The sequence below is a fragment of the Choloepus didactylus genome, chromosome 9 (assembly GCF_015220235.1).
Source record: "Choloepus didactylus isolate mChoDid1 chromosome 9, mChoDid1.pri, whole genome shotgun sequence".
NCBI classification, from domain to species: Eukaryota; Metazoa; Chordata; class Mammalia; order Pilosa; family Megalonychidae; genus Choloepus; species Choloepus didactylus.
In genome coordinates this window covers 115,014,657-115,158,835 of record NC_051315.1, presented here as the reverse complement: position 1 = coordinate 115,158,835, position 144,179 = coordinate 115,014,657, and positions in this window count along the sequence as shown.

Sequence of the window (144,179 nt, the reverse complement as noted above, 5' to 3'; positions counted from 1 at the left end):
AATTAGGCAAATATGTTCTCAATTGTTTTTACGTGCGTACACATTTTACCCCTTTTACTGCTATCTTGACTGATGTTTTGTGGAACACATTTTCCATTGGTGGCCCTCTCCACTTTGAGAGGTGCCAACGTTGGCTTCTGTATCCACTTACGACTCTATCGGTTCCATCTGCAGGTGTAACTGAATATGGTCCTTCACGTTCAGGGTGAAGGCTGGGCCTCCCGGGTTTTCTAACTCAGGACTCTATTACCCCATCATTTCCTCCACTGTCATCTATTTATTTTTTGGTGTTGTTCTGATTTAAAATGAAATATAGATCTACTTGAGAAAGACTGGAGACTATAGGAAAGTTTAAAAAAAACTTCTTTGTGGTTTTAGAACTACCATTGTAATTATAACCATCAGCTGAAGTGATTTCTTTCCAGAGACCTCTCTGACCACACAAATGAATCACTTGGTCCCTCCAGGATCATATCACATGACTTTATTTTTATCAAAGAGTGCACCATTGCTTCATATATTCTTGCTTATTTGTCTGTGTTTATTGTGAGAGTGGGGATCTTGTTTTTCTTACTCAGTGGTACTTCCTCTGTGTCTAAAATTGCCTGGGATGTATTTGGAGCTCAGTAAATATTTGCTTGATTAATGAATAAACCAATTTATTATTCCAAAATACATCTTCCTCTTAACATTCAAGAATACTAAAAAAAAGTTCTAATGTAATTGCTAGGTTTATGTTTCTCTTTCTACCAGCATTCCTTTTCTATGTTGTACAGGTTAGGATAGGCTGGGTGAGGCTGTCGTAGTGAAAAACCTCAAATCTTAGTAGCTTACAACAACAAAGGTTTGCTTCTTGCTTTGTCTACATGTCCAGTGTGGATTAGCAGGAGAACTTAGCTCATCATAAGTCATTCAAGGATCCTGGCTGATGGAGGTCTCATCTCTACCTGCTCCTTCAGTGTGACCGGGATAAGGGAACAGAATGTGGATTGTGCACTGGCTTCTAAATCATCTGCCTAGAAGTGACACATCTCCCATCTGCTCACATTTTCTTGACCAAAGCAAGCCACACAACCTAATTTCACAAAGGGCAGGGGAAATGCACTGCCAATGTGTGCCTGGAAAGAGACCCAGGACTTTTTGAATGCTAGCACTCATGTATTCTAGAGTGGTTAATAGCACATTTCATAAACAAAGAAAAATAATTCTAGTTCTTAACCCAGGACCCCCAATCCATCCTTTTAAGGGCAGCCACTGTTAACAGGTTTTGGCAGATTATGCCCCAATTTTCTTTTTATATGTAAACATTTATGGTTTGTTTGTGGGTATGTGTATGCATCCCATTTTTGGTGCTCAAATAAGAATATTAAATAAATGATATTCTGTATGATTTCTTTGGTTGGATTACGTTATTGTTTTATTTTACGTAACATATTGGAGATATATTATATCCTATAGTTCTCTCTCATTAGTGTTTCATTATTGAATATACCATAATTTAATTAACCACCCCCCTTTTGATGGTGCAGTACATTGCCTCTAACGTCTTCCTTTGACAAACAGTGTTAACGGCACACTTAGAAGAAGCTGTTGTCTTCTTCTGTGGCTTCAGAGGGATCCGTTTTGCAGTTACAATCCTAGATAAACTGAATAAGCAGTTATTGATTCTTGGTTTTCTCAACTATACAATGGAGATATTAATTCATTCTCTGCAGGACTGTCATGCGAAATAAATGAGGTAATTTTCCTGGAACCTAATGGCTGCTCAACAAAATATTTGTTGTGTGTTTCAAGGCATTGAATTTGAATTTAAGGACTTGTTCAGATCTAATCTTATAATTTATGTAGCTAACAGGAAGCCATCAAACGTGGACATCTTTTGTTCTTTTTCTTCTCATATATACAAGACCTAGATTTTTAAGAGAAAAGATTGATTACTTTTATGATCTTAAATTACTTATGCATGCAATTGTGACTAGAGAGTTGGACATAATATACACACAAAATGTCACCATCGTCAAGATCTTTGTATACACAGAAAAATAACCATGGTAGGAGTGGTCAGAGTTGGACCTGCAGTCCTTTTAATATTATGTACCTCCTACGGGTTATAAACTGCCTTAAGGAAAGACAACAAGGAAGTAAAAGTTCAGTGAGGGAAAGTCTGGAATTAGTTTATGACCTAGGGATTTTTTTCCTGTCAGTTTACTTTAACTGTCTATGTCTTACCTGAAAATATGTACAACATTAACAATCCTATTATGGTGAAACCATCTCCAACTAGAAAGTCAGATGAGACACAGGTGAGCAAAAGATCAAATGTTATTTACAATACATGCATTCATCACATCTCCTTTACTTTATCACATAATTGATTGTGGTATTCTTTATGTTAAGTAAGCAGGCAGTCTCCTTTGATATTTTCTATTCTATTCTATTCTATTCTATTCTATTCTATTCTATTCTATTCTATTCACCTCATTTCATTTTTTGATCTTTTATCATAGCAATGATTATACAACTCAAAAACCTCCTATTTTACCCACTTTTCAGAGGTTTAATTCAGTGATATTAATTACAATTACAATATTGTGTTTCCATCACCACCATCCATTACTCAAATTTTCCCATCAACTCAGAATTCTGGTCATGATCCTTACACCCATTTTACAACTCATTAATGGATCAAGACTCAGTTTGAAAACACTGTCCTGAAATCTTTCCTTTTGTTCTATTTCTTTACTAGCTCTCCAGATGATGATATTGCCCAAATTTACCTTTCCACTTTATGCTTCCCTTCCAATCATATTTCACTGGACAAGGCAAGTCACATGGCCATTCTAACTTTAAAAGGGAACACTCAACCTCTCCAACTGGATGTCTAATAAGAAACTCAAACTTAATGTGTTCTAGATAGGACTTTTCATTCTCTCTCTGTTACAGTCTGCTTCCTTATCTAAGTAAATGGCATCATCATTCACTCAACTGATGATTACTCCAAATTTGGAGACACTCTGGATTCTTCTTTTCTGTTCACACTCCACATCCAAATTATCAGCTAATTCTTGTGGCATTGCACTCAAAGTATATCCTGAAACCAATCACCTCTCACTACTTCTGGTGCTAACATCCTCTCTAGCCACCAACCTTTCTCACCTCAATACCCCTTAAATAGAATCTTTGCTTCTGCACTTGCCAACCCATCTTCAATCTATATTCCACACAGCAACTGTTTTTTTTTTTTTTCATTTTTATTGAGATTGTTCAGATAGATACCATACAATTATCCAAAGATCCAAAGTGTACAATCACTTGCTCCTGGGTACCCTCATACAGCTGTGCATCCATCACACTTAATTTTTGTTCAATTTTTAGAAACTTTTCATTACTCCAGACAAGAAATAAAGTGAAAGATGAAAAAAGAAAAAAAGAAAAGGAAACTCTAATCCTCCCCTATCCCTAACCAACCCCCCTCAATTGTTGACTCCTAGTATTGATATAGTACGTTTGTTACTGTTCATGAAAAAAATGTTGAAATACTACTAACTGTAGTATATAGTTTGTAATAGGTATATAGTTCTTCCCTATATGCCCCTCTATTATTAACTTCTAATTGTATTGTCATACATTTGTTCTGGTTCATGAAGTGATGTCTAGTATTTGTACAGTTGATCATGGACATTGCCCACCATAGGATTCAGTTTTATTCATTTCCATCTTTTGACCTCCAACTTTCCTTCTCATGGCATGTATGACTCTGAGCTTCCCCTTTCCACCACATTCACACACCATTCAGCGCTGTTAGTTATTCTCACATCTTGCTACCAACACCCCTGTTCATTTCCAAACATTTAAGTTCATCCTAATTTAACATTCTGCTCATACTAAGCAACCACTCCCCATTCTTAAGCCTCATCCTATATCTTGGTACCTTATATTTCATGTCTATGAGTTTCCATATTGTAATTAGTTCCTATCAGTGAGACCCTGCAATAATTGTCCTAATGTGTCTGGCTTATTTCACTCAGTATATTGCCCTCGGGGTTTTGTCATCAACCCATTTTTTTTTAATATGGTTTTGTTCACTCACCATACATTCCATCCCAAGTAAATGATCGATGGTTTTCTGCATAGTCATACATTTATGTGTTTATCACCTTCACCACTATCTATATAAGGGCATCTACATTTCTTCCGTAAGGCAGGAAGGAGAGTCAAAGAAGGTAGAGAGGCAAAAGAAAGAGGAAAACAAAAAATGACAGCTAGGAAGCAGCAAAAGGAAAAATAACCTTAAATCAAAGTAGACTAAAGAATCAGACAATACCACCAATGTCAAGTGTCTAACATGCCTCCCCTATCCCCCCCTCTTATCTGCATTCACCTTGGTATATCATCTTTGTTACATTAAAGGAAGCATAATACAATGATTCTATTAGTTACAGTCTCTAGTTCATGCTGATTGCATCCCTCCCCAATGCCTCCCCATTTTTAACACCTTGCAAGGTTGACATTTGCTTGTTCTCCCTTGTGAAAGAACATATTTGTACATTTTATCACAATTTTTGAATACTCTAGATTTCACCAAGTTACACAGTCCCAGTCGTTATCTTTCCTCCTTTCTTGTGGTGTCTCACATGCTCCCCATCTTCTTCTCTCAACCGTATTCATAGTTATCTTTGTTCAGTGTACTTACATTGTTGTGCTACCATCTCCCAAAATTGTGTTCCAAACCACCCACTCCTATCTTCTATCACCCTGTAGTGCTCCCTTTAGTATTTCCTGTAGGGCAGGTGTCTTATTCACAAAGTCTCTCATTGTCTGTTTGTCAGAAAATATTTTGAGCTCTCCCTCATATTTGAAGGACAGCTTTGCTGGATACAGGATTCTTGGTTAGTGGTTTTTCTCTTTCCGTATCTTAAATATATCACACCACTTCCTTCTTGCCTCCATGGTTTCTGCTGAGAGATCTGCACATAGTCTTATTAAGCTTCCTTTGTATGTAATGGATCGCTTTTCTCTTGCTGCTTTCAGGATTCTCTCTTTGTCTTTGACATTTGATAATCTGATTATTAAGTGTCTTGGCGTAGGCCTATTCATATCTCTTCTGTTTGGAGTACGCTGCGCTTCTTGGATCTGTAATTTTATGTCTTTCATAAGAGATGGGAAATTTTCATTAATTATTTCCTCTATTATTGCTTCTGCCCCCTTTCCCTTCTCTTCTCCTTCTGGGACACCAATGATGCGTACATTATTGTACTTTGTTTCATCCTTGAGTTCCCGGAGACGTTGCTCATATTTTTTCATTCTTTTCTCCATCTGCTCCTTTGCATGTAGGCTTTCAGGTGTTTTGTTCTCCAGTTCCTGAGTGTTTTCTTCTGCCTCTTGAGATCTGCTGTTGTATGTTTCCATTGTGTCTTTCATCTCTTGTGTTGTGCCTTTCATTTCCATAGATTCTACTAGCAGGTTTTTTGAACTTTTGATTTCTGCCGTATACATGTCCAGTGCTTCCTTTACAGCCTCTATCTCTTTTGCAATATCTTCTCTAAACTTTTTGAATTGATTTAGCATTAGTTGTTTAAATTCCTGTATCTCAGCTGAAGTGTATGTTTGTTCCTTTGACTGGGCCATAACTTTGTTTTTCTTAGTGTAGGTTGTAATTTTCTGTTGTCTAGGCATGGTTTCCTTGGTTATCCAAATCAGGTTTTCCCAGACCAGAACAGGCTCAGGTCCCAGAGGAAAGAAATATTCAGTATCTGGTTTCCCTGTGGGTGTGTCTTAGAAAATTTCTCCACCCTTTGATGCCTCGGGTCACTGTGCTTTTCTGCCCAGCAGGTGATGCCTGTTAGCCTATAATTCTTGACTGGTGTGAGGAGGTATGGCCATGTTCCCCCAGGCTCTGGGGTCTGGTTCTGAATGGAAAGGGCCCCACCCCTTTCCTCCTAGAGAAGACAGACCCCTCAGGTGGAGGTCATTAGCATTTCAATGGTCTCGCTCTCTGCTTGTGGTGTCTCCACCCTTCCCAGAGTCACAGCCCTGGAAACTGAAAATGACTGGGGCTTTCTCCACTGAGCCAAAAAAGAAACAGATAGTCCCCTTCAGACCCAGTCCAAGGTGACCCTCCGGCTCTCCCAGGTCAGTCATCACCCAAAGCCTCTGTCTGTTTTTTGGGGCTGCATACCTGTAGTGAGCAGTTCACACTCACTACTTAAAACCCCAGTTGGAGCCTAGCTGAGCTGTATTCGCTTGCTGGGAGAGAGCTTCTCTGTGGCACCACGCGGCTCCGCAGCTCAGGCTATGGGGGGGGGGGGGTCTCCCGACCTGGTTCCGCAGGTTTTACTTACAGATTTTATGCTGTGTTCTCGGGCATTCCTCCCAATTCAGGTTGGTGTATGATGAGTGGATGGTCTTGTTTGTCCCCCCGCAGGTATTCTAGATTATTTACTAGTTGTTTCTGTTTTTTTGTAGTTGTTCCAGGGGGACTACTTAGCTTCCACTCCTCTCTATGCCGCCATCTTGCCCGACAGCAACTATTTTAAATGTAGATCAAATCTTTAACTCTGCTTCTAATGATTTTGTTCTCACACTTAAAATAAAATTTGATCAGTGTTTTCAGACTGTGATTTGTGATTTGCTTGAGTGTGTGTGTGTGTGTGTGTGTGTATGCACACAGGCATGTGCTGCTTTGTGATGCAATATGTTTTTCTTACGTTGAATTGTAGTAAAAAAAATTGAGAAACTCTGTCTTATGTAAACTAGTTTCTGGGTCCCTTTCCAAACTCTTTTGGTCTAATCCTTTACTTCCCTCAGCTCTAACCACACTCACCTCCTTTCTATTTCTTAACACTCTAAGCACACTCAACCTCAGGCCTTTGAACTTATTCCTGTACCAGTCATCTTCCAGAATTTCCACAGTGTCAGTTTCTGTTGCTTACATGGGAAACCCTACTCCACCCTGATTCCTCAATGTCATCTTCAGAGGCCTAAATGTTGGTTCAAAAAATTAGATTCCAGAACAAAGGATTTCACAGAAATGGATAGGGTACAAGAAGTTATATATTTTTCTCCTTATGGTCTTTTCTTAGATTAAAAAATATATAAAAGTATTTCTATACTTTTTGTAACCAAACCAGAAGGAGGCATGTAAATAAAAAGTTAAAAGTCTGTAGGGATATGGAAGAAGATGGTGGCACAGAGAGGAGTGGAAGCTAGTTTATCCCCCTGGAACAACTAATAAACAACCAGGAACAAGAAGTAAGTAATCTGGAATAACTGTGGGGGGAACAATGTAATTGTCCACTCATCACACAGCAACCTGAATTGGGAGGAATGCCTGAGATTGCAGCATAAAATCTGTAAGTAAAAACTGTGGATCCAAGCCAGGAAACTCTTCCCCCCATGGCCCGAACTGCAAAGCCTCAGGGTACTAGAGATTAGCACTCTCCCAGCAAGTGAATATAGCGCAGCTGAGCTCCAACTGGGGTTTTATTAACAAGCATGGACTGCTCAATACAAACTACAAACCCCCAACAAGCAGACAGAGGCTTTTGATGATGATTAACCTTGGAGAGCCAGAGGGTGGCCGTGGACTGGTCCTGAAGGGGGCTTTCTGTCCCTTTCTCAGCTCAGTGGAGAAAACCTCAGCTATTTTCAGTTCCCAACACTCTGACCCAGACAAAGGTGGAGACAGGACAGGCAGAGAGTCTATTCAAATGCTAATGACCTCTCCCTAGGGGGTCTATCTTCCCTAAGAGGGAAGAGGTGGGGCCCAGCTCTACTACCTGCCCTCCATTCAGAACCAGACTCCAGACCCTCAGGGAAAACAGCCACAGGCCACACTTCCTTACACCAGTCTGTAGCTACAGGCTGACAGATGCCATCAACTGGGAAGAAAAGCACAGTGAGTTAAGGCCTCATAGGGTGCACCAATCTTCTAAGACACACCCTCAGGGAAACATGATACTATTGCCTTCTTCTAAGACCTGAGCCCATTCTGGTTTGGGAAAACCTGATTGGGGTAATCAAGGAAACCAGATGCCTAGACAACAGAAAACTACAACCTACACTAAGAAAAATGAAGTTATGGTTCAGTCAAAGGAATAAACTTACACTTCAACTGAGATACAGGAATTGAAACAACTAATACTAAATCAATTCAAAAAGTTTAGGGAAGATATGGCAGAAGAGATGAAGTGTATAATGAAAATGCTGGGTATACGTAAGGTAGAAATTGAAAGTTCCAAAATACAACTGGCAGAATCTATGGAAATGAAAGGCACAACACAATAGATGAAAGACACAATGGAAACATACAACAGCAGACCTCAAGAGGCAGAAGAAAATACTCAGGAACTGGAGAACAAGGTACCTGAAAGCCTACACACGAAAGAACAGATAGAGAAGAGAATGGAAAAATATGAGCAACGTCTCCGGGAACTTCAGGACAAAATGAAATGCAGGAATGTACCTGTCATGGGGGGGCCCAGAAGGAGAAGAGAATGGAAAAGGGGCAGAAGCAATAATAGAGGAAATAATCAATGAAAATTTCCCATCTCTTATGAAAGACATACAATTATGGATCCAAGAAGCGCAGCATACCCCAAGCAGAATAGATCTGAATAGGCCTATGCCAAGACACTTAATAATCAGATTATCAAATGTCAAAGACAAAGAGAGAATCCTGAAAGCAGCAAGAGAAAAGTGACATCATATACAAAGGAAGCTTGATAAGACTATGTGTGGATTTCTCAACAGAAACCATGGAGGCAAGAAGGAAGTGGTGTGATATATTTAAGATACTGAAAGAGAAAAACCACCAACCAAGAATCCTATAGCTGGCAAAACTGTCCTTCAAATATGAGGGAGAGTTTAAAATATTCTATGACAAACAGACAATGACAGAGTGTGTGAACAAGATACCCGCTTTACAGGAAACACTAAGGAAGCACTGCAGACAGAAAGGAAAAGACAGGAGTGAGAGGTTTGGAAAACAATTTTGGGAGATAGCACAGCAATGTAAGTACACTGAACAAAGATGACTGTGAGCATGGTTGAAAGAGGAAGGTTAGGACCATGTGGGACACCAGAAGGAAAGAGGAAAGATTAAGACTGGGACTGTATAACTTAGTGAAACCTAGGGTGCTCAATGATTGTAAGAAAAGATATAAATTTATTTTTACGTGAGGTAGAACAAATGAATATCAATATTGCAAGGTGTTAAAAATAGGGTGGAACTGGGGGGAAAATACAATCAATGCAAACTAGAGACTATAATTGACAGAAACATTGTATTATGCTTCCTTTAATATAACAAAGGCAATATACCAAAGCTAAACTCATATGGTGGAAGCGATGGTGGTGGAAGGAATAGGGGAAGAATATGGGACTCCTGGCATTGGTGATGTTGTCTGACTCTTTATTCTACTTTAGGTTAATGCTATATTTCCTTTTGTTGCTTTCTAGCTGTCATGTTTTTTTTTCCTCTCTCTCTCTCTTTTTTTTTTTTTTCTTTTGTCTCTCTGCCTTCTTTGATTCTTCTTCCTTCTTTGTGGAAGAAATGGAGATGTCCTTATATAGATAGTGGTGATGGTGCCGGATACATAAATATCTGACTATACAGGGAACCAACAATTGTTTACTTGGGATGGAATATATGGTGTGTGAACCAAACGGTCTTAAAAAAATGGGTGGATGAAGAAAGCTTGAGGGCACTATATTGAGTGAAGTAAGACAGACACATAAGGACAAGTATTTCAGGGTCTTACTGATATGAACTAATTATAATATGTGAAATCGTAGACATGAAATATAAGTTACCAGGATATAGAATGAGGTTAAAGAATGGTGGGGGTGGTGGTGGTGTGGGGGGGTGGTGGTGGTTGCTTATTATGAGCAGAATGTTCAATTAGGGTGAACTTAAATGTTTGGAAATGGACAGAGGTGATGGTAGTACATTGTAAGAATAACTAATAGTGCTAAATGGTGTATGAAGGCGGTGGAAAGGATAAGCTCGGAGTCATGTATGTCACCAGAAGGAAAGTTGGAGGTTAAAAGAAGGGAATGTATAAAGCAGTGAATCTTGTGGTGGACAATGTCTGTGATTAACTGTAGAAATATTAGAAATCTCTCTCTAATGGACTAGAACAAATGTATAACACTATAACTAGAAGTTAATAATAGAGAGGCATATAGGAAAAAAAATATACCAATTGCAAATTATATACTACACTTAGTAGTATTTTAACATTCTTTCATCAACAGTAATAAATTTACTTTACCAATACTATGAATCAATAATGGAGGGTGGGTGGTTAGGGGTATGGGAGGATTTGAGTTTCCTTTTTTTGTCTTTATTTCTTTTCTGGAATGATGAAAATGTTCTAAAAATTGAAAAAAATTAATTGTGGTGATGGATGCACAGCTGTATGATGGTACCATGGGCAATTGATTGTACACTTGGATCTTTGGATAGTTGTATGGTTTGTGAGCAATCTCAATTAAAAAAATGCCTTATGCAAGAAAAAATTAAGGATAAATGTTGGTGGACCTGGGTATCTGGTGTGGGTGGGGTGGGGTGGGGGAGGAATATGTTGGAATTCTCTGTATGGGCTTTTTATTATTTTTGCAACTATCCTGAAAGTTTGAAATTATTTTAAAATGAGAAAGTTAAGGAAAAAAAAAAGTTAAAAATCTGCATCTCTTCTTCCAGTCTCCCAAAGTTAATAGTAACCTTCTGCACATTCTTTATGTTCACATACACATAAGCAAACTTAAATTTGCATATATGGAATGCTTTTTTTTAGTACATTACCCTGTGCTTTATTTATTCACTCAACAATTGATCATGAATATCCTGCTAGATAATACTCCAGAGGGTGGGATTTGTCATTATCCACTGCACCATTTCCTAATGGATGTACATTCAGATATTTTCTGCTACTAAAAATACTGCAATAAACACTTTTGTATATTATCATTCCATGTTTGTACTTTCATTTCCTTAGGATGGGTCCCCAGAAGTGGATTGCTGTGATAAGTAACTATTTTTAGTATACTTTCCACCCCCAGTGACCTAGCATCCTTCTTTCCTTAGTGTTTGGCTATATTGGCTCCCACCCCCAACTATTCCACTGAAGTGCACACAAGATGGGGACAGCAGGAGGCAAAGGAGCTATTGTGGCTCCTGACCTAGGTTGTTTGTTTATAGTGACCTGACCTCAAGAGTGGGCAATCTGCTCCTTTTGACCAGTGACAAAGGGGGCCATTAATATAAAATTCATATGCTTTTCTTGATTATGCTCAGTGCCACCTGCATTAAGGAAAATTTGAATAATACTAAAGGCACCTGGGATTTGGGAAAAATTTTACATGATTCATAAAGGAGGAGGGGAAAAATGAGATGCTGTTGAATGTTATTCAAAGATCCATCCAATTGCATTGCATATGTACCTCTGAATGTTTGACAAAGAGTATGTTAAATATGTCATTAGATTACCTAAATGACATAAACAGTTTTATAGAATTCTACCACCAAAGAATTTAGAATTTACATTTGTATTTTTATTAGAATTCATTTGGGTGTAGTGCACTATAACAACTTATTAATTTTTTTCTTCATTCTGGCTTCTTTTTCATAACTTGCTGTTTTTCTAATTTATCTTTTAGGGCTCCTAAGCTTTTTAATCTTCTTATTTTTCAAGCCATAAATATGACAATAAAAAATCTGTAGTTACAAAAGCAACTTTAGTTTAGGTTAAATGGAGTTAATACACATGCTCACACACATACACACACACCCAAAACTAAAACCCAAACCCAAACCCAAGCAAAAACCAAAACCAAAATGAAAACCAAAACAAAAATGAAAAGCAAAAGCAAAAGCAAAACCAAAAGCAAAAGCAAAACCAAAACCAAAACTAAAGAAGATATATAGATAAGAAAAACCACAAGGAAAAAATTGCTATGAATTCACCAGGAATAAAATAAATGAAATAGACTGACACACACATATGTTTAATGATAAAACTATATGTTCCATTTAGAGGTATGCAAAATTAATTTTATCAAATTGATTGCTTTCAAAGTATGATTTCACAAGTAGTTAGAGAGCAAATTTCAAAGTATATCATGGGTCACAGTTCCACAACTTCAGCCATTTCCATTATTGGACATTTCATACTTTGAAAGTTATCACTGTTATGTATATATGCTAAAGGTCACAATAAAAATATAAAAAATTGATTACTATATACAGTCTGAAACACTTTCTGTTTTTAAAAGTGAACTTAAATGACTAGTTCTTGATATCAAAGTGGTATAATTAAAAAAGCAAAGGGGTCATAATACACAAAGACCATTATAAAATGACCCCACATGGTGATGCTGACTATCTGGTTTTACTGTATCAGAGACCTACACCCAGAACTTAGGGCACTGATCAAATAAACATCAAAAAAGGAAAGGGAATTTACTGACTTCATTATTGTTGACTATGTTCTCTTAGTCTAAGTCTTTTTTTCCATGAGAAAATAAAGAATTGGATTCTAGAAAGCAGTGGGAGTGTTGCGCAAAACATGCAACTACAGTGCTATCACTTCTATTCTGATCTTGCTCAAGTTCATCAGGGAAAATTAACCTTGGCAGCTTATTCAGTGACTAGATCTTGATATTTTTCTGGCTTAATTCATAACATAACTGTAAGCTATTGCTCTGTGTTTATATTTCCCATCCATTTCTCACATTTCCAAAGCATGCTGATATGTGATCCAGGCAGTTTAGCTACCATAATTGGCATTTTTTTCTTGGGCCAAAAGGAAACAAATTCCTTATCCTCCATACTTTTTTAATTTCTGAAAAACAACAAGTAACATGGTTAATCCCCTTTTTTGATCTTTTTTTCCTTTTGAATTTTCCTTATATTCTCTCCCTCTTTTAATCTTTTACTCCCTTTTTAATCTTTTCATTTTGCCCCACCCCTTTTATTTGACTTCTCGTTATGTATTTCTTTAAAAGAATTGGACCACTTGATGGAAATCGGTCTTTAGAGTCTGTTCAAAGACCCATTATCCACATTTAGAGGCCTCACTATTACTTTAAAGAATTTCACTGCAGCATTTGCCAAGATGTTCTGACTATCTTTCACAATGTTAAGAGAACGTCAATCTTGTAGATAAAATTATGCTTAATGAAACTATTTCTTGAGATGAGAAGTTAAAAAATTAGCTTTTGCATCTTTTGCATATTTGGGTAAGATAAAAGGTTACATTAAGAACTCAGAAAGTCTGGCAATTGAATTAACAGACCACTTAGCTTTTTCTTTCGGAAGCATCCACATACACTCTTTTCTTTAATTTCCGTTAGACTTGGTCTTCTCTCTTTGGTGATGGCAATGATGGTGGAAGGATAGGTAAGTTTCAGATATAGATATGTTTGAAGAATTAATCTACACATTCTTCTCATACGAATTTGAAACTTGCATAGCGGTGATGTTGTTTGTGCATAAGGTAGACTTTTACTAGTAGCCAATGGTTTGGAAAGAAAGGGATAAAAGTTAGGGAAGTTATAAACAAAAAATATATAGCCCTTCTACATCACTTGAAAGATTTATTTAAAATGAGCTGCCTGTTTCTCTTATAAGTTGCATTTTCAAAATGCACTCATAAGATATTTGGCTGCTGGTCTAATATTACACCTTTCTCTTTCATCTTTCTTTTTACTACAAACCCTTAATGACAAATGCAGGCAGGCTGGTGATACTGATATACTGCGATCTTAGCATGTGAATTAGTCATCAGACAATCAGTTCAGGGGTCAGCCTTAGAGAAACAGCGCAAAGTTAGCAAAATGCAGGTTGGCAGGGACGCTCTCCACTTCAAAGAGGGCGTGCTTGGGCACTAGAATTCAGATCAGAGGCAGAAACAGCTGGGATTGTCGTTTGCCCAGAGATGGAGAATTCGTGTGTGTTTGAGCGTGTTTGTATCTGAGATAGTGTTTCACTACTTTGTAAAACAACAGTTTACTTTAGAATGGCTTTGCTGGTAAAACACAAAAGAAAGTTAGAGTCCATGGGAGCCCAGGATGCTAATATCGAGCACTGGGTCCTGATCTAGGACAAACTACACCAAAACGACATGTGAAAATTTCCTGCACTCTGTACTTGCCCAGTACTGTTAAGGATTGCATTTTCTGAGAAATTTAGACTCATTTCCTTTTCTTGGAAATGAAGTTAGAACATGCTATTGGTTGGGAATTGAAATGAAAATATTAAGTTCTGAGTCAATTCTGAAGTTTTTAGAGTATGCTTTTTTGTCTCTTATTTTTTCAAGGGCAACTATGTGAAATGAGAGGTATGATTTCGATTTGTGTTTGAAAATAATATATGCAAAACCACCCCATTCTTTTTAACGTCATTTAATTTTTCCTGGAAAAAAGTAATGTGAAGTCAAGCCTGCAAGCCACCCCAATATTAAAACTTGCCGTAATTAAAGTTGCATTGAACATTTTAGTTTCGTTTTAGAAATGAGTGCCTTTCCTCACAAGGCACTTAGGGCTTTAGTCAAGTAGCTAGAATTTAGTCACGCAGGAAGACTGTTCCTTACATAAAGGAGGAAATAAACAGGCCGTTAGCTGATCTTAACTTGAAGTCATTCTTTTTTATTCTCGAGGAAGGCTACAGCATGAATCAAGAGAAATAGATTCTTTCATCTCTCAGAGTTTTTCAACTACTGGAAAGAAAAGTGGAAAGTGGAGTAAAAAAAAACACTACAGAAGAGAAAAAAGTCCAAAATCCAAACCATATGACAATGTCTATTTCTTCGTTTTCTCTGTCATGTTGTTTTACTCTTTGCTGGCATTAACTGTCTTTTTGGGTTATAGTAGCTCCAAGAGAGCCATTTCAAAGAAAGATCCTTACCAGGAGTTCAATGAGAGTAAGCATCGAAACAAGAAGGTGACCTGTCCATGACGGCGAAGTATCACTTTGAAAGTGAAAGTGTCCTTTGAACACGGAAACAAGAATGTTGTGCCAATATTGTAGAAGGTTTCTATCTCAGGGACACTGTAGAGACCTTTTTCAGCTAAGTCTAGCTTATCGATAAGACAAAATTACTGTCCCAACACAGGTGATGTCTTAACAAAAGAAAAAAGACCAACTTTCTAAAAAACTGACTTATTTGCAAAAGTACTTTCAAAAAGCATAACTTATAATGACTCTTTCCCTTTATTTATTTATCAGAGAAAGACTGAATTAGTATTAACAAGTCTCTAATTTATCACGGAGGATTCATGATGGAATGTTTTTGGATTGTGCTCTTATAAATTTTGGGTAAAAAAAGAAGGAAAACAGTTTAATCAAGAATGGTGAATAGTTGGGAGGAATTTATCACTTATGATATGATTTGGCTATAAAGACCAAGGGTTTTGCCCTCATTGGTAATTGACTTTGGGAGTTTTCTGCAGTATAGCAGAACACGTCTTAACTTTCCTTATGAACTGATACTACTGAATATGGAAATATATCAGTTCCCTTCTGTGCTCCCCCACCCGACCGAATTCATATGCAATGGCAAAACTGTTAGCACGACATTTGCAGAGTATAATTACAGTGCTGTTTTATAACCTTTTACTAGAAAGCTGTGAGTTGAAGGCTGGCATTTTTCCTTTCCACGACTTGGAAGCATTCATGAATCTTATAACCCGAGCATTTCTCTCATTTTCATTGGTGTCACTAATGACCATTTGATTCCATAGGTTAGGTTATTCTCTTGAATGTATAAAGGATATATTTTGAATATACTGGTTAAGTTAGTGCAAAGAGAAAGCATATTTAATGTATATTTATTCACAATGTTTCAGATTGTCACATTATTTTTGTTAATGATTTCTTTGACACTGTAGACCAATTTAGAAATGCTTTGTGTCTGTTCAAATACCAAAATTTTGGATGGCACTCCTGAGGAGGTTATAAGAATGATAACACTACCATCTAGATCAACAAAAATTACATTACAAACTTCATTAATAAACAAGGATGCCTCCTATTGACTCTGCAAGTATCCACAGTTATGGGTCATTGTGTTGTGGCCAACTTTGACTTCTGTGCCATAAATTCACTAGATGAGTGTCCGTTATGTGGTGGACACTATGCAGGGAGCTGGGGATAGAGAGATGTGCAAGCCAGAAAAGTTCTTACCCTCATGGGGCTTACACCGCAGTGGAGGAGACAAACAATGAATACATGCCAGATCAGACTGTAATGGTAAGAAGATAACTAAAGCAGGACAACATGTTGGGGTAGGGAGTGCTGTTTTAGGTAAGGTGGCATCTGAGTAGGTTACATTCAAGCAGACTTTGATGATAGGATTGTTAGTTATGGGACCATCTGGGAAAGAAGGTTCTGGATGGAGGGATCAGAAAGTGAGAAGGCAATGCAAAAGGAAAGAGCTTGGCATGGCTGCGGAGGAGGGAGGGAGAGGAGAACGGTGGGTCATGAAGCTGGGAGAGCTGGGCAGGGCCTGTTGTCCACAGTGGCAACATTGTATTTTATTCTTAGCATGATGGGAAGGCAATAGAGGGGTTTGAATAGTGGGGAGACGGTTATAACCTAATTTTCATTTTTAAAGATTGATCTGGCTGTTGTGTAAAAATAGACAATAGGGAGGTAAGAGTTGAGTGAGGGCAACCCCTTAGGAAGCTGCTGAAATGGTCCAGGTGAGAATCAGTGGTGGCTTGGACTCAGGGCTGCTCCTATGGTGAGCAAGTTTAGAATTACCAAGCACGGTTCTGCTCAGTTATACCCGCAATCCAAAATTCAGTTTTATTTAATCTTAGTGTGAAGTTGAGCCATGTATAATAAAGAGACAAAATCATCTAAATTAATGGAGAGTATGCTTTTAGATCCTGAAATTGTTATTCATTCTTTGAGTGCAATAAGCTGTAACTGGATGGAATTTGATGTTTCATAACTTAAAGATTCATTTTCAGATGTGGATAACTCATTTAGGGAAGAAAGAAATAAAATTGATGCATAAAACCAAGATGGGAGAGTGATGGGGAAATAGCCAAATATAAATTTATGAGAAAAATTCTCAAGAAATTTATTAAGACATAGTTATTGCAGTAAACAAACCCCCAAACTTAAGCTAGCGACGTGTGGAGAGGGTAGTTCTACTTTGGAATTATAGTGTGGTGATTTTTCAACACAGATCAGTTTTCCTGGTGAAAATAATGCTAAGTTTTATTGAATTCTTCCTTTGACTCAGGCACTGTGGTAAGCACATCACTTAAATGATTTTATTTAATTGTCACAATAATTCTAGGAGGTATGGATAATTATCATCTCCAATTTTCAGAGGCAAAGAGAGGTTGGGAAGCTTGTCCAATGTCACACAGATAGTAAGTAATGGTTAGTTAGATTTTGAACCCACATCACTTTGACTACAAAGTCCATTCCTTTAAACGGTAGTTACAAGGTCTTATGCCTTGTTTGTTATGACTTCCAGAGACATGAAGCTTAGTGTGGGTTCAGAGAACAACTCATGAACAGCAATGTTGACTGAACTTGGGCTATGCAACTACGGTTCTTAAATTCTCCCTGATTACTGAAAGGATTAGTTCCAGTACGTATAAGAGAGGGATGAGGCAGGGATGTACACATAAGAATTGGGAGTGATGGTGGTAGGGATCAAGTGGCCTGGTTGTGAATGAAGGATGACTATAGGGATCTTACAGGGGATTAGTAAACTAGTTAATTGAGTATTTATTATTAGTATTGTTATTTTACATAGCTGCTATGCTTGACATTCTACCACACAGGAAATCTATTGGAAGCAAATCAATAAGAAAAGGGGCATTTCAGCACTTCCCTGCACTTTACTTTCCTATCTTCTTTTTCTTCTGTGACTTCCAACGTCTGTATGTTAGAAAACCCCAAGGTTCTGTGGTCAGTAACTGAGGCTTTTAAGAAACAGTGTCCACAGATGGAAGATTTGTCTGTGTAGTGGACGTTGCTGGTAACATTGTGAGTTGGGTTGTTGATGGCCTGCCCAGCCTCCATTCCCTCTTCTTCCTTACTAATAGAACTTTGATGTTATTCAGGTATTTGGTCCATTGAATGCAGCTGGGTGTCTCAGGAGAGGTTGCCCTGCATTCCCCCAGCTCCAGGAGTGGGCAGGATTGGTCTAAGGGTAATCACATGCCCCAGTGACAATGATTTTTTAAAAATGGGCATGTAACAACGAGGGTGAATTTCCTACCTGGTTTCTGGAAAAAAGATTTGGCTCCCAAGAAAAAGTCAAAAGAAGAGATGTTTTATCTTCTTCCTCATGTTGTTGTTTATGACGTGATATTTGGTGCTAATTTGGTTATTTCAATGCCTACTTAGGAGGCATCTGACATTGTGGGCAGCAGGGTAGAAGGGAAGAACCCGGGTTCCACTTGACTTAATTGGTCTGCTGAATTAACCAACCCTGAAAACCAAACCCAGCTTTGGATTTACTGTTAAGTAAGATACTAAATTAATTTATTTCCTTCCTCCCTCCCTCCCTCCCTTCCTTCCCTCTTTTTTCTTTCTTTTTTTGCTTAAGCCAGTTCGAGTTTGGTTCTGTTGCTTCTAGCCCCAAAGCATTCTCACTGATATAACCTGCTATTTTATTAACATGGCGTGAAAATAGTTTGGACACAGCTTTGTTTCATAATCCACATGGCTCATTGGGTAAGATAAGGAAATCTCTAAATGTTGTTTGACCTCACCTACCCTAACTGAGCAGGCACCTAAGCTGGAAGTGCTAGCACTGGACACCACTTTTTTGAACTTACGTCTAACAGAAATAGAATGTAAAAGTTAAAAAAAAAAATTCACACTAGAATTGGAAGAGGTCCTGCCCTTCTATATCCCCTTTATTGAAAGTACCATCTGCCATAGCCCCTGCTAGAACTGATAGGCTTTGGTGGCCAAGTTTTCAGCAGAGTTTTTCCTCTTTTTTTCCTCTTTGTTAGAAAAGTTGGGGGTTAAATCATGCATAAAATACAGGATTCCCATATACCACCCCACCACCAACACCTTGCATTGCTGTGGAACATCTACCCCAATAGGTAACAGCACATTTTAATAATTGTACTATTAATTAATGTCCATGGTTTGACCTAGGATTTCCTGTCTATGCAGTGCAGTTTCATGGATTTTAAAAAAAAATGTTTCATTCCACTATATAAACAATCCAACACTCCTCTTTAATCACATTCATATATATATTTCGGTGCTGTTAATTGCATTCACAATGTTGTGCTACTATCACCACCATGCATAACCAAAACACATCTGTCGTTCCAAATAGGAACCCTGTACATTTTAGGCCTTAACTTCCCATTCCCTATCCCCACTCCATCTACTAGTAACCTATATTCTAGATTCAGATTCTACGAATTTGCTTATTATTATTGTTTCAAATCAGTGAGTTCATGCAATAATTGTCCTTTTGTGTCAGGCTTATTTCACTTAACATGATGTCTTCAAGTTCATTCATTTTATCATATGTATCAGGACTTCATTCTTTTGTATGATTGAATAATATTCCATTGTGTATATCATCCATTCATTGGTTGGTGGACACTTGGGTTGCTCCATCTTTGGCAATTGTAGAAAATGTCACTATGAACATCAGTGTGCAAATATCTGTTCACGCCCCTCCTTTCAATTCTTTTCAGTATATATCTAGTAGTGGGATTGCCAGGTCGTAAGGTAGTTCTATACTTAGCTTCCTGAGGAACGGCCAAACTGTCTTTCACAGTGGCTGCACCATTTCACACTGCCACCAGCAATGAATGAGTGTTCCTATTTCTCTCATCCTCTCTAACATTTTTTATTTTCTGCTTTTTTTTTTTTAAATAGAAGCCATTCTAATGGGCATGAAATGATATATCATTGTGGTTTTGATTTGCATTTCCCTGGTGGCTAATGATGTTGAGCATCTTTTCATGTGCTTTCTGGCCATTTGTAAATCTTTTTGGGAGCAATGTCTATTCAAATCTTTTGCCCATTTTTAAATGGGGTTGTTTGTCTTTCTGTTGTTAAGTTGAAAGATTTCTTTATATGTACTGGATATTAATCCTTTATTGGATATGTGGTTTCCAAATATTTTCTCCCATTGTGTAGGCTGTCTTTTTACTTTCATGGTAAGGTACTTTGTGGAACAAAAGTTTTTGATTTTGATGTTTTACCTATTTTTTTCTTTTGTTGCTTGTGTTTTGGGTGTAAAGTCTAAGAAACCATTGCCTAACTGAAGATCCTGAAGAGGCCTCCCTCTCTAGGAGTTTGATGGTTCTAGCTCTTATATTTAGGTCTTTGATCCATTTTGAATTGAATTTTGTGTATGGTGTGATATAGAGGTTCTCCTTTTTTTTTTTTTTTTTTTTTTTTTTGCAAATGGAGATCCAGTTTTCCCAGCACCATATGTTGAAAAGACTATTCTTTTCCAATTGAGTAGTCTTTGTCACCTATTAGTTGGCCATAAATGTGAGGGTTGATTTCTGAGCTCTCAATTCTATTCCATTGGTGTCTATGTCTGTCTTTGTGTCTGTACCATGCTGTTTTGGACTACTGTGGTTTTGTAATAAGTTTTAAGATCGGGATGTGTGAGTCCTCCACCTTCATTCTTCTTTTTCAAGGTGGCTTTAGCTATTCGGGGCCCCTTACCCTTCCAAATAAATTTGATGATTGGCTTTACCATATCTGCAAAGAAAGTTGTTGGAATTTTGATTGAGATTGCATTGAATCTATAAATTTCTTTGGGTGGTAGTGACATCCTAATGCTATTTAGTCTTCCAATCCATGAACATGGGGTGTCCTTTTGTTTATTTAGATCTTCTTTCATTTCTTTTGCAATGATTTCTAGTTTTATGTGTACAAGTCCTTTACATCCCTGGTTAGAATTATTCCTAGATATTTGATTCTTTTGCTATTGTGTGCTATTTTTTCTCGATTTCTTATTGATTGTTAGTTGCTTGTGTGTAGAAACACTACTGATTTTTGGATGTTAATCTTATGCCCTGCGAGTTTAAAGGATTCATTTATTGGCTCTAAGAGCTTTGTTGTGCATTTTTCATGATTTTCTGTATATGGGATCATATCTTCTTAAAATAGGGAAGGTTTTACTTCTTCTTTTCCAATTTGGATTCCTTTTATTTTTTGTGCCTAATTGCTCTGCCAAGAAATTCCTGTACAATGTTGAATGGCAGTGGTGACAGTGGCCATCCTTGTCTTGTTCCTGATCTTAGAGGGAAAGCTTTCAGCTTTCCACCATCAAGTAGGATGTTACTGTGGGCTTTTCACATATGCCTGTTATCATGTTGAGGAAGTTTCCTTCTATTCCTTGTGTTCTAAGTGTTTTTATCAAGAAAGGATGCTGGATTTTGTCAAATGCCTTTTCTGCATGGATTGAGATGATCATGTGGATTTTTTCCTTCAATCTTTTAATGTGATGTATTATATTTAATTGATTTTCTTAGGTTGAACCACCCTTGCATACTAGGGATAAATGCCACTTTGATCATGGTGTGTAATTCTTTTAATGTGTTATTGGATTCAGTTTGCTAGTATTTTGTTGAGGATTTCTGCATCTATATTCATAAGAGATATTGGTCTGTAGTTTTCTTTTCTTCTGTTATCTTTATTTGACTTTGGTATTAAGGTGATATTTGCCTCACAGAATGCATTAGGGAGTGTTCCCTCCTCTTCAATGTTTTGGAAGAGTTTGAGCAAAATTGGAGTTATATCTTCTTGGATTGTTTGGTAGAATTCTCTTTTGAAGCCAACTGTTCCTGTCCTTTTTTTTTTTCTTGGAGATTTTTGGTAACTGATTCAATATCTTTACTAGTGATCAGTTTGTTGAGCTTCTCTATTTCTTCTTTTTTTAAAAATACAATTTTATTGAGATATATTCACAATACCAGATAATCACCCAACATGTACAATCAGTGGTTCACAGTATCAACATATAGCTGGGCATTCATCACCACAGTCAACTTTTGAACACTTTTATTACTCTAAAAACAATAAAAATAAGAATAAAAACAAAAAAGAACACCCAAAACATCCCATACCTCTATCCCCCCATTATTTATTTATTATTTTGTCTTTAATCCCAAGATGCCAGGCCAAGGATCATCCCCAGGAGTCATGTCCCATGTTGCCAGGGGGACCTACACCCTGGGGGTCCTGTCCCACATCGTGTGGAGGGCAGTGGGTTTACCTGAAGAGTTGGCTTGGAAATATATCACACCACTTCCTTCTTGCCTCCATGGTTTCTACTGAGGAATCCCCACATAGTCTTATCAAGCTTACCTTGTATCACTTTTCTCTTGCTGCTTTCAGGATTCTCTCTTTGTCTTTGACATTTGATAATCTGATTATTAAGTGTCTTGGTATAGGTTTATTCAGACCTATTCTGTTTGGGGTATGCTGCACTTCTTAGATCTGTAATTTTATGTCTTTCATAAGAGATGGGAAATTTTCAGTGATTATTTCCTCTATTATTGCTTCTGCCCCTTTTCCCTTCTCTTCTCCTTCTGGGACACCCATGACACATACAATCACGTGCTTCATGTTGTCATTCGATTCCCTGAGACATTGCTTATATTTTTCCATTTTTTTCCCCCATCTGTTCTTTTATGTGAAGGCTTTCTGGTGTCTTGTTCTCCAGTTCCTGAGTGTTTTCTTCTGCCTGTTGAGACCTGCTGTTGTATGTCTCCATTGTGTTTTTCATCTCTTGTGTTGTGCCTTTCATTTCCGTAGATTCTGCCATAGATTTTTTCAAACTTTCGATTTCTACCTTATGTTTGCCCAGTGTTTTCTTTATATTCTTCATCTCTTTTGCCATATCTTCCCTGAACTCATTGATTTGGTTTTTGATTTGATTTAGCATATTTCTTTGAAAACCTTCAATTGATTGTTTCATTAAAGTGAAACAATATCTCAAACTATCTTGAGGTGTAAGGTTGTTCCTTTGACTGGACCATATCTTTGTTTCTCCTAGTGTAGGTTGTAGTTTTTTGTTGTCTGGGCATCTGGTTTCTTTGATTACCCCAATCAGATTTTCCCAAACCAGAATGGGCTCAGATCTCAGAATGGGGTTATATTAAGTTTCAAGTCTCCCTGAGGGTGTGTCTTAGAGATTGAAGGCTTTCCCATGAGTCTCCATTCTCTGTGCTTTTCCTAACCTGCCCAGCAGGTGGCACCTGTCAGCCTGTCACTCCTGACTGGTGTAAAGAGGTGTGGCCCCTTTAGTTTGTTTTGGTTGTTTTCCCCGAGGCTCTGGGGTCTGAGTTCTGAAGAGAAGACTGGCAGCAGAGCTGGGCCCCACCTCCTTCCTCTTAGGGATGATACACCCTCTTGGGAGTTATCTTCTGCATTTGAATTGCTCTTTGTCTCTCTGACTCTGTTATCTCCATTCCTGTCTGGGTCAGAGTGCTGTAGAGAACTCAAAATGGCTGAGGGTCTCTTTACTGAGCCCCTCAGGTTGAGAGAAAAAAAGGGAAAGAAAGCCCCCTTTCAGAGACAGTCCACGTTCCCCCAGTTTCACCTGTCAGCCAGAGATAGAACCTGGTTTTCTGGGCTCCCTTTCCTGGGATAAAGGAGTTTTCTGACTCTTTAAGGTCAGTCATCACTAAAAGCCTCTGTTTGCTTATTAGAGGTTTGTCTATGTTTGTAGTTTGTATTCAGCATTCCACATTTGTTAATTAAAAACCCAGTTAGAGCTGGGCTGAGCTATATTTGCTTGCTCTGGGTCTGCTGGTTTCTCTCACAGCGAGGTTTTGCAGCTCTGCCTGCTGTGGTTGGAGGTGGCTCCCAGTGTGGTTCTGCAGTTTTTACTTACAGATTTTATGCTGCAATCTCAGCCATTCCACCCAAGCCGGGTTGGTATATGATGTGTGGGCAGTCACAGTTGTCCCCCAGCAGTTATTCCAGATTATTTACTAGTTGTTCCTGGTTGTTTATTAATTGATTTATGGGACTAATTAAATTCCACTCCTCTCTATGCCACCATCTTGTCCCTCCCCCCTTAATTTTTTGTATGTAGTATTTTCATTTTCATTTGCCTCAAGATATTTTCTAATTTTGCTTCTGATTTCCTCTTTAACCCATTAGTTGTTTAAGAGTATGTTGTTTAATTTCCATATATCTCTGAATTTTCCATTTCTCCCTATGTTATTGATTTCTAGCTTCATTCCATTGTGGTCAGAGAATATACACTGTATGATTTCAATATTTTGGAATTTGTTTAGACTTGTTTTTGTGACCCAAATTATAGTCTGCCTTGGAGAATGATCAATATTCACTCAAGAAGAATGTGTATTTTTTGCATTGGATGCAGAGTTCTATACATGTTTGTTAGGTTCAGTTGGTTTAGTGTTTCATTCAAGTCCTGTAATTCCTTATTGGTCTTCTGACTAGATGTTCTATCTATTATTAAGAATGGAGTGTTACAGTCTCCTATTATTTTAGAACCTTCAATTTTTCCATTCATACCTGTCTGTATTTGCTTCATATATTTTGAGGGTCTGCTGTTAGGTGCATACATATTTATAATTGCTACATCTTCCTGTTGAATGGTCCCCTTTATCAGTATAAATGACCATCTTTGTCCCTCATAACTGTTCTTGACTTAATGTGTATTTGATCCTTTATTAGTACAGCCACCCCAGCTCTTTTTTTGGTTACAATTTGCATCATATATATTATTTCCATCCTTTCACCCTCATCCTACTTTTATTTCTGAATTTAAGGTAAGTCTCTTGTAGACATCATATAGTTGGGTTATGCTTTTTCATCCATTCTGCAATCTCTGCCATTGACTGGAGAGTTTAATCCATTTACATTTAAAGTCACTATTGATACTATGGGACTTTCTTCTGCCATTTTGCTATTTAGCCTTTGTAAGTCTTATACTTTTTTCCTCCCTCACTTCTTTTAAAGTCTACTTTTATATTTATTTGCTTTCTTGTGTTGTACCATATTCAGTGTTTTCTGATTTCCATCTGGATATATTTTTCATCTGTTTCCTTGTGGTTACCATAGGCTTAAAATTTAACATCCTAAATATCTAACAATTATATTTGGTTTGATACCAACTTCACTTCAATAGCATGTGCATTTACTTTTCCTATACCCCTCTGCGACCCCACCATTTTTTGAACTTATTACCACTTATGTCTTTGTACATTTTATGTCCAAAACCTAGAATTATTATTACTTTTTATGCATTTGCCTTTGAGCATCTGTATGGAGTATGAAGTGGGGTTAAAACAATACAATACAATAATACTGGCATTTATAATTACCCAAATGGTTACCTTTACTGCAGGTCTTTATTTTCTTTAGGCTGCTTTGAACCACTGTTCAGTGTCCTTTCTTTTTAATCTGAAAAACTCTCTTTCCATTTACTTGTAGGGCAGGTCTAGTGGTGACATACTCCCTCAGCTTTGGTTTTCTGCAAATATTTTAATTGCTCCCTCATTTTTGAAAGAGTTTCTCACCAGATATAAAATTCTTGGCTGGCAGTTGTTTTCCTTCAGCATTTTAAGCATTTCAACCTGTTGCCTTTTTACCTCCATGGTTTCTGATGAGAAATCAGCATTCAATCTTATTGGAGTTCCCTTTATGTACCATGTTGCTTTTCTCTTGCAGCTTTCAGAACTCTCTCCTTGTCTTTTGCAGTTGATAGTGTAATCAATATATAATGGGGTGTATTTTTCCTCATCTTTTTCCTGTTTTGGGTTCTCTGAGCTTTTTGTGTGTACATATTCACATCTTTTGCTAAGTTTGGGAAATTCTTTGTTATTCTTTCTTTGACTATTCCTTCTGCCCCTTTTTCTCTTTCTACTCCTTCTGGGACTCCCATAACACACATATTGTGTATTTGATGATGAACCATGGTTGTCCTAGGCTATTTTCACTTTTAATATTTCTTTTTTCTTTCTACTCATCAGCCTGCTCAGTTCAAGTGTCTTGTCTTCAAGTTCACTGATTCTTTCTTCTGCCAGCTCCATTCTGCTCTCGAAACCCTCCTGGATATTTTTCATTTCAGTTATTGTGTTCTTCAATAGTTATATCAGTATTGTCACCACTTATAGCTATTTATATACTAGGATTTCTCCCTTTTAATGTCCATTTAATCTGTGTTCTGCAAGTTACTATGTGTTTCATTCAGCATTCTTTATGTTGACATCTCTCTAATTGTTTTGGGTGTCTCAAGCTTCTTCTTTAGTAGAGTTCTTAGAAAGAGTTCATGAGAACAATATTCCCTGCGTTTTTGCTGTTGTAATGGTTTTTCTGTGTCCTTTGTACTTGAGAATTACCTTTAGAGGATTCTAAACCATTAGTGCACATTTTCTTCTCTTGGGAATCTTATTTATATCAGACCATTTTCTTCTCCCATTAATGTTGCTGTTAGAAACTCTGATGACAGCCTAATTGTCTTCCTATTATTAAGTCATGTGCTCTTTTTGCCTAGATGTCTCTCAATTTTTTTTCTTTTTCTTTAAATCTCAGTAATTTTACATTTTGGTGTTGGTTGTTTTGGGTCAATATTCTCACACTCTTAGAACTATATATATATGTTCGTTTATTTGAGGGAAGTTTTCTTGTGTTACAGTTTATAGTATTTGTTCTATTGCCTTATTTTGGTTTTCTTCTTGAGGATTTTCCTGTTCTGTAAATTGAATTTTCTTTGCCTATTTATCTTCAGCATTTATCATGTTCTCTCGGATCCTTTTTTCTCTTCATTTCTCTTTGATTTACAATTTTTTTTCTTTTTTCTTTTCTATTTATCTGAAAGCATTGTTTGTTGTGTTTATTCCCTCTTGTGTTCCTCCTACTTCAGTTTTCATTTCTAAAATGATTTTTTCCTTTATTTCTAATATTTTCCTGAATTCTGTTACCTACTTTTTGAGTTTTTCTAATGCTGATTTATGTTGTTCTTTCATATCTTGGATTGTTTTCTTAATGTCAGTGCAATATGGTTTTGATCTGTTTTTTTTTTTTTTTTTTTTTTTTTGCGTTTCTTTCTTTCATGCTGGACATTATTCTGCTCTTATTCTTTCTTTTCTTAAGGTGCTTTCATATGGTATTTGACCTTAGTACTTTTCAGTTATCATTTTTTTAAACACTTTTATTCACACACCATACAATCCATCTTAAATATACAATCAATGACTCTTGGTATAATCACATGCATTCACCACTACAGTCAATATTAGAATATTGTCATTTCTTCCAAAAAAAAATCCCATACCACTTATATTCCCCTATTATTGACATTTATCTTTGGTATAGTGCCATTGTTACAATTAATGAAAGAATATTATAAAGTTACTGTTAACTATAGACCTTAGTTTGAATTAATTGCATTTTTCCCATATACAATCCTATTATTAACACCTTGTAATAGTGATGTACATTTGTTATAGTTCATGTAAGAACTTTCTTATGTTTGTACAATTAACCAGCATCATTGCCGCTCTAGGTTTCACTATGTTATACAGTCCCAGTTTTTATCCTCTAGCTTACCTTCTGTGACAGACATAACCATAGCCTTCCTTTTTCAACTGTACTCATACTCAGCTTTGTTAGTTACACTTAAAGTATTGTGCTATCATCACAGAGTATTGTGCTATCCATTTCCAAACATTTACAATAAACCTTATTTAATATTCTGTACTCCTTAAGCATCAATTGCCTAATCTCTGCCCTTTTTCTATTTCCTGATAACATATGCTCTCAAATTTAATTTTCAGAGTTTGCTCATTATAGTTAGTTTATATTAGTGAGACAATACAATGTTTTCCCTTTTGTTTTTGGCTTATTTTGCTCAACATAATGTCCTCAGGGCTCATTCACACTGTTGCATACCTCATGACTTCATTCCTTCCTGCAGGTGCAAAATATTCCATCATATGTATGTACTACAGTTTGCTCTTCCACTTATCGGTCGACGGACCCTTGGGCTGCCTCCATCCATTGACAATTGTGAATAATGCTGCCATAAACATTGGTGTGCAAATGTAGTTACCCATTTTTACTTAAATTTAGTTTTCCTAAACTTTTAGATAGAAGCAGTGTTCAGACAGCCTTTTAATGTCACAAAACTCCTCCTTTAGTTTTTCCTAGTGTTAAATAAATGGTGCCAGTTTGCATAAAATTGTGGCTTGTTTTCTGAGATTTCATGACTGTTCCCCTCCCCCACTTTTATCTAGACCTTCTCTTTCCTTCACCTCTGTGTCCCTATTTTGGTCAATATTGCTTCTGCTCTTAGCAGTTTCTCTTCAGTGCAGTAGTCTGGTGGACCAGTTTGGAAAATTCACAGGAGCTACACTGCCCCAGCCTCTTAGAAGTCCTTGTGTAGCCTCTTGCTCACGATTGGCTGGAAAAGGCATGAGCCCTTCCAGTTGCAGCTGTTGCTTTCAGATTGACCCTTCCCCCTTTCCACAGAGTACTTTTCTGCTCTTTTGGTATTCTCTTCTTCTTGGATTTGTCAGATTTCCTATTGCTTCTTTTTGCTTTCATCTAAACAGATACCAATAGCACATAGTTGCCCTACTAACTTATATTTTAGGGGTTGTGGGATGAACTTGTCACTTAGCTTTTTTTAAATTAAATTTAATATGAAATTCACTTAACAAAATTAATCATTTTAAAGTGTACAGTGCAATGGCATTTAGTACATTGACAGTGTTGTGCAACTAACATCTCTATCTACTTCTAAAACATTTCCATTACTCTAGAAGAAAACTCCACACTTATTAACCAGTCACTCCCTATTCCCTCCTTCCCCCAGCCCCTGGCAACCACCAATCTGCCTTCTGTTTCTATGGATTTGCCTATTCTGGACATTTCATTTAAATGGGATCTTACTATACGTGTCCTTTTGTATCTGGCTTCTTGCACTTAGCATAATGTTTTGGAGGCTCATCCAGGTTGTAGCATTTATCAGTACTTCATTCCTTTTTATGGCTCAATAATAGTTCATTGTATGGGTATACCACAATTTGTTTACCCATTCATTCTTGTTACTTAGTTTTATTGCAAATGTTAACTGTGGGTTTTCATTTTGTTTTCTAGTTGCTCTGCTAGTTTGTTAGTTGCTTTGTGTGGGGATTCAGGGAGATCCAACAATAATGCTGCCACACTGCACCATCTTTCCAGAATCCTACCCGAGAATTTTTAATGGAGACTTCAAATGCCTGTTTTAGTGGTTTTAGAGGTGAAAGGAAGAGAATCTGGTGGTGCATGAAAGAGAAGATCCACAAAACCCTACTAAGGTCCTTTAAGAACTGTAATTACCTGGCAATTTTGGGCAGGGCATTCCTCTGGGCCAAGGATAATTCTCAGAAGAAAGACACAGTGGGGAGCTGTTAGCATTCACCTCACCTGGGCAATTGGTGCACCAGTCCAGTCAAAGAGATCTGAGAGGGGAACCAACCATGCCTGCTATACTCACGATCTAGCTTTGGGTGTCAATTTTTTTCCTTCCCTTTGCACAAGCAAATCTATATCTATAAATTGCATGCACATCCCACACATATACAGGTGCATGCATGTATCTATGTATATTTGCAATGTGTATATATGTGTGTGCATGTATCTATGTATATTTGCAATGTGTATATATGTGTGTGTGTATATATATTATGCATTTATATATTTGTCTGCACATAAATAGCATATTTTTCAATTTTGGTGCTTTTCCTTCCCATTTTATGTCTATTTAAACAAGGTTGGTGTATGGGTGGGTAGTCAGGTACAGGCTTGGGGAAAGGGTGAGGCAAAAGGTTTGATCACTGAGAATAGGGTATGGGGACTTCACTGATTCCTATTAGGAAGATGCTTCTATGCGTTGGCACATTTATGGGTGGGAGGTGTATTGTGGGATCTGGCCTCCCCAGGAAGGGAGGGTCCCATGGTTTTTTTTTTTTTTTCATTCATTTTCATTGAGATATATTCACATACCATGCAGTCATACAAAACAAAGCGTACATTCAATTGTTTACGGTACCATTATATAGTTGTGCATTCATCATCAAAATTAATTTTTGACATTTTCATTACCACACACACAAAAATAGTAAGAATAAAAATTGAAGTGAAAAGAACAACTAAAGTAAAGAAGAACACTGGGTCCCATGGGTTTTTAAAGAAGCTATGTAGCAGGAATAGCACTGGTGCCTGTGGATGTGGGATCTCAAGGAGCTTGTCATGGCCATATATGTGCTGGTCCATTTGGAAGTCAAATTTTCTTTCCAGGGGTTTGCATGTTTAGGAAATTTGTGGTGTCTCATATTTTGAGGCTAAAAATTAAAGATATCCTTTGGGTTGTGGTATAGGGTCAGTGTGGAGGCAGCAGCAGAAGCTGAGTGATGGACTAATTAATTTCTCAAGGTCAGTTTCATCTTTAAGATCTGTGGTTCTGTGATCTCTCCTTGATTATGTTTTTTCTTTCGTAGGGAAACCTGTTATATAGAAGTGATGAAATTATATGGGCAGTTAATGAGAACTGCAAGTCAATGAAACCACAATAAAAGCACCATTGAATGTGTCTTTTGACAGCTTACATTATGTAATTCAAATGTGTACTTTAAATTTTTCTGGTGAGAAATGATGCATATTTGCCTTGTGTGGATGCTGGCTATGTCTTAAGCCCCCCAAACCATTTTAAAATGCTTGTGTGTATTAATACATTATCTATAACTTCCTACTTTATGGAATCCCATATTCCCTATCCAAATGAGTGAAAAGAAAAAAAAAAAAAAAAAAAAACAGGCAAGGGCATGGCTTCTTTCATTTTCTACTTTTTGGAGACTTGTCAAAACCTCTTTGTTTTCTTTCCCAGTGTGGACCCTGCAGGCAGACAGCCCAGGGTAATTTTAGAAGTGGGTGATATGTAAGGAGGCCAAAAACACTGCAAGGTCAGGACCTATGGCTTTTCTATAAGCGAAGAGCTACTATTTTGGGTGAGCAGTGTTTGTGAGCTCCACTGATGCTCTCTTATTTTCTCTAGATCTGATGGCATGGGGTGTCACAATGGGTCTCCAACCCCTTTTCCCACCCGGTTTCTTGAAATTAAAATGCAATTCTGCATTCCTGTTCACTTATTTTCTGACATGTGTTAAGATATTTTGTTAATATGGATATATGGATATATGCCCCGGTACCAGAAACTGCACATTTTGGTGGTGTCTTTTTTTTTTTTTTAATCGTTTGACACAGATTCTAGTTTTTTAGTTTCCAGAGGGAACTTTGTTTGAATTGTAAGGGTCTCAATGATAAAGAGCATTTTTTCCTGTAATTTATTTTCTCTTGAGGTTCCATACCTGCAGGATTAAAACTTCTGGCTATTGGGCAAGAACTGTCTTCTCCTGATGTGCTTCAGCTCCTGTTTTTCTTTACTAGACTTCTAATGTTTGAATATAGTTGAAATTATAAGCTGCCACCCTTTAAGAGATGCCAAGAACCAAATATATCTTAATCCAGTAAACTGAGGTGGAATGTGTGCTTTAAAGGCTTTTGGGAAAAGGTGACATTTTAAATGAATAAACAAGTGAAATAAATGAGAACATGATAGCCTCCAGAACCTTAACAGCAATTCCTAGCGGTTAACTTTTAATCATGCGATAGGAGATAATTTCCTCCCAAAGAATGGGGCCATTTAGCAGGAAGATGAGCCTATTTCCCACAACCAGAAAACACGATGTAATGATTCTGATCACATGGCTTTATGAATACACTTCACAGCTAAGTGTGGTGGGACTGAAATTGTGTGGGTAAAACCTTTTTAGTTTAAAACTGCATAGAATGAGGGTGTCAAAGCACCATTTTCCCAGCTTGTTTTTTCTCATGTGTTTTAAGAAGTGTCCTGAGACATAATATTCTCCCCCTTCTCACAACGAATGTCCTCATCAGTGAGGAGCCTGTAGTTCACAGACAACAGCTGCTGGGAATGAAAAGTAACAAGTTAGATACGCTGAGACAGGGGATGGCAAACTTTTTTTATAAAGGGCCAGACAGCAGATATTTTAGGGTTTGCAGGCCAAGAGGCAAAATTGAGGATATTATATAGGTATTTATATAACAATCAAAACATTTTCCACAAGTTCTTTTATTGATGAAGTTAAACACATTAAAAAATAATAATTGAGTACAATTTTTGTAATACACATCTACTAATGAGAAGAATAGAATCTTTTTTTGGGGGGGTGGATAACATTTTGCTTAATTGGGTTTCGAAGTATTCCCCATCATCAAATCAATTTTAATTGTCCATCTGTAAAAAACATTTTTGGCCGGTGGGCTGCACCAAAACAGGCAACAGGCTGGGTTTGACTCACAGCCCGCCTGCCGATCCTGTTTTAAGAGAAGCCATCACGGACTCCACTGTCTGGGTGCTGTGTCCTGGTTTATTCCTCTTGCCTGAGGAGGAATAACAAAAGCAAAGAAATGGATATGTTTAAAAATGTACGTGTGAAAAAAAAAAGTAGTAGCTTATCTGCAAGTAGAATTTTAATTTAGAAAGGAAGGAGCTCTCTGTGTTTGCTCACAGTGGTAGGTTCTAGCTCCCTTTGTTTTTCAGCGAGCAGGTCAATCTCTGTATGCACCTGCTAGGCATGGCCTTTGGTTAGAGACAATAATAAGTGCCATTCTCAACATTTACTGTGCCAACCACAAACCGGGTGCTGGGGATACAATGGTGAGGAAAGGTGAAGGTCCCTATCTTTATGAATTTGCATTTGAGTGAACAGTTAATATTTACTGGACATGTGCCAACATGCCATGCACTGGGCTAACCCCTCCATCATTTTACAGATAGGAAATAGGGTTTTAGAGTAACAATTAATGACATTTGGTAACCTATTATGCACAAGACTTGGTTCTAAGTGCTTTACCTGAATTATCTCATTTAATCCTAGCTCTAATGCAGTTTGGTACTATTCTAGCCTCATTTTAAAAAAAATCCTCATTTTATAGATGTGAAAATGGGGCCAAAAAGAGGTAAGGAAATTGCCCAGAGTTGCTCAGCTAGTTAGAGGTAGAAGGTGCTTTTAGATCTTATGCTTTTAATTCTTAGAAATAGTATGTTATTTGCCCAAGGTCACACAGACAGTAAATGGCAAAAGTAGGATTTGAACTTCAGGAGTCTGGCTCCAGAGCCACTTTCGGTCACTGCCTCTTATCCAAAGGCCCCCTCATTTTCTGGCTTGTCGTCGGAATTCATCTCTCATCCTTGAACAAGTTGGTTGCAAGGTAAGAGTTGGTAAACTGGGGCTAGTTGACCAGTAGATAACACCAGAAGTAGGGATGATAGACCCATGTTTTACAGTTTTCCAGAGACACATGGGATGTGGTGTGTTCCAAGGAAAGAGTGTGAGCTTTAGAGTCAGGAAGACTTGGCTTATCTAATGTTTCCTTGTTGATCTTGGGCAAATCACTTAAGCTCTCTAATCTTCAATTTCCTTAACTGTAAAATGGAGCTAATAAAACTTCCCTTGAAGGGGATTTAATGAGAAAGTATTGAAAATGTCTTCCCTTTTATAAGCACTCCATATATAGTAACTATAGCTATAGTTGTCCTAAGTCCCATAGAAAATCTTTGCGTTTTGGCGAGACGAATGATCGACATACCCACATTTTACTTTTATTTAGTTTACACATTCAAGGCCTGCAAAATAAAAGCACCCCTATCTTTGCATTTCATTCCAATTACAAATGTATTCACAACACAGTTTTCCTTTTTTTTTTCCCTTTTTTTTTTTTTTTTTTTGGTGCAGTACTGCTGTGGTAAAAATGCAGATATGATTCCATCATCATCTTAAACACTGGCTGATGTGCTGATTAAAGGAAAATGGCATGGTGAATTGAAAGATATTTTAACTACTATATCTAATTACAAAGAAGAACATGTTACTTACCAAAAATTGAATGTGTTCTATAATAAAAGACAAGGGCAATTAACAATCAAGCAAGCCACTGCTTTCTTGACAGGCAGATGACACAGAACAGGACCAAGAAAATGCAGAAAGCTCTCCGTTGACTAGGAAAGCTGAGATGTTCCTTCCAATTGCAAGGTAAGATCCAAACTGCATATGACTTTGTGGTTATAAGGCCAGGGAGGGGCTCAGGAAGCACCAGAATTGCTAAGCCCAGTTCTGTATTATTGGAGTAAAGTGCTATTATCCTTAAAATGGGGAAAACATGTGTTTGCAAGTTCTCAGAAATTGTTATATAAAAGACACTTTTCTAAAGTGTAATTTTGCTTGGATAAAGAGTACTTTTTTAAATGCAAATTTAAATATGTACATTTCTTTGCCATATTATCCTTTTGATGTTTAGTTTTATATTCAGAATTTCATATTCTGGCCTCCAAAGTATCCTGTAGGAATTTGTGTGGCTAAAGAAGTTAATATCCATAAATTATCATGAGTCAAGGGAGGAAAAGTCTCAGAAAAGTTAACGTTTTCCTAATAAACTCAATTCTTTCCTCTTACAGGCAGGAACGTATAATGTGTTCTGCCTCTCTTGTCTGTAGGTCTGCCGCTTTTCCTAACAATTTTCTGTTTTAGTAAGTCTAAATGGACAAACGGGCTTATCATTATCAGCCAAGGGAATGAGATCTTTAGATTCAGTCTGTGGTCTCCAGGGAAGGGGAGTTGGTGGTGGTTGGGAGTCAGGCACCACTGTTCTTGCTTTAAAACTGGAGCATGCACAAGAATCACCTGGAGAGCTTGGTAAAAAGTGCTGAGTGCCAGGCTGCACCTTCAGCGATTCTGAATGAGGAGTTCTGGTGAGAAATCTGGGGACTTTTATTTTTAACGAGCATCCTAGGTAAGCCGGAGGCAGGTGATTCCTGACCACATTTCCTTAAGAAACACTCACTTGGACCAAGGTTATCCACCTCCCTTATTATTTCTTTACTTGAAATCTCCATTAGTAAATGCTTGCAAACCTACCCCCTACACTTATTTATGCATAAATAAATTTTCTTAAAAATTATATGTCTGATCTAATTATATACACATATTCTGGATATTGTAAACATAATAATGGAAAATAAACAGTTTTGGATTGCTCTTAAAAAGGATTAAATAATATTTTATAAATGTTAAAATCTTATTTTATTCATTGTTGTATAAAGGTCATGCTCTTACTAAGTTATTAATATTAATTTATATAATTCATATTGATAATACAATTAATATTAATTTCACTCTTGTTATTTATTACTAGTTATAAGAGCAGTGTTATCAAACATGCTCCATTGCTGTGGAAACATGGGTTAAATATATTATGAAACAGTTGTTTGAAAGTCTGTCTCAAAGTTCTAATGAATTTCATAGCTGAAAAAAAATACTTTTCAAAGATGCCTAGATTCAAATTAAAGATAGGCATTGATGGCTGCATTAAACTATGATGCTCACTTTTATTAAAATTTGGCTAGTACATATCTGTATTCAAACTAATCAGAATGTGTTGAACTTTTATATTATTAACCAATGGTTTGAAAATCCCCTGAAACTTTTCATTTGGAAGATTTCAGAACAGGTTAGAAAGTTCTCTTCTAGGTTTTAGTGTAAGCGGATATGAGTTTCTATAGTGACATGCATTGTTTTCTTCAATAAGTTACTTAACAATGAAAATTCAGATACTTGAAATCCATAACTTAAAATACTTTCTAAAATCATTATCATTTTTTTAGTTATTTTTAAGCTATCATTTTTACTTTGAAGGGGTAGATGATATCTAAATATATACATGTATATACATATACATGTAGAAATATATGTATGTATGCAATGAACAGATGATATCTAAACATATATACACATATGTACACTTACGTATGTATACATATATGTATGTATGTAAGGGACATATAAAAGTATATGCACACATATATATGTACACAATTATGTATGTGAGGGGCAGATGATATATATATAACACATACGTATGTTCACATAGACATACATACACAGATATGTATGTGTGTATGTATCTCCTAGGTAGCGTACAACTGAGAGCTAGTGGTCATCACAAACAATGTTGGAAAAGTTCGTGCTGTAGTAAAAGAAAAGGGTGACTCCTTTTTCAGCTGGAAAACTTAAAAGTTCACTTTATGAAGGAGTAAAAAGAGAACCTTTGTGATACCAAAACTTTTTATGATTACTCTCGTCTCATGAAAAAGCATGCTAAAGACTGCTTTACAGGAAAGTGCTGTTTTTTGTTTTTGAAAAAGTAAGGGCTTCCATGGCACCTTGGAGAACTTTGTGCACTTCTGGCTTTACCTTTTTTTGTTGCAATTACTCTGAGTGAGGTGGAGTATGAGTTTCAAGTATGATGCTATCTCTGAAAGCTTATCCTGGAATTGTTTGTCTGTGCCAGATAAGGATTATTTTTTTTTTTTTGTCTTTCAGTATTATGCAAGAAACCTAAAAGTGACTTCAAAACATTTTCCATTAAATTTCAGAGAAATTTGTAAAATTCCTGACTACTACATGATTTTAAAAATTGTTAGGAAAAAATCCCACAGCTTGGATTTCATGTTCTTGATGCTTAGGTTTTAAATGTCTTGATAGTCATGATGACTCAACTCTATTGTTAAATAATATCTCAAGGTACATCAAATGCATAGAGTGAGGTCATCATGAGGTATAGTGGACAGAAAACCTATACTTCAGGATGTTTTGATAGTGCAGGATGTTTTGCTGGTCGTCTTTTTATCAGATCTGATTAGATTGTCATTATTTTTACTGATGTGGCTGCCAAGGAGCTCGTATTGGGGTCAGGAGAAGTTTCAGCTCTGCCATTTTTTTTTTATTGTTCCCGTGTGCTTCCATCATGTGTATTATCTTCAAAGTGTGGATTCTTTGCCAGACTCTTTAATTCATTTGTCTATTTTGTTACTTGGTTCAGTTAGAACCAGATAATATAATCCTTAAAACTGTTTAGTCTGGCACATTTTCCAATATGGAATTTTCCAAGTTGCAGCCCACGAATGCAGGAATCGCCGGCTCCTCCCTCAGGATATCCCAGGTGCCACGTAACATCGCCACGTGGCAGGCATAGGGGCCGAGTGAGGGCTCTGGCTGCCAATGCACACACAAATATTAGTAAAGCATAATTTATCCTTTCATTATGGGAAAATATAATTAGAACCTCTAAAATTGTTTTCCCCAACCCCAGTAATCACCTGGAGCATCTCCTGGGGTGAGTACAGCTGTAGAATGTGCTCGCAGTTGCAGGACAGATGGATGCAGACTGTCCACACCTGACTCTACTGGGGCCATCCCTGGGCTCTTGAGACCATGCTGAGACACTAGCTCAAAGCATTCTATACTCCCTCAATATAAGCCTGTGTGTGGGTGCACACACGTGCTTTTATCATCCTAATCATGCTGGCAGAGGAAGAACTGCATTCTATATTCCTTATAAGGTATGGATTTATTAAAAATTGCACCAGTAAGAAAATTCATCCAGTGAAGTTAAGTTGACATAAAAAAATGTGGGGAAAATGATTATTAAGCCTTAATACTGATGAGCGTTTATGAGCCCCTCATCTTTACCAAATATACAGGGGGGTGTGTTCCATGAAAGCAGAATCATGTCTTGTTCCCTGAAATATCCCACAGCACAGAGATGAGCACAGGGCAAGCATTCAATAAATATTTATTGAATGAATGAATGAAAGAATAAGCAGCATGCATTTTATGCACTTGCCTCTTTCCTGACCTCATGTTTTTCTTCCTACACTTGCTTTTCCTTGGCACTGAATTCTTTGTTCATTTATTCACCTTGTTGTAGTTCATGTATATTTGAAATCTGCCTTGAATCAAACGGTATTAAAATGATATACATTATTACAATTACTGATATCCTTTACTGAGTGCTTGTTGCTATCAAGTGCTAAGAGTTTTGCTAAGCACTTCTTAGGCAACTTGCTTATTTAATTCTCACACAACACTATGAGGTAGGTATTGCCAATTTACAGTGAAAATGAGGTGTGGAAAATTAAGTAACTTTCTCAAAGTCACACTGAGATTAAGTTGGAGAGATGATATTTTAATTTCTTAATTTGCCTCTTTTTACAGCTTGTACTTTTAGAATGTTTACAACTGACTTACAATGAAATTGCTTAAACATTTTGGAGGACTTAAAAAGTCAGACTTTTTTATTGTTTTGCAAATCCATGTTTTTTCTAACAGCATAAATCTTGGATTCATCGTTTTGAAATTTCTTTGAGTTTACCTGCGTTTGAGACAAGATGTCACATTGTACTTGGATTACTGTATTAGTGCTCACCAGAGAAACAGAACCGACAAGATGTATATGCATGTAAAAATTAAGAGATTTACTCTAGCAGTTGGCTCATGTGACTGTGAGGATTAGCAAATCCAAATTCCATGCGGCAGGCAACAAGTTGAAAACTCGACGGTGACACTGAATTCCCCAGAAGAAGCTGTCTGACTGAAGTAGAGCTAGAAATTCTGACTGCTGAAATCCTCAGTTGTCCCTCCAACTGAATGGTTGAGAGGATTCTTTTCACTGCTGAAGGCAATCTCCTTTGTTAATTGTAGATATAATCAGCCATACACAATCAACTGGGTAATGATTTAATCCATGAAATACCTTCACAGTAACAGTCAGACCAGTTCTTGCTTGAGCAAACTACTGGACACCATTACCCAGCCAAGCTGACATGTGAACTTGCCATCACAACAACCTAGATTATATTTGGTCTTTTATTTTTACTTGAATTTTTACATATCTTTAAAAACAAATCATTTAATTTCTCCTAAAAAATATTTCATAATTAGGCTTGGTTATGTAGTTAGTTTCTTCACCATGTGGGAAAAACAAAATTCATCCTTAATTTGGTATGTGAATCCAATGATGACTCCATCAACCTGAAAGGAAGCAATCACAAAGCTGGATGGTGGTTTTCAGGATAACATCAGGTAGTATGTTGTCTAGGGATCTCAATATCCAAACATTTTTAGTTGGATATTCCAAATCTGAGTGTGATGGATTTTTCTCATCTTCTGAGCATGAGTTTTTGTTAATAGAATCACTTTTTTAATTCTTTTTTTTTAAATCTTCATTTTATTGAGATATATTCACATACCATGCAGTCATACAAAACAAATCGTACATTCGATTGTTCACAGTACCATTACATAGTTGTACATTCATCACCTAAATCAATCCCTGACACCTTCATTAGCACACACACAAAAATAACAAGAATAATAATTAAAGTGAAAAAGAGCAATTAAAGTAAAAAAGAACACTGGGTACCTTTGTCTGTTTGTTTGTTTCCTTCCCCTATTTTTCTACTCATCCATCCATAAACTAGACACAGGGGATTGTGGTCCTTATGGCTTTCCCAATCCCATTGTCACCCCTCATAAGCTACATTTTTATACAATTGTCTTCGAGATTCATGGGTTCTGGGTTGTAGTTTGATAGTTTCAGGTATCCATCACCAGCTACCCCAATTCTTTAGAACCTAAAAAGGGTTGTCTAAAGTGTGCGTAAGAGTGCCCACCAGAGTGACCTCTCGGCTCCTTTTGGAATCTCTCTGCTACTGAAGCTTATTTCATTTCCTTTCACATCCCCCTTTTGGTCAAGAAGATGTTCTCCGTCCACGATGCCAGGTCTACATTCCTCCCCGGGAGTCATATTCCACGTTGCCAGGGAGATTCACTCCCCTGGGTGTCTGATCCCACGTAGGGGGAATGGAATCACTTTTAGTGCTACAAGATTCTCGTTAAAAAACTTCATCTTTTTCTCACTCAGAAGTCTGCCATTTGGCCCAGTTTACCTCAATATAAATAGCTTAGTTCTTATTTTAAAAAAAACAAACTAACTTTTGGTCTTTTCTCTACTCTTCCACACCTCATTGGAATGTGAAGTCATCTGTATGCATTAAGAGTGTCTGTGGAAATTACTCATCCTCAGAGAATTTCATGGTAATAACTGTGGCCAAATTCCATATAAATTAAATGTCCATGAATTGCTGCAGCCCTGATGCTCCACTCACTCTGCACCTTCCATTATTGTTTGTGTGTCATCAGCATGTCAAATGGCACAGTCTTCTTAATCCAGTATGCTGCACACCACTACCCAAGCCTATGCAATTTCAAGACAATCCTTTTTTTTTTTGGTTTTGGATGGTCTTAAAAACAACCTTTCAGTCTCTCTAGTAGGTTCTATACAGTTTAAACATGGGTATTATCTGTTTTTTTTTTTTTTTGTGTGTATGCATATATGGAAACATGAAGGAGACATCAAAACTTGTATCTCCAGCATATCTGGACATGGGTTGTCTAACTTGTCATCATTTTCTTACTCGGTTTCCTGTGTTAATGTGATCGTGAAAACTGTAAGTCAAGGCAAAGTATGGTTATAGAAAAAGAAATGACATATCACTAATTATAGATGTGAAGCTGCATGTATCACAAAAACGCATCTCACTGGAGCGACTGTTTTGGGAAAATATCTTCTGTGAAATTTCCTTGAGTTTTAAATCACCTTCTTTCATTTTAAGGAGTTAAGTACTTGAAATAGCATTATTTCCATGTGCTAAGGTTCATGTGACTTATCACATGAGGAAAAAGTATGAGATGAGTATTATTGGAGCAGCCGCCATTCCCTAATTTTTCCTTAAATAACATATTTTCAGATGGCTGGAGGGGCAAAGAAGCATACATAGAAATGGTTAAATTCTTCTCTGGAATTCCATGGGAATTAGAAGTCTGTAGACCAAGGCTCTGGCCTAAAATGTCATGATTGGACCATGACTTCCTATGGGGCTGCTGTTCATGGCCAGTTTCTTGTTTTTCTTTCTTCAGTGCACACATACACCTGGAGGCTATTTGTAATGGGAGAATTTTAAGAAATTCATAAATTTAAAACACCCCACTCATACAAAATTCTTTCTGAATTTGTCATTCTGAAAAATTCCCCAAATTCACATAAAATAAAGCAGCACAACAACTGTCTCCTCTTAATATTCTATCTTTAATTTTATTGATCTTTAACTATAGTAGTAGGTAATATCATGAATAAAATGAATTGGCCATCTGAGTTTACATGGCCAACAGTCATCGTTTGATGTTTATATCTTTGAAATAAATGCACCTCACATTTAATTTCTGAGCACACAAACATAGTCTAAAGAAATAAAGCACATTTGTATGCCTTGATGAAAAAGTTTTACATGTACATTTTAAAAAGTATTTATATAATATGAATTAACTTACTTTGTGTATAAAAAGAAATACAGACTCTTCAAAGAGCAAGCATCTGATCTTTAAGAACTGAGTTCATTGTGGTTAAATTGTGCTCAGGGAGTTTAAGGTAAAAAGGAAAGAAAAAGGAGATTATACCTCTCCTTATGGCAGGAAGAAGCTCATTTCCAGGGTGGAAACTCCTGAAACCCATAAAATATGTTCCAGATTCAAGACTTGATGAGTTCATGCATCAAATTGGACACTTCACTTCTGCTATGGAGAGTGATTTGGGACTAGTTCACTCTTATGAATTAAATAGTGATGAAAATGCCCAAGTAGATACACAAAACTAATTAAGAAAATCAAAGTAATAAAGTAATGATCTCCTTTCATATACCGAAACTTTTTTTTTTTTTAATTAAATTCAGTTTTATTGAAATACATTCGCACACCATACAATCATCCATGGTATACAATCCACTGTCCACATTATGATAACATAGTTATGTGTTCATCACCACAATCTATCTCTGAACATTTTCCTTACATCAGAAAGACCCAGAACAAGAATAAAAAATAAATGTGAAAAAAGAACACCCAAATCATCCCCCCATCCCACCCCATTTGTCCTTTAGTTTTAATCCCCATTTTTCTACTCATCCATACACTAGATAAAGGGGGTGTGATCCACAAGGGACCTAATCTTTTTTTTTAGTTGTTTTTTTTTTATCTTCATTTTATTGAGATATATTCACATACCACGCAGTCATACAAAACAAATCGTACATTGGATTGTTCACAGTACCATTACATAGTTGTCCATTCATCACCTAAATCAATCCCTGACACCTTCATTAACACACACACAAAAATAACAAGAATAATAATTAGAGTGAAAAAGAGCAATTGAAGTAAAAAAGAACACTGGGTACCTTTGTCTGTTTGTTTGTTTGTTTCCTTCCCCTATTTTTCTACTCATCCATCCATAAACTAAAGTGGAGTGTGGTCCTTATGGCTTTCCCAATCCCATTGTCACCCCTCATAAGCTAAATTTTTATACAATTGTCTTTGAGATTCATGGGTTCTGGGTTGTAGTTTGATAGTTTCAGGTATCCACCACCAGCTACCCCAATTCTTTAGAACCTAAAAAGGGTTGTCTAAATTGTGCGTAAGAGTGCCCACCAGAGTGACCTCTTGGCTCCTTTTGGAATCTCTCTGCCACTGAAGCTTATTTCATTTCCTTTCACATCCCCCTTTTGGTCAAGAAGATGTTCTCCGTCCCACGATGCCAGGTCTACATTCCTCCCCGGGAGTCATATTCCACGTTGCCAGGGAGATTCACTCCCCTGGGTGTCTGATCCCATGTAGGGGGGAGGGCAGTGATTTCACCTTTCAAGTTGGCTTAGCCAGAGAGAGAAGGCCACATCTGAGCAACAAAGAGGCATTCGGGAGGAGGCTCTTAGGCACAATTATAAGGAGGCCTAGCCTCTCCTTTGCAGCAACCGTCTTCCCAAGGGTAAAACCTATGGTAGAGGGCTCAACCCATCAAACCACCAGTCCCCTATGTCTGTGGTCATGTTAGCAACCATCGAGGTGGGGTAGGCCAATACCCCTGCATTCTCCACAGGCTCCTCAAGGGGGCACTACATATTTTTTTCCTTTTTTTTTTTTTTTAACTTTTTTTTTCTTTTTTAAATCAACTGTATGGAAAAAAAAATTAAAAAAAAAAAAAACATACAATAAAAGAACATTTCAAAGAGACCATAACAAGGGAGTAAGAAAAAGACAACTAACCTAAGATAACCGCTTTACTTCCAACCTGTTCCTACTTTACCCCAAGAAAGCTACCCAATATAGCAACATTTCTGTGAACCCGTTCCCACTACATCCATCAGAAACCAACAGACCATAGTCATTCCTGGGCATCCCCAGAATGTTAAATAGCTTATCTGTTCTTCTTGGATTATTGTTCCCGCTTCCTTAATTGCTCTCTATTGCTAGTTCTCCTACATTCTACATTATAAACCATTTGTTTTACATTTTTCAAAGTTCACATTAGTGGTAGCATATAATATTTCTCTTTTTGTGCTTGGTTTATTTTGCTTAGCATTATGTCTTCAAGGTTCATCCATGTTGTCATATGTTTCACAAGATCGTTCCTTCTTACTGCTGTGTAGTATTCCATCGTGTGTATATGCCACATTTTATTTATCCACTCATCTGTTGAAGGACATTTGGGTTGTTTCCATCTCTTGGCAATTCTGAATAATGCTGCTATGAACATTGGCGTGCAGATATCTGTTTGTGTCACTGCTTTCCGATCTTCCGGGTATATACCGAGAAGTGCAATCGCTGGATCGAATGGTAACTCTATATCTAGTTTTCTAAGGAACTGCCAGACTGACTTCCAGAGTGGCTGAACCATTATACAGTCCCACCAACAATGAATAAGAGTTCCAATTTCTCCACATCCCCTCCAGCATTTGTAGTTTCCTGTTTGTTTAATGGCAGCCATTCTAACTGGTGTTAGATGGTATCTCATTGTGGTCTTAATTTGCATCTCTGTAATACCTAGTGAAGCTGAACATTTTTTCATGTGTTTCTTGGCCATTTGTATTTCCTCTTCAGAGAACTGTCTTTTCATATCTTTTGCTCATTTTATAATTGGGCTGTCTGTACTATTGTCATTGAGTTGTAGGATTTCTTTATATATGCAAGATATCAGTCTTTTGTCAGATACATGGTTTCCAAAAACTTTTTCCCATTGAGTTGGCTGCCTCTTTACCTTTTTGAGAAATTCCTTTGAGGTGCAGAAACTTCTAAGCTTGAGGAGTTCCCATTTATCTATTTTTTCTTTTGTTGCTTGTGCTTTGGGTGTAAAGTCTAGGAAGTGGCCGCCTAATGCAAGGTCTTGAAGATGTTTCCCTACATTATCTTCTAGTTTTATGGTACTTTCTTTTATATTGAGATCTTTCATCCATTTTGAGTTAATTTTTGTGTAGGGGGTGAGGTAGGGGTCCTCTTTCATTCTTTTGGATATGGATATCCAACTCTCCCAGCCCCATTTGTTGAAAAGACCATTATGACTCAGTTCAGTGACTTTGGGGGCCTTATCAAAGATCAGTCGGCCATAGATCTGAGGGTCTATCTCTGAATTCTCAATTCGATTCCATTGATCTATATGTCTATCTTTGTGCCAGTACCATGCTGTTTTGACAACTGTGGCTCTATAATAAGCTTCAAAGTCAGGGAGTGTAAGTCCTCCCACTTCGTTTTTCTTTTTTAGAGTGTCTTTAGCAATTCGAGGCATCTTCCCTTTCCAAATAAATTTGATAACTAGCTTTTCCAAGTCTGCAAAGTAGGTTGTTGGAATTTTGATTGGGATTGCATTGAATCTGTGGATGAGTTTGGGTAGAATTGACATCTTAATGACATTCAGCCTTCCTATCCATGAACATGGAATATTTTTCCATCTTTTAAGGTCCCCGTCTATTTCTTTTAGTAGTTATGTAGTTTTCTTTGTATAGGTCTTTTACATCTTTGGTTAAGTTTATTCCTAGGTACTTGATTTTTTTAGTTGCTATTGAAAATGGTATCTTTTTCTTGAGTGTCTCTTCAGTTTGTTCATTTTTAGCATACAGAAACCTTACTGACTTATGTGCATTAATCTTGTATCCCGCTACTTTGCTAAATTTGTTTATTAGCTCTAGTAGCTGTATCGTCGATTTCTCAGGGTTTTCCAGATATAAGATCATATCATCTGCAAACAATGACAGTTTTACTTCTTCTTTTTCAATTTGGATGCCTTTTATTTCTTTGTCTTGCCGGATTGCCCTGGCTAGCACTTCCAGCACAATGTTGAATAACAGTGGTGACAGCGGGCATCCTTGTCTTGTTCCTGATCTTAGAGGGAAGGCTTTCAGTCTCTCACCATTGAGTACTATGCTGGCTGTGGGTTTTTCATATATGCTCTTTATCATGTTGAGGAAGTTTCCTTCAATTCCTACCTTTTGAAGTGTTTTTATCAAAAAGGGATGTTGGATTTTGTCAAATGCTTTTTCAGCATCTATTGAGATGATCAATTGATTTTTCCCTTTTGACTTGTTAATGTGTTGTAATACATTGATTGATTTTCTTATGTTGAACCATCCTTGCATGCCTGGAATGAACCCCACTTGGTCATGGTGTATGATTTTTTTAATGTGTCTTTGGATTCGATTTGCAAGTATTTTGTTGAGGATTTTTGCATCTATATACATTAGGGAGATTGGCTGGTAGTTTTCCTTTTTTGTAGCATCTTTGCCTGGTTTTGGTATTAGATTGATGTTAGCTTCATAAAATGAGTTAGGTAGTGTTCCATTTTTTTCAATGTTTTGAAAGAGTTTGAGTAAGATTGGTGTCAGTTCTTTCTGGAAAGTTTGGTAGAATTCCCCTGTGAAGCCATCTGGCCCTGGGCATTTATTTGTGGGAAGATTTTTGATGACTGATTGGATCTCTTTGCTTGTGATGGGTTGGTTGAGGTCTTCTATTTCTTCTCTGGTCAGTCTAGGTTGTTCATATGTTTCCAGGAAATTGTCCATTTCTTCTCCATTATCCAGTTTGTTGCCATACAGTTGTTCATAATATCCTCTTATATTTTTTTGTAATTTCTTCAGGATCTGCAGTTATGTCACCTTTTTCATTCATTATTTTGTTTATATGGGTCTTCTCTCTTTTTGATTTTGTCAGTCTAGCTAGGGGCTTGTCAATCTTGTTGATCTTCTCAAAGAACCAACTTTTGGTGATATTTATCCTCTCTATTTTTTTGTTCTCTATGTCATTTATTTCTGCTTTAATCCTTGTTATTTCTTTTCTTGTACTTGGTTTAGGATTGGTTTGCTGTTCATTTTCTAGCTTCTTCAGTTGATCCATTAGTTCTTTGATTTGGGCTCTTTCTTCCTTTTTAATATATGCATTTAGTGCTATAAATTTCCCCCTCACACTGCTTTTGCTGCATCCCATAGGTTTTGGTATGTTGTGTTCTCATTTTCATTCATCTCTCTATATATTTAGCAATTTCTCTTGCTATTTCTTCTTTAACCCACTGATTGTTTAGGAGTGTGTTGTTTAACCTCCAGGTATTTGTGAATTTTCTAAGTCTCTGATGGTTATTGACTTCTAATTGTATTCCATTGTGGTCAGAGAATGTGCTTTGAATAATTTCAATCTTTTTAAATTTATTGAGGCTTGTTTTATGTCCCAGCATATGATCTATTCTGGAGAAAGTTTCATGAGCACTAGAAAAGTATGTGTATCCTGGTGATTTGGGATGTAATGTCCTGTATATATCTGTTAAATCTAATTCATTTATCAGATTGTTTAGGTTTTCAATTTCCTTATTGGTCTTCTGTCTGGTTGATCTATCTATAGGAGAGAGTGATGTGTTGAAGTCTCCCACAATTATTGTGGAAACATCAATTGCTTCCTTTAGTTTTGCCAGTGTTTCTCTCATGTATTTTGTGGCACCTTGATTGGGTGCATAAACATTTTTTTTTTTTTAATCATCAGTTTATTGAGATATATTCACATACCACGCAGTCATACAAAACAAATTGTACTTTCGATTGTTTACAGTACCATTACATAGTTGTACATTCATCACCTAAATCAATCCCTGACACCTTCATTAGCACACACACAAAAATAACAAGAATAATAATTAGAGTGAAAAAGAGCAATTGAAGTAAAAAAGAACACTGGGTACCTTTGTCTGTTTGTTTCCTTCCCCTACTTTTCTACACATCCATCCATAAACTAGACAAAGTGGAGTTTGGTCCTTATGGCTTTCCCAATCCCATTGTCACCCCTCATAAGCTACATTTTTATACAACTGTCTTCGAGATTCATGGGTTCTGAGTTGTAGTTTGATAGTTTCAGGTATCCACCACCAGCTACCCCAAATCTTTAGAACCTAAAAAGGGTTGTCTAAAGTGTGCGTAAGAGTGCCCACCAGAGTGATCTCTCGGCTCGTTTAGGAATCTCTCTGCCACTGAAGCTTATTTCATTTCCTTTCACATCCCCCTTTTGGTCAAGAAGATGTTCTCCGTCCCACGATGCTGGGTCTACATTCCTCCCCGGGAGTCATATTCCACGTTGCCAGGGAGATTCACTCCCCTGGGTGTCTGATCCCACGTAGGGGGGAGGGCAGTGATTTCACCTTTCAAGTTGGCTTAGCCAGAGAGAGAGGGCCACATCTGAGCAACAAAGAGGCATTCAGGAGGAGACTCTTAGGCACAAATATAGGGAGGCCTAGCCTCTCCTTTGCAGCAACCGTCTTCCCAAGGGTAAAACTTATGGTAGAGGGCTCAACCCATCAAACCACCAGTCCCCTATGTCTGTGGTCATGTTAGCAACCATGGAGGTGGGGTAGGTGAATACCCCTGCATTCTCCACAGGCTCCTCAAGGGGGCACTACATCTTTTTTTTTTTTTTCCTTGTTTTTCTTTTTTTTTTTTTTAACTTTCCCTTCTTTTTTAAATCAACTGTATGAAAAAAAAAGTTAAAAAGAAAACAAACATACAATAAAAGAACATTTCAAAGAGACCATAACAAGGGGGTAAGAAAAAGACAACTAACCTAAGATAACTGCTTAACTTCCAACATGTTCCTACTTTACCCCAAGAAAGTTACATAATATAGCAACATTTCTGTGAACTTGTTCCTACTATATCCATCAGAAATTAACAGACCATAGTCATTTCTGGGCATCCCCAGAACGTTAGCTTATCTGTTCTTCTTGGATTATTGTTCCTCCTTCCTTAATTGCTCTCTACTGCTAGTTCCCCTACATTCTACATTATAAACCATTTGTTTTACATTTTTCAAAGTTCACATTAGTGGTAGCATATAATATTTCTCTTTTTGTGCCTGACTTATTTCACTCAGCATTATGTCTTCAAGATTCATCCATGTTGTCATATGTTTCACCAGATCGTTCCTTCTTACTGCTGCGTAGTATTCCATCGTGTGTATATACCACATTTTATTTATCCACTCATCTGTTGAAGGACATTTGGGTTGTTTCCATCTCTTGGCAATTGTGAATAATGCTGCTATGAACATTGGCGTGCAGATATCTGTTCGTGTCACTGCTTTCCGATCTTCCGGGTATATACCGAGAAGTGCAATCGCTGGATCGAATGGTAGCTCTATATCTAGTTTTCTAAGGAACTGCCAGACTGACTTCCAGAGTGGCTGAACCATTATACAGTCCCACCAACAATGAATAAGAGTTCCAATTTCTCCACATCCCCTCCAGCATTTGTAGTTTCCTGTTTGTTTAATGGCAGCCATTCTAACTGGTGTTAGATGGTATCTCATTGTGGTCTTAATTTGCATCTCTGTAATAGCTAGTGAAGCTGAACATTTTTTCATGTGTTTCTTGGCCATTTGTATTTCCTCTTCAGAGAACTGTCTTTTCATATCTTTTGCCCATTTTATAATTGGGCTGTCTGTACTATTGTCATTGAGTTGTAGGATTTCTTTGTATATGCAAGATATCAGTCTTTTGTCAGATACATGGTTTCCAAAAATTTTTTCCCATTGAGTTGGCTGCCTCTTTACCTTTTTGAGAAATTCCTTTGAGGTGCAGAAACTTCTAAGCTTGAGGAGTTCCCATTTATCTATTTTCTCTTTTGTTGCTTGTGCTTTGGGTGTAAAGTCTAGGAAGTGGCCGCCTAATACAGGGTCTTGAAGATGTTTTCCTACATTATCTTCTAGGAGTTTTATGGTACTTTCTTTTATATTGAGATCTTTGGTCCATTTTGAGTTAATTTTTGTGTAGGGGGTGAGGTAGGGGTCCTCTTTCATTCTTTTGGATATGGATATCCAACTCTCCCAGCCCCATTTGTTGAAAAGACCATTATGGCTCAGTTCAGTGACTTTGGGGGCCTTATCAAAGATCAGTTGGCCATAGATCTGAGGGTCTATCTCTGAATTCTCAATTCGATTCCATTGATCTATATGTCTATCTTTGTGCCAGTACCATGCTGTTTTGACAACTGTGGCTCTATAATAAGCTTCAAAGTCAGGGAGTGTAAGTCCTCCCACTTCGTTTTTCTTTTTTAGAGTGTCTTTAGCAATTCGAGGTATCTTCCCTTTCCAAATAAATTTGATAACTAGCTTTTCCAAGTCTGCAAAGTAGGTTGTTGGAATTTTGATTGGGATTGCATTGAATCTGTAGATGAGTTTGGGTAGAATTGACATCTTAATGACATTTAGCCTTCCTATCCATGAACATGGAATATTTTTCCATCTTTTAAGGTCCCCTTCTATTTCTTTTAGTAGAGTTATGTAGTTTTCTTTGTATAGGTCTTTTACATCTTTGGTTAAGTTTATTCCTAGGTACTTGATTTTTTTAGTTGCTATTGAAAATAGTATCTTTTTCTTGAGTGTCTCTTCAGTTTGTTCATTTCTAGCATATAGAAACCTTACTGACTTATGTGCATTAATCTTGTATCCCGCTACTTTGCTAAATTTGTTTATTAGCTCTAGTAGGTGTATCGTTGATTTCTCAGGGTTTTCTAGATATAAGATCATATCATCTGCAAACAATGACAGTTTTACTTCTTCTTTTCCAATTTGGATGCCTTTTATTTCTTTGTCTTGCCGGATTGCCCTGGCTAGCACTTCCAGCACAATGTTGAATAACAGTGGTGACAGCGGGCATCCTTGTCTTGTTCCTGATCTTAGAGGGAAGGCTTTCAGTCTCTCACCATTGAGTACTATGCTGGCTGTGGGTTTTTCATATATGCTCTTTATCATGTTGAGGAAGTTTCCTTCAATTCCTACCTTTTGAAGTGTTTTTATCAAAAAGGGATGTTGGATTTTGTCAAATGCTTTTTCAGCATCTATTGAGATGATCAATTGATTTTTCCCTTTTGACTTGTTAATGTGTTGTAATACATTGATTGATTTTCTTATGTTGAACCATCCTTGCATGCCTGGAATGAACCCCACTTGGTCATGGTGTATGATTTTTTTAATGTGTCTTTGGATTCGATTTGCAAGTATTTTGTTGAGGATTTTTGCATCTATATTCATTAGGGAGATTGGCCGGTAGTTTTCCTTTTTTGTAGCATCTTTGCCTGGTTTTGGTATTAGATTGATGTTAGCTTCATAAAATGAGTTAGGTAGTGTTCCATTTTTTTCAATGTTTTGAAAGAGTTTGAGTAAGATTGGTGTCAGTTCTTTCTGGAAAGTTTGGTAGAATTCCCCTGTGAAGCCATCTGGCCCTGGGCATTTATTTGTGGGAAGATTTTTGATGACTGATTGGATCTCTTTGCTTGTGATGGGTTGGTTGAGGTCTTCTATTTCTTCTCTGGTCAGTCTAGGTTGTTCATATGTTTCCAGGAAATTGTCCATTTCTTCTCCATTATCCAGTTTGTTGCCATACAGTTGTTCATAATATCCTCTTATATTTTTTTGTAATTTCTTCAGGATCTGCAGTTATGTCACCCTTTTCATTCATTATTTTGTTTATATGGGTCTTCTCTCTTTTTGATTTTGTCAGTCTAGCTAGGGGCTTGTCAATCTTGTTGATCTTCTCAAAGAACCAACTTTTGGTGATATTTATCCTCTCTATTTTTTTGTTCTCTATGTCATTTATTTCTGCTTTAATCCTTGTTATTTCTTTCCTTGTACTTGGTTTAGGATTGGTTTGCTGTTCATTTTCTAGCTTCTTCAGTTGATCCATTAGTTCTTTGATTTGGGCTCTTTCTTCCTTTTTAATATATGCATTTAGTGCTATAAATTTCCCCCTTAGCACTGCTTTTGCTGCATCCCATAGGTTTTGGTATGTTGTGTTCTCATTTTCATTCATCTCTCTATATATTTAGCAATTTCTCTTGCTATTTCTTCTTTAACCCACTGATTGTTTAGGAGTGTGTTGTTTAACCTCCAGGTATTTGTGAATTTTCTAAGTCTCTGATGGTTATTGACTTCTAATTGTATTCCATTGTGGTCAGAGAATGTGCTTTGAATAATTTCAATCTTTTTAAATTTATTGAGGCTTGTTTTATGTCCCAGCATATGATCTATTCTGGAGAAAGTTTCATGAGCACTAGAAAAGTATGTGTATCCTGGTGATTTGGGATGTAATGTCCTGTATATGTCTGTTAAATCTAATTCATTTATCAGATTGTTTAGGTTTTCAATTTCCTTATTGGTCTTCTGTCTGGTTGATCTATCTATAGGAGAGAGTGATGTGTTGAAGTCTCCCACAATTATTGTGGAAACATCAATTGCTTCCTTTAGTTTTGCCAGTGTTTCTCTCATGTATTTTGTGGCACCTTGATTGGGTGCATAAACATTTATGATTGTTATTTCTTCTTGTTGAATTGCCCCTTTTATAAGTATTTAGTGGCCTTCTTTGTCTCTCAAAACATCCCTGCATTTAAAGTCTATTTTATCTGAGATTAATATTGCTACACCTGCTTTCTTTTGGCTGTAGCTTGCATGAAATATTTTTTTCCATCCTTTCACTTTCAATTTCTTTGTGTCCCTGTGTCTAAGATGAGTCTCTTGTATGCAACATATTGATGGTTCATTTTTTTGATCCAATCTGTGAATCCATATCTTTTAATTGGGGAGTTTAATCCATTTACATTCAACATTATAACTGTGAAGGCATTTCTTGAGTCAGCCATCTTATCCTTTGGTTTATGTTTATCATATATATTTTTCCCCTCTCTCTATTAATATCCTTTATTGTACCCATACCGAATCTCTTTAGTACTGAACCTTTCTCCAAGTCTCTCTGTCCTGTCTTTGTTTCTCTGTCTGTAGGGCTCCCTTTAATATCTCCAGTAGGGCAGGTCTCTTGTTAGCAAATTCTCTCAGCATTTGTTTTCTGTGAAAAATTTAAGCTCTCCCTCAAATTTGAAGGAGAGCTTTGCTGGATAAAGTATCCTTGGTTGGAAATTTTTCTCACTCAGAATTTTAAATATATTGTGCCACTGCCTTCTTGCCTCCATGGTGGCTGCTGAGTAGTCACTACTTAGTCTTATGCTGTTTCCTTTGTATGTGCTGAACTGCTTTTCTCTTGTTGCTTTCAGAACTTGCTCCTTCTCTTCCGTGTTTGACAGTTTGATCAGAATATGTCTTGGAGTGGGTTTATTTGGATTTATTCTATTTGGAGTTCGCTGAGCATTTATGATTTGTGTATTTATGTTGTTTAGAAGATTTGGGAAGTTTTCCCCAACAATTTCTTTGAATACTCTTCCTAGACCTTTACCCTTTTCTTCCCCTTCTGGAACACCAATGAGTCTTATATTCAGATGTTTTATATTATCTATCATATCCCTGAGGTCCGTTTCGATTTTTCAATTTTTTTTCCCATGCTTTCTTTTATGCTTTCATTTTCCATTCTGTCATCTTCCAGGTCACTGATTCATTGTTCAGCTTCCTCTAGTCTTGTACTATGAGTGTCCAGAATCTTTTTAATTTTGTCAATAGTTTCTTTAATTTCCATAAGATCATCTACTTTTTTTATTTAGTCTTGCAATGTCTTCTTTATGGTCTTCTAGGGTCTTCTTGATATCCTTTGTATCCCGTACTATGGTTTCATTGTTCATCTTTAGTTCTTTGAGTAGCTGCTCTAGGTTCTGTGTCTCTTCTGATCTTTTGATTTGGGTGCTTGGGCTTGGGTTATCCATATCCTCTGGTTTTTTCATATGCTTTATAATTTTCTGTTGTTTTTGGCCTCTTGGCATTTGCTGAGCTTGATAGGTTTCTTTTAGGATTTGTAGACCAATTGAAGTCCTTATCTCTAATTTATCAGATCTACAGCTTCGTGGAGTACACTTTCTCTAACTAACCAGCAGGTGGCGTCCACGAGCCACCTGTTCTCCACAAGCCAGTTCTCCCCTGCTTTGCCTTTGTGGTGAGTGGGGGAGTGAGTCTTGTGGGGCCCAATTGGTGTACCCAGCTTGCGTGTGTAGTTGGTGTTGCCCGCCCTGTATATGGGGGGTGTTTCTGGGCAGTCAGGGAGGGGGGGGTGGCTCTAACAATGAAATCTCCCTGGTGATCCTGGAGTTTTAAAGCTGCTGCAATAGTCTAATCCTTCAGTTCAGTCCTGCCACAGTTTGTCTCTGCCACTGACCCACAAGTCCTTGGTATTGGCGTATGGCTCCTGAGACTTGCAAGTGGGCCCCTCTTCCAGGCTGTGCACCCCCCGGTCCTCTGTTGAGGGATGACTGTGCTATGTCACAGGTGGGTACTGTCCCCCCAGGGCAGTTCTGGGCTGCTGGGCTGTGCAGGGAGGCTCCCAGTCTGCTGAAATGATGGCTGAATGGGGCTTTGTTAATTCACACTGCTCCACCTTCCCAACTCTGGGACAATGAGCTGAGGTTGCAGGGAAGGCTAATGTCCACGCCCAGTTTTGTGGTGTGTGCCTGTTATTTGAAGCACTTCCGTCACACTGGGTTGTCTGGGGCAGCTCTGGGCTATGGGGCTGGCGATGGGCAGGAGTGTTTCTTGTCCACCAGGATGATGGCTGTGAGTGGACACCCCCCTTTTCTTGGGAAGTTGTGGTGTTTAGTGAATTTTCTCAGCCACTAGGTTATTGCCTTTTGTCTCAGAGCTCTCTTAGTTCTGCTCTTGTTTTGACCTGCCCAAATTGCAAGTCTTTGAAGCTTTCTGTATTGGGCTTCCTAGAGTAATTGTTTTAGAAAAAGAAAAAAGGATTAAAAAAAAAAAAGGCCCTCCTCACAGATGTAATGGGTTATTGAAATGCTAAGAGACAAAGCAATTAGGGCCATTAAGGAAAGGTCCACAGGGCAGAGAGATCAGCTTTTCTTCGGGATTTGCATATGAGCCTCAGGGTCTGAGCTCTTTCCTTCCCCTTTCTATGTTCACCAGAACTCCAAAAATCCTCTGCTTTTATTTTGGAGTTTTTCATGCTGTGTTTTTCTGTGTCTGTCTCCTCTCTGCTGGGCTGGCTGCTCTCAGATTCTCTGGTGTCTGGTCTCAGTCTATCTATGGTTGGAGTTTGGATCAGTAGAATGAGTTTCTGATAAGGGCTGCCACTGCAGTTCTCCCTTCTCCTTCCCGGAGCTGACAGCCCCTCCTCCCACGGGACTGAGCCTGGCAGGGAGGGGTGTGGGTCCCCTGGCCACAAAAACTTACAGATTTTGCTGATCTCAGCAGTTCCACATTTTCATGAGTGTTGAAAGAAGTATCCCCAAAGTCAGATTGCTCTGTGGTGTCCAGTCCACGCAGTTCCTGGCTTTCTACCTACTTTCCTGGAGGAGTAACTAAAACATACAGCTCACCAGTCCACCATGTTGCCCTGCCTCCTTGGGACCTAATCTTTTAAATATTGCAAACTCAGAACTCCAAATGTGGGACAAACCCAGAGACAGAAAGCACTGATGAATATTAGTCAAAACATCCAGTGGAATCCAAGCAGAAGTTGAATATACCTGAACCAGGGGTTCTTAAGCCTCTCTCATGTCATGAATTCTTTGGCATCTGATAAAGCTTATTGGCCCTGTATCAGAATAATATTTCTAAATTCATAAAACAAAATACATAGTGTTACAATCAAAATATAAAAGACCCACCAAGCTTATGATATAGTAATACATGTGTCTTTATCAATTCATAAATAAGGTCTAGCAGCAGGCTTAATAACGACTGTCATTTTGAAAGAGATGAGTATAAATGACATATTGAGATGTTTGCAAAGTTGTGATGTGATATGAAGATGTCTGTGATTTCTATTGGTGGCTATGTCATAGAAACTGCTACTACTACTGTGATTTTTTTAAGGAAATGATTGATTTCATTTACAAGCTAGTGAAGCTAAAGATATAATTTCTTTCCATTCAACTTCACAGACCCCCCTTAAGATCCATCTTTATTACATGGACACCCAACATCTACTTTAAAGCCCAATGACTGGGAATTGACTGTTTCCTAAGGCAGTTAATTCATTTTTTGGCAATCATCCTACTGTTAGAAAGCACTTCCTTAGAGTGAGAAATATTTGCTCTCCTTAGCTTTTAGGAAATCTTTATGATAGAAAGCGTTGTTTAGTGCCAGAAGGCAAGAATTTTGCCCTGAAGGGTTCTGTCTGGAGACCGGAGAAAAAAAGATTAAGACAGTGATTTTCACCATAGTCATAGCTAAGATGGTGTCATCAAAATAACTTTTAATGATTCCATGTGACTGAGCCATCATGCAATGAAAAAAGATTTTATTGCAGAGTTTAGCATGTGATATGTCTGGGCTCTGGAGCCTGGCATAACTGGAATTGAATTCTAGGTCTAGTGCTTCTAACTTCGTGGACTGGGGCAAGTTACTTAATGTTTTAAAGCTCAAGTCTTATTCTGAAAAATGGCAATACTAATAACCACCTCAGAATTTCTAATGAAAATTAAATAAGATAGTGCAAGAAAACTGCCAGTTCAGCACTTTGCATATTAGTAGGAATTCTCTGAGCTGTAGGTAATAGAAAGATCCAACTCAAAATAGCTTAAACAATAGGGAGTTTTATCACCCCACATAATAAGAGATTTGGAGGTAAAGATAATTTAGGATTTGATTTATAAGTTTCAACCAGGTCATCAGAGATCTGGGTTATTTTTTTAAATTCATCTTTCAGCTCAAACTTCTACATTAAGTGTTTTAACCCTCAGGTTGTCAAGATTTCCAAACAGCTTCAACACTGTGCCCTTATACAATAAGCCCCACCACAAGTCTTCTCTTGCATCCCATTTGTCAGGACGTATCACATGTCCATTCATAAGTCAGTCATTGGGAAGAGATATGGGTTTACTACTATTGACTTAAATTAATCAGGATATTATGCCCTGGAACTGGGGAAGGTCATCTTCCCCATATTCACCCCAAATAATGGCCTCCTGATTACTGAGCAAAATTCAGGTTCTATTAACAAGGAAGGAGTGGAGGAATGGGTGCCTGGGGGTTACCAGTAGTACCTGCCATGGTATCCTTCACATACTATTTTATTGTAAGATCAAAGATCAAGGATCCTTTCTACAGTGGCTTCAACATGACTCCACCAACTCCTTATTGTGTCTGATCTTGGAGAGGTCATTGAACCTCTCTGAGCCTCAGTTTCTCCTCCTGTAAGTGGAGATGAATAATTGTGTCTGTTCCTCTCAGGTCATAAGAAGACAATGTATGTGAAAGCCAATTATCAAAAAAAAGCTCTCTTCAATTTTTACTGAAACTTGTATTATAATGAGATTTTATGAAGAATATAATCATTCAGCTTTTTGGTGTCAAAGCTGTGGTTTCTGATACGATCTTTTCAAAAAACTTTAAAAATTGTATACTCTAACAATATACAGAAAAGTGCATAAGACATAAAGGCACAGCTTAACAAATTGGTGTAAAAATGAATACTTGCATAATCCTTATCCAGCCCAAGAAACAGAACACTGCAAGCATCCCAGAAGCCCCAGGCATCCTGATGATCTTTAAACGTATTTTAAAAATCATGATGAATACAATTTTTTTTTGCATTCCAACAGTTAGTCTAAGTGTCACAATTATCTCAGGTTATTTTGTGTTTTTGTTTTGACCATTCTTATCTATATCCTCTTATGATAATCATTATTTATTGCATGTGTTAGACATTGGGCCAGGTACAATTCTGTCTTTTCCTGAAGAGACTACTAAGTATAGCATTCTTTTCATAACTAGCAGATCAAATTGTTATTAATGTGATTTCTTCCACCAAACAACAAGGTTCAGAGTTTCAAATTGTTGTGAACTTAAGCAAATCTTTCATAAAATGTACAGAATGATCTGCCTTTAAGTTTGTTTGTTCTTTAAAAGCATTTGTCAGTAGTAGACACAGAATTTTTTTTAGATTTGAGTCCTTTAAGAGTCTTTCTCTATTTCTTTACCTTTCTCTCTTCTTTCTCAAGAATTTTAATTCAAAATTCTGTATTATGCCTTGATAGTTGCTGCTCTACAAATTGTCAAGTAGTGATGGTAATGATTGGATTTGAGGACTTCCAGTGAAGATGGAGTAAAAAGGATTGTATTTACCCTCCTGCCTGAAGCAACTAAAATTTTGGACAATGAAACAACACTCAAGACATTGGATATCGGGCAAGCAAGAACAGTGGCTCCCAATACAGAGGAAATAAGGTGGTCCTTACAGTTCCTCACCCTCCAGATTATTGCTTTTATGAAGTTTCCAGACTGCAGCACAAAGAGGGGGGATCCAGGAAGAGTCCCCCAGTCTCTCTGAGTTGAGGCAGGGAAGGATACCAGAGAGGAGGGAGCTGTACAGAGAAAGGACTTCAGAGATCCACAGAATATTTAGATCCCCCCTGAATATTCAGTTGATTACTCATCAGCACATCTATCTTAGGAAGCTGCCAGAAGTTGAGGAAAGAACTGCATGAAAGAATTAGAGGAAATAGTGCCTACAGGTCATACAGGACCAGGAATAGTGTCTGTTTCCAAAAGCCAGAGTGGAAAATCTCATAATTCATGGTGTATCAGTTAGAATACTAAGAAGTGTCTTGCCTCAGTACTGGGGAAAATTAGTCCCAGGCTAAACATTGCCCTGTTCCTGTCAAACTAAGCTTCAAAGCAAGATCTAAAAGGATCAAACTAGTTTCAGGTAATTTCACTGTGCCCCAGCACCCAACAAGATGAAGTTCACAATGCCTGGCTCCAATAAAAAATTACCAGGTATCAAGTAAGCAGGCAAAACTACCTAAAATGAAGCAAAAAATCCAGCAATTGAAATTGGCCCCGAAGTGATGCAGGTGATAGAATTAGTAGACAAGAACATTAAAGCAGTTACTACGACTGTATTCTGTATATCCAAGAAGATAGAGGAACATTGAACATGTTAAGTAGAGACATGGAAATATACAAATAACCCAAATTGAACTTCTAGAAATAAAAACTACAGTGACTGAGATAAGAAAATATACTGGATTTCACTAACTGTAAATTAGACATTTCAGAAGAAAAGGTTAATTAGTTTGAGGACATTACAATAGAAACTATCCAAAATGAAACAGAAAAAAAAAAAAAAAAGACTGAAAAAAGCAGACAGAACAACAGTGAGCTGTGGGACAACTTCAAGGAGACAAATATATGTGTAATTGTTGGGCCTATGGGAAAGGATATGGTGGAGTGAGGCAGAAAACATATTTGAAGAAATAATGGCTGGAGAATTGCAAAATTTGAGGAAAACCATAAATTCAAAGATATAAGAAAATCAATTCCCAAGCACATGAAACACAGAGAAAATTACACCAATGCATATTACAATCAAATTGATTAAAACCAGTGATAAAGAAAAAAATCTTTGAAGTAATGATTGGGCTTAAGCTTTTCTTTGTTTTCCATATCTCATTCTACACAGGTATATATACATTTTTCTCTCATTGACAGACACATACACAGACACTGATACACTTTAATTTGAATGAGGTGCTTTCTAACCCCTGCACTTGGTTTAATTAAAAAATAATCATTTGCTTTGTGTAACTACAGAAGAAAAATTTTTGTTTTAAAGTTTAATTCAGCTGATCTGATCTGATTTGTTAATAGCATATCCCTTTAACCATAAGAACTTAAACTCAAGTGAGACAGCTGTTTCCATGTTCTTGCCTGGGAACCAGGCCCCCAGCAAATGTTTCACATGCACGTACAAGGCTTTTAAACACTTGATGATTATCTACAGCAATTAGGATGCTAAGACATCTGGTGTCTCTGTGATTAGACCTCTTCTGAAAGTTCCAACTGTTAAGAAATAAATTGGAACAAAAATCCTTCTTTAAGACAGACAACCATATAGGAGTAGGAGAGACATTTTCTATGATGGATGACAAGGAACAGCACTGTACAATCACAGAACTTTAGATCTGAAATAGATCCTAGAGATTAACAGTCCTTCTCCTCAACAATTACAAAAGAAGAACAGAAGTTCCAGGCGTGTTTGATGACTTACCTTATTTCCAGTTTAGAAATCACTGACTTCCATACATTCTGATTTAATGAAATTCCAAGTTTACAAGTAATTTGATCATATGCTTCATATTGGTTGCCGTGAGGCTTGACCCAAATATTATTGCCAAGACTGATTTTTCAGTATCAGACTTTCACCATCTGGAACCCAAGGTTCCTAACAATGGTTCCAAGCCACCGATTCTGAGCTGTCCAGACCTCTCATAAGCACTTTGTTTATCTCCAATCACCATTTTCTTTTACATTTCTCCAAAATTTATCTTTCTACATCTCCCTTTGTTCCAACACTTTTGTAATATATGCTTCCATAAAGTCAAATACCACAAAGCCTTATGATGTGAAAATGCCATCTTACCATTCAACAATACACATGCTTTCCTTCGTTTTGCTGCTTCATGTATCTCCTGAGGTTGCATATCTCTTAGGTAGCTGAAGTGCGAACCTCTCAACCATGGTAAGATTACCCATCAGGCACACATGCCACAGAACCTGCATCCATGTCTGATGGCATAAAATTCAAGGAAAATTGAGTTGAGGTACTAGTCATACCTACAATATATGAGATCACAACTATGCTTTCCTGCTAGTTGAATCCTTAATGACAAAGGACCATTTATGTGCATCTCTTCCAAAGAAATTTAAACTCCCAATGTACCAAAAATGTTAATGTTAAATTGCCATCTATACTTCTTGATTCTTACTAGAACTTTCTTAAACTAATACATCATTACTGAAGCATATTCAAATGTATTATATAATCAAAAGCTAAAAAATCCTTAAATTCATGCTTACGTGAAAGAAAAGAAAACAACTTAAAGAAATAAACTTTTGGGAAAAGTTGCAGGTATAGTTTCCAAAGATAGAAACTATAAATTTGTCTATAAGAAATGTCCTATAGTAATGTTTACTTTGTACTTGGATAATTCTCTCTGTCCTCTTTTCTTTCCTTTGCATGAACCTGGTGGGTCCATCCAATGGCTGGGAACCCCATTAGCAATTGTGATGGGTGACCTCTTAGAGTCTTGGGGATTCCTGCAGGCTTGGTCTCCTCCTGTCTGCTTTGCTATTCTTCCCTAAGGACTGCCATGGCTTCTTGTGTTGGTCTCATCCTTTGGCTCTGCTTTTTACTCAGCAACCTTGAACCTGACCCACTTTGCTTTAATTTTGTGTGTGTGGTGGTGGTGGTAGAACGGTTTATTTCCTCTGTATACTGTTATTTTGTGTAAGAAATGACCCATCTTCTCCTTTACCCAGTCTTTGCTAACCTTACCTGTTACCAATTTCTTGATAGAGGAGGTACATTGCCTAGGTCTGTCAAATTAAAGCGAAATCCCTCACAAATTCTGGGGATGAAAAAATACTTCTTATATATCCATCTCATTTGTTTAGAATGGTTGCTATGGAATATATCAAATGTGAAAGCACAGAACAGTTTTGCATTTTGCAAGCTTTGCTGACCCAACATTATTCATTCACTCATGTACTAATTCATTCACTTATTTCATCCACTCATTCATTCATCAAGGAAGTCTTTTGATATGCTTGAGGTGCTATGCTCATGAACGTGCAGTTATGCCTCTTTCATAGCACTTACTGCTTTGAGCAGCTATTTGTGTACTGTTCCCTCTGCTAGTCTCTGAACTTTTTAAGTGTAACTGTCTAGCTGCTGTTTAAATGTAGGGATTGTACAAAGATGAATTTTACAGATTTCCTGAGTCGGTAACCTAATATCTTGTGTTCCCCTTCCATTATTGTCACAGGTAATTAATTATGATGATCTTCAAAATCTCCTCTTTTTGTCAAAGTAAAATTTTTAGATAACCACACTTTTTCTTCATTGAGAGAATATACAATATGCCCGACAATGTTTCTACCAAATCAGTCAATCTAGGATTTTATATTTGCACCAAAATATAGAAATGCAGCTTCTCAACTAACTTTATGTAACTCTCTGTTGATGCTCTATTAACTCTCATCATTTCCTATGCCAAATCGGCTCTATTTCTTAACTTCCCTATTTTTGATACTCACCATTCTCCCAGTTATCCTGAAGCAAAGCCTCAAAGTCATACCTACTAGTTCTACTGCTTCCTATCCAGTGTATTTGGGCCAAGCACTGTTGGTTTCATTTCCACATTATTTCTCATATCTGTCCCCTTCCTTTCCATGGTTGCCTTCTTAGTTCATTTGTTCATTCATTAATTCATTCATAAAAAAAGGTTTATTCTAAAAATCTTTATTGAGGCTACCAGGGGTGACCAATACATAAGAGAGCTATATTCATGTTTCAGTGGGGGATAGAGACAAGGACTGGACCACTGCTAAGAGTGTTGTAGAAATGCTTGCTCCATTTTATGAAGTTTCTGCAGTAGGAGTGGAATTAAATACAAATTCCTCACCGAGCCATTCAAATGCTTTTATAATATGGCATCAATCTAACTTTCCAAGTTATTCTCTCCTTTCTCCTGGGGATGTTGTACTCTGTGCTTCAGCCAAATTTTTCCTTTCTAATCCTTGAAAATGCCTTGAAGGTTTCTGATCTCTTCCTCTGTACACCCCCTTTCTCTGCATCTCCTTCCATCAAAATGCCACTCACACATCAATACCCACTCAAGTGCCATTTCTAGTCTTCCCTGATTTCTCTAGTTGATATGATCTCTCCCTTCTTTCAATTTGCAGGGCATATTTTTTGTACTTTTCTTATGTCATATCAGCCCCATGCTGTAATTATGTACATACAATACATAATTATGTACATCGTAGGTATTTGAGGCAAAGATCATAAATTACTTATCTTTGTTGAATAGATGCTCAAAAATACTTGTTAAATCGAATTATGTAGGTGACAAGAAAGTGTGTGAGCTTCTGTTATGGAAAGAAGGCTGAATAGCGAGTCTGGGTGCTAGGGCAAATTTTGCCACCAATTAATGGTAAAGCCTTTGAAAAATAACTTAACCTCATTGTTTCTGTTTATTCACAGACAAATGGGATTATTAACATCTGCCCTATTTATCTCATAGGATGGTGACAAAAAATTAAAATATTGATAAGAAAATACTTGGGAAATTTAGAGAACCACAGAAATTTGTGGTTGATGACAGCCCCATAGACGTTAATAAGGACTTTTGTGGGAAGTTTAAAAATATGTGCAATACAAAAATTCATACCTTTTACTAGTTTTTATCTCATTCAATCATTCAAACTCTTTGAACATTCTGGAGCTGTAATATAGATACTATAAAATTTTCACAAATAAATTTTGATTGGAAAACATCTGCAACCAGTTCTTGATTTCCACTTAGCTATAGATATCAGGTTCTTTCTCATATTCCAGGTCACATCTTATTTTATTGAAATAACATAAATTATACAGTGTTCTTGAGTGGTGCCTCTTTCAACTGGGAATATTCCATCACTTACATGCTTCTAAGTCTTCTAACGTTTGTCATCAATATTTTTGAAGTCAGGTTTCCATATTCCTCTACTGCTTATTTCTGTTATACTAGATTTTTAGGTTTAAGATTTTTTGTTGCTGTTTTGTTTGTTTCCAGTTAGCTTTCTTTCAAAAGACCAAGGATTCCATAACACCTCCAAGCAGCCTTCCCTTACATCTCACGTAACAGTGATCACTTAAGTGATACTGAAGAAAACACCTTTAGGGGAATTGAGAAGCATATATTGAATAACAGCTGTGCTATAGCCTTAGGCACTAGGCTAGATATTTGCATACATAATAGCACATAATCCTCACAACCATCCCAACAAGTAGGTGTTATTTTCCCCATTTTATAGATGAGAAATCTGAGGCTCAGAGGGATTAAGATGCTTGCCCCAGGGCAAGTCTTGATTCAAACCCTGGCTTGTCCTTTGATGTGTCCAAAGCCTGGATTCTTATTTTCTAAGGTGCAATGCCTCTCAGGTTTTCTTTTATTTCAGAGGTATTTCTAATAAAGTTATCTTAACTTCAGTTCCATGGTAAATTCGCTGATGATAACAATGGGGTCCTCTGCTGTCATATCCTCCAAAGTCCCTAGCACAGCCCTCTTAGATATCAGGGGCTTAACAGGTTAATGTGGAGTAAAATGCTTCAGGGAAAGCTTTTCACCCTTATAAACTTTGCATCAGTTGTGTCAATCACATTGTCATCCCTGCTCTTTCCCTTGATCACTTCTTATAGATTATTTAATTGTCTATCCCTAAGTTGTTCTATGATGAGTTATCATATTCACTGCAAGGGAAATGTTTATGCTTCTTTAGCTTTATAATCACGTATTTATGGTGGCCACAGGCCATCAAGGATGCGTCCAACTTCATGATATATTCTGTTGTGTGCACTGCAAAGCACTTACAAAAATCCCTGAAACATTTCATAGGCACCTGTTGTTTTTTTTTGGTACAGAGTTTCTCAACAGCAGCACTATTGGCATTTTGTGCCAGGGTATTCTTTGTTGGCGAGAGCTGTCCTGTGCATTGTAGGATGTTTAGCAGCATTTCTGACCTCTACCCACTTGATGCCAAGCAGCATCCTTCCCCCGTGTGACAACCAGGAATGTCTCTAGACATTGCCAAATATCTCCTGGGGTGGGGTGGGGGCTAAAGGAGGTGGGGAAAATCATCCCCAGTTAAGAACCACTGCTTTAGTGTACAGAAAACATTTAGTAAACTAGAGGGTCTGCTTTTGTGGAAAAACAGAACAGTCTTCTGTCTCTGCCACAAAACCCAGGCTTCCGATTAAAACGTACATTTTAAAGAAGCTTAAATGTGTCGGTGCTTAAGAATGTGTTTCATTTGATTCAATTTGGAGCATGAACCGAGATCAATAGCCACCTCTTCCTTAACTATACGTAATTTTTGCTGGATTGCAAATTAATCAAATTTTATCCAGCTTAAGCACTGATATTTTGGAAAGTCTGTCCTGTGACAAGGAAGAAAGCTGGGTTTTGGTTCTGATTTTCCCCCTAACGTTGTGCATTTCGATTGTATTAGTGAGAGTTGAGAATATGGTTATTGCTGACAGACTTTCAGGAAAGTGTTGGTCAAAATGGTTTCCCATGCTGGTTTGCCTCTTCCTGAATTAATTTTACCTTCTTTTCCTTCAATGTCCCACCTTCTTTTCCCATTTGAAGCCATTGTCTACTTGACATGTAACTTTACCAGATGGAATGGTTAATTACTCCAAAGGGGAAACACCCCACAAAAGCCTAAATCTAGAATGCAAAACAATTAAATATCTATGTTTTCACTGAGCTGTCAAAGAAATCTAGTTTTTCCACCATCGTTTCTGCAAACCCTTTATTTTCTGCTGAAGGTTGTGCTTTCTGACTGTGTAAGATTGATAATGAATGTGCTTTCACAGCATTAATCCTATCCCTTTTCACAGTAGTTGTTCTCAGTGTTTACATGTTCTGATAATGGGAGTGTCTTAATAATTAGGGGATTATTCAATTACACTGTATGTCTCATTCTTCAAGCATTCAACAAACTTTAAATAAAAATAAAATATTTTTGGGTAAAAAAGTTTGGGCAGCACTATCTCATTTCACCTCCAAATGTCTTGTGGGTTAGATATTTTAATTCTTACTTCAAAGAGCAAAAATAAAAAGAGGTTTAGCAAGTTTAAATGCTGAGCACAGTGAGCCACAGTATTTCTTTATTTGTTTGTGTGCTTGTTTATTTATCCACTAAATATTTGGCATCTACAGTGTGCCAAGCATTAGTTTAGGCCAATGGTGCTCAATAGATGCAAACCAGGTTGGAATTTTAAATTTTTTAGCAGCCACCTTAAAAAGAAACAGGTAAAATTAATTTAAAGGATGTATTTTATTTAACCCTGAATATCCAAAAGAGTATCATTTCAACATGTAGTCAATATAGAAATTATTAATGAATACTTTATGTTCCCTTTTTTCTACAAAGTGTTTGAAATTCAGTGTGCATTTTGCACACAGCATATCTCAATTCAGACTGGCCTCTATTCAAGTGCTCAATACAACTGTGCATGGCTCGTGGTTACAATTTTGGGTAGCACGTTTCTAGGCACCGAGAATGTAAAAAATGCCAAACACAAACTCTCTGTCGACATAGAACTTACTTTCCAATGGAAGAGTCAGGTAGTTAACGATAAAGAGGAAATGATTGAACTAAACCCAGGTCTTCTGAGTCAAGATCATAAACATTTTTTTTTCAGGAAATTCCATGTGTTGACCAGGTTTCTGGACTGAGCATTCAGAACTGGAGCTGTACATTGAAAGTCATTTGCAGGGACGTGGTGGTTAAGGAAGTGAGCAGAAGCGGGCTCCAGGGTGCAGGTGAGGACAGGCTTTGGGTTTGTGAGGAGGGTGATCAAGTCTGAAACTTCAGGGAGGTGACAGGTGGAAAGAGGGATGGATCTTCACATGGAAGGCATGCTGTTGGCGGCCATAGAGGGTGGGGGCAACTGACACCTAACCCTGAGTCTGGAGTGTCAGGACCAGGCTGGAGAGAGCCATCGTGGATGGACTCTTTCATGCAGAAATTGGCAGCCATCTGGGGCTACACCAGTCCCCATCTCTGCCTGCCAAACCACCGGTTCTTAAAACCTCCAACTAAATGCTTCAAAAGAAAAAGGAAAGCCTGCTAAGGATATGTCTTTCTGTTTGTTCAAAGCATTCAGAGATGCTCTTTCTTTGTATCTGCCATTTAAGATGCTGAAGGGGTACTGTTCTCTGAGAACAAATAAAAGAAACTGGTGTGTCTTTTTTTTTTTAATGGCTTTTAAGATGCTCAGCCTAGCTTGATGTTATTTTCCTTGCAGAGTGTTTGTTGCTCAGTTTTCTTCTTTTCCCTTGGAAGTGTCCCCCGTAATGGATATCTCCATTTGCGCTCTCTGCGTAAGTTTGTGCTGACTTCTACATGCCTGACTGCTTTCCATTGCCAAACACACCTACCTGCTCTGTCCAACTTTCGGGCTCATCATCCCTGTCTTGTCAGAGAGAGGGAAGAGGGGCACAGGGCATTTCCTAGCCCACGGCATCCTCCCCACAAGCAGGGACGTGTGGGTCACAGCAAAACTGTCAAGAAGTTTTGCTTCTTTCCTCCTTATCAGTTTTTTCTCTTTTCTGCCATCCCATGTCCTTTATTCAATGGGGTTTTCCCACCCTCCCCCCTAGAACACCTTAATATTGGCATAGATTCATACTTGTCTAGTTGCTGGCAAAACACAGGCTTAGGGAGCACAAAAATATGGTGATGATTAGACCATTCCAATGAATACCAAGAAACTTGAAATAAAAGACTTGGATTGAATCTGAGACAGGGGAGAGAAGAGGCCATGCTAAGTTTCCTCTTCCCTCCTTATACTGAGCATGCAGCTTGGACCCATTTTGAACTTACTCTGAAACAACCACACTGGACTATTCCAAGAAGTGCATTTCACAAAGCCTTATGAAGACTATCACTCATCTGTTAGAGGGGATTGTCAGCATTCAGCAGAGCTATTTGGGTACATCTGGCATGCACCAAATCCTCTATTATGGGCTTCTTGGCTCATGTTATGGGCTCAGCTGTTATGCCAGAGAGTGGAGCTGAGCAGACAACAAGCTGCTCCGTGCCCCGGCTGATGGAGCAGGGTCCCAATCTATGTTTCCTTTAGTGGGAATGGCAGAGCTCGTCTTGTTCCTCATGGGGTAGCCTTACACAGTGGCTTCCCTTTCAGGCACACCTGTTTCCAGTTAGGAACAGGACTCCTTCCAAGTTTCAGGAAGGTGCCAGGGTCCCTGAAGGGTCTTCATGTTGTTCCTCCCAAGTTATTTATACTGCTTAGCTACCAGCTTGCAGTATTTTTGGGGTTGCAGAAAAGAGTCACTGCATGGTACAGATTTCTGGCAATGAGAAACAGAGCTCCCTTTATAAATGCGCCAGGAACCAATCACTCCCAGGTAGAGAGGATGTGTGTGTTATGTACCCTGGAAGGTCTGGGTCTCCGCTAGCAGGTCACACAATTTTCACCACCAAGGACTTCTTTTCTTTTTGTTTCCATGCTGACTCCATGTATGGAAAGATCAGGCATTCAAAAAACTCCCTTACTTTTATTAAGGAATTAAAAACTTCATAAAACAATTGATGCTCAGTGTTCAAAATTCAAATGGCATAAAAATCTAGACTAAGAGGTACACGACCTTATTTACCTGTCCCCACCCTCTCCCCTTTCTGGCAGAAACCACTGTCAATAGTTTGGATTATCTCTCTCCATTTCTTTTTCTATTAAAGCACTTAGAAAGTACATACAGAATCTGTTTATCTCTATCTATACCTACATACAGATCTCTATCTTCTTAACCCAGGTGGCAGAATAAGGCAGATAGTATCCATACATGTTGCTGCAAATTTTTTTTTAACTCTATAACATATCTTGAAGTGTATCTATCCCTTCCTCATTGTAGTTGCATAGAAATCTATGAATAAGCTGTAATTTATTCAGTTATTCTTTTATTGATGAACTTCTTGCTTTTCTTCCCTTCCCTTTTTGCACTATTACAACAATGCTGCAACAAGCATAAACATACTGGCACATACACCTTTATGACATTAAGTAATCATTTTTTGGGCAACATTTTTAATAACCAAAGACTCATGCAACTCCCAATCAGTCTTTCTGATCAGGATGACATCATCAGTATTATTGCATTGAGTTGAAATAATTCTGATCAAAAGTTTAGGAATGGGATTATTTTGTTAGCCTCTTCGGCCTTATCTGGAAGACATATCTGATAACTGTTAAACTCTTTGAAGTACTGAAAATAGTCTTCAGACCTCCCTGCCCTGCCCCTATGCCACCTCATATAGGATTACTTTTGAGAACATGAAAGATCCAGGACTTTTAAGTGTGAGTGTATCCTATATATTCATACAACTCACTGGGAAATGAAATTTTTAGTCTATTGTGGTTTTGAATTGCAAAATTTAAAATAAAGAACATAAGAAAATTGACTGATTTTCTTAACTGAATTGTCTAATATGCCTGACAGAATTGACCTCTTTGATAAATTTAATCAGCTATATTTTTAATTGACTATATGAACTTAGTCACATATATCAAATATACCACTAACTTTACTATTTTCAATCATTAATTTTATGTTGTTAAGCATGGTATATAACCCAGTAATTTTTAGCTTTTAGAAACCAAATGTTTCATAAATTATAATTCTTTTAGAGTATATTAATTCAGATATAGTAGAAATAGCTGTATAATTTGAGTCCTATAGACCTGGATTTGAATCCTGTCTAACATCACAGTCAGTTGTGTGGTGTTGGGAAAGTCATCTGACTTCTTTGAGTCTCAGGTTCTTCATATATGAAAAGTGGATGGTAATAATACCTGGTTGAACTATATATTTGTGAGGATCAAATCAGATCATGTTTTTAAAGGCACCTACTTAACTGCTTGACATCTTAGAGGCCTTATAAATGGTAGCAATTATCATCATCATCATTATTATTCTTAGCTGATAAATGAACCGTGTGTTTATATTTTTAGGTAGCTGAAATCATAAGCTACCTCTCTTGGTATAATAAAAAGTCTTACTATGATAGAGTTTAAAACTATCTTTACAGTGTCCTTGAGAAAATAATGTGGTCATTTTTATGGCCACTTTTTCCATTGGAAAAGCAAGAAACCAGTAGATGAAGCAGGTTCCCATGGTGATGCAGAATGTCAGGTGTGGAACTGGGAATGTAATTCCAGGAGGCTGACTTTCAATGCTTGGATGCTAGACACAGTGCTTCTTTGAGGTAATGCACCCCGTTGGAAACCCCTCTAAAAATGTGGAGTTGGGAGACAAGATTGATGGCCATGAGAGAGATGGAGGCAGAACCAGTGCTTTATATCTGCAAGCATTCTGGGGCCCAATCTCTTTAGGTCAGTGGTGGGATTAGACTTTAGATGTTCTGAGCTTGGAATGGGTGTGAGGGTGAACAGTCAAAGCTCAGCAAATTTGCCTAGGGCAAAGAACTACAGCAGTATCATTTCTTTGCAAAACCTTTTTTATTTGGGATTCTGAGTAACATCTCATTGCCTAAAATTTTATCCATTTCCTTAGAGTACTTGACATTGGAAATACACAGGTAAAAGACAGACACTTAATGAGATGTTTTTCTAAAAAAGATTTTCAAGATATCATTAAGTTGTATTGAAGAAGACCATTCCAGTATAAAATATGTTGGCTTCCAGGGGACTTAATCATGTGCTTCCAGGAAATGGAAGACCTCAGCCCAATAAGAACATAATTTCACATTAACTGATACTCAACTGAACATGGGGTCATTTTTAGGACCAGAACAAATATGTCTCCTCTCCTTGTAGGGAAGATTGTACCTTAAGAAAAGTCCATTATTATTACTTTAAACTGAAGGCAGGCAATATTACCAAACTAGTCAGTAAATAGAACACCTGTCATCCAACTGTTTGCTGCATTTGTATAATTTAAAGAAATATTGGCCATACATTACTTAGATTTTTAGGGCTTAGGGCACCACCCAATGCAGAACAGATTAATTTCATGGTTACTATGCGCATTTGCACAGATTAAAATGAGTCCTCACTTGATTTCTTTGAATCCCTTTCTACGATTAGTTCTGTTTGCAGGGCTGATCAGTCAGCAGTTTTCAGAAATAGTACAGTTTCTTCTATCTCTTGTTACCTTAGAGTTGAGTCTTTTTATATTGTTTATGTTACTCTGACAGGAGTAACTCTTGAATTATAAGTTAAGCATGCATCATCAGTTTGCCCCGGTGACAAGTCCTATATATGCATGTCCACAAAATTATGAGAAATCTTTCCACAAGATTCTTCTTTTAAATGGTTGAGTGAGTGCACATTTCCTGTGGACAATGGTAAGTTTCTCATACAAACATTGAAGAAATGATTCTTACCTTTAATCTCTTTTTAAAGGAAATCTAATTCTCAATTAGAATGTTTTAATCTCATATTTTAACAACCTTCAAAGAAGTTATTGATCTAACAATAAAGTCTTTTCAACAGCTAAATAATGAACCCAAGAAATCGAAGCCAGCAGGCTTGATATATATTGTGGAAATCAAGGCTTGGTAGGTTAGGTGAAAGTTAATCTGGTAACTAGTATAACTAGGGTCTCCAGACTGTAAAGTCCATTATCTTTTTACTGTCCTCCCTATTTCCTCTAAGAATAGCATTTAGAAGCAGGATATTTGTGTTTTGGGGTGATTCTTAAGGGAAACAATCAGCAAACTGTTTTATTTAAATATATCTCTACCTCACTTTCTATATAGAAGTTCTTTTTCGTTCATATATATAGTTAAACATTCTTTAAAAAGTGTAATTGTTTTAAGAAACTGAATTTTCATTCACTTAATAAAGATGAGTTATGCACCCAGTATGTGTTTGACTCCATGATAGGCATTAGCAAGAGAATGATAACTGAGCCTGTCTCCTATATGGAACTCCAAGTTATCAGAAAAATATAATTAACATTTATTTACAAAATGCTTCACACACACGATCTCATTTAAATCTGCCAATGCTGTTGAAAATCCACAATGATTGCTGAAGGGTTTTAATGATATCATTTAACCAATTATTCAGTTATTTTGCTACCTGTTGGGAGAGGGAGTAGAAAATGTTAGAGAAGCTGATTGAAAAAATGAGCCATTCATTCATTCATTCATTCATTCAATTCACTACTCAACCAATACATGTGAATGTGAATATGCCACAGACACTGTACTAGGAACTGGGAAAAGAACTGTTATCAAAGTAGATTCTGTGCTGCTCTCCGGAACTGCAGGCTGGTGGGAAGTTAGCGAGTTCCCTGAATAAGCATGTAGTTATAACCATCATAAACACTCTGAAGGGAAAGTACAGAATCCCACAAGAGTGTATTACAAAAGGACTCGATTTAGACTGGGGAGTTAAGAGAGGTTTCTCTAAGAGGAAAGCTTTCACCTGAAACTTGAAGGATGAGCAGTTTAGGCAGGCAGAGGGTGGGAGGGAACCAACGGGAAGCCAAGGCAAGAAAAAACACAGCCCACCCAAGACTGGATGGAATGCCATGTGGTCGGAGTTTGAAGGTGTGGAGCTGAGGCTGGGGATATGGCCACAGAGCCTGTGGATGTGTTCACAGCATCATGCAGCCATACAACACTCCTTCAAGCCTCGTGTCACAGGAGAGGACCTAAACCGTTACAAGGTAGGAGGTCTGACTTGGGTTGTTATCGGCTCCTTGCCTTACCCTTTTGATACCTTTGCTACTTGTTGCCTTGGACTCTGTCCAGATCTGCAGCTGAACCTTACAGTTCTTGGTCCTGTCAATTATCCAATTTCTGTAGTTAAAGGCACCTCATCTATGGATACCTGATATACGACAGCCCTGAAAGTCTGGTGTGCCCTCAGTCCGAGAGCTGGGAGCAATAATGGGCTTTTGCTCTAAAATAAGGTTTGGGGCAGTTTTCTTCTTAGTCTTTTTTTTTTTTTTAAATTAACTTTATCAAAAAAAAAAAAAAAAAAAGTTCCAGGCAAAATAAAATGAATAGGAAAAATAAATATCCTGAAATAACTCCATTGCTTCCAATATGCTCCTACCATACAACGAGAAAATTAACAAGCCATAGTCATTCCTGAGCATACCCATATCGTTAAGATTACCTTGAATATCTTGCTTGTCCTTATTAGATTATCATTCCCCCTTCACTAACTGCTATCTATCTCTAGGTCCCCTATATTCTACCTTAAGAGTTCACATTAGTGGTAAAATGCAGTAGCTGTCTTTTTGTATCTGACTTATTTCACTTACTATTATGTCCTCAAGTTTCATCCATGTTGTCATATGCGTCACAACTTCATTCCTTCTCACTGCTGCATAGTATTCCATCATATGTATGTACCGCATTTTGTTTATCTTCTTAGTCTGTAGTAGAGCAAAACAGTCATCAACAAGAGTATAAAGACAGGTAATAAATTGCACCTTGGTGTCTTTCCTTCCTGCTTCCCATTCTTTCCTTCCTCCTTCCCTCCTCCCTCCCTTCCTCCCTAGCTCTCTTTCTTTCTCCCTTCCTTCCTTAAACACACACACACACAGAGAATGTGCATAAAATATAATTATTCAGCTTAATGATTACAAAACAAATATCCATGTAATCATCACTTATGATACAAAACAGAACGTTCTAGCACTCCAAAGCCCCCAGCATGCCCCTTCCCTATGTAATCTCCTTCCTCCCTGCTAAAGGTAACTGCTACCCTATTATGGGATAGTGAACCCTACATACCTATTATAGCATTCCTTTCCTTGCTTTCCTTTATAGTTTTACTACCTAAATTATGCATGCTTAAAAATATAGCTTCAATTTGTCCAGATTTTGAATTTTAAATAAACGGAGTCCCCCAAAATGTATTCTCTTTAGTTTGATCACTGCTATATACTTTTAAAACTTTTAACTTGTAAATAATTTAAAATTTACAAAAATAGTTCAAAAATAAAATAGTACAGAGAATACCTAGTTGCCTTTTATCCAGATTTACCTATTGATAACTTTTTACTACATTTGCTTTATCATTTGCACATTCTCTCTCCTTCTGCTTCCTCTTTCTCTCTATACAGATAATTTTTCTGGGTCAATTGAGAATCATGGCCCTTTATCCATAAATACTCTGTGGTATTTCCTAAGAATTGGGATATTCTCTTACATAACCACAGAGTAGTTATCAGCTTTATAAGTTACATGGATACAGTAAAATCTACTGTCCATATTCCAATTTTCTATTGACTTTCTAATGTCCCTTATAGCATTTTCCCCTTTCAGTGATGCGCTCTTCTCTAGTATAGGATCCAGTTCAGCATCAGGAATTGCATTTAGTTGTCACGTCTCTTTAGCTTCTTTTAATCTGGACTATTTCCTCAGCATTTCTTCCTCTTCTTTTTAAATATAACATTGCCTTTTGTAATGCATACATTCCCCAGTCCCCTTTTTAATAGAATATTCCTCATTTTGTGTTTATTGGATGCAACATTATTTCTTAATATTCACCCTTATGTTTTTGTTTTTTGAAATTCTTTCATTTTCATTGCTAAATAGTGTGTTAAACATTTTAAACATATGGATACAAGTACAGCAGTTAATCATTATTTCATTTTTATGTTTCCAATGTTTATTATAGAGAAAAATTTACTGAGCTATTATGAAATTGAATTATTGATTCTTGAGAAAAATCCAGCCTGTAGATGCACAGAGCTACACCGAAATCCACCTGATGGTAGCTACTTGACGGAGGAATGCTGAATGGGAAGAAATAAATAGCCTCTCAGGAATCAGGATTGCAAACCCAAGCCCACAAAATGATAGTAATCATGACCTTAAGACTTTAGCTTTAAATATCTGTTCTGAAAAGAATAAAAATTATCAGTCACTGAAGCCATTGAACTAGGATCAGGGAGTATTAGGATGTACAGTTAATTGGAAAATGACTAGTGGTGGATAAACCTCAGAAACTCTAATATTCAGGGTTGCTTATGTGAGACTTTTAAAAATACTTTTAATCAAATGGACTCAAATCCTTTGGGTTAAACCCTTTTCCTCAATTACTAGTTCCCTTTCTACTTAAACCAACCAGAATTCATATGTTATTTGTCCTGCCTCCATCAAGATATTCCTTCTCATGTCTGAGAAGTGATCGTCTTTGTTGATACTTCACTTTGAAGTTGGTACAGGGTTGCAGAACATGACGACTTTTACGATAATAACCCTACATTTGAGCCAAAAGAATTCCAAGAACTAAGTTTGTTCCAGGAAGTGGTTTTAACCTTCATCCTTCCATGTTCAAATTCTGTGTTTATCTGTAACTTGTCATTTTAAAAAGGTAGATGCTTGTACATTTAATTTGCAAAGTTCCAACTTGTCTAAAACCCTAGACTTCTGCCTAATTCTTTTGAATTTGTTGAAATATTGGATCATGGACAATATTTCCTTCTTTCTAGACTAGATGTGTCTCATTAAGAAACTGATTGCTCATTATTCAAAACCAAGTTTGGCACTGTGCTAGGTAGTTCTGGCTTGATCTTTCCAACAATGCTGTTTATTGAGAGATGGACTGAAGACTGAAAGTTATTATGTCATTTTCTTTCTCTTCAAATTTTGATTTAATGTTATATTAGCACCTTGATTAGCTTTAGAGATTCTAAGTTTCTGGAAAGAGAAAATATACATAGCTTTCAACAGGGTGGGGACACAAAAAAATCATTTGAACATAGCAGACAGGCGAAAGGGTTTCCATTGTCCACAGCTGACGCACATTGAGTAAATAAGATGTGGGTTTAAACAATGCAGCTATACAGAGGTATCAGATTTCAAGAAAGCAAATTTTGGGGAATTAAGAAATCTGGTGAATAAGGTGCAACAAGAGGAAGTATAAAATTCACAAGCATGAAAGCAGCTGAAGAATCTTTTAAGACACCATAATTAAAGCACAAAGAACCGCAGTCTTTCTGAAAAAGAAGAATGCAGGACTTAAAAAAATTATATGTGGATAATGTACTGGAGAATGCAAGGAGAGCAGTGTAAAGATCTGAGAGAAAAAATCATTACAGAGGCTTGTTCTATTTTCTAAATGGAAATGATAGGGGAGCTGGAGAGGGCTGCACAGAACTGAATACAGAGAATTATCTGAAGCCTTTGCTAAGAGATGGACAGAAGCAGTCAAAATTTTTAATCATTGGGGGTGGTGGTGGTGGTGGAGGGTAAAGTGGTAAAGCACTTTCTATCCAGAATAAAAAGGAAAAAAAAAACAAAAGCAACAAAACCAAACAAAACAGAAAGACATGCTTGAGAGAACAAAAGCCTAAAACTGATAAAATGAATGATTTTAAACAGTCAATTTAAAGGAGAAAATACATGGACAACTGAGAACAATGAACTTGTAGTTCAATAAATAAATTATAAGCTTTCCAGATTTGGCTAGATGGGTGAGGCAAAAGCCATAGGGTGGAGGATTTGGAGAAAAGTTAAGGAAGATTATGCAGGTTAAGAGAAAAAAATGTTTTGGCTCTAAAAGAAACCCAAAAGCAGAAGGAGTATCAAGAAACCCATTTGAAAGAAAGCAGGAAATGGAGCATTTTGTCTTGTGATTGACAAAATAATCATAAAGATTCTTGAGAATATATAGATAAACAGGGAGACACTTCAGTGGAATTTCAAACCATAGTTCCCTTATGATGAACTTACCTCACTCAACATTTTTGTGCTCTCACCTCTGGTTGAATGCTACTCATCTATAAGCTCTCTCTAAAGCTGGCACTCAGAGTTACATCCAGCTGTCAGAGGAAAAAATGAGACAGCGGTGATGAAATTAGATTTTAGGGCTGTCAGGTCTATATCTTGGAGTGGAATTACTGGGATACAGGGCATATACATTTAGCTTTAATAGATTCTGCGAAATGTTTTCCAAAGCAATTATACCATTTTGTACCCTCGCCAGCAGTATATGTGAGAGTTCCAGGTGATCCATATCCTTGCTTACACTTAACAGTGTCTTTTTCATTTTACCATTCTGGTGGGTATGTAGCGGTATCACATTGTGATTTTAATTTGTATTTGGGTGAGTTGTGTGTGTGTGTTTTCACCAACGGATTTGGAGCAAAGCTGAATGAGTTTAGAGCCCAGATCTGGCTCTTACTGTGTGGAGTTGGTCAGAGCCTCATTTTCTTTATCTGTAAAATGAAAAGGACAATGCCCAATGATAGCTAACCATATTAATTTATAAGCTATCCATATGCACACATTCATAGATGATAGAGAGATAGATGATAGATGGTAAATAGAGATAGAAAGATGATAGAGATTACATTTTCCTAGATTTTTGAACTGTGTGCCTGGTCTAGGACAGACACTTTGAGGGCCTGGGAACATGGTAACTTGTCATGGTCCATGGGGCTATCTCTCTTCCTTTCTCAAGTGTCCGTCAGACCTTCTCTTCTGCCATCATCTCTCTGAGTTGAGAACGGGAGTTACATAAATACGTAAAGGCAGCTACAGAGTGGTTTAGCTGAGATACACTTGCAGAGGTGAAACTCACATTACATGGGGACTTTCCTGTGGCACACACCTCTGTTAAAGGAGTCCGGAAGCTGAGACATCCTGGGAAGATTGAGAGAGACAAAAATAAAGGAACAGCTTGGCTCCCTTCTTGGAGAATATAACCATCTGAAATAACACCTATCTTAGGGTACAAGTACAAGGTGATGCCCATGGCAACCTCAGAGAAATTAAGGGAGAGGAGAGTTTGAGAACAGGATATATTCTAATGACTCTTAAACACATGATATGCTTTGCAAAATAAAGTTGCTTTTGACCAGCAATATCATGTGTGTGTTAATATTTGCTATTTACAAGATCCAAAACTGTTTGTGATTCTGGGCCAACCACATTAAAATCCTTGAATTTGCACAGTAAATTCCAGATTTCAAGGAGTTTTCATACACACACACACACACACACACACACACACACACACACACACATATATATATATAGCTTTTCTCTCTCAATCTGGCTGAAGCATTCACCCAGGATTAGTTATTCTGTACCCATAACCGTTACATCCTGCTTTAGCCTGTGGACTTTTAGGAGACCCAGAAATCAGATCAGATCTCACAAATGGAGATAGAAAAGGCTTGTCTCAGCAGCATTCATGTTAGAGAATATCACTTTTTGGCTACTAAACTTTTCAAACATTGTCTGATCATTCTTGCCCCCCAACTCCCAGACAACTCTCAATGAAGAAAGTGGAAAGTTGGGTTGCCCTCCTTCTTCTGAAAGTAGGAAGGGCTTTGTGGGTGCTCATCTACGCTTGAGGGCAATGAAAGTTCCCAGTGTGTCTCCTGTACTTGTTTGCTAGGTGTGGTACACTATATTTACCTGATTTGTTTCCCAACCATTATCAGCTTTGGTCTCTTTTTACCTTGACTCAGGAGTCAGTGCACACAACTCAGACATAAATGGTTACATGCAATGAGTTTTTGCATCACAGCGTTTGTCACACAATGTGTGAAATGTCATGATGCAGAAAAATCCATTTTCTGGAAAATCTTAAATGTCATGATGCAGAAAAATCAATTTTCTGGAAAAAGCCTAGTCTTTCTCATGTCTTAACTCATCCCATTTCCTCACTATCATATAGCTGGCCTCAGAGCAAAAGTAAAGTTAGGAGGTAGTGATGCCTCCAACTCTTTAAATCAACACATCCACATCTTTCCATGGTTAAGAGTAGGCATGTTGGAGCCAAGCAGAACTAAGTTAGGATCCTGATGCTGGCACTTTCTGGTGGTGGGACCTGGAGCGAGTTACCTAACACCTCTCAGCTTCAGTTTTTTCATCAATAAAGTGGGGGGAAATAGGTTTGTTTTGAGGTTTAAATGAGATACTTTGGGTGAAGAGTTCAGCCCAGTCCTCAATAAATGTTAAGTATAATTACTCTATTTCTGTTCTTTTGACCCTATCACAGGCAGTAGCATTTACTGTGGGACCCTGCCCATATAAACTTGCCCTGTCCACTTCAGTGCATGCTGGCCTGGCTTCCAAATGCCCTAACCTACTTTCTTTGGCCACCAAGGCCTGCTTTGCCCACCCATGTGTCAGATCAGAAGTGATAGGAATTAATGCTACCCAGCAGTTGTTTTCAACCAAGGAATGATGGGAGTTGGTATAAAAGTACTTCAACAGCCTCACCCTTCAGGTAGGATAACTCTGAGCTATATATTCTATCTACAGTGGCTCTCAGGAATGCCCCAGAAGGATTAAGCTCCAATGGCCCACACAGGTAACTGCTTGATATCACACTCTCTATTGGTTGCCATCCCTTCCCTTTCTCTCTTTACTGCTTACCTCCTGGTATTGCACTGATCTCCCAAGCCAACCACTTATACTGCCTTGGGAACTGTTTCCGAAGGAGGGAGACAAGCATTAGACCAGGCATCTAAAGATTGGGTTTGACCAGCTCTGCTATTTACTAGCTGATAAAAATAGAGAAGTCATCCGACTTCTATCAGTTCATCCTGCTCAACTTAAAATGAAGGTGAAATGGCTGCTGTACTTGAAGGGGTGCTGTGAGAAAATAATCTTAGAAATATCTGTCATGCGGCCTTACTCAATGGAGATTGAATGAAGAAGTGAATGACATGATTGAGGGAATGAAATATTGTAAGAATTATGAACCGTTACAGAAATATGAGGTCTTCTGATGTACTTGTGTGAAAGAAAAATTCCCCAATAGCAAGCATTCTTGCTCCGTTCCCAGTTCCTAGCTATGATTAGCAACTCTTCTGTTATCGTCTATTTCTAAATGGAAAGAAACCACCATGTTTTCTCAGCAAGGGCCAGGGCCAGACACCATCTACATCAGAACATACAAACATTCAAACAAAAGGGGTAATTTCTGCTCAGTTTGGATTCTAAAAATTCAATTGTTTGACATCATATAGACAAAATGCCTGAACTTCAGATAAAATGTGTCCAAAGTTGCTAGTTTTAATCTGAATACTTAGCATTGTACTTTTATATCTAAAGTTCACAAATAAGCAGAGATAATTGGTGGTATTGAAAGTCAGGCTAGATATTATTCTTGGGAGTGGGTGTTGTGACTGGAAGAGGGCATGAGGAGGCTTCAGGGCTGCTGGCCACGTTTTGTTCCTTCGTGCAAACTGGTTACATAGATGTGTCCACTTTGTGAAAGGTCATTGAGTTGTACACTTGGGATATGTGCCCTTTTCTGCATGAATGTTATATTTCAATAAATTACATTAAAATTAATGCTATTCCTAAAATTCGATCAAGAGGGTCATAGGTATAACTTCAAGAAAACAGATAGTATTTAGACATGTAGAATGTGGCATAGTCTTTTGGACACAATGTAATATTTTTATGTCTGTATATTATGGCCAGGACACAAGAGAGGAAAAATGGGAGGGTGAGTGAACAGAACAGACAGTTAAGGCTGTGTTGACAGTATCCCAATATGTTGAAATCAAGCTGTATTATCAAATCTTTTCTTGCTTCTACCATACCCTTTTTCTCTGGTTTCCTTTTTTATACTGCATAGCATATTGCTAATGTAATTGGGAAAATATTTTGTGAAATATGTTAATGTGCCTCTCTCCTTTGCATTTCCTTTCCCTGCTCTGCCTCTATTCTGCCAGACGTGCCCATTTATTTACTCTGGGGAGGTTTAGGATTGCTACAAGAGAATGCAAAGACAAAGACAAAAATTGGATTTTTCAGCAGGCCAATAATCTTGTAATCCAAGCTTGGCCCAGAGAGAAAGGGTTTCCTAAATTCTTTTAACTTCTGCTTATCTATCAGGACCAAGCCTGGAAGGCACAAATCATAGACCTAGAACTCAAGTTCTTCCATAGTTCAATGCAGACACCTCCTTTTAATTCTCTTCCTGTGATGTCTGGGCCATGAGGTTTGTTGCCCTAGGGTAGAAGAAAAGGAAGGCACATGGGAAGTGGTGCCCCTTTCTGCTTGCCCCTTCTGCTCTGGTCTTGTGAATTATAGCAAGAAGCGAGACAGAAGTAGAGTGAGTAGGGGTCAGGTTCCAAAGATCTTAGCCAAATACACTGTCTCCCTCCACAGTCCTCATTCTAGCTTAATCTCAAAGGTGATAGACTTTAAAAATACCCAGCTACATATGGAAAGAACTTGAGACTAATGGGGCTGGTGGCTCTCTTTCCTGAGTGATCCACTTTTAGCTGGCCCAAGGATACTGGACGGCATGTCCATGGGAGGGGTCAGAGGATGTGTGGTGAGGGTCTGCAGAAGGGCTGAGAAGCCTGCGAATGGCAGAGCCCTGGCATCAGCCGGGAGGCAGGGCCTGGACTAGAATGTCTCTGAGAAATGTTCATGGCCTTGGATTGATGGTATGTGCCAGCATGTCAATCAAAAAGCCAATGAGACTGGCCATACTCAGCAGGCACAACTCCACGAAACAGCTCAGACTGGTCATTCTGCAGCTCTCCTCTTGGGGAGATTTGGGGACAGGAACCATATTCTATAAGGCTGAACATTATACCTGAAGGAGGCTGAAGAGTTAGCTGAAGAATGTTTAAATGACTGAATAAGACTAATCTTGTTGGATTGAATTAAAATACAGTTCCCCCACCAGATTAATGAGGGGGATGGGTCACAAGGGAGGGAAACCAATCAGAGAAATAAGGGAATTATACTCCCTCTGTACACCTGATGTGGTGAGCAATTTGGAGATCCTGCTATACTAGGAGCTGTTTGAGAGAGCTGAAGGGAACACAATTAACCTCTTCCATTGAAACTACATGTCAGGCGAAATGAATTGAACTGTCCAAAGAGGGAATAACAGCTTTCTGAAACAAAAGTTCTCACTGGAAACCGGGGTTTTAGTAAGGAAATCCCTCCTCACCTTCATAAAACTGGCAGGTTGGGGAGGGGGTGGGTAAAGATCATCTGGTCCATTTCCTGTATTGGGCAGATGAGGTCTGGAGTGTCTAAGTGGTTCATTGTACATCTCATAGGTTTTTAGGAGCAAGTCTGAGACCAGAGCCCAGGACTCCAGGCTTCTAGAATTGCCTGTGTTCAAACCTACCATGCAGCATGTGCCTTTTAATGTGACTTCTCCATCTCCTGTATACCAAGACTTGAGGCTGTGGACTTGGTTATGATTTCTCTTGGCATCATATCCTAGTATGTAAAATATGCTAACTGTGCATTTGAAAACAACTAGCCACTAGGATCTGTTGACAATGTGTACCTAAAATAGCCCTGTGCAAAAAATTAATGCTGTGCAAAATCTTCAGTCCTTTAAGGAATGTTTCTCTGTCAACTCTGGAAAACAATCCTTGTTTAAAAAAAAACTGATTCAGTCATCACCATTCCAGTTCAGAGAATTCTTTATCCATTAGTGTTTTTATAGGGCATAAATTAAAAGGCATATAACAACTGCAATAATTTTCCCACACCATCAAATGGAAAATTAACAGAATCTAGGGCTGCCAGAAACAATGCAACATGCTGTATATCTTCTTTTTCAAGAAAATGAATATGGGAATGACTTAAGATACAACAATGGTAAATTCATTAAATGCATCCACTTACTGGTGAGTCTTCCTTCCTTCATTTTTGAAGACAAAAAAAGGTTAGGAGGGAAATGGGATGGGGAGGGAACAAATGAGTGAAAAATTAGTAACTGGTTAGGGACAAAGGAAATAATTCACATTCTCAGAAGGAACTTTGACATGTTCATGAAATGGCATTTCTCTGGTCTGTCTATCCATAGACCTTACTCTCAAAGGCTGATATTTCAAAATGATTTATGCTAGAAAGTAATCCCTTCTAGTGACAGGTCCTCCTGATGGTTCTGCGCCTCTGGAGGGGCCCCAAAAGGTCATGTCCAGGTTGGCTGATAAAACCACCACCTCTTCTGTGCTGTCAAACTCTGAGTCACAGGAGGAGCCTTCCCCGTCTGACCATGACAGTAGCTGCTGAGGCTTAGTGAGTGACAGTAATTTTAGGGGTCTTGGTGGCCTGCAAAGAGTTGGTTGTAATGGGAATGGGCCTCATAAAGGGACCGTCAGAAAGACAAATCGTGCAAACTACATTGTTCCCTCCTAGGCAATGAGCAGGAAGGATAAAAGTGAAAGGGGACTTTCTAGCCACACTCTCCCCTATCTCTGGGCTCATGGAATGACAAATGTAGCTAGAAAAGCCAAGGAAAGCTTTTATTTACTCAAAACTTCCCCAAAATTGATTGTGGTGATGAATGCACAACTGTGTGATGATACTGCTAACGATTGTACACTCTGGATGATTGAGTAGTATGTGACCATATTTCAGTAAAATTGCAAGAAAAAAAACCTTCCCAAATGCAAAAGGAAAATGCAGTGGCATATGTAGTAGGAGCACTTAATGCTCTTAACCGTTTCTTGCCTGTCCTTTCAGAAAATGCTTATGCAAATGCAAGTGAAACTATATAATCATATTTATGTGTACTTATATATCTCTCTCCTTTTCTTTTTCTGCACAAAAGGGATTATAGAATATGTATCTCTTGTTTCTTGCTTGTTTTCCCTTTAAAATTGGGAGATTCCAAAACAATATATATAAATCTACTCATTCTTTTTAACAGTTGCTCGGTATGCCACTGTATGGATGTTCTATAATTTATTGATGTGCACTAATGTTGTTTCTAGTGTTTTGCTGTACATATATGTGTCTATTTAGGACACTATATCTATTGGATTTGTTGGGTCAAGTGCATGTATATTCAAAATTTTGATAGATACGTCAAACCGTCCTTCAAAAATGTTGCACCATTTTACATATCCACGATGTATGAAAAAGTCTTTTTCTCCAACACCATCAAACATATCAGATTTTAATTAAACTCTTAAATTTCTTTAAAATTCCATTTTATGTTTGAAAAAATAGAATCTCATTGTTTTGATTTACATTTATTTAATTATGTGTGAAATTAAGCATCTTTTCATATCTTTATTGGCTATTTGAATTTCATTTTCTGTGAACTACCCATTTGAGAGCATTTGTTCATTTTTCTATTGGGTTGTTCTTTCTTATTGACTTGCTAAAGGTTTTTATATATGATGGCAAATTACTGCTTTTTTCCAGTATATTATTTGTATTTTGGTATTTTATTTGTCCTATAGATGTTTTAATCTTTTACTTCATATCTTTTAGATATAAAGTAAAAAGCCTTTAAGATTAGGGAATTCTGAAACAGCATTTAAGCACAGTTCAGTTTCATTTGGTTTCTTTCAGTTTTTCTAGAATGAAATGTCTCCTGTCTTCTCCAACCAATGTCAATTTTATTTTATTCTTATTTGAAAAAGTTCTAGAGGTAATCAGCTATAGAGGTACAGAATGAAAACACATATCTTTTTTGGGGAATGCTGATTAAGGTAAGTAAAGCAGGGATCTTTTCTACCACAAGAGATTACTCTTCTGCCCTGGAGAGAAAGGAATTGGGCATAAAGGTTAACAAACTTAATCCCTACACAAGGGAGTTCAGCAAAGACAGCAACTAAACCTGAGCGAGTTTTCACAGTGTGATCTTGAGGAAGGGCATTTGTTCACAGAGAAGGGCATTAATCATGCAAGGGGAGGGGAGCACCCTTATTCAGAGTGAAGGGGGTCTCTGTGATACTTCAATTTGGATTTTTTCCCATAAGAATTAATATAAAACCTTTAGAAACATTCTGATTTCCTCTATTCAATACTTCTTACCCAGTAAATGAGTTATTAAACTCATTTAATAATAATAAAATGTATATAAATTTTAAAGAAACATTGAGATTTTATAATCTTATGACCTTAATACAATTGATTTTGGGCTTGATGAAAGAATCAGTGGGACATGCTAAGGCACTGAGCCAAAGACAGGGGCTTTAGAAGCTAAGGGTCGTGGGGAGGTTGTCTAACTCCTACCCCAGTAATTGCATATCTACATCCAGATACTGATAGATTAGAAGTTGCTGTTGAGTGTGACCTAAAAGTCCTTGTTCTGTCTCTTCTTTACTCTTTGAGAGTTTAAGCAGGGTTTCCGCTATAAACCTTTCTGTTGAAAGAACACATGCCTTTTGTCTGTCAAAGCCAGAATGGTTGGGATCTTTATTGGAAAGCGAAATAATATGTTGCAAAATTTTTCCTATGTAAATGACGTAAATGCAAAACAACTGGCAGAAGGCTGTTACTAAGTGGAGATTCAGAGGAAGTTTCCTTTATTAGTCTAGTTTGGATTGCAAGCATGCCTACAAACAATCGTTTCTGGAGTTAGGTTCTGTAGCAGAGACATCTTCGAAGGTGGTGGTGTGGAGAAATGACCACTGTCAGAGGCTGCAGTGGTAGGTCTAGGCCATCCAGTAGTACTGGAGCTGGGTGAGGTCCTGTGACAGCCAAATAGACTAGGGGTTTATAACTAGCTGGAGGGAGGGAAGATGAAGAAGAAAGACTGTAGGCCGGAAGTTTGGAAGCTGGTATTAGAGGTATGGGAACTACTGACTGGCATGGTGGTGGGGCAGGGGAATGAATGGGTTGGGGAAGCAGTTCAGTAGATTCATCCTAAAGAAGGCTTAGTTTGTCCATTCAGTGAGAGGGTAGACATAAAAGCATCAAAAGAGAAGCCAGAGGGATACACTGTGAAGGGGTGAAGGTGAGGGGCAATTTTTCAGGGACTAGAAGATACATAGGTGGGATCTATACTTCCCTCTCTCTCCTACTCCAGTTTTATCTCTCTTGCCATTGTTTTCCATATCTCTCAAACCCCTTTGGCTTTTTTACCTTCTCTCAGTATATCTAGCACTTATCAACATCCGTTAAATGGCATGGAGTCATAGTTATTTTTTCTATATATTGACTTAATTTTAATTTTTGTCTTTCTTCTCAAATAGGAAAAATCATTAGAGTTAATTCTAAGCTCCCTTTTTAAACTAAAAAAAAACACACTCTGGTTTATAGCACTCTTGTTGGTTGACTGCTCTTCTAAATTACTATCTCTATGGCAGAGACTCATTTTTTTTTTTTTTTGGAATATACTTGCATTTATTTAGGTATTCCTTTGTTTCTTTAAGCAGTGTTTTTTTTTTTTTTAAATTTAAATGCAGTTTTATTGACATATATCAACATACCACACTGTCGTCCAAAGCATAAAATTGTTCACAGCACCATCCCATATTTGTGCACCCACACAATTTTTGAACATTTTCATTACTTCAAAAAATAAAAATAAGAATAAAAATAAAAGTAAAAAAAGACCACCCAAAGCATCCGCCTTCCCCCACCCCCATTCATCTAGCTCCCTGTCCCCATTTTCCTACTCATCTGTCCATACACTGGGTAAGGGGAGTGTGAGCCACAAGGTCCTCACACTGTCACACCATATAAGCTATACAGCCACACAATCATCTTCGAGAATCAAGGATACTGGATTGCAATTCAACAGTTTCAGATATTTCTTTCCAACTATTTTAATAACTTAAAAATTAAAAAGAGATATCTATATAATGCAGGTGAGTTACCTCCAGAATGACTCTTTGACTCCATTTGGCATCTCTCAGCCACTGAAATTTTATTTTGTTTCATTTCTCTTCCCTATTTTTGTCCAGAAGGCTTTCTTAATCCTAGGAAACCAGGTCCAGGTTCATCCCCATGAGTCATGTCCCACGTAGGGGGGAGGGCAGTGAATTTACCTGCCAAGTTGGCTTAGAGAAAGAGGCCACATCTGAGCAACAAAAGAGGTTCTCTGGGGGTGACTCTCAGGTACACTTATAAGTAGCCTTATCTTCTTCTTTGCAGGGCAAGCCCCAAGACTGAGGGCTTGGCCTACTGAATTTGTAGTCCCCAATGCTTGTGAGAATATCGGGAATTCCCCAGTTGGGGAAGTTGAATGTTTCCACATTTTTCCCCAGTCCCTCAAGGGGGCTTTGCAAATACTTCGTATTCTCTGTTCAGATTACTCTGGGATGTATCAGGGCTTCATACTAATCCATACAAGCCAACCGAATCTCACTCCCTATTCAAAGTTCATTGTAATTTTGGTGTTTGAGTAAACTGACCATTCAAGTTAAATTATATAGTGTGCTACAGAAAATATTGATTTTGCACCAACTAAACATCTCTTCCTTTGGTCCCACATATAAGCCAAAGTTTTAAAACACAGTTAATATCATCCTCTACCCTTTATTCTGATCTACCCCAGTCTTAACCAAGTCCATTTGGTTCATATCTCCGATCAAAGTCTGACCTCCTTTTCAGCCTCTTTAATAGTTGCTGCATGAGGCAATGCTGACACTCACAGCTGCCAAAATCTGGCTGAGTTCCAGGTACCAGACACCTGAAACTCCAGGGACTGACCAGGTTATACACAAACAGCTCAGCATCTCAGAATTTAGAAATAACTATTACAACTAATGAGTATGTGTAACTGCCGTAAGAGCTTACAATCTAGGAACCCTTACATAAACCTTTCCCTGATAACCCGTGCTCCCAGATTCAACTCTCAGAGTTTGCACCTTATTGTTAGTCCATATTAGTGAGGCGTTTTAATGTTTGTCTTTTCATTTCTGGCTTATTTCACTCAACCTACTGTCCTCAAGTTCCATTCACCTAGTTGCACACCTCACAACTTCACTCCTTGCTGCTGCTCAATATTCCATTGTATGTATACACCACAGTTCACCATTCAGTTTATCAGCTGATGTACCCTTAGGCCACCTCATGGCAGAGACTCTTAACCAATACTACCAGCTTAGTCTCAGTCTCCAGAACCTGTCTTATTCAGGGGAAAACTGAGTGGCCCTAAGTCTAAACCCAGGTGAATCAGCAACTAATAATCCTTGAAGCCAGCTGTGCTCTGCCTCTGTGACCCTGGGCTTGTAGCCAGGCTGCCCTTTGCCTTATTCTTAAGTCCTGCCATGTAGTCTAGGTCATGTATCTGAATTCTTCTCATGTTCCCTTCTGCTCAAATCCTGTTTGTAATGTGATATTTAGCCCAGTTCTCTAGGCTTTTAGGATGAGAGCCTTACTTTGTTTATGCCAGAACTGTAGGAGTGATTGTGACTCCAACTGAGTTTGGTAGTAGACCTGTTATCCATTATCATCAACTTTAGAAACCATGTTTTGGTCTGGATGCATGTCTTCTCCCCACCTCCATTGTCCAGTTTTCGGTGCCCCTCTTCCATTTCCTCATTCCCCTGCCACTAATCCATTTGTTCCAGGTCATGTCACAAGACACCACAATCTTGACTTATATGAGACCCTCAGATATTTTTTTTCCCCTTTGGGTTAAGAGCCTTCAAAAATAAAAATTTCCTCCTATCACATCTAAGGTCTTTAAAAATGAGTGAATTAAAGTATTTTCCTTTCCATTCAATGGAACTGACTAATTCATCACAGGTCTGCTCTACCCATGTGATTTTCAGTGTCCACAGGGCACATATGGGTCAGCTGATCATTTTCACAGGAGTGGGATATTGAGGGGAGGTTGGGTGTTGGGAAAGTGAGGGAGGTGGAGGGGGTGGTTTGCTGGATGTTAAAGATCTTAATGTTTCTCTACAGTCGTATGCTGGGATAGTATCTACTCTTCAATAATATGTGACTATAGGTATCCCATTACTGTTGTCATTTGAAAATGCGAGATCCATCTTTAATAGAGGGCAAGCAATTCCACAAAGTACACTGAGACACCTTTATCCATGGCTGGTTGAACCCCCTGGTTCATTGTTGATGAAAAAATGGAATCCTCCTTTCCAATAGTGGCTTAAAAGGATCTTCTACAATTACTCATGTGTAGGGGTCTTTGATGAAGTCAAAAGCAAATTAGTTGCAACGAGGAGTGCATACTCGATGATTCTATTGAAAAGCAGTTGTAGAAAACACTTCCAATTAATACACCAAGGCTGAATTGTTTTCTTCTTTTTATTCTTAACTAATAGAATCTTGGAATGAGGAACAGACCCTTTTAATTATCTAATGCAGTGCTTTAATTTTCCAGAAAAGGGAGCTGTATTCCAAAGAGATTAATTAAATTGTTTAAGGTTACTCAGCTTGTAATAAAATTGGGACTAGAACTCAGGTCTGCTGGCTTATGATCTAGTGTTTTCTGTTGCCAGACACTCTACAGTTTCATCCCATGTAAGCAGAGGATAATGTTCCAAGAGATATAAGAGCCATTCTCACCTTTGAATACACATTAGCCCTATCTAGAAAGCATTAAAAAATACAGATGCTTGGGCCCTACACGTAATGATTTCTCATTTTAATGGTCAGTGTGGGGCTTGAACAAAACCAGTGTTTTATAAAAGCTACCCCCATGTGATGTTAATCTGTAGCTGGGATTGAAGTCCATTGGCATTATAGAATAGATAAACGGTATTTTGAAACCAATATTTTACAGAAAAGGCAATTCTGAAATTCCTTGTATTTATTTCTCTTCTAAACTTCATGATTTTTGCTAGTAAAGACCACAAACATTCTTTGTTAAACTTGGCACCACACAATCTCTCTTCCATCTTATATTATTTTAAATTAATTTTTCTTTAAAAATTTTGAGTATTCAGAAAAATAAAGGGAATGATAATTAAAAAAAAAAAAAACAAAACATCTGTTTCTAACATGTGGCATTGACACTTATTAACATTTAATCAAATTTGCCAAGTCATTTTTTATTATTAATAACTGAAATGAAACTCTGCAGACAAAGTTGAAATATACCCTTTGGGGCTCTCATTTTATTTCCAGATTTTCCTCTGTTTTGATTAAGGTTAAAAAACAGACAATCTCCTCCTATCTTTGTTTCCTTCTCCTTCCTAAGAATCCAGAGTAAGGACTTATTCATGTAAGGGAAAATTCCCTGTGAGCTATCAGAGAGCTTCCAGATCCCCACAATAAACGATGACACTGTGTGGGCCGGTTTGAACGTACTGTGTCCCCCAAACACCATTATCTTTGAAGCAGTCTTGTGGGGCAGACATTTTAGTGCTGATTAGATTGGAATTCTTTGAGTGTTTCCATGGAGATGTGCCCCACCCAATTGTGGGTGATAACTCTGATTAGATATTTCCGTGGAGTCATGGCCCCACCCATTCAGGGTGGGCCTTGATCAATGGAGCCATATAAATGAGCTGACGGGCAGAGGGAACTCAGTGCAGCTGTGAGTGATGTTTTGAAGAGGAACTACAGCCAAGAGGGACACTTTGAAGAAAGCACAGGAGCTGCAGATGAGAGACAGTTTGAAGACGGCCATTGAAAGCAGACTCTTGCTCCAGAGAAGCTGAGAGAGGACAAATATCCCAAGTGCAACTAAGAGTGACATTTTTGAGGAACTGCAGCCTAGAGAGGAACGTCCTGGGAGAAAGCCATTTTAAACCAGAACTTCGGAGCAGATGCCAGCCATGTGCCTTCCCAGCTAACAGAGGTTTTCCGGACCCATTGGCCATCCTCCAGTGAAGGTACCTGATTGCTGATGTGCTACCTTGGACACTGTATGCCCTTAAGACTGTAACTGTGTAACCAAATAACCCCCCTTTTATAAAAGCCAGTCCGTCTCTGGTGTTTTGTATTCTGGCAGCATTAGCAAACTAGAACACTGTGTTAATGAGCGCATCATCTGGGTCAGGATGGAAAATGCCTCATTCACATTTTAGCAGGAGAAAAGTGTCAGAATGAGATGGTTAAGGTCAGTTTTCATGCTCACATTTGGGAATCACGGACCACAGGCGTGTTTAGGAATGCAAAAATCCAATAGCAGAAGATAGGCGGAGCTATTATTTTTCTTGACTGAGACTGATAATTTTCTCCTTTTCCCCATAAATTGGGGTTTTGAAATGTTGTTGCTACTGCGTATTTCTCTTGGCATGTGAAAGGACTGAGTTTCTTTGTTCCCACTGCCTTCCGAATGGACCTTCTTGGGCTCCTTCTCTTGAGTAAATAATCTAGCTTTTCTGTGGCTTGTGTAGCAGTTTAGCACTCCTTCGGTAGTTTTTTCTTTTCCCTTTGGCTATGGGGTTCTGTTGACCGTGTTCTCAGTAGATACGCTTTCTTTCTTTAGTCTCAGAAATTAGTGGTTGGTGTTTTGTTTTATCATTCTCATTGGACAATTGTCTTTGCCCTGTCTGTCTTCGGGAAGCATCTTGAGCTGGACTTCTGTTCTGATTTCACACTCTCTATTTACAGTCAGGCAATGGCTCAGCCAAATTAAGCCATTCCCTGGAGCACTCTGTGTGGGGTAAGTTTCTGTTGAATGGCATCATGTTCTTTGTGCTCCTATTTTTTGTTAAAAAAAAAAAAATGGAGAGTGAGACCAAGGGAAGAGATGTCTATTTGGTGCAGGATCTATATTTTCTGATACACCATGATTGCATGGAGCTTTGAATAGGAAGTGAGATACGGTGGGTTGGTACAGGTTAGAGTGAAATAGTGACACATCCCAAAGTAATTTGGGCAGAGAATAAAAAATATATTTACAGTCCCCCCCCACCCCCGAGGAGCTGGGGGAAGGTGCAGAAATGTTGGACTTCTTCACCTGGACTGGTGTTGATGTTGTCACAAACATTGGGACTGGCAGTTTGATGTGCTGAGCCCTCTATCATGGAATTTGCCCTTGTAGGGCTCGTTACGGCAAAGGAGAGGCTAAACTTGCATATAATTGTGCCTAAGAGTCTCCCCCTGAGTGCCTCTTTGTTGCTCAGATGTGGCGCTCTCTCTCTCTGAGACACCTCAGCAGGTGAACTCACTGCCCTCCCCCCTATGTGGGACCCGACTCCCAGGGGTGTAAATCTCCCTGGCAATGCAGGATATGACTCCCGGGGATGAATCTGGATCCAGCATCATGGGATTGAGAATATCTTCTTGACCAAAAGAGGGATGCAAAATGAGACGAAATACTTTCAGTGGCTGAGAGATTTCAAGTGGAGTCAAGAGGTCACTCTGGTGGACATTCTTATGCACTATATAGATAACACCTCTTAGATTTTCACGTATTGGAATAGCTAGAAGTAAATACCTGAAACTACCAAACTCCAACCCAGTAGTCTGGACTCCTGAAGACGATTGTATAATAATGTAGATTACAAGGGGTGACAGTGTGATTGTGAAGGCATTGTGGATCACACTTCCTTTGTCTAATGTGTGGATGGATGGGTAGAAAAGTAGGGACAAAAACTGAATGACAAATAGGGTGGGATGGGGGGGATGGTTTGGGTGTTCTTTTTTTACTTTTATTTTTTATTCTTATTCTGATTCTTTCTGGTGTAAGGAAAATGTTCAGAAATAGATTGTGGTAATGAATGCATAACTGTATGATCGTACTGTGAACAGTTGATTGTATACCATGGATGATTGTATGGTATGTGAATATATTTCAATAAAGCTGAATTTAAAAAAAAAATGGAGAAAGGTGAAGATCTCCATCCTTATTATATTTCAGTTATCTCAGTTTTCATTTCAAGTCTAACATCCTCTCCCTCTCTGTCTTTAACAACTTTCTTTTATCATTATGTCCTATACCACACCAAATGAACTTGGGCTAAAACTAATTGCTTTCCCCTTCTAAGTTTTTCCGCTCAGCACTCGCCTCCTACTCCATAGTTGTCAAATCAGATTTACCCCAAGGAAGAACAGACCTGGAAGATCCAATGACCTCTCACAAACAGATACATGTGTTTTTATCAGTTAATGTCAAGTACACCAAAACATATGAGGAAGAGGAAGGAGACCAAGGGTGTGTGAGAGCTTGAAACACCACATCCACCCATTTAAGCTATAATTTTGACAACGCAGAGAATGCCAGTTGTTCCGTTCACAGAAGTCGTTTGCTTTCTTTTCAAAGCTTTTTGAATTTTAAAGCTTGATGATTGTGTAGTCTGAAGATTGTGGCCATGAGGAAGAAAATATGATTTGCAGCAGAAGAAAAATCTCTTTAATGGTTGAGAAGCATCTACTCCCTGGCTGGTGCAGAGAAATTGAGAACTCCAACCAACCAGATACCACTTCTTTTCTCCACCTAGAATATGGTTAATGGTATAAAGTTATGAGCCATTAGGTCTCCAGATACATCTCTGGGGTGCCTCTCAGAAGCATATCACAGGCTGCTTAGTTGGGTTTACATGATCTCAGATGGAACTGGGCTGGCTGCATCATCTGCTCTTTTAGAGGGACTTGATGGGGAGAGGGAAAATCACCCCCACGTTTGCTTTTGTTGTTCAAGCTTACTTGGAATTCCAGCTTTTAAAATAGCCTAAAAATGGCATATGGTCATTAATGTTGTTTTCTTTTCAGAAAGTTCCATTGCATAGTAATGAGCAGTTTAATGCTAACAGAAGCTACGTTTCCATGCAAGCTGAAGTTTGCCATATGCTTAACTCCTGTCTTGCACAAGCACTAAGTCTGCAGAATGCAGAGTTGCCACAAATATCCAAGTGCAGAATTAGGTCCCATGTACAAGTATGTGAGTGAAGAATTTGGCTCATGGATATACTCTTGGAAAAAATTTTCCCATAGTTTTCTTTTCTCTAAGGTATTGAATGGGCCAATACTTGTCCTCATGTTTCAAACATTTCAGCCCCCCTGAAACGTTTTGATTGCCTTGTACACTGACTAGAATTGCATAATGCTATGTTCCAAATGATATCTTTTTCACTGGCTTCATGTAATTCCATAATAAATCCTCTGCTTCATACAGCATACCCTTATGTATATTGCTTCTATTTTTACTTTGCTTCTTCCTCTGTTTCCTTCTACCATTTCATCCAACATGTTTTGAATTTGTGTAGTTGTTTATATTTGAGACAATCATACTTGAAACCAACAATACTTACTTTATTTTAAAAGTATTTGTCTTGACGCAATTCCCAATTTTGGGACCTGGCACATCAAACTCAATAGAAAGAATGCAAGCCTTGGGAAGATGGAATAAACCCATGATGTAATCGGCAGAGTTGATGTGTTGATTCCACCCTTGTGGAATTATCTTTATTTTATTATCTTCTAAACTCAACAATAACGGAAAAATAAGAATAGCTTTTTTTTTTACCAGGAAAAGGTAAGGTTTTTTTAAAAGGTGAATGAAGAGATTTGAAAAATAACACTGGTGTCCTTCTTTTCATTTCATTTCATTTCATTTCATTTCATTTCATTAAATCATCAAATATATGTCCAAGTACCTAAGTTCTGACAAGTGTGCGTGTGTGTGTGTGCTTGTGTGTGTTCATTTTAAAATACGCCAGATGTTTACTGGTGAGCTAACAGCATATGTCTTACTCAGGACATCAGAAGACCTAGTTTCTAGGTCTACCCCTTTAAGCCCAGAGGAAACCATGTTCTGTTGGGTAGGGAGATGCCTGTGAAGCTTGCTTTCATCTCATTGACAAAGGAGAATCATCAGGCACCAAGTTTCTCTGGTACAACTTGACTTTCTAGGGGAAATCCAATGATTTCGTGACTCCACTCAGCACAGACACTACTGTAATTGCTGGAAGTGTCCTTAGTTTACGACCTGTACCCTTCAAGCCTAATCTGTTAACTCAACTGCCTAAATTGCACCTGCCTCCAGCCTTTTCCTGCTGGACTGTCTGCTCCAAACTGGCCGTCCTAACTTTGTCTTGTTTATTTCACTGCCTAGCTGTGACCTACCTTCTCTTGCCATCATTTCAAATTCCTCGGTCTTGATCCTTGATTACTTATGTGGTAGAAAGTTCTATCTCTTTCACTAATAGGTATTCATGCCTGTGTTGTTGACCAGCTTTATGCCTGAATATTTGCTATCAAAAGGCAGTTTCACCTGTTCTAACTCAGCAGATCCCTGGAATAGGCCCCTCCTCTCCCTTCCCTTCCCCTCCAAAGCAGTTCTGAGACAAAGATTTGGATACAAAAGTTGATTAGGGATATGATCTCAGGAATTAGAGGAAGGGAATTGGGAAGTGAGAAAAGGAAGAGAGGAAAATGAAGAGGATGTTAACGATTAAAGTTTCTGCTGTGGGAAATAGGTTCAGTCCCTCTAGAGACTCTGAAAGACTATGGAGAATATACCCCAGGATTATCTAATGGTCTGGATGAGAAGGCCGGGGTATTTATCCACCAACCATCCCTCTTTGGTTGAGATCTATACTAGATGTTAACTCCTGACACTTCTAGTCTGTCCTGTGCCAGGGCTAAGTACTCACCTTTGGTCAGAGTAAGGTCTCCAGCAGAAAGACCAGGGGCTGGGGGTAAGCAGCCATCAGCATATTCAGGAAATGTCTACCAAGCTGCAATGATCTTCAGGGCAGGCTGTGCCAGATATGGACAAGGTACTGGCAGTGTCTGCTACCTTAATTCTCAATATTCCGTCTTTAAAAATCTCTTTAGTAGGCACTGTTGCCAGGAATTAGGAAATGCTGGTGACAAAGAATTTATTTACTGGGGAGATTATCTTTCTGGGTAGGCTTTTCCCATCAAAGGCAACAACTGCAGTTCCTGGGAGTGATTGCTGAGGAACATAGAAATATTGAAAGAAAAATTTCTCTAGGAAGAGTCTAGAAAGGGTGTTGCAATATTCTCAGCATTAGATGTGGCCCACCAAAGTTCAAGCTTTTCTGAATTATTCTACAATTTGGGTCTCTGAGAATTACTTTCATTGTTCAAATGTAAGTGTTTTGCATGTCTCTGATGCCAAAAATGTTTATACATCATAGGTTAGTTCCACTTTATTGCTGTTTGTGGTTCTCTTAACTCACATATTAGTTAAATGGCTTGATGAAAGAAACATTGTGCTTGTGTCTTAAGCATGAAGAAGTTCTCAAGGCATTCAACTGAGCTGGATGCCTGTGAGCACAGCAGAGGTGAACAAAGACCTGTATCAACTCTGTTTCTAATTCTGAGTTGGGGGAAGTTTGGGTAATCTAAATGAAACTCACATATGCATAGTTTATTTGTAGATATGGTTGTATAAGAGATTTGTAATGAGTTGTATATGCTTAATTTGAATGCTTGGTAAATTTTGGTTATATGCTTATGCGTATGGTATATGCATTTAGCCATTTTAAGGGTTCCCTTTGGTTATAGAGTCTCAGTTCAAGAAATCTGGCAGAGCAGACCCTGCTACACATATGGTAGTTTCTTTGTTCCCAGGCGGAGGCTAATTTTGATCAGATCTACTTGCACCTCCTACCTTCCAGCTAAAGAAAAGATGGATTCCAGAATTAAAATCCTAACATTGGGGTTTAAGAATAGAAATTTAAAATCCCTTTGTAGGTCATAGAATCTTAGCATTCTATGCTGGAAAAGAACTTTAAAGAGATTAAGTAGAGGTTTGTTGAGGAAAATGATCATAGAGATAACAACTTTTCTTTATCTATGATTTTTGGTGATATACTTGCTTGTTGATAATAGACTATCACAATTTTGATTAATGCTGGTATCTGCCATCATGTAAAGTTAAGACCCATTTATAGATTCCTTTCAACACAGCAGAAGCTATTCTGGTCATAAATTTCCTCAACTGTGGCAGCTGCTGTGCAAGACAGTAGTAAAAATTCTAACATTAATCTCTCTTTTTTTCTGAAGATGTCAGTACTTTATAAACTTTTGGACTATACTTTACAAGTTGAAGTGGGGCCATATGGCAGTAGCTTTCACCAGAAAGCAATCAGCAACAAGAGGCTTGATTGATGCATATTAAAAAAAAAATACTGGAAGAAAAGGAAGAGTAAGAGCTGTTCACTTAGGAAAAGGGGTATTTATAAGAAGCTTTCGATCCTAGCCAGGCAATGCCCTGAAAGAAAGACACAGTTGGCAATCGGCAAGAGGAAATATGAGGCTAAAAGTCACAACAAACACTCTATCTTTGTTTCTCCCCCAAAAGTGCCAAAACATTTTTAATTCTTGACAGATACATCATACCTAGAGCTAAACAAGGTACAGATTTATCTTTCTGGGAATAAGTATGTATTAACTATGCAACAGTTTGGAGGAGGATTGAATCATTTATTCTACAGTCAGTAACAAAAACACATACACACACAAAGAGGAAGTTATTCCCTTGGTATGCCACAGACATCTTACAGTCTGTTTTTGTTTAATAACTATTGATGTTTGTAACTATCTATATTTTTGGACTTCTTGTCACAAAAGATCACTGCATTGTAGTGGGAATGTATCCAACCAATGTAGCAAATTTCTTTGATGTGATGGTGTTTTTTTAAAAACGAATTCTTTAATGAATTATAAGCATCTCTTTTCCTTTGTAAGATTCTGGCTAAACAAAGTATGTAAAGTACAACATGCTAATAACAAACATTACATACCCTGGCAAGCAAGGAATACAAAGGAACTCATAATAGGGTACGAAAATATGTTGATGACTTTAATTCAACAAAGAAAGATAAAATAAACTTAGAGCTGTAACTGATGATTTAATTTAATTCATCATTAAAATCCATGGAATAGTCAAGAGGTGAAGACACCTGCCACCAACATGCTGAAAACTGACTAAATGTTACTTGTGCTTGATTGCAATTGGAGGTAATTTAATTGCAATTACTGGACAAAATTTGTTGAATGGCATTCCAATAAACACTGCTAAGGTAAATATCCTATTATTACAAATATGATTTCTGATTTTCCCTGCTTGAAACAGATGAATTGCAAAATTGAATGCCATTTCCTAAATATCTAAGCAACAACTATAATCATGACCTTTATAACATCCCTGGTCTATTCTCTGATCTGTGACTCAGGAGTCAGAATGTTGTAAACCTGCATCCATTTACAAGGCTGTAAAATTAATTTCTCTCCTCTGGAAGAATGAAGGAAAGCCTTTTTTTTTGCTCTCAGCTCTTTGACTTCGGAGGACAAATGAAGCAAGAATCTGAAAATCAGAATGGAAGTGATGTGCTTGTCTTGAATAGTTTAGATGTGCAATGTTGATTTTAAATGTTAGCTCATAGGTGTTAGATTGAAAAGCCAAACTAAGAGATAAAACTGAACTTCACCTTAGCACTCCTTTCCATCCAAGAGCATTTAATAGACACAGACTGAGAATTTATTTGAATTTACTTGCATCTTCAATTAGAAGGAAACAAAATTAGCAGAGAGAGGCACAGAGTGTTTAGTTGTTTGAAAATGATAACAGGCAATAATTTTCATGCTGAAAACTAGGGTAAAAGTGTTGAAGGAATAGGATATTCATAATTGGCTTTCTACCTTGATCAAATTAACTTGGTGACTATAAAAATAAACACCTACCTCCTGTCTATGTGAGCACAGAAACTGTCAGTTTCTAGGAAGTACTGTGGAATAATTTGGGGTCTCTAACTCTAGAAATCTAGAAAGCAGCTGAACCACTGGATCATAGTTTTGGCTAAAAGCAGATGGATGGGTTGTGTGACATTTGGAAGTTTCATTGAGTCTGATAATGCTATGGAATGTTTTGATTGTCCACTGGTACACTGTGCTTGGCTGTACTGAGAAAGTAGAAGTGGAATGTTGAGGCAGCTGTTAAATTATAATTAATAATTATAATTATAATATTGAGAAAAATTATTATTTTGACTCTGTCTCCAGATTTTCCTTCGCACACAGCCCTGTCCTTGGGTGACTTGAGAAGGAGGAAAGCACAGCAGAAGCCCCCTAGTCTCTTTCTTCCACCTATGAAGGGCATGAGATGGGCCATCACTCTCAAGAGAAGTCATGTCCTGTCATGATTGGAAAAATGTCACTGCTTCTTGGTGATGAGGGTCAATGAAAGGAAAACAGCCAAGGATTCCAGTTCACTTCCTGTTCTTCCTTATATAGCCAGATACTAAGCCTCCAGCCCTTGGGCAATTTTTCTTGGAATGTTCCCTTATTAGCAAAGGCAAATGTGTTTTAGGAGAAACCTCCATCCCGATCCTGCTTGCCCAAGTAACTCCCACTAATTGTTCCATCAAATCATTTATATCAAATGTATGCATTTGATCATAGACATTTCCAATTTGATAGTTTGCAGATAAAACTGGCCTAAATTATCTATTGATGGGTTCTTTCAGCATGTAACAACTTGCACACTAATTCTTCATTCCCCAACTCTTATCAAGTAATGGGTCTCCAACTCTAGGTCAGGAAATCCCCATGCTCTCTGGACTCCATGAAGTGATGCTTCCAGGTTCTTATTCTGGGATTTACATTAAGGTGACATTTTTAGGTAGATGCACCTACAAAATACCTTAATATACTTCAGCTTGTGGTGAGTGTTAGCAGTTAACGCTGCCATCTAATCTAAATATGTTTGACTTAATTTGCATAATCTGACCTTGAATAGCTCTTCACATCGCGTAGGACTTAAGGTTGGTGAAGAAGTTGCACATTATTTGCTTTGAGACTCATAACATCCATAGAAGTGAGATGGAACATTTGGCCTCAGAAGTTAAGCGATTTATCCAAAGCAATATTTCTACTGAGTGGAGATCCTATGGCTTCAACTTCAGTATTCTATTACCCCATACTTCCAGAGAACAGATCAGTCCTTTAAGTCTAAATTGCTTTGTAACAGAGCATTTTCCTTTGGATAATCATGATAATTACCACAGTATAAGAAGCTTTGTGTTTCCCATAAAGTAGGGACAAGAACCCTTGTTGTTCTTTCTTCATTTGGAAATTATAAAAACCATTTCTGTGTCTGTTTCTTAGGACACCTGTAGAACAATGATGTAATGATACTGTGAAATCTCAAAGAAGTTAAAATTCCTTTTCCTTTTTCTTGTTTGTGTATTTTTAAAACAGTTGATACGGTCAGAATAAAAATTTTTGTGGGGAAGCCTCAGAAATCTCCTAGAGGAAGCACAATAAGGTGGTAAAGACCACTTAATCCTTAGGGAGTTACATCTCAAATATTGTAGAATGTTTTAAACTTTGTCAAAATCTGGCTTTTAAAATCCATTCATATAATTCTTTTCTTGTCTTATGTTTTCCCTCCATAAACTGTTTCTTTCTTGGATTTTTATTTATTTATTATTTTGCAGCTCTTTCTCAGTGGCATCCCGTCCCTGGTGGATTGAATTGAGTACCCCAGTTTGGGCATATCTTGGTTTGCTTTCTGGTGGATGTAGACTCTTTGTAAATAATAACTCTTCAAGATGTTATTTCAGTTAAGGTGTGGCCCAACTGAATCAAGTTGTGTTTTAATCTGAATTACTGTAGTCTTTTAAAGCAGACTGAAAGTCAGATGGAGAGAGGGAGCCAAAGGAAGCAGCCAGAAGCTGGAAGTCGTTAGAACCCATGTGACGGAAAAGTCAATGAACCCTTGAGATTGCTGGCCAGCCAGAAGATACTGACCCCAGGAGGAAGCAATCCTTCTAGCCTCTCAATCTGTGAGCCAATAAATTGCTGTTGTTAAGCCAACCCATTATATGGTATTTGTTTTAGCAGCTAGGAACCTAAAACAGTTTTTGGTACCAGTACGTGGAATGCTGCCATGATCAATATCTAAAAATGTGGAAAAGGCTTTGGAATAGGGTAATGGGAAGGGGCTGGAAGAATTATGAAATGCTTGATAGAAAAAGCCTAGATTGCGTTGAAGAAACTGTAGGTAGAAAATGGACATTAAAGGTCCTTCTGATGAGGCCTCAGAAGGAAATGATGAATCTCTTACTGGAAACTGGAGAAAAGGAATTCCTTATCATAACGTGGCAGAGAACTTGGAAAAATTGTATTCTGATGTCAGATTAAAAGTGGAACTTGAAATTGATGAATGTGCATATTTAGCTGAGGAGATTTCCAAACTAAGTGTGGAAGGTGCAGCCTGGCTTCTCCTTGCAGCTTATGATAAAATGTGAGAGGAAAGGGATAAATTGAGAACTGAGCTTTTAAGCAAAAAGAATCCAGAAACTGATGGTTTGGAAAACTCTGGGCCTATCCAGATAGAGTGCTCTAATAGGAAGTGACTCTATCAGGGACCTTCCCGAGCTTTCAGGTGGTGAGCCCCCAGAGGACAACTCCAAATGAGGTTTTAGCCCTTTGCTAAACAGGATGTGGCTGAGCAGGGATCCAGTCAGCCAGTTCAGTTGGAGTCAGGATTGCAAATGCAGTTATTCAGAAAGAATCTGTGTAAAGATTTATTGTCTGGTAGTTTGAACCTGCTTGAACTGCATGCAAAGTCAACATGATTTTTGCAATATTTGTATAAGCAGAATTATGCTAGCCTGGACTGAAAGGGACAGAGAAGGGATGAATTGAAGGGCGAATGACATCAAGGGCAGAACCACGGACTGAAGAGATCTCTAGGGCTAAGAGAGTGTGCCCACCCATGTGTGTGGAAAGTGCAGGTTTAGCCCTGTGTTTGGAGGGGCAGACCATCTGCCCCAGTGCATGGAGGGGGCAGGACTTGCACTCTGTTGTTCAGGGAGAGTGCCACCACCCCAATGCTTGGAGAGGGTGGGGCCTGAGTCCTAGCTTTTTTTTTTTTTTTTAATTAAATTCAGCTTTATTGAGATTGAGATATATTCACATACCATACAATCATCCATTGTGCACAATCAACTGCTCATAGTACCGTCATATAGTTGTGCATTCATTGTGCCCTAGCTTTGTGAAGAGCCTGGCTATCACCCAGATGTTCAAGAAGGGTGGGGCCTACACACTAGTGTTTAGGGAGAGCATAGCCTGCTTGGAAGGGGTGGGACTGCTGCTCCATGAGGCCTAGAGGACAAAGCATCAAAGATGGTTCTTAGACCTTGAAATCTAATTGAGTTTGCTCTGTTGGGTTTTGAACTTGTATGGAACACATGACCCCTGTTTTTCTTCTGATTTCTCCCTTCTGGAATGGGAATGTTTATCCCGTTGTATATGCCTGTCCCCCCATTGTATAATGGAAGCAGATAACTTGTTTTCTAGGTTTTGTGGGTCTATCATTTGGAGAGGAATCTTACCCCAGAATGGATTACACCCATAACTGATTTGATGAGACTTTGTCCTTAGCATTGTTACTGAAATGACTTAAGGCTTTTGGGATGCTGTGATGGAATGAATATATTTTGCATGTGGGAGAGCATGTCTTTTTTGGGTCTCAGAAGATCGACTGTGATAAATTAAACTGTGCACCCCAGTTTGGATGTGTTATTGATCATGTTTTGTATTCCAGTGGGTGTGGACCCATTGTAAATAAGATGTCTTCAAGATGCTACTTCAGTTAAGGTGTGGCCCAATTGAAACAAGTTGGATTTTAATCCAAATTACTGGAGACCTTTAAAACAGAGTGAAAGTCAGTCAAAAAGAGGAAACCACAGGGAGCAGGCAGGAGCTGGAAGTCAATGGAACCCAGAAGAGAAAGGAGAAAACAATGCTATGTTCATTGTCATGTGACAGAAAATCCAAGGAATCCCCAAATTGCTGGCCATCCAAGAGATACTGACCCCTGGAAGAAAAAAAACCTCCTAGCATCTGAAGCCTCATGAGCCTATAAATTCCTGCTGTTAGGCCAACCCACTGCATGCTATTTGTTTTAGCATCCAGGAAACTATCACACCTTACTTTGTATTATTGATTATTTAACAGTTTGACCATGGCACAATATACACACTGTAAAGTGACTCAGCCATACTAGGTGATCTGAGTCAAGAAGTCAGGCACAGGGGACAGAGTCCAGGTTCACACCTAGAGATGCCTGGTGTAATTGCTCACCTATACCTAATAGTTTCTTGATTCTAATATTTCTTTTCCTACTGTTTTATTGTTTTTCCTTTCCAAAAGATTTTTTAGACACAATAATAGTATTTTTGATAGCATTCCAATAGGCATTAGGCATCAAACTAGACTCAATATTTTGTTTCTCTTCTCTCTTCCCTTTTTTATTTTCCTTGACTTTATGATGTTTAAAGATTATTAGTTAATAATGCAGTCAGTAAGGGTCTTTCAGAACCAAGAGGAGGCACTGGCCACCCAAAGTGCCAACCGGGGCCCTGGAGATTCAGGGCCCTGGTTGTCAGTTCTTGGTGCTGTGTTCCCAGAGGCAGGTGGAGGCTGGAGAAGGACTGGAGGGTGGGAGTGTGTGGGATTAGAACCGTATGGAGGCAGGGAGGAGAGGGTGGGCTCCTGAGGGCCTTTGCCTCTCCTTGGCATTTTCCTGGGTGCCAGCCTGGGATTCAGCCTCCACCTCCACATCTGCCAGACCCTAATAAAGGCTCCTGCTTCCCCTGTTAAAAAAAATTTACCCATTTGTGAATAGATTTTTGAAGATCCTATTTAGATGCAGCCAAACTGAATCAGGGTAGGCCTTAATCCATAAGACTGGAGTCCTGATAAGTGAAGGAAATTTGGTGCTGTCATTCAGTAGAAGCCATAAGTTAGTAGAAGCCAGGAGAAGAAAGAGAGAGAGATGGCTGTGCAATGGAGACAGAGATGCTAGCCAAGGAGTCCCAAGGATTGTGGCAAACCAGCACCAGAACACTACAGAGTACAACAAGACCTTGATTTTGTCCTCCTAGCATCCAAAACTGTGAGCCAATAAATCTTTATTGTAAAGGCAACCACTATATGGCATTTGTCATAGCAGCCTGGCAAACTAAGATAGGTGGGAAGATTAGAAATCTGGGTAGTGACTGGGGGCTGGAATCATTTGAGGGCTCATTCACTCATATGAGTGACAGTTGATACTGGTGCTGCTTCCCCACATGAGTTGAGCTTCCTCACAGCATGGTGGCTGGGTTACCTTTTGTGACACAGCCTTAAAAGTCACCCAATGCCATAGTGAATCTCCCTGGCAATGTGGAATATGACTCCCGGGGAGGAATGTAGACCTGGCATCGTGGGATGGAGAACATCTTCTTGACCAAAAGGGGGATGTGAAAGGAAATGAAATAAGCTTCAGTGGCAGAGAGATTCCAAAAGGAGCAGAGAGGTCACTCTGCTGGGCACTCTTATGCACAATATGGACAACCCTTTTTAGGTTCTAATGAATTGGGGTAGCTGGCAGTGGATACCTGAAACTATCAAACTACAACCCAGAACCCATGAATCTTGAAGACGATTGTATAAAAATGTAGCTTATGAGGGGTGACAATGGGGTTGGGAAAGCCATATGGACCACACTCCCCTTTGTCTAGTTTATGGATGGACGAGTAGAAAAATAGGGGAAGGAAACAAACAAACAGGCAAAGGCACCCAGTGTTCTTTTTCACTTTAATTATTATTCTTGTTATTTTTGTGTGTGTGGTAATGAAGGTGTCAGGGATTGATTTTGGTGATGAATGTACAACTATGTAATGGTACTGTGAACAACTGAATATATGATTTGTTTTGTATAACTGCGTGGTATGTGAATATATCTCAATGAAATGAATATTAAAAAAAAAAAAGTCACCCAATGCCACTTCTGTCATTTCCCAGATTCAAGAGGAGGGAACGTAGACCCCATCTCTTCATTTGAGACATGACAAAGCAGTCTGTGTGGGACGGGAGATACTTTTGTGGTCATCTTTGCAAAGTGAGATCTGCCACCACAGCTTCCTTCTCAGCCTGGCTCTGTTTACCTGGTGGCAAAGATGATCCAGAGGAGGTCTTATTGCTCGGGATCTCAGGAGAAAGACCCTCTTTCTCCCAGTGTCAATGTCAATCACAAGAAAAAGACTGACTGGCCAGCCTGGGTCTCGTGCCCAGCCAGTGGTAGAGAAGGAGAGCCATGTGATTGACAGCAGATGCCAACAAGGCCACAATAAGCCAGGGGCACTCAGTTCACAGAATTATTATTATTTTAATATGAGAAGGAAAAAGGGATACTGGCAGACAAAAACGCCAGTGTTCACTGCAGCTGGTTTCTTTAATCACCAAATGTTATATGCTGGCTCCTCCCTCCTTCTTTACCCAAATAGCTCACTTACCACCAGGAAGCTTGTGCTTTTCTCCATGATGGTACTCATCAAGCCATACAGTAATCATGGATTTGCCTTATCTTCCCCACTAGATTTTAAGGTTTGTACATGAAGCACCATGTCTAATTTTACTCTATGTCTACAGTGTCACCTGAATTCTAGACCAGTGGTTCTCAAAGTGTGGTCTCAGGGCCAGTAGCATCAACATTCCTTGGGGACTTGTTAGAAATGCATTTTCTCAGGCCCCCAGCCCAGACCTACTGAGTCTGAAACTTGGGGGATGATGGCCCAGCACATTGTCTTTTAACAAGCCTTGCTGGTGCTTCTGAAGTATGCCAAAGATTGAGAATAATTGCTGTAGATGCCAAAAAAGTTTATTGATCGTTGAATGAGCAAAGCGTATCCCTGCTCAGGATTTCTCTGTAAAAACAAAAGGCCTCTGGCCAGTGGTTTGAGCTGAGTGTGCATTGGGCATTTGTTTGGTCAAAGATGAACACATTGCCAGGGAAAATATTGTCCACAGCAGAATTGGAACCTAGGACTCACAGTGGGTCAGTGCCCCCTTCAACCATCTGTCTCTGGAGCAGAGTCTTGTGGTTACCATATGGAAGCAGCAACTACTTTTGGAAGTGCTGTCAGAAACCACTAAGACACTGAAAGCCATGGGAGGAAATGCTGCTTCTCTTTACATTTACATTTTCTTTTCATCATGTTAACATGAATGCAGAATGGCAAAAAGATAACTTCTTCCAAATAGCACAAGATGTTTCCCTCATGAAGCCCAGCCTCTGTGCCTGTCCTTGTGCAGAGACACATGGAGACAAAAACACACATGTGGCTGAATTATCCCCTCAGTTACACATGTACGACTACTAATGATTTCAATGGGAGTTGCCCATAATAGCTAAGGGTAGGATTTGACCCACGCAATTGAAATTGAACTAAAGCTCAATTTGTAATACTTCAGTTGAAAACCAGCAGTGATTATAAGACTAGCACCTGATTAAAGCTTCACCTTCAAAATCTGTTGCCCAGAAATAAAAAAAGTTTAAAAAATCGTTATATATTGTTTCAACTTGTAGTAAAGGATGAATTGTTAAAACTTTCAGCCTAAGAAAAGAATTAACGTATTGGGGGAAATTGGATATTCAGGGTAGCTGGTTTTCATTACTCTGCAGCTAATGAAAAAAGTGAGACTTCAAATAGGATTCTGCTTTAGTTGTTTCTACTTCTCCAAAAGGACCGTAATCACGTTTTCTGAAACCATATCTATAACTTTTAACAGTCAGTCTAATCCTGGGGAACAAAATTTTATGCATTTTCAAATACTTAATTTTTAATTATTACTTTAAAATTCTTTGTTCCCATTATCCATTGTTGTGTAACAAACTACCAAATTTAGTGGCTTAAAACTAGTCATTTCTTTTGCTTAAATTTAGTGACTTAAAAAGAGTCATTTCTTTTGCTCACAATTTTTGCGAGGCAGGGATTCACGAAGGGCTCAGCTCAGCTGTCTGTTCCATTTGCCATCAGCCGGAGCAGCAGAGGCTGAAGGATCTGCTTGCAATACAGCTTCTTCACTCATTTTGCTGCTGCTCCTTTTCTACATGCTCTCTCCATATGGCTTGCGCTTCACACAACATGGAAGTCTCAGGGTAGTCACTCTTCTTTTCCACTGCTGTCTTCCAAAAGATAGGACATGGACCCTGCCAGGCTCATTATTGTTTCACCTAAAACCGGCACATCACATCTTTCATATCAATTAGGCAGAGCACCACAGGTCTCACCTAGACTCAAGGGGAGGGAAAATATTTCTGCCTACTGATGGGGGAATGGCAAGGTCCCAGGGCAGACAAACAAACAAACAAACAAACAAAACTGGATTTGAGACAGGAGATATTGTTGGAACTGTCTTTGGAAAACACAATCTGTCACATTCTTAACACCTGAATGTGCTTAACATATCCTTATTTCAACATCCGTTACAAACTTTTGCATCCAGTTTAATATACTACATTTTGTTACCAGGAAAACCAAATAGCGTATCATCTCCTATTATAAATATACAGAAATCATTTCTTTCTTTATACAATAGAAAATGGAGAGCCAGATTTAAGTGATCATCTTAAATTATTTAACTGTAAAAGTATAGATTACACTTTTCATGTGTTAGATGACAATGTGGATAAAAATTAAGGAGCCTGACTTTAGACTTATGGAAGCTGTCTGCCCAACTCTCCCATTTTATAGATTAGGAGAAATGGTAAGGTTGCCTAAGCACACACAGCTAAATTGTTTTAGTCTGGGTTCTCCCAAAGCAGATTCTGAGACATGGACTTAGTTCTAGCAGTTTATTTTGGAGGTGATCCTAGGAAGCGGATATGAGGAAATGGGGAAATGGTGGGGGAGGGAGGAAACTTATAGAGGGTGAGTCAATGAACAGGTTACTCCTGTGGGCAACTGAGGCTCAGTCACACTGGAGTCCCCCAGAAATGCAAGGAATATGCCTCAGAAATGTCCCACTAGAGGATGGAGAGCCTGGCTCATTTATCCACCGACCTCCATCCTTCCTTCTAAAGTGGTTGACTCTAGCTGAGGAATTAACTCCTGCTGAGCTTGAGCAAGCTGTTGTGGTGCCACAGAAATCCCTTAGACAGAGAAGAATTAAGATGCTGGTTCTTGAGGTGGGAAGATGACTGGGCTGGAAACTGTCCACCACATCTACTGGTGAATTCAGGGGGTATGAAGGGGTATGGGGTGGGACATCAAAGTCACCTGCTACACAGTTGATGGCACAATTGTGGAACGAATCTTGAACTATAAGAGTAACTACCATTTATTGGGCACTTAAATATGCCAAGTGCTTTATCTCACTGATTCATAACAACAATATGAAATAGATATAAATATCATCCCATTTTGATAGATGAAGAAACTGAGACTCATAAGTTATGCAACTGGTATCAAACCAAATATGATAGTTATATTTTTAGGTTAAATTTTAACCCCATGGTAACTAGAAGGAAAATAGATGAAATATTTATCTCAATAAAAGGCACTCAATATGGTACAACACAAAAAAGCAAATAAATATGAAAGTGGGCATTAATGAAAGTGAGGGGAAAAAAAGGTATAAGACTTACAAAGGCTAAAGAGCAAAATGGCAGAATAAAGTCCCTATTAACAATAGTGACTTTAAATGTAAACAGATTAAATACTTTAATTCAAAGGCAGAGATTGGCAGGATGGATTTGCAGATATAGCATAACTGAACTGTATGATGTCTGCAAGAGACTCACCTTAAATTCAAAGATACAAGTAGGATGAGGGTGAAAAGATGGAGAAAATATACCACGCAAGTAGTAACCAAAAGAGAGCTTAGGTGGCTATACTAATATTGGATCAAATAGACTTTAAGTCCAAAATAGTTATGTGGACAAAGATGGTCATTTATAATGATAAATTCAATGGGAAGATGTAACAATTATAAATATACAACAGTACAACCCTAAAATATATGAAGCAAATACAGACAGATTTTAAGGGAGAAACTGAAGATTTTACATTAATAGTAGGAGACATTAACACACCATTCTCCATAAAGGATAGAACATCTAGTGAGAAGATCAACAATGAAGACCTGAACTTGAATGATACACTAAATGAACTAGACATTGCAGACATATGAACAACATTGCACCCAACAAAAAGGGAATACACATTCCTGTCAAGTGCACATGGCTCATTCTCCAGGATAGACCATATGTTGTGTCACAAAACAAGTCACAATAAATTAAAATATATTGAAATCATAAAATGTATATTCTCTGAGTACAATGGGATGATGCTAGAAATCAACAGCAGAGGGAGAAGTGGAAAGTCCACAAATATGTGAAATTAAACAACATATTCTTAAACAGCAAATTGATTAAAGATGAAATTAGAAGCAAAATTAGGAAATATCTTGAGGAGAATGAGAATGAAAATACAACATACCAAAAATTATGGGATGCAGTGAAGGCAGTGCTGAGAGGGAAATTTATAGCTCTGAATGCTTACTTAAAAAAGAAGAAAGATTTTAAATCAGAGACCTAACTTCAAAACTGGAAGAACTAGAAAAAGAAGAGCAAACTAAACTCAAAGCAAGCAGAAGAAAGGAAATAACCGAGATTAGAGTAGTGATAAATGAAACAGAAAAACAATAGAGAGAGTCAACAAAACTAAAAGTTGTTTCTTTGAAAAGATCAACAAAATTGACAAAACTTTAGTTACACTGGCAAAGAAAAAAAGAGAGAGGATAAAAAAATGAAAATCATAAATGAAAAGGGGAGCATTACTGCTGATCCCACTGAAATAAAAAGGACTATAAGAGGATACTATGAAAAATTGTAAGACAATAACCTAGATGAAATGGACAAATTCCATTTAAAATTTGAAACTCACAAACTACAACATTAACTTAAGAAGAAATAGAAGATCTCAACAAGCCAATTACCAATAAAGAGACTGAATCAGTAATAAAACACCTTCCAACAAAGTAAAGCCCAGGACCAGATGGCTTCACAGGGGAATTCTACCAAACATTCCAAGAAGACTTAACTCCAATTCTGCTTAAACTCTTCCAAAAAATTGAAGAGAAGGGAACCTGCCCTAACACATTCTATGAGGCCAATATCACTTTAATACCAAAACCAGATAATGATACAAGAAAAGAAAACTACAGACCAATATCTCTTTTGAAAATAGATGCAAAAGTCCTCAAAAAATTTCTATCAAACTGAATCCTATAGCACATTAAAAAACTTATACACAAAGATCAAGTGAGATTTATCCCTGGTATGCAAGGGTGGTTCAACATAAGAAAGTGAATTAATGTAGTACACCACATCAAAAGAACAAAGAGAAAAAGAAAACAAAAACATGATCATCTCAATTGATGCAGAAAAGGCATTTGACAAAATATAGCACCCTTTCTTGATAAAAACACTTAGAACAATGGGACTAGAAGAAACCCCCTCAACAGGATAAAGGGCATATCTGAAAAGCCCACAGCTAAAATCACACTTAATGGTGAAAGATTGAAAGCTGTAAGATCAGAAAAAAGACAAGGATGCCCACTGTCACCACTGTTTGTCAACTTTGTACTGGAAGTTCTAGCCAGGGCAATTAGGCAAGAAAAAGAAATAAAAGGCATCCAAATTGGATAGGAGGAAGTGAAACTCTTCTTCTTTGCAGATGATATGGTACTATACATAGAAAATCCTGAAAAATCAACAAAGCTTGTAGAGATAATAAATGAATTCAGCAAAATGACTGGGTACAAGATCAACATCCCCAAATCAGTAGCATTTCTATACACAAGCAATGAACAATCAGAACAAGAAATCAAGAAGAAAATTCCATTCACAAGAGCAACTAAAAGAATCAAATATCCAGGAATAAAGCTAGCCAAGGATATAAAGGTCTTGTACACAGAAAACTACAAAAATTGCTAAAAGAAATGAAAGAAGACCTAAATAAATGGGAGAACATCCTGTGTGCATGGATTGGAAGACTAAGTATTGCTAAGATGTCAATACTACCTGTTCTAGTTTGCTAATGCTGCTGGAATGAAAAACACCAGAAATGGATTGGCTTTTATAAAAGAGGGTTTATTTGGTTACAAAGTTACAGTCTTAAGGCCATAAAGTGTCCATGTTAACACATCAACAATCAGGTACTTTCACTGGAGGATGGCCAATGGTGTCCGGAAAACCTCTGTTAGCTGGGAAGGCACATGGCCAGTGTCTGCTCCAGTGTTCTGCTTTCAAAATGGCTTTCTCCCAGAATGTTTCTCTCTAGGCTGAAGTTCCTCAAAAATGTCACTCTTAGTTGCTCTTGGGGCATTGTCCTCTCTTAGCTTCTCTGGAGCAAGAGTCTGCTTTCAGTGGCCGTCTTCAAACTGTCTCTCATCTGCAGCTACTCTCTCATCTTCTGTGCAGTCTTCAAAGTGTCATTCTTGGCTGTAGCAAGCTTGCTCCTTCTGTCAGAGCTTATCTAGTGCTCCAGTAATTTAATTCAGACCCACCATGAATGGGTGGGGCAACATCTCCATGGAAATTATACAACCAAAGTCTTGTCCACAGCTGATTGAATTACATCTCCATGGAAACACCCAAAAGATTCCAAAATCTAATCAACACTAATATGTCTGCCCGCACAAGATTGCATCAAAGATAATGGCATTTTGGGGGACATAATACATTGAGCTGGCACACTACCCAAGCAGTTTATAGACTCAATGCAATCCCAGTCAAAATCCCAAAAATCTCCTTTGCAGAAATGTAAAATCCAATCATCAAATTTATATGGAAGGGTAAGGGGCCCTGAATAGCTAAAGCCACCTTGAAAAAGAAGAATGAAGGTGGAGGACTTACACTTCCCAATCTTAAAACATATTACCAAGCCACAGTAATCAAAACAGCATGGTACTGGCACAAAGACAGACATACAGACCAATGGAATAGAATCGAGACCTCAGAAATCAGCCCTTACATCTATGGCCAACTGATTTTTGACAAGGTGGCAAAGGCCACTTAATTGGGAAAGAATAGTCTCTTCAACATATGGTGGTGGGAAAACTAGATCTCCATTTCAAAAAAAAAGGGATGAACCGTACCTCACACCATATACAAAAAAATAACTCAAAATGGATCAAAGATCTTAATATAAGAGTATCTAGCCATCCATCTATCATCTGTCTATCGATCAGCTGTCTGTTATGCTTTCCTCTAGATAAAACTAGGGAGAAGAATTGAAGATTCGGAGTTCAGTCTTAACAGCAGTCTGATTTGTTGTGTTCCTAATTTGGGTTGGAAGTCTTCTCTGAGGAAGTGATATTTAAGCTGAGATGGGAAGATAAGGAGCCTGTTATATGAATGGTCAGGAGAAAAACTTTCCAAGCTGAGGGAAAAGCAACTGTGAAGACCCTGTGTAGAAACGAGTTTAGAACAGAAAGAGGACAGGCCAGTGTGGCTAGAGCTTAAAGGGTTGGAGAGAACTGGAGAAATGAAATTAAAGAGGTAGGAAGCTAGATCATGCTGGTTCTTGTAGGCCTTGGTGTGGAATTTGGATTTTATTCCAAATGCAATGAGAAGCTAGTGGAGGAGAGAGATATTACCTGAGTTTGTGTTTCTAAAAGACTAGTACAGTTAGTTTGTGGGAGGCAGGGGATACATCAGAAAGAAAGTTGGGGGGACCATTTTAGGAGTCCAGATGAGATATCATAGTGATAGCATGAATGTGCCTGTTAGAATAGCACATCATGATAAGGGCAAGGATGATGGCATCAAAGAGATATATTCATGCCCCAAATTGGCCGCTGCCTATCCAAATGGCTTTGGAAAACTTGCATAACTTTTAAATTAATTAATTAATTAATTTTCTTTATTAGAGAAGATGTGGGTTCACAGAACAATCATGCATCAAATACAGGATTCCCATATATCACCACACTACCAATGCCTTGCATTGGTGTGGAACGTTTGTTAAAATTGATGATAGCACATTTTTATAATTGTACTATTAAGTAAAGTCCATGGTTTAACTTAGGGTTCACTGTTTGGTAGAATTTTTAAAAAATTTTTATTCTGTTACCATATATATATATACTATAACATTTCCCTTTCAATCATATTCAGATATATATTTCAGTGATGTTAACTGCATTCACAATGTTGTGCTACCATTATCACCATTCATTACCAAAACATTTCCATCATATACAGGATTATCCTACTAATATGCTTCTTTTCCATTATCATTTGTTTTTCAAGGCTAATCTTTAATTTAGAAAATCCTGTTTTTACCTGTGAAGTAGGGTTGGGAAGACCCTAGACTGAGACTCCTACAATGGAACTGATTATGAAACAGTCAATAGTTGAGTGAGCCTTGAACGATATTCTCTGGCTTCTTCATTTTCTTGCCGGGTGCCTTGATTTATTCTTTCAAAAAAATATTATTTATTGCCAAGTGTGTAACAAGCAATGCTCTAGGGACTAGGAGTACAACAGTGAACAAAACATGGTCCTTGCACTCACGGAGGATAGAGACAATAAACAAATGGAAAGATGATACAATGTCAGGTAGTGTTGTTGTATGCTAATGAAACAAAGTAAAGGTAAAAGAATAATAGAGGGTGTTGTTTTATAGAGTTGTGCATTAAAGGAGAGAGAGAATTTTATGATTACCCGAGAAGACAGTTTAGAGCATGTGCATAGCTAGTGCAAAAGCCCTGAGACAGGATGGGTTTGGTGTGCCTGAGTGTGGCTGAGTGGAGTGAGATTAGGGAAGAGTAAAGAAAATGAATGAGGTTGGAGAGGTCACCAGAGCCACAGGGGCGTATACAAAGAATTGCAAGATGCAATGGCCACCCTCAAGGAGTTTAGAGTTCAGCTGGGGAGCCATAGTTTAAAAACTTGAAAACAAACTCTAAGATTAACCCGAAAATATGTTTTTCTATATGAAGTTTTCATGCAATTGATTAATAATTGCTCCAAGAAAAGGTGGGGTGGAGAGGAAATTTCTAGATAATTTTGGGAACTGCATACCATGTACTCATTTTGGAGTGTTCACATGCACACACAGATGGTTCTGAGAAGTTCAGCAATGAAGAAACACCTTAATTTTGTTTAATTAGTATTTACCAAAATATTTTATCATGGAGTCTTTTGTTTCTCAAAGAATGCTTAACATCCTAAGAAATAATATTGTGGGGTAAACTATTCTGTAATTAATGACTCCCTATTTGGATAATCAGAATTCTCAGGGATTAATATCTCCAGTTTTCCATAGATATATTCCTGTTTTGCTCCCAGAGTGTGTTGAACGCTACACATTTGATTTGCACCACAGAACTGAGGGAATATTAGGAGCTTGAATATTTTTATCTTCTTTTAAAACTAGATACGTTTTATATTGAAGGAATCACCAAAATTTTTTTCATGTCAGCTATAAGGATCAAAATTAACAATAATGAGAAATGCACAGTCTTATTAGATCCTGGCTCTTTTGTTTGGACAGCTCTTCTAATGTCTGGTCTTCTGGTTTATGACCCATGTGAAATAGAATCCATCCTAACGACAGTGTTAAAATGCTAAATAAATTCCACTGTGGATATCAGGAGAGAAATGTACCCTCTATGAATGGCATATTTCAGGATGCAAAAAACAGAATCCACATGAAATTTTATGTGCTTCAGAATGAATTGACCCTGGTTCCTGCAGGGAGCCCATAATCACTAACATAAGCATATTTATGGAATGCAAAACATTGCGACTTGGCATGCAGTCCCCATCAGTGGCGGTTCTTTGGAAAACAGCGGTAAAGCCCACCTGTTCTGACTTCCATTAGTCCTGCAAACGGAAGGCAAGCCAATGAAGTCCTGAGGCTGCCTTCAATATGTGACTTTCAGAAATTGGTCTTATTTCCCTGTATCCTCATCAGAGAAAACTCAACAGCTCTAAGCAAATTTGTCAGGAAAAGAAGGGAAATGACTAAAAAGTCAGTTAACCAAGTCAACATCCTGCTTCCCATCACAAGTCATTCTTCCTTGGTGGTTGCCAATGGTTGGCAAGTGCTCTCCACCTTGGGTATTCTGGATGTGATACTTTGAAAATGATGCTTGTAAACAATTGGGTTCTGGTGCCCACGGTGTCACGGAGGTTGGGTCTTCATAAAGTCGAGTTGTTGGTGCTTTTTGAAGTTGTGCGGTAGAAAGAGAACTTCTTTGGGAGGCAGTAGACCTGTATATCTGCTAGATGCTGCATTAAGGAACTGTGTGAACTTAGGAAAGCTGGGTCTCCTCTCTGGTTCTCGGGTTTCTATGCAGAATGGAAATTTCAAGCTCCAAAAGACTTGTGGTTCTCTGTTTTTTAATGCCAGAATTATTTTCAGATTATTGTTCCCTTTAATGCATTTAATTTAAAGCCAAGTAAATAAAAATAAGAACTTCAGTGTGGGCAAATGTCTCATGTTTCTAAAATTTAATATCGTATCTTTTTAAATAGAAACGAAAGCCCCACATTTTTATTTCACTATTTCCCTGTCTACGTTTTTCAGCCTTGTAGGAATTTAAGAATATAATACATAGCGATCTCTTTGTGCTTTTTGGATAGCCTGTTTTTCCAGCTCTCGGTGGGACACAGGGCTGGTTTACTTTTCCCATTTCATCCAAATTGGGGCCACATGGCCTTCTCACTGAGTTCCTGTTGGAGGAAAATGGGATTTTAATCTATGAGAGTTAATTGTCATCAAAGCTGGTTGGTTCTTCTACCAAAAGCAGAATCTGCTTTCTTTAGTCTCAGCTTTTCCTTAAGGCCAGCCTAGTCTAATTAGTCCTGTAGAGGAAGGACTTCTGTGACTGAAATGCCTGTACTCCCTGCCTTCATCTGTTACTTCCCCCACATTCTGCTGATTGCTTCCATCTCCCATTTTCTTAATGTTTACATGTGTATTTTTACATCCCCAGTTATTGCTGTGTGTGTGTGTTTGTGCATGAAAGAGAGGGAGAGGGAGAGAGGGGGAGAGAGAGACAGAGAGACAGAGAGACAGAGAGTTAGAGAGAGAGAGGAGAGAGAACCAGAATCAGCATTCTCTTGACCATCTCTTCTCTGAGAGTCAATTTCACGGCCCTCCTGTCTGAGACATTAAGGTTAAACATCCCGATGATGAGAGGTTAAAATAAGAAGGTTAAATCCTTTTATAGAAAACATCAAGAATTCTTATGTCCTTCCACTTTTTTGTAACTTTGTTTTACTGCTCCTTGAGTTCTTTTTCTGTTTCATTAGATATTTCTAAAAGTGAGCATGCTGCCAGCCTTGGTGACATTTTGATTGCATTTGAGTCTTTAGAACAAGAAAAATCTTGTACAATGATCTCAAACTTGTAGCTGTTAGGATAGGAACCTCTTTTCCACCGCCTCAGGTTTCCGTGATTTGAGGGGATATGGATTAAGGAAACACCCCTGTTGCTTGCTGCCCATCTTTCTCATGTCTCCAAGGGATAAGGAGGGGTTATCTATCTGAAGGTTAGTTTAGGAGAAAGAGCATGAACTTTTCTATTTTTTCCCCCACTTCTACCAACCATCAGAGATAGTAAATTCTGGTCTAATGCATTTGCCCAGTTCTGGCGATCAGACAAATGCACAAGTCTGTTAAATTCAAAGGTGAAGTATTACTCATTCAGTCACAACTCTGATGCTACATCCTCCAATCTAGCTTTGCTTCTTTTTCTTCCTCAGTCCCCAAACCCAACTTCTTTCTCTTTCTCCTTCTTCTACTTAAGCCATAAAGCTGATATTTTGATCTCCAAGTGTGATTTCTATGTCTATCTCTCACTTTCGTCTGAACTCTGGAGAGGTATTCTCATTGGACATTTTCCCTTGTTCATATCTTTCAGTTTAGAGACCTATACAATTTTCTGTGCCTAGATTTTCCACTTTTAGGGATGTATTATGAGACCAAAAGAAAGTTCCAGAAATTCTTTACAAACAGAAACTAGATTAGCCTTTCAGAACTAATTTAGACAAATAACAATGATACTAGAGAAGTTTACTTAGCAATACAACAGTCATCAGGATGGAATGATTTAATCATCTCCACTGAAAATGGAAATGGGAATAATGATCCAGCCTTAATTTTCAGAAATATTCAAGTGCATAAACATATGTCCTTTTGGGCTGTAGTTTTCCAATAATCAGTTTCTGCTTCTTACCCACCTGTGCAACAGCAAGGATTAGCCAAAAACTTTCAGTTATGTAACATACCACACACAAGCAGTGTGGGGAATGTTAAATATAAAAAAAACCCACATAATTTCTAACTTTCAAAACAAACACAAAAAGAGATATTACACAGGGCAATTCTGGAGAGTGGAGAAAAAAATGTAATGGTTATGGATATGGGGGGAGGAGGATTGTGGATGTTAAAACTGAGTGGAAAGAGAGCTGGCATTGGACCCGTGAGGAAGAGGTAACAGTGGGTGCTCTAGAATGACAGCTGATTGAGCCAGGCATTCTCTAATGCTCTTCTATGAGCACCTATAAGATGTGCTGATTTTTGGTTTTGAGTATTTGGCTTTTGGGGGAAATACATTTTCCACAAAATGCTTTACATTAGTGATTGCTTTTCTTGACCCCGATGGAAAAATGCCAGTTGGTGGCCTCTAGAAGAGATTTTATCCTTGAAACTTTTACTTGATGTAAACATGTCTAACATTTATTAAGTTGGAACCATCTTGGAAAAAGATGCATAGTATTTTCAGAGAATTTCACTTGGTTTTCAAATGTTTTAACGTTTTTTACAGTTATGAAGATATGAAGGAATGGAATGGGTTTTCAAAAGTTTTGAGTTTTTCTTGTAAATATTTTACATGGGTGTAGATAGAATGTTTTCCTTTCTCTTGTGCTCCTGGCAAACCTTTTCAGTCCCTGGAAAATAAAAGGGAAACTAAAAACACTGGAGGTTGCGTAGGTGTTCTCTGATTGTATAGGAGAGGAAGGCTTTAGCCAGGCCATTTCTGATAGCAGGACCCCCCAACCCCCACCCCTGCCAAGTGAAAGCCTTGTTGGTTGGAGACTGAATTTTTGTCCTGCTATCTGGCAACTCAAAGATTGCTGGCCAGACTTTTTCCTGTGCACCTGGGAGAATGTTCAAGAAGCAATTTGCAGTTGTTCTTGGACTTTCTTAGAGAATTCACAACATCCAAACATGGATGCTGGAGTCCTGCCTGATTGTGAAATGTTTTTAAGGTGTTATGATATGCTTCGCAAGGCCTGCATTCTAGGCATAGAAATAAGTAAAAAGTTCACAATTGAGCCGTGCATAGTTAGGAAGCAAACATTTGCAAGATGGTAATAAAAAGGTACAAGCAATTTATGAACTTGGACTGTCTCCTTTTATGATCTGTGAAAAATTTACCAGGCTTAAGAAAAAAGTAGAGTAAATGAGTTTATACTGATGTTCTCCAGTGGGTTTCTTTACAGTCAACTCAACTTAAATAAAGTCACTTATGTTTGATTGCAAAATGGTCCTGTACATCTGGGAAGGCTGAGCTCTTGAATGGGAGCATGCAGCTTTGGTAAACACGGAGTAGAGCAGTAAGAAGGTGGTATCCACTTGTGTAAGATCAGTTAACCATGGTGGTCACTGGTGCAGAGGGCATTGCTGATTGGCACACCAACATCCACTTCACCTCTCCCCCATTGTATAGCTACATTTGGTTTGAGTAGGACTGATCTAGCTTTCTGAGTTGACCCTAAAGTGCCTGATACCAGAGGAATTCCGCCCTACTGGCTGCTATAGTGAGTAGCTCACACACAGGTGGACATGTGACCCAATAGAATGAAGCTGAGGTCTTTTGTTAAATAGTTGCTGGGTTAGAAGTTCTCTTTCTTCTAAATGGGTGGTTTGTGGGTGTCAGCCTAGAATTTCTATAGCCATTTGGCTACCTTGAGTGAAGAAGTCACCTTGAATCTAAGCCAACTAGGACTAAGCCTATAAGTACATATTTTCTGGCCACTGGAATTAGTTCAGGGGTAGACATGATCAGGGTCGGTCCATTGAAAGAGACACCAGTGACTTTTATTTAATGGATGGGAGAAGACAAATTCTCACTTCTCCTGGGTGATATGGTGTGGGAATCTGAAGCTGGATGTGCAGTGGCCATTTTACTACAATGAAGAGAAGGGACCTGAGGCAGAGCCAGCACATGGAGATGATTAAATCTGCCTGGAGAACTGCAGAGAAATGGAGCTGAAACCTTGACCAAACCTCTCCTGAAGTTTTCTACTTTCCTCAACTTTGAGTTTTGTGAGCCAATACTTTTTGTTACAAATAAAGGAATTAGTTGAGTTGCTAACATGAGTCGATTTAAATGAACTTGAATCAATGTTACTCTCTTAGGAGGAGCTGATATGCTATACTGGTATATGCTATCATACAAAAAACATTAATTTTTTTAGAAGTGTCCTAAGAGTGATATTAATATGCAAAGGACAGAGAACAATAAAACATGTAAATTTAAAGCTACACCTCCACTATGTAGGTCAAATGTCACAGTCACTTAGTTTCAACTGATTTATTGGAGAAAACACAAACGTGTATAATAAGAATCAGATGTACTACAAGTTGCATATAACTAATTGGATTCAACAAAATCTTGGAGATGTTTCTGCTTGCTTTTTTTGAGCACTCCAACAATTTAGTCAAAATAGAAACTGTCTTCTTTCAATTCAGAGCAGCAAACGTAAAATATACAGTACAATATGGGAAAACAAAGCAGTTGTGTTCAATTGAGAGATACACACACATACCAAGAAAACTACAAACATATATACACAAACACACAGAAAAAAATTATACAATGACACACACACAAATAATTTACCCAAAAACAAAACTAAACTGTCTCACATGCTGAAATCCATGGGTACCAATATACAAAGAAAGCGTATCTGTCCTGTCTCAACAATTACAGCTTGCTCTTAAGTGACAACCCAAATAACTGAAATACCCAGTGGTTATTAAGTTTATGATAAATACTTTAATATTTGCATGCTGTTTCCTTCTTTAAAAAAAAACAGAAAACAAAGCCATTACATAAAATTGTTCAAGAACCAAATCAGACCGTAATGTAAAACTAATGAAATTGGAGAGTGCTTTGTGGTCTTACAAGGCAGGTAGAACAAAGAAGAAAGAGGAAGAAGAGACAGAGGGCTGGGGGAGAAGGAATGATGAAAGAAAAAAAAAAAAGGAGAATTAGAATTATGTTACTTAGCAAAAAATAATGGGTAAATTAAAAGGATCAGAGGGAAATGAATAGGACTATATTTTCAGGATCGTTAAGTCCTATCAGCAGCCAATTCATCAGTTTGGCTATGATCATGCTTATGCCAAAAGCCATTTGAATTGGTCAAATAATCAGTCATCTTAATAAAAAATGGAATCAAACTTTTTTGGAATTGCAAGAGCGAAAAACAATTGTTCTGAAGATGGTAATTGCAATACCTGTTCCGATTACACTCTCATCTAAGGGAAAATGCATTGCTCACAGTGCTTGTTGCACAGGCTTTCATATTTTCTACCATGTTTTTCTAGCCCCTGTGCTCACAGATTATTAAACCACATACAGGCATTTAATTCCAGGTTGGCAAAGCCATAGGCTGTCCGGAAAATTTGAGCATGACCTGGTTCTGGGAGGCAAACTGGACCAATCAGATTTTCCATCTTAGGAACTGAAATTAAGAAGGTCAAAAGGAATCTGCCAGTTGGCAGTAAAGAAGAAGCTGAAAAAATCACCTTGGGGTGAATTCAAAGCATTGCATGCCAAAGCCATGCGTAGTAAGAAATAGGAAGGAGCAGATATTTGGAAGAGGGACAGAGGGAAGCAGACTAGATAGTGTAGCGTCCCATGGAGTCATAAAGCTTAGTCATACTGGTGGGACAGAGTGAAGAGCCACAGCTACTACTTGCTAGCATCCCTGGGGATGCTATGATCTCCCAATTTTTTCTGAAGTTGGGATCTGTTAGAGCACCTGTTTTGAAATAGAACTGATGCCCCTGATTGTGCCAAGTGTATTTTTTGCATTAAACTCCACTATTACTTGAGCTATCTTTAGTGAGTCTCTGTTCTTGCAAAGCAAGAGAGTTGACTGAGATGTGTCTCAAGTCAATCTGGGCATTTCTACCACGAAGCCATGGTTTTCATATAAGAATTCATGGGGAAGCTTGTTAGAAATGCAGTTTTTGAGGATGGAACTCCAAAGATTCTGATTCAATGGACATGGAGAAAGCACTAGAGTCTCTTTACTTCAACAGGTGTCCAAGTGATTCTGATGTAGCTGTCAGTGGACTGGTATTTGGGGATCACTGCTTCAGTTCATGCTGTCCCTTTGTTAGGAATTTTGTAACCCAGTAGTAACAAAACTTTTGATCTCAGGAACCCTTGTCGCTCTTAAAAGTTATTGAGGACCTATGCAGCTTTTGTTTATGTTCTTTGGATCTATCAGTATTTATCATATTGGAAATTTAAATTGGGAAATTAAAAAATATGAATTCATTAACAATGAACCAATTATATGTTAATACAAATAACAAATTTTTTGTGAAGAGGTACTGTATTTTCCAGAGATAAAAAAAATTAGTGAGATGATGGACATTGTTTTACCTTTTGATAAATCTGTTTAGCTTCTGGCTTAATAGAAGACAGCTAAATTCAGCTTTCCAGTTTGCTGGGATATATTGTTTTGTCTGAAGTATATGGAGAAAATCTGGCCTCACATATAAATGTTGTTGGAAAAAGGAGTTGTTTTATCAGTCTTTTCAGATAATTATGGATAATTTTCTTTGATGCTACACTGAAACTTGACAAGTGGTAGTTTCTTAAAGGTTATTGTTATATGGAAAGCCAAACAATATCAACAAACTTTTCATACTTTGTTAAATTAAAATTCATTAGTGTCTCTCAACATTTAAAAGGGTTCTTTTACTCATGCATGATTTTGTTAACATCATGCAATGGTCATTGGGAAAATATTGGGAAAATATTGGTTTACTAAATTATGCATATCTTCCAATTGTACAGTGGAAAAACTCCACTGTACCCTTGTGAGACAATGAGAACGAAAAAGGCACCTGATGTCTTAGTATTATTGCAAAAATAATTTTGCCCTGTGCAAAGCCCTTGGGTCCCTGGACAACACTTTGAGAACTACGAATCCATCTCTGCTTAAGGACACTCTACCACTTCAAGTGCCCCCTTAAATTTTATCTTTTCCATGACATCTTTACTGATTCCCCTATGTACTTGGGCTTGCTTCCTCTTTTGCCTGGCTGCTTGTTACTCACTTTATTGTCCCCTTGTGAGTTCTATGGACTGAATCTTATCTACATTTTTATCACCATGAGAACAGAACACAGTGGCTTGAGAATATCTTCTGGTTTGAACTGGATCTAATCCATCATGTTGTTTTTCTATAGAATAGCTTTTTGTAATCAAGGTACCCAGCTATACCTGTTGATATTTCTAATACTTATCATAATGTAGGTTTTTTCATCAATTAAAAAAAAATTCCTGACTTTCCTACTCCAAGAAAGAAAATTTTTTAAAAAAATAGTATTTTTAAAAAATAGTATGTCACATATACTTTCTTAAAATTCCAAGAACATACCTTTATACTTGTAGAAGTGCTTTCCCCTCTATCCTGATTGCTGTCTGCGGAGCAAACTTCTACTCATCTTTTACAGCGCAAGTGAGATATCACATCCCTAACTTTGTGAGATGCCTTAACCTCCTAAAGTAATTTTACTCACTCGCTGTTGAGCTCTGAAGTACTTTTGCATTTTTCTCCCAAAGAGGTCTCTCAAAGATTTCCTAGTGGTTCAGAGAGGCAGCAATCTATTTCTCATTTCTATTGTGTAGTTGGTAGGGCCTGGAGTGCTGTGCTATGTTGTTCATATCTAATAAGTAGCAAAGAGCATAACACCTTGTATAGAGTTATTTCCATCATCTTAACAAATAATGGATAACATTTTTAGTCAGAGCCCCATTGGTTTCCTGGGACAGAAATTCAATTCCAACTCAAGTAAAATGTGGGATTTATGATTGGAGTTTGGTTGGCAGCAGGGTTCACAGAATTGGAGTAGCTGAACCACAAGCCTCAGGCATGTAGGAACTGGGTCTGCTCCAGGGAATTGAGAAACAGGACTGGAAACTGAATGCTGTCAGAACTTCATGTTTCATTTTTGCTTCCCTTTGTAGACCAGATTTCTTCATGAAGCTAGAACCATGACTGCTACCCAAAGCTCCTGGAATCATATTTTAATAGCTTTGTCACCCAAAAGGAAGGGACATTACTCCCAGAACTGGTTGAAAAATCTCAGGATCATCAGATGGCCTTGTTCTGGATTTCTCTCCCAATTCCTGGAATGATCAGGAGGATGAAGAACTAGGCTTAACCCAGTTTGGGCCAAGGGGGTTGGGTCAACCCATGGAAGAACAGTTCTGTGGACAAGGAGGACTTGGGTCAACCCATCTTAGGACAATTACTGTGGCCAAGGAGGACATTCATGAAAAAACATGGTAGCTCCCTCTTTGAACCTAATTATTAGAACTGGGAGTAAGGCAGTAGGAAGAAACAGCTCTCCAAAAGAAGGTGGGTGCTGTAGATTAATCATTAAATGCTCACCACAATAACTGCCTAGTCTGTGTTCGCAAAATCCCTTGTGAAGGCATTTGAAAATACCATGTTAGCCAAGCCATGGCCAATTTAATCATGTTGTATGCTTTGGAGTAGTGACATCAATTAATGTCTGTGGCTGACTGAACTTAGTTATTTAATAATTGCATTTTAATATTTCAGGTTACATGCTTTCCCAGTACTACAAATCAGCGCATCATAGAGAAATGTTTTGTTATTATTTCCCTGTGGTGAATGATGTGATGAAATTACATGGGCACCACCAGATTTTATAGAGAACGGACATTCACATTAGTTTCTACCATTTTCGCCAGGATTATTCTGGGCTTCCCATATAATGGGGTCAAAATCCCAGGGTAATCCCAGAGTAGCTATTTAAGCTTTAGGGCCTTCATGAGGCCTGGACAGGTGACCCAGCCACCATGCAATTCAGAGGACCCGACCTTTTGAATTTACCAAGCACAGGGCTTGGCACAATGGGCATAAGCTGAATGGGTGCCTCAGACCAAACTTGATGTCTAACTGCTTAACCCAAACAATCCACTGTCACATGAGTTACATATGCCATTCCTACATACCCACACTTTCTTATTTATGTATTATCTCTTAATTTTTGCAACTGGCTGTCATTTGCTGACAATTTAGTACAATGCTTTGCACATAGAAGGCTCTCAAGTATTTCTGCTCACATCATTCTCTTGAATCTGCTCTAGCTAAGATCGTCAATGTTGGTCTCGGGTTAAATGGCAGAGGCCTTCTTTTTCTAGGCCTCAATCTATATTAGATTCCCTCTACTGAACTATATTATCCTGCCCATTTTTCCTCTTAATTTAATTCACAATTATATACTTGTATGTTTATTTGATTAATATCATCTTCTAACTATAACCTCCATAAAGTTAGGTACCCTATTTGTTCATTGTTGGGATGCCCTCCATCTAACACAGAGCATGACATATCAGGTGCTCAAAAATTATTTGTTCAGTGTCTGAATGAATAAAGGAGAGAGTACATCTTTTAGTAGTATTCCTTCAGGAAACAAAATCTGCCTCATATGCAACAGCTGATTCTAGGTAATAGAGGAGGGAAGGATGAAAAATTGTAGGCAACCAAAATACAAAGCCAATATAGGCTTTTATTTTTTAAGTATTGTCTCCAAAGATGGCCTATGCTCTGTGCACATTCTCTGTAAATATGAAGTACACGTTTTATATCTGAATACACGGAAGCAAGAGTCCTCTGGCTTCCCACTCTGAACACTCAATAGGTGGGTGGTGGTGACTAAATACTGTACCCTGTGGGTCTTCTTCCTTTTCCCCCTTTCCAGACCAGAAAGACTGACCAGCAGATGCCAGTGGTGTGGCCATCACCTAGGACTTTCCCTTCACATACGGATGACTTCTGAAGGGAAGGGGGAAGAGGACATGTTGAGGCAGGAGTCATTTGTACAAAAAACATCTTTCTTTCTCTGAACTCCAGCATGTGTTTCTTAATTAAATTGGAATAATTTTTTTTCAAAGGAAACAGAAAAGCTATATTTGTTTTACAACACTTCATCATCAACAGAAATATTTAGCAAATTCTCATCTGTGTGTAGCACTTTGCTACTCGTGTTCCAGTTCTGTTGCTAATTAGCTGTGTAACTCAACTCAGGCATGTCACTTTGCTGCACATCATTTTTTACTTTAACTTCTTCATTTGTAAAAAAGTAAAATAAAGGTTGGTCTAGACTAAGCTCTTTTCAGTCTAATAATCAAGGAAGAGAAATAAGCATCATATCTTCCTATCTCCTATCTGTGAGTTTATTTAATACAGCAAAGCAGACATTTCCTCAGAGAAACTGGGAAATTCATCCATTCAAATGTCCTGCATGGTTCTACAGTGTATTGAATAAGAGCATGGGCACTGGAGCCTGAGTTTGAATTCCAGCTTTGCTACTTCTCTGGCTTTGGGCAAGTTATTGAACCTCCCCTATGCCTCATCGCTTTAGTTGTAAAGGGAGAGCCATGGCACTAGTACCTAACTCAAAGAATTGTTGGGAGTATCGAGTGATAAAATGTATAAGATGCTTAGAACATATTGCAAATATTCAACAAATATAAACTATTATTATTTATTGAGACTCCACTTGGTCTCAGATACACTGATAGGTACTGGGTGTGTAAGAATAAGGAATAAATAATGGGGGCAGTTAGACTTTACTGAATCAAATCAAGACTCTAAATCAGTGGTTCTCAAACCTGGCTACACATTAGAATCACCTGAGTAGTTTGTCAGATCCCCTCTTTGCATCACCCTGTGGGAACTGAGGCTCAGGAACCATCACAAATGCTGATATTCTGTCTACTATTATTTCTGTGAATAATAACTGCTCTTTGTCTCTAACCCAAGAGTCTTGTGTCATCTGCTTGTATCCATGAAACTGAGGCAGACTGACATGTTAACTTGCAAGTAGGATAAAATCTCCGACCCTTCACAGTTCTTGACACACTCTAGCTTTAACTATAACTTTATAGGAAATACAAGGGAATGTGAACAGGTTAAACATCACTGCAAGGTAATAATCAGCTGAACTCAGAATATGGGGAATTCTCCGGGAGAGATGATCCAGTTTCTTCAACAAGTAAGTAGCACGGGGTTGGGGGTAGGGGCAGGCTTGACAACTATTATATATTAAAAGAGACTTAAGAGACTGCTATCAATCAAATTAAATGCTTAAATCTTGCTTGGTCTATGATTCAAAAAACAATCTGTAAAGAAACTTTTTTTAGAAAAATGGAGAAAATTAAACATCAATGGATAATAGATGATGTTAAGAAAGAGTTCATTTGGGGGTGTTATTTTGCTATTGTGCTTATATTAAAAGAAAACCAAAAACATCTTTATCTGTTGGAGATAATACTGATACCTTTACACGTTAAATGATGCAGGGAAAACATTTTCTTAAAAATTTTTGTGCCCCAACCCCAAAAAGTAGGTATTAGGGGTAGATGAAATAAGAATTAAAGAATAAATAATACTCAGTGTTGTTATTTAAGAATCTCACAGTATATTGAAGACATAGACTCATATAAAACATACTTGCAATGGAATGGAATAAAAATGCTAAAAGACTTAAAAGAGGTGTCTAGTAGACTGTTAGCACTGTATAGGAACCAAGTAATATTTAATTTCCTAGTAGGTACTAGCATCTGGCACATGGTTTGGCTGGTCGATTGAATGAATGCTTCCCAGGCAGTCCCAAAATATAATTGACTTTGATTCCCCACCAGGAATATATCCCATAAACTCCTCCAAAGTACTCTGTTACTAGGTAATAGAGTTCTTAGGCGACTGACAAACTTCTTTTTTCTCTGTAGAAATTGGCATTCATTCATTCTCTCATTCATTTAACTCAGTGTGAACCATTAGGTCAGGAGAGTGTGGTCAAGGATTGGTATATTGAAGTTTTAAATGCCAGCAGTGAAAGTGCTCTTGGCAAGGATAAAATCTTGGGTGTGGTCATGGAGAGGGTGGCTGATGAATAGTATAAGATTGTTGGCATTACAGAGATTAGGAATTTTGAGCTGAGTATGTTAGATAGGTTGTCAACATAGATGTAAGGTCATCCATGATGACAGTAGGGTGAAGACAAAAGATTGACAGCTAGATTCTCAAAGGGAGATTTGCTGTGACTACCAGGAGAAAGTGGAGAGGATGGAACAGACAGATGGGGTAAACCTCAACAAAGTGAGGGTTTTGTATAAGGGTGCAAGCAGAATGAAGACAGTGATTCTGAGCCCTGGCTGTGATAAGAAGTGGGGCTCCAGGAAGGAACATAGTGTGTTCCATGCTGCTCCCAATTTGCCAGGCAGAGCTCCTGTGTTGTGGCTTGAAAGTCACACTGTGTCTCCCTCTTACCACGTGAGTCCTTCCTGTTTTCATTGGTAGTCACAGTGTTGAGCTGCTCCTCACCTTTAGCCTCCAGTAATGCCACCTACAGGAAGGATGCTCCTTTCACCCCTCCTGCCTTGGAGCCCATGGTGCTAGAGGGGACCCTTGATGGCCAGCGGGGACTCTGGTGTGTGTGAGAGCTTCTCATCAAACATTGGTCCTTTTCCTTTCTTTCTCTTTCTCCTTGTAGACTGGAGAGGGGAGTGCATGAGAATGGGGATAAGGTGGGTTGTTGGAAAGGATCTGTTGGGAGAAGAGGCTAGAGAGACAGGCCAGAGACCTATATAGGTAGACATTTGACTGCCAAGATTTATAAATTGGGGAAGCATTGGAGGCTTTGAGCCTAGGGAATGAAAGGATCAGTTTTGACTGGGGGAAGATAATTCTATAGACAGGGAGAATGATGGATTGGCAAGCAATAGATTAATAACCAGGAGATGAGTTAGAATTTGAACAATTTTTTAGAATGATTAAAAAAGACCGATAGGAGTAGAGTAGGGTGTGGATCAGAAAAAATAGTTAGAAGCTAGTTTCATATTGTCCAGGGAGATGGGGTTAAGAAGTTGAATCAGTAGGTCAGCATTGGGAAGGAAAAGGAAGGAAGGAGTGAGGGTTAGTTCTCTCTTGCAAAAGATGGAAATCAAGTGGGTTACCTTATGACCTCAATACTTTTTCTCTTTTGCAGTTTTCCTTCTTCTAATTCTTCCAGCTGTTTTGGTTTATATGGTTCTATTTTACTAAAATAGGAATTCCAGCTCAAGTTTCATACCAGTTGTTGCATATGAATACAGAAACTAAAGCACTATGATTTGCATCACAAATTGAGAAATAATCAAGGCTATTGAGATTATTTTTGATTGTAGAATACAACTTATATTCTTGCATTCCTCAGACATCTATGTTTAAAACCTATCCCAGTTGCTTCTATCATTTACCTCTGATTTTTGGACTGGTCTAAAACAACATAAGAGAAGGCATATCTGTCAATGTTCGAGTTATGGTGATTGAAACGGGGAGGTGGGGTCGGGAGGGGGAGCAAACAATTGTGTGTGTGCTATAACTGAGAGTTTGCTGATACACAAAAATCTGGATCTAGTTATTGTTTTACTGTGTCTTGGTGAAATTTCTTTTGGGTGATACAATTCCATTAGTTACACCTTTGGTTTGCAAAATATAAATCATTAATAAAATGTGTGTTCTTGTAATAGAGGCACATGATTCTGTTAATAAAGCCACCTAATGATAAACCCAGGCTGTTGTTAGTTTTTTGTTAAATGGGGTGGGGGTGGGGGATCTTCTTTCTATTTATTTCTAAGTAAAGCACACTTAGAAGAATTTCCTGTAAGAGTGAAGGAGCTAGGAGGAGGAGAACATGGTCACTCGGGATCAGTCTCTAGGGTCAGATGACCTCAGTTTGAGTTCCACCTTCCTGCTTCCTTAAGTACGTTACATGTCCTTTTTAAGCTTCAAATGCAAAATGAGGGTAATAACAGAATACACCTAATCCCATTTAGGGGAATTAAATGAAACAATGGATGCTGAGCCTTGGGACAGCACTGGACAGGTGGAAAGGGCTCAATATTATTGAGGTACCTTTTCAAAGAGATCTGTAAAATTTACAGCAAGGGAAATTATTTTTCAATTCAAACCAACAGCATTATAACTGGGAAATCCAAAAGAATTTTGAGGAATAAATAAGATGAAGATATTTCTAGATACAAGAGCCAGAACATTGTTGTAGGGGAAAGGAAAGAAGGATTTGCAAAATTGAAGGAAATCAGAGGGCTGGAAAGAGAAGTGAGCAGTAAATGGAAGTCCTGAGAATATGATGTAGTGGAAAGGGCAGCAGGCTAGGGGTCCGCTGAACTGGGTTCTCTATCACTCAAGGGGTGTTAGCAAGTCACTGGTTCTCACCGGGCCTTAGTTTTATCATAAGCAAAGTGGGGACAATGTTTCCTGCTCTACCTGCCTTTTAAGGTCACTGTGAGAATCAGATGAGAAGTGATGAGCATATGAAAGTGGTTTGTAAATGTAAATGGAGTAAATATGTTGGGTGAGTGCAGGTATTTAGCGAATGACAAAAACTCTATGAATTAACTACCTTCTCCCATTTGAGGGCCAACTTTTTTTAAAAATTAAATTCAGTTTTACTGAAATATATTCACATACCATACAATCATCCATAATGTACAATCAACTGTTCACAGTACCATCATGTAGTCATGCCTTCATCACCCGTCTATTTTTGAACATTTTTCTTACACTAGAAAGAATCAGAATAAGTATAAAAAATAAAAGTAAAAAAGAACACCCAAACCATCCACCCATCCCACCCTATTTTTCATTCAGTTTTTCTCCCCATTTTTCTACTCATCCATCCATACACTAGATAAAGGGAGTGCGATCCACAAGATTTTCACCATCACACTGTCACCCCTTGTAAGCTACACAGTTATACAATGGTCTTCAAGAATCCAGACTCCTGGGTTGGAGTTTGATAGTTTCAGGTATTTACTTCTAGCTATTCCAATACCTTAAAACCTAAGAGGTGTTGTCTATATAGTGCATAAGAATGTCCACCAGAGTGACCTCTCGACTCCATTTGGAAACTCTCAGCCACTGAGACTTTAGTTTGTTTCATTTAGTATCCCCTCTTTGGTCAAGAAGATATTCTCAGTCCCATGATGCCGGGTCTAGATTCATCCCTGGTAGTCATATTCTTCATTGCCAGGGAGATTAACACCCCTGGGAATCAGGTCCGACATAGCGGGGAGGACAGTGAGTTCACCTGCCAAGCTGGCTTAGTTAGAGAGAGAGAGAGAGAGGGCCACATCTGAGCAACAAAGAGGCACTCAGGGGAGACTCTTAGGCACAATTATATGCAAGTTTAGCCTCTCCTTTGCAGAAACGAGCCCCACAAAGGCAAGTCCCATGATAGGGGGCTCGGCACATCAAACCGCCAGTCCTCAATGTCTGTGACAACATCAGCATCAGTCCAGGTGAGGAAGTCCAACTCTTCTGCATTTCTCCCACTTCCTCCAGGGGGCCCTGCAAATATATTTTTATTCTCTGAAGCCAACTTTTGAACTCTATCAGCATGATTCAAGGGAGGTAGCCTATGTTGAAATCAATAGAATAATCCATCAGGTCAGTGTTCAGCCCTGTTCATGGAGGGAAGCAGCACGACATAAGGAAGGTCCAGGATAGAGGGTAGATCATCAGGCCTGGATTCCATTCTTCAGTTCCCTGGAAATGTGAACATGGATCAGAGACTTCATCGATTATTTTATTCATTTGAATTGTAGATATTATGAAAATTAGTCCACCATGACCAAGTGTGTTCGTAAAGAATATTTACTATCGTAGGAAAATGTTTATGAAGGAGCATAAAATGGGTAAAAGGGTGCATACACGTAATTGAAAAGAAGTAACCCAAAACACCATGATTGTTTCTGAGAATTGGGTTTATAGGTGTTTTTTTTCCTTTAAACTTCCTGCATTTTCCAATTTTTTTAGAATAAGCATGTACTGATACATAAAAGGGAAAAAGTTATTTAAAAAAAAACAAACAAACATGAGATAACTTGCATCAGTGGTCTACAAATTATGCCAGCACACCCTGAGTAGGCACTTTATAGATGCTAGTTGAATTTGAATGTAAACCTTAATAAAGGAAGCATGGAAGGAGCATATATACCCAATGCTCTGCCATCAGACCTTGTTCAAAAGAGATAGAAAGTCACAACCCATCAAATGTGTACTGCTATGAGACCAGAACATAAGGCTTGAAGTGGATGTTAGGAAAAACTTTGACCCCTAAGCCCTCCAGGGGTGCTGTGACAATTTCTACTTCCTTCAAGACACATGACATTTAGGCTGCTATGGCTCTGGACACGATCAGAACCACGTGAAGGATTTAAAATATCACTGGGATGACATGTTACAGAGCAGCTGGCTGGCTGGAGGGGTCCCATAAATGTCACAAGGAAACTCATACCAATATGGAAGGCAGGAGACAAAAATAATAAAAATAATTCTTTGCATTCACAGGGCATCTTTCATCTGAAGAGCTCAAAGTATTTTACAGATGTTACATCCATTAAAACTTATGTGGCAAGCATTATTCTCCCTGGATTACAGATGGGGAGGGGACTGTAATCCTGTCACTTGGACTAAAACTGGAATAAGCATATAATTATCTTTGAGAGGAAATCTTTCTAATGTAACCCTTTCCTTCTGCAGTTTCCTATTGCTTCTGAGTGAGTAGGACAGTTCACCTCCTTGGGCCTGGAATATCTGCTGCAGGTATTCAAACCCTGAAATGAGATCACCTCTCAATCTTTTTTTCCCCAGACGAAACATATTTAACTTTTCAAGCCTTTGTTCAGAAGCCTCAGCTTCCCCTTTCTCATTTTCCTATAACCTGGAGGTGGTTTTTGAGTGGGTTAACTAAAACCCGTGTCCAGTGCCTGATGCTTCAGCTCAAATGCATCAGAGACCTTACCTGAATCAACTGACAGTTTTTAAGGTTAGATTTTTGTTTTTGCAGCTGGGCCTCGGTGAAGATACATTGTGGTTGATTTTGACATTTTTCTCATAAAGCAATGACTCATAGTTCTGATTGTCAAAATCTTCTTTATTCCTTTTTTCTTTGGTTTGGGACTTAAACTTCTTATAAATATGCAAAGTAAATTGGCACTATTGAAAATAAGAAAAAAAAAAACTTTAATCCCATGATCCTAACACAGCAACTATTATTACTTTTGCATATTCCATTTAATCTTTTTTTCATATGAATCATTTAACCTGGTTAAAGTTATCCTGTTTATGTCATTTTTGTATTTTTCTTTAAGTTGTATTTTGCTTTTAAGATTTACATTATATCATAAGCAAATTTTCCCCATTGTTTCTTGGAAAGTAAGCACAATATTGACTGTATGTTAACAGCTTTGAGTCTGTATCATAATTTGCTCAGTCATGCTACTGGAAGATATTGGGATTGCTTCCAATATTTCCATTACTGGAAATTGTTCTTTGTTGAACATCTTTGAGTTTAAAGCTTCTTCTATATTTTTGGATTATTTTGATTGGAACTTTAAAGAACATTGGATACATATTTCCAAATAGCTTTTCCAAATGACTGAACCTAACTACCATAACCCCAATAATGTTGGACAATATGAGTTTAACTGCATTCTTGTTAAAAATGAATTTCATTACTTTTTGAATTGGTGAAATCTTTGCCTTTCTTTAAAATCTAATTTGAATTTCCTTATGATGAGCAAAGTGCATTATTTTTCTTTTCTTTTTAGCAGTCTAAATGTAATCCTTCTTTTGGGGGAGTTACACCATATACTGATATGAAAATAGTAGCAATGTAGAATCCTACATTTACAAAGACCCTTTCACTCTGGCTTCAGTGCATTGCCTTATTCTTTAAAATGCTTTTGTGAGGAAAAGCAAGACATACTATTGCTCAGATTTAGAGATGTAACAAGAATGGCACTTGATCCCATGACTTAGACCGATTGCTATGTGGCAGTGAATAACATTGAACCCAGTTTCTTACTGGTTCTTCTATATTCTCATAGTGACAGTGCTTCAGGCTCTGGCTTGGCCTTATTCAAATCCTTCAGGCATGTTTGCTTCTCCCTTTGTGTTTTGAATATATATATGATTTTTTATCCTATACCCAAAGAGTGGGCCAAAAAAAAAAAAAAAAAAAATCAGTCAAGCCAGTTGTTTGGCATTATTTAGGTAAGGAAAAAACACTGGTGAATTTAATCTGTCCTTAGAACTAAAATGATTTTCATATGTGTCAAATAGCCAAACTAGTTCGTGCATGCAGACACCACCTCAGACAGACTGATGGTCATTAGCACTATATTTGATATTGGATCTAGCTCTGATCCCTATGGAAGCTTATTTATGATTTAGCTCTATGAGAATTACTGGCCATGAACTGTAACTCCTTTTTCTGCTGGGAGATTTTAAATTCTTTGACAGTCTGAAGCATACTCTTTCCAAAACTGTGTTTTCTCTTTATCTCTGGGCTGTCGTCTCAGCTTATAAATTCAGACTTTTTTCCCTTTTGCCATCATGTGAACATGCAAACATACACGTAAACCAGCACCTTCATAAACCAAGTTTCCTCCTGTGCCTTATGGGAACAGGGTCTCTTGTCTTTCAAGTTAAAGACTGAAATTATATTCCTCTTCAGTCATCAACAGGTCTTGATACATTTTCAGAGTAAGAGGCACTTCTGCTACACAGCTGGGAAGAAATTTATTTTTAATTGCATGTAGCCCAGTGAACACTTTGGAATTTTAAGGACAACAATCTTTTGGGGGAAATGACTAAGTGTCCAAACAACATGAACGCCCCTCATGCGTCTCTCCCCATAACCTCATCCCTCGTTCATGCTCACTTGAAGTGGAATGAGGAGAAAGCAGTCTCAGGACATACTTATCTTGCAGCTCAAAAAGTTGGACTGGATTCATTAGTCGAAATGCTGCAGATTATTAAACAATGAAGCCTTTTCAAGTGAGAGATGAAGGAACGAGAAGTGGCAGGAGAGAGGTAGGAATGCAGACAGCAAAACAGCGCAGAGTGACTCTGATAACATCTTAGGGAATCTGAGACAAATCGGATTCAGGCACGTGTTGCCCTCCACCTAGGCACCTCCGTCCTTCCCTGCTCATGACTTGTTTCTGGCACTTTCCAGTAACTTCTGTTGTGAAATAGACCTGGCCCTTTTCCTTCCCTCACGTTCCTTAGCCGTTCCTTAGCTTGTCCTTAATGAGGGCTCGGGCAGCTGGGCCTGCCTATCTGCTCCAGGCAGGCTTGGGTTGCTGGGAAGCTAAGACCCTGCTCCCGCTGTTCTCGCTTTGACCACCTGAGAGTAATTAAATGGCCTGTCCTACCTAGAGCTGAACCTACTGGTTCCAAAATTATATTTTCCTGGAACATCTTGTGGAACTGGAATGCTCTGGCACGTCAGAAACCACTGCTCACACCTGAACAAATCAGTCTGTTTTTCCTGAAATGTAGTACATGTTTGCCGCCTGGCACACGCTAAGGTAACTGGCGGATCCAATTGTCTGGCTTGAATAGACCACAGTGAGATCACTATATCATCTTGGAGCACTCAGTTAAAGGTTGCGGAAAATCAAGAGTTATACTGATTGATTTATAGTCTAATCATGCAAGGAGGTAGGATTAAAAAGCCCAGAGAAAGAAATGTCCAAGACTGTATGGAAAAGGTGAGTCAACCTCCAACAAAGTTGATTGTCCAGAGAAACAAAATTCTTGAAATCTAAAAGTAATTCTTACATGACATATCACACACACACACACACACACACACACAGACACAGATACACACACACACAATGTATTGCCCATACCTTACCCCTTCTGCTGGAAAATAAAGAAACTCTCTCACAATCCATAGTTCTGGCCCATGTTTTTATTACCATTAATATTATTTGCCACCTCTATTTCTCTGGGCAAAACCCAGTAATTCCATGCTAATTTGTAGGGCAACCTGAGAAAAGGAGTGTGGCAGACTTAAGTCAAAGCAAATGCTTAAAAAGCATCTAACAAAATGAACCTTTGAAAATGGTTATCCCACATCCAGACTAAAGTAACACTTTTGAAAAAAGTAAGTACAACTAGGAGGCAATTAGGAAGACAGAAGTGTTAGAACTGGAAGGCATAATTTTTCCTCGACACTCCATTTTCAAGGACCAAAGTGGCTCCTTACTTTCTTCTCACTATATGGGTAACTGCTTTTGAAATATTTCAATGAACCGCTGTGACTAAAGTGCCAAATGCATTCTGAGCTTGATCCCCTCAACCCTCCCTGCCCAGGAGAAACTGTCTCCCCTTTAGCTCATGGAGCAATACTGTACAGTCCTGGGGCCACCCTCTGCAACCAATGGTGAATGCTGTTTAAACTTTGATGCTCTGGGAGCTGGCATGCTGGCTGGGAACATTAGACATGGCAGCCAAATGCTCTCCAAATGCCATGTGGAAATAAAAGTCCTTTACCAGTAAATGGATAAATATAGCTGCAAGAAAACAGGGAGATGAGAGCAAACTTTTGTGAACCAACCTCATTTCATTCATCTAAGCATTTTTTGATTCCAGTCCACTGTTCCTCAGACTGTCCTTCCCTGCACACACCCGTAATTCTCTGCCCCGAATGAGCAGATGGTAACAAGCGTTAAGGATGGTCTCCTGGGCTTTGAGAATTTCTTTATTTTTTTTTCTTTTGCTTCTTGTTGGTAAGGAAAATCCATGCCATTAGAAGCCCATATTCTTCAGAATCTTAATTTTAGGAGATGAAATAAACCTCTTGAATGTTGATATATCCTGGGATGAAAGTTTAGATTGGGGAAAGCTAAACACAAGTTTGGCTTTGTATGGTAAATAGAGGTGTAAATATTTAGAATGAGCAGCCGGATTCCAAGCACTCAGGAATAGGGTTGTCCATCAGAGCTCCAAAGGTGTTTCCTATGGGAGGCAGAGAAGATGGAGATATTACCTCCTTGGTGATTACCGTCCAATCAGATTACTTCCTGTTGATCTAAGCCGTAAATACAATAGGTTGCCGCATTGATTTATTTTATGTAATCTTACACTCATATGCAAAGTTATGAAAACTTACCAGCAATAATAGGTTTGACACCAAAAAGTATTACAGTAGGACTTCAGCACCACTGGGAATATATCTTTAGCGTGTTTCTTGCCAGTGTATTGCTTCAGTTGCTAATATAATGACTGTGTCTATTTTAAGGGACGATTTTGAAACAAGTTTTAAAAATTTTATTGCTCCTTAAAAACTACTTTTTGCAAACCCCCTATCGCTGAGTAGTGCATGGATCCAATCTTTTATTGAGTGCAGCCCTTGTGCTACTTATGGCTCACAACCAATGCATCAGCTCATAAATTTGAGTTCTCTGAAGCAATGTAGGATGAGTATCTCAGCTCCTGCAGCAGGAAGGCATTTACTACAATCGTTTTGCTACCCTAAAAATGCTTTGGTTGCCAGCATCCCGGATAGGAAGTGAGGTTTCCCATGGACTATGCATTTGCAGGAGGAGCACAGAAATGTTTTAGAGAAGGTAGCCCTAATTGGTGTGAAACATCTTGAATTGCTGAAGTACTCTTGGACTTGAAAAAGCCTCTGGAGAATCAAAGGGAAGGACAAAATGATGTAATGGTCTTTAAAAGACAAAATAAAAACTGAATGTAAAATGTTTTAATTCATTTCAGAAAGAGATGTCAACTCTTAGCATCTGTGGATAAAGTTGCCAGATAAAATTTCCCAATTCAAAATCAATTTGGGAGTTGGGCGTAGAGGGAGGTGGGGTGGCAGGGGGATAGTGGACATCAAGCAGAGAGAGGACTAGCGAACAGTTTAGTGCCATCTAGTGGTTGCCCAGGGTAAAAATAGAGAATTTCAGCAAATGGTCAGGACTATAGTACTAGAGAAATAGATGAGACTAAATCACAGGATCCCAGAGAAGGCTGGCCTTAATTTACATCTCTATTTCTTCACTGATTAATGAAACTCTAGTGATGTAGTTTTAAATAGTTTTGATAATGAAGCCTAAACAGAAAAAATTTAAGCCCCTGAAAATCATGTAAAGAAAAGTAGCCCTTCAACATGTTCTAAAACGTGAACTTGACTGCTTCAAAAAGTCCAATTTAAAACTACCAAGTGATATTTAAGGAGGAAAAGCAGCGTCTATTTCAAAATATCATATCAAGGAGTGTTTCCTGGTTTCTGTGAACAATTAACAGATTCCAAAATTAGACTCCTTCTCTCAGTCCTCAGGATCTGTTCAGGAGGGTCCTGGTGGAATTAAGGGTCCAAAGACTTGGACGGGAAGACGTTACATCTTCATTTTCATGCACGTAAGTCTGAAATTCAGCATTTTCCTCAATTATGAATGTAGGCAACAAACCACAGCAGAGTTAGCAATACCTGGGGCTTTGACACCAAAAGAAACCACAGGTGTTTTCATGCCATTTTATATGTTCTCCTAAATGATGATAGTTATTTAATGGGTAATAAAGAAGCAAATACCTTGCCATATTATTAGTTTAGTTTAAAAACATGTAAATAACTTTTCAATATAATGTATTCCCTTTGTAATCCTATGTACTTTATTTAAATCATTTACCAACAGGAATCTGAGAGGGGTTTTGGAGCCTTCCTGAGACTGCCCAAAGGGTCATGAATCCGAAACACACATGATTTTGGTAAGAAGTCATGTGCCTAGATTCAATTCCCACTTTCTCCCAGGTCTGCACTTAGCCTCTCGGTGCCTCAGTTTATTGCTCAATTACACCTACCACACAGGAAAGATGTGTGATTTAAATGAATTGATACATGTACAGTCCTGAAATGAGCTCTTAGCCCTCAGAAGTTCTCAGTGAGCCTTAGCACTTAAGATCACAGCACAGTTAAGTTTAAAAACCTCTAGCCAGATAACGAAGAAAAATGATCAAAATGTGCACTCTAAACTGGCAGCAGTTTTGATGATTAGTACACATATTTTTCATTTGATGAACTAAATCCATATACTTCATATACTTTCTTAACTAATACTTGTAATAGCCCTAGTATTTCATTTTCAGGAACCTCAATTAGTTAAGTATCTGACTCAGTCATATGGATGCATCAACTAGACAACAATTAAGACTATTTCAGTAGTTGTTGTCATTCACTCTAATCTTCAAAAGCAAAGAGCTTTAGGAGCTCTTAAATTGTACTTAAAAGACACAACTTTTCAAAAGTTAATCGAGAAGGCATATCTAGTTGTGCAAGCAGAACTAGTTTCCATGGCTAAACTAACCAAATATGAGAGTTTATCCCACACTGGGATGGGAGGAAGAAAGAATAATCTGAAAGCTTTCACACATACAAACTCATTTGGTCTTTACAACAACCTTCGGAAATGTGCTTTTTTTTTCTACAAACAATTTTTGAGTGTGTGCTATGTTTTGGACATCTGAGGTGAGAGGAGTGAACAAGGCAGTCAAGGCTCCTGCTGTCATGCGGTATAATTTCCAAAGGGCTGGATGGAGAAGGGAGGGTGGGGGGACCAATAATTATGTTCATTTTGCTGAGAGAGAAACAAGAGTCCAGGGATAAGTAACTCAAGTTCACATACATCTTGAGTGACAGCAAAAATGTTCAAATAGAGTTCTTGCTGATTCTAAGCCTGTGACAATTCCACTATAATCCCAGCTGCTTTCTCTGAAAAGCAAGCCTTTGACAGTGGTGATCCCTTTGTACATGGACACAGCAGTAAACAGACTGTTCTCTTGCCACATGACAAAAGTGAAGGTGAGCTTTGGTTGTTTTGTTTGGGATGCACTGAATTTTAATGGAAAAAGCATTCAAAAAATGGAATAGGAATCAGAAGATCTGTGTTAGATACTCAACCTTGCTTCTTGTTACCAATGTGACTCAGTTTATCAGTTCTTTCACCCGTGGCACGGCCAAAATGAGAGTTAGCTCGTTCATTGTGAATCATGATGGATAATTATAATTAAACATTAGAAGCTAATGTTTATAAGCATCTAGAAAGGAGGCTGGTCTATAGCAGGCATGCAACAAATTGATGTGTGAGCATTCCGTTATTATTTGTTTGTGAAATTAAACAGGCAGTGGATCCCATGAAGCAAATAGCTCAACCTACCTAGTTGTTGAATTTGATCTTCATCTCTGATATGCTCATGATAACATCTACCCAAATAGTGCGGTTCTGAAGGAGTAGCAGTAGATCATAGAAGGTGCCTCAATTTCTGGCATGGAGCAAACAATTATGAAATTGTAGCTGTTGTGATTATTACCATTTATGAATCAAATAAAACAGACATCAACAAGACTTTATAAAATGTGTTACAAATTGGGATTGAGATACTGTTGATACTTTTATTACAACGAATATTTTGATGAAAAAGCCTGAAAAAAACATTAAAAAGACCAGAAATGTTCAACTTAAAGGAAGACATGAGGATAACAGTTAAGTGTGGGTAGTTTTTCCTTTGTTAATAGGAGTTCATAAGATTTTAAGAAGTGTCCAAAAGCATATCTTCAAATTTCATTTTTTTGACTTTGTGTAAATGAGAAGTCATGTATACATGTATACAGACATCACATACTCAAGAGGCATTAGATATCTCTAGGAGAGAGAACACATTTATGGTGTTTCTATCACGGTGAGTGTACTCAGGCTACATCAGGAGTAAATATTTAAAATGGAGAAGTTTGGTACAGTGGGGATGCAATCGAAGGCAGTCATATGGGAGGGCAGTTTATTTTTAAACAATCTTTTGGGAACCCGAATGCAAACAAATACCTGGCCCTACGTCATCTTTGCAAAGGTGGTGTCCTGGAGCCTACCCATAGGGCCGGGTCCAGCTTTGCTCCCAAACGTGACGCATGTTGGCCTGCAAAGGAGGAAGTTGGTGATTATGAACAAATTACGGATATCAAGCATTCAGGCTTCCTGTTTGAGTCGGGGTGAGTTCCTCCCCCCTCTCCCCCCAAACGTGCACGCACACACACACACACACACACACACACACACACACACACGCTGAAATATCCCATCAGTTCCTCTCACTGTGGGGTAATTGGCAAGTTAGGAGCTCAATCCTTATTGCATTCTTCAGGAAGAAACAAGGGCCTCCATCTACAAGAAGCAAGAGGGAGTAGTGGCTACATGCTGAGCTATTCTTTCAAATGAAGTGAATTCTAGCTCTGTTTTAAGACGCTCCTTGAGGCCAAAGCCTGGAGGCTGGGCTTGGGACTTCAAGAAGTGTCACTCCAGGATGCACTCAGAGCCGGTTTCCCTCCTGGCTTCCTTTTTAAGGGCTTCTTGGAACTCCCTTCTTCTGGGGTCACTGGCTCTTTCTGCTCTTTCTGAGCTGTTCTCTGCTTAATTAGGGCACTCTTACCTCCCCACCAGTCCACACGATTGATCTCTTGGTCTCTAATTGTCTCTTTGCTCAGCTTAATCTGCCCAGCGGGAAGCTGACGGCCTGCAGCCTGCTCCTGTTCTGCAGCTCTTCACTGCCCCCTTCTGGCCAAAGAAGTTACCTTCGTTAACCCTTGAGGATTGGATGCCATCATAGGGAAAGCATAATGAAAGCTTTCAGAGCTTTATGACAGCCAGGCTTCCAAGCCCGTGGTTAGGTTAAAAACAAAAAATGAGAGAGGCATCCAGGTAAGGTTGGAATACTTTTCTTGTTTTGATTTGAAACTTAAACATAGGTAATTATGTTGAAAAAGATACTGCTTAGGAAATGTGGAAAGCTGAACATTTGATTATATGGTGCAAAATTCCTGCTGCCGAAGATGTGTATTTTTGTTTCAGTGGATTAAGCAAAACAAGTGGTTTATTCTATTATTCAGAGTGACATCTATTGATCCTAATTCTTTAGTTAACTGCACGATTCTGCATTTTACATGATTTGCAAGGGTCTGAGCACACTATTCAGAGCAGCTGGCATATATGTACAGGAATTGAAGAGCCAGGTTCTCCTTATAGCTGGGTGTACCTTGGCTGTAATTTGGATACCCTGGAAAGTTGCATAATCTCTCTTGCCCAATACTACAGCTGGCCAGCCAATCGCAAGAGTTTGAATTGCATTAATTCTTGTGTGAATGTGGCCTATATGGTTGATATTTCAACATAGTCATGGCGCTTCTTCAGATGAACCCCACAGCCCTTGGCAATCTACTGAATACCCGGGTGATTTCTAGGGGAGGTAGGCCACTTGGTTCTTGGAAAGATGCCAAGAAGGCGAAGTTGTCTCTGGTGCCTTTTCCCATCCCCTACTGTGCCCTAATTCCTCTGCAGTGCCTCCTACCCAAGATTTTTTTTTTGAAGCAAAATGATCTCTCACATCTATTAGTCAAGATTGCCTCTCTAAAAGGGTGGTAAGCTGTGTCTCTCAAATGTTACTGTGCAAGTGGATCGCCTGCAGATCTTTCCAAACTGCAGATTTTGCTTCAGTAGGCCTCCAGGGTGCCTGAGAGTCTGCATTTCTCAAAAACTCCCAGGTGATGCTGATGCTGCTGGTCCCATGTGGACCACATGTGGATTAGCAGGGCAATCAAACCATCTGATTAAAGGGATTCCTCTTAATTAAAGTGTAAATTAGTGTTAGGCCCAACACAGCTGGTGTTTGCATTTTAATGGGAGCTGTGTTCTTACCAGCAACCCTTGGAGATTTCGAGAAGAACAGTGGTGTAACTCTACTCTTCCTTTAAACTTCCTTTTCTGGAATGATGACGGGAGAGGGACAGGGTTGATTCCAGGAAATTTGCAAAAGTGTTTCTTGGGCGTCCTGTCTCCTCTTTGGCCCCTTCACCACTTCCTCATTTTTCCCCACACTCCTTTTCTGATCTGTGGCTAAAGACCATGAGAAAGCTTCACGTTTTATAACATTATTTAATATTTAAATATTGTTTTGCATGATACAAATGTTTTTAAATTCTTGGTATTGGGTTCCCATCCCAATTTTGCCACTGACTTCAGGTGTGTTAATGACATATTTCTTGACTGTGTGTTCGTGTGCCCAGTGTTATTTTCCCAAAATTAGTAAATTACAGTAACTTTAGTGATTAAAGACCAGTAACAATAGGGTTCAAATTGTGTACTATTTTGAATTAATATCAACTTAACAAGGAGTTTGCTCCGGTAGAAGGTATACAGGACTGGAACTAAGAGAATTTGGTTCTAGTTCCTATTGTTCTATTATACCTAGCTAAGTGCCCCTGGGCAAAGCAAAAAAAACAACTGAGCCTCAATATTCCCATCTCTTAAGTCTGTTCCTTAGTGGAACAAATATTTATCGAGTCGTTACTATGAGGTGTTTAGACTTCTAGTAAGTACTAAATATTCAAGTACCCATCAAGTTCTTACGTATATTCATAGAGTTTTTAAAGTTGCATTTATTTGCTCCTGAAAAGTGATTTAGGTACATAGAATGAAGACTCTAGTTCTTGCTATGTGCTCCTTAATGGGTAGGAGGTAGCACCCTCCTGTTTCCTGTGGCTTTGCTGATTCTGAGATTATGTCTGGAAGCAACTTTTTCTGTTGGACGATGGCCAAGGAAGGTGTCCAGTTGTACATAAATAAACTTGTGTCTAGTGAGCTGGGGCTGTTGTAACTTGGGTGGGCTCAACTGTCAGGGATTCTGGCTCTGGCCAAGCAGAAATGTTGGGAAACCCAGGACGAGATGGGACCAAGGCTAGGCAACATTCTCAGCTGAAGAGCTTGCTTCAGAGCCAGTGGTTCAACCTGCAGCATCAGAAAGGTTGGCCATGTCATGGCTCCAGGTAAGCCCATTTAGAATGGTACTCCTGCCACCAGCCAGGGAACAAGCTACAACCTCCAGGGGAGGGACAAGGGCAAGGACTCTGCAAGGTGTTGGGATTCCTGCCAAGTGAGCTATGGTTCTAGGCAAAACTCTAGATCCAGCAATGGACTGGAATACTAAGCAGGAAATTAGGCTGAAGTCTGATTAGAGAACAGGACTGCAGCCTGGTACTTAGGGAATAAGATGGTCAAGATATTAATTCCGGGCTCCACACACTGGTGTTGTTTCCTCCCTTGTCAGGGCTGATTGACTCAGAGCCTGGGTAGGGCTGTGTCTAGAACTGGCTAGGATTGGAAAGGCAGAGTGAGAGGGAGGTGTCAATGGAGGCATTCTGGTTGATATCTTCAGTCTCAATATTGCCACCTCCACCGTGTCCCCTACCTGGGACATTACATTATTTCAGTGGGGATCACCTCCTTGGCTCATGAAGGTTTTGTAAGCTACAGGAGTAATTTTGTAAAGTATAAGTGCTTCTGAGAGATGGAATGTCTTAAACCCTTCTTCCCTTTTCCTGTACTAAAAATTCTGGGCAAATGTAATCAGTGCCAATATTCTGGCCAAAGACCCCCAGGGACACACTAGTAGTTGAACAAGTCGGGTTTTTGCAACAAGGGAGAATGCACATCATGGTGATTCATGGTGAGAGGATATTAGAAAGGATTCATTATAGGATAGGGGCTTTTGTTGGGTTATTTGGGGGAGGCTTTAAGAAAGTAGGTGTCTGTTCTAGAGTGTGTGCTGTCAAGAAGCAGGGATAAGTGTCAATAAATCTTATCCCTAGGGAGGGTGAATTGGAGAAAGGATAAAGCTGTAATTGGGAAAGCAGCAGCAGTCACTCATATTAGCTGGGAGAGGAATATTTGGTATTTTGTGGATTGCACAATGACCATATTTTTGTCTGTGTTTAGAAAAAATTATAAAATGGCCTTGTTTTGTCTGACTTTATCATGGCCTCAGAAGGACCTTGTCTGGTGTTGGTATTCTGTGAGATTTGTTTCTGTCCAACAAGAGACCCCATAGCTTAGCTGTGAGGGCCAGGCAAGTTCCCTGGGGTCAGAGGCTGCTTTTCACTTTCTCAGTATATTCTGGCCTGCAGGTTGGAGGAAATAGGGTTTAATATATTTCTTTTGATAGCCAAAGCTTTGGGAACACAGGGAGACTGATGTTCTCATGCTAACAGTTTGCTGTCTGTTCTCATACTTCACTTTGCAGTTAGGAAATACATACATCACGTTATACTTCACCAATCTTCTGAAGACGTTGATATTTACAGTTTACAAAGGGAAAAATGGTGGTGTAGAAAGTTAGGGAAAGTGAATCAGGCAGAACTAGAAGCAACACATGTTGAGCTTTTCCAACTACAAACTAGTAGTTGGTCACCAAAGTCACTAGAAGGCAGCTTGTTGCTAGTAATGTGCACAAGGTGGCTTTGTGAGAGAGCAGAGTGGATGCAGGTGATGATGAAGATGAAGACACTGATATATGCCTTCTTCAACGTGATTTAACTCATTATATCATTAGCTACAAACATTTTCTTGAACCAAGTTATAGTTCTGACCAGTCTGGACTATGAGTCCTATGAATTCACTGCCTGTTCTGTTAAGGAACACATCCGCATTCAATTCTTCTTTCATTTTTGTTTTTTTTCACTAGACCATGAACCCCTGAAGGCAAGGGAAATGGTCTCATGAGCTGCTGGAGAAGAATAATGAACAAACGACTGTGGAGGAATGATGCTTATTTATTATCCAGGGAGCTATATCATCCTGGTACCAAGGTGCTACGATAAACTCAAAATCTCAGGACTACCCTAATTAAATTGTAATCCCCAAATTTCTCTGATCTTAAAATCCCCACTCTTGAAGAAGACAAATATCCAAAGACTTGGACTTGGACGTGAATGTTTATAGCAGCTCTATTTATAAAAGCCCAAACTGGAAACAACCCAAATGCCCATCAACAGGATAAACAAAGTATGGTATATCCATACCATGGAACACTGCTCAACAATAGAGAGCAAGTAGGTATTGATTCACGCATTGACGTGTATAATTTTCAAAAACATTATACTCAATAGTAAGCCAGAAACAGGAGTATATACTCTATAATTCCATTTATGTGAAACTCCAGAACAGATAAATCTTGTCTATAGTGCTAGAAAGCAGATCAGTGGTTGCCTGAGTCCAGGAGTGAGAGACCAATTGGCTGGAGAGGAGCCAAATGAAGTTTTTGAGGTAATGGAAATGTTCTATATTGTGATTGTGGTGGTGCTTATGCAGGTATATACATTTGTCAAATCTCATTGAACTATACACCTATAATTGGTAAAGTTAATAGTAGATAAATTATACCTCAATAAAGTTGATTTAAAAAAAGTCTCTCTTGATTCCACATTCCTTTTCTGCTACTGTCCCCTTCCAAAGCTCCCCAACAAAACTTCACAAAAGAGCTGTCTGTACTATCTCATTCTCTTTAGAACCTATTCCAGTCAGACTTTAGAAAAGACTCTTGCTGTTCTCATTAGTGACCTCAGTGTCACTGCTCCAGTGTTCAGTTCCGAGTTTATCTCAGGAGACCTCAGCAGTGTTTGACGGAGCTGATCACTCCCTCCTTCTAGACACACTTTCATCAACTCCATCATGCTCCCATTTTATTGGCAGCTCTTCCACGACCTCCTACTCTGGCTCCTCATCATTGCTTAGACCATTTAATTTTGGAGGCTCATCCCTGGTTGAGCTCATTTATGCTCGATACTTAAAACACCATCTCTAGCAGATGATTTCCTGAGTGTTATTTCCAGTCCAGAAGTTTCCCCTGCACTGCAGATTCCTGTAGCCAATTGCTTACTCACCATCTCCATTTGGGTGTCTAATTCACACTGAACAGGTCCCAAACTGAATTCCTGATTTCCACAGCCCCCCTGTCCCAACCTACCATTGCCTAGCAAACCTGCTTCTCCACTGCCT